This window comes from Callithrix jacchus, chromosome 8, assembly GCF_049354715.1.
Source record: "Callithrix jacchus isolate 240 chromosome 8, calJac240_pri, whole genome shotgun sequence".
Taxonomy (NCBI): domain Eukaryota; kingdom Metazoa; phylum Chordata; class Mammalia; order Primates; family Cebidae; genus Callithrix; species Callithrix jacchus.
Window position 1 is genome coordinate 61,311,970 of NC_133509.1, and position 144,179 is coordinate 61,456,148.

The 144,179-nt window shown below is 34.7% G+C and overlaps 1 long non-coding RNA gene across 1 annotated transcript; it reads left to right on the forward strand.

Moving 5' to 3' along the window:
• The first annotated feature begins 7,575 nt into the window (after positions 1–7,575).
• LOC144577507 (uncharacterized) lies at positions 7,576–91,891 on the forward strand. Its single transcript, XR_013521643.1, has 3 exons — positions 7,576–8,021; positions 11,332–11,455; positions 91,756–91,891. It is a non-coding gene; the product is annotated as an uncharacterized LOC144577507 (long non-coding RNA).
• Positions 91,892–144,179: the final 52,288 nt, after the last annotated feature.

Genomic DNA, 144,179 nt, shown 5'->3' on the forward strand with positions numbered 1-144,179 from the left:
CCTATGTGTGTCCTTGCACATGAGATGGGTTTCCTGGATACAGAACACCGATGGGGTTTTGACTTTTTAAAATCCAATTTGCCAGTCTGTTTCTTTTGATTGTTTCAGTAGCCAAATAAAACAAGCAGAAGAAAGGATTTCAGAGATTGAAGACCAGCTCAATGAAGTAAAATTGAGAAGGCAAGATTAGAGAAAAGAGTGAAAAGAAATGAACAAAGCTTCCAAGAAATATGAGATTATGTGAAAATACCTAATCTATGTTTGATAGGTGTACCTGAATGTGATGGAGAGAATGAATCCAAGCTGGAAAATGCTCTTCAGGATATAATCCAGGAGACCTTTCCCAACCTAGAAAGGCAGGCCAATATTCAAGTCCAGGAAATACAGAGAACACCACAAAGATATTCCTCAAGAAGAGTGACCCCAAGGCACATAATCATCAGATTCACTAGGTTTGAAATGTGAGAAAAAATGCTAAAGGCAGCCAGAAAGAAAGGTCGGGTTACCCACAAAGGGCAGCCCATCAGACTCAGAGAGGATCTCTTGGCAGAAACACTACAAGCCAGAAGAGAGTGGAGGCCAATATTCAACATCCTTAAAGAAAAGAACTTTCAGCCCAGAATCTCATATCCAGCCAAACTAAACTTCATAAACAAAGGAGAAATAAGATCCTTTACGAACGAGCAAATGCTGAGAGATTTTGTCACCACCAGGCCTGCCTTACAAGAGCTCCTGAAAGAAGCACTAAACATAAAAAGGAATAACCAGTACCAGCTACCCAAAAGTGTACCAAATGGTAAAGAGCATCGACACAATGAAGAAACTGCATCAACTAATGGACAAAACAACCAGCTAGCACCAAAATGGCAGGATCAAACTCACACATAACAATATTAACCCTAAATGTAAATGGGCTAAATTCCCTGATTAAAAGCACATCTTAATAGATGCTTATAAACCCTTGTTGATTGGTTATGCAATCAATCGATTACCTGAATCTCATGGTTAATTTTGCAGTTAAATACTGTGATACAGAGAACACTACAGTGACTTTGAGTATTAGAAACTCTGTCAGAATTCAAATTGTAAGACTTCTTAAGACCAAGTTGAGTTAGGATTTGGAGAATAGATTCTATTAACTTCAAAATGTTGCTCTAGATTTTTAGAAAGCAAACAAGCAAGAAAGCCAGCAAACACACAAAAAACCCTGCTATTTTTTCAAGGTTTTGTATTCAAATTCTGACTCAAAAATGTTAGCAGCCCAAGCTTTCTAAACAATTCTATAAAATAATTTTAAAATTTCCATTATTAAATTAGCATCTGTGATCTTTGGAAATGATATTCTTTTTAATAAAATAATAAGCTTAACCCCTAAATTCTTTTGTACTTTATGACTGGGAGATTGTAAAGACTCATTATTGCTAGTTAATAATCTTGGTGCCCAAAGAGTTCATGTGAAATAATTTGTTTCATTCACTTTTTGTGATTGCTGATACTTCATGGCTAAACAAAGCATAAGTATTGCTTAAAATCTGTCTATTCAACTTCCTAAATATTAGTTTAGAAATTTCTGACACTTCATGTTTCGATGACTGAATGTAAAGCTTAGAAGGGCAGGGCTCTTAGGTTTTACACTGTTCCATTTCCAGTGCTTAAACAGTCCCCAACACAATGTAAATATTTGCTTCATGAATGTGTTTAAACTTTTCTGAAATTCCAGTGATATTCTAACTTTGTGGTTTTGTTAGGCAAAGGTAGAGCCAATGACTCCAGAGAGGAAATAACTTAACATCCTCTCCTGTTTTAAGATGACCTTAAAATGATCTGAGTATTATCTTTGATCAACTAATACTTTTAAAAATAATTTTGGAGAATATTTCAAATCTCATAAAAATGTAATTTTATATTTTGTGTAAAAAATTGAAATTGTTTATTAAGTTTATCTGTGTTGGAGAATGTAATCTTCCACCAATTTACTTTCTTCTTTGTTAACACCTATACTGTTGCCTGATGCCATTAAAGACCAACATATAATAAAGGCCAACATACTCCAAATGTTGTATTGAACAGTAGTGAAACCAGTAGGAAATTAACAAATGTCTTCAATGTTTTTGGTAGAACTTGGTAGAACCTAGAAGTCAAGCTTTAACTTGTTCTTTTTCAGAATTAATCACTGTGTATTTAAAAGATTATGTATTTTTTCTTCTGCTTCAAAATTCTGAATAGGAAATTCATTGCACCCAGTGGATAATTGTACCATGTCAATGAAAGGAAAGCAGTACTCCTCATATTCTCCATTATTCATTCTGCACAAGATATATCACATAAAAAATGTGCTCTAAGTAGAAAATGTGCAGTTATTATGCAGCTACAGTTTCAAAGCATGTTTACTAAAATTCCTCTTGGAAACAGACTTCTTTGCCTAAGCTCTAGTTTAGAAATTATGAAGTTTCCCAGTTGGCAGTATGTACATGGATAGTGCTGGCTGTCATTGATTTGTAATAATAATTAAATTTTTGTGCCTTATGCAAAGCAGGTAGTATAAATGATCATGTTTTAATATCTACAGTGGCCTTTAAAGATGTGTTATTTCTTTTATTTTTAATTGTATAAACCAAGGCTTAAAAAGGGAAAGTAACTTGTGTTAACTTAGAATTATTGTGATATAACTAGCTGGGATTGGAGCCCAGTGTGTTTAACAGTTAATCTGTGTGTTCTGCTCTTAATAGCAATACCATATTTCCTCTCTCTGATCTTGGCAATTATTTTACACATCACCAGCTGGGGAATGCAAAAGCAATATTTTGCTGAGTTTACTTGTTTGGAGAAGGAAATTTGATAGACAAAATTTCTAAAGATGGGAGGTATTTAAAACTTTTATCTCTGAAAATGAAAATTTATGCAAGTTAAAATGGAAGGTGATTTGCCTAGTAGCATAGATTTAAGAGATTTTAGAAATTGGGAAACATTATAGTCATCTATTCTGTCATTCAGTTGGCAGATATTTTGAACACTTACTAGAAGCTACCATTGAAAGTAGGCACTGAACATGCGGTAGGATACACTTGAAGTAAAGATTTCATAAGTGAAAATTATACAGAAAGTATATAATGTGACATATCACAGATGAAAGTTATAGGGACTGATAGAAACACATATTAAAGATTTCATTGCCATTTTATACAATATGATGGAATTATGTATTGCTAATGAAGAACAACACATTAAATATATATGATGCCATTCAGCTTATGTCTTGCAATGTAATATTGATAAGTAATTTGTTATTTGTCTGTGTATTTAGATTTTATGACCAATGTTCATATTCAGCAGTCATGTTAAATTCATTTATTAATTCTAATAGTTTGCATATTTGTCTGAATTTTAAAATATACATTCATGTTGCCCAAAATGGAGAGTTTTCAGCCTTATATTTAAAATTCTTATAACTTTTATTCATTTTTTATATTTCCACAGTGAATAGAGCATTCAGTGTTATGTTCAATAAAAAGAATAAGACAGACATCCTAGACTAATATCTGATCTCAGAAGTAGAACTTTCAGCATTTCACCACTAGCTAAAATGTTTGTTGTGGGATAATTCTAGATACCATTCACCAAATCAAGAAGGTTTTCACCTATTTCTAGTTTGTGGAGATTTAGTCATGAGCCATTTTTAACTTTATCGATTTTTTCCACGTCTGTTGCATTGATTTTGTTTTATGTTTTATATATTTTTTTCTTTATTTTATTAACGTGAATGATGACAAGCAATTGATTTTACATACTTGGAACAAATTGAGCTTGTTTGTGGTTTAATTTCTTATTTATTTTTCTGAATTCAGTTTGCTAATATTTAAATTAGAATTACTATGTGTTTATGAAAAATCTTGTATTAAATTTCCTGGCATTGTTTAGCATCAGGAGTATTATGATTTCATAGAAAGAGTTAGGAGGTGTTTTCACTTATAAAACAGGTTGTATAAGGCTGGTGTTATTTCTTTTAAATATTTGCAGGAATTTTCTTGTAGCCATTCTCTTTCCCTGAAGGTGTGTGTGTGTGTGTGTGTGTGTGTGTGTGTGTGTGTGTGTGTTTGATATGGGTGATAAATTACAAATTAATAACTTTAATGGCTGTATAATTATGCATTGGCAAAATGTCATTCAGAACTTCTTATCCCTTTTTTTCATGTTTGTAAAACTTTTATTGATATTCCATATAAATTCTCAACATATGTAATATATCGTCTTCCATTTGTCTTGTTTCTCTTTAATAGAGGTTTTTAAATTATACTTGTCTTTTCAAATAAACAACTTTTAAACTTGTTGATCTTTTTCTTTAACATTCATTTTATATTTTATTGATTTCTGCTCTTATTTTTAGAATTTTGACCATTTAATTAAAAAGTTTCTAGAATCTTCAGATGAATACTTGATAGATGATTTTTTGTCCTTCTTTTCTAATCTACACATTTAAACTCTACATCTCTGTATATGCTTAGTATTAGTTGCATCTCTCCAAGTTTTGATACGTCATGCTTTCATTTCATTCAATTCATGTATTTCCAATTTTCATTATTACATCTTTTTTGACTCATGGGTTACTTAGAAGCATATTGCTTAATTTTTAACACTTAGGATTTTCTATTCAATTATTTGTTATTGACTCCTACCTTAATTCTTCTGAAGTCAGAGAACATAAACTTCATGATTGTAAAAGTTTGCATTTTGCTGAGAAAATATTGATGATCCAGCATATGGCTTATTTTGGTAAAACATCCATGTGCAGTTGTAAATAATGTGTACTATGGAGCTAATGGATTTAATAAAATATATATGGTTAATTGGTTACATTTATGAATGATGTAGCTCAAATCACTTGTACCTATAATGGTTTTTGTTGGATTTTTCTTTCAGCTATGAAGATAGCATGTTAGCATGTTAAAGCCTTTAAATACTTCTCTCTTTAGTTGTGTGATATTATGGAATATTTCTTTCTCCATAGTGCCACTTCTTGCTTAAAATTCTGTGTTGCTTAATAAAGTATAAACTTAATTTTGATTATTATGCATGGCACATATTTTTCATCCTTTAACATTCACATTTTCTATGTTTTCTTTTTTTTTTTTTTTTTTTTCTCCCAAGCACCACACCACAGCTCTCCTGCTAGGGGTGGGGTTCCTGTTTGTTACACTCAGCCAACTGGAGTTTGGAGACTGATCGCTTAGGGGATCTTTTTCTTTTTTCTTTTTTTCCTGTAATGCAACATCATGTCAAATGAAAATATTTTCTTTTAGACATTGAAGATCTTGCAGATTATGCTAGAGAAATTCAAGGGAATAGACATTCATTTCAAATATAATACATTCTATTATCTATAATACATTCTATTTTCTATGTTTTTGTATAGAAAATATAAGTATATCAATGGGCATTTGGGTTGATTCCAGGTCTTTGCTATTGTAAACAGTGCTGCAATGAACATTCGTGTACATGTGTCCTTATAGTAGAACGATTTATAGTCTTTTGGATATATACCCAGTAATGGGATTGCTGGGTCAAATGGAATTTCTATTTCTAAGGCCTTGAGGAATCGCCACACCGTCTTCCACAATGGTTGAACTAATTTACACTCCCACCAACAGTGTAAAAGTGTTCCTTTTTCTCCACATCCTCTCCAGCATCTGTTGTCTCCAGATTTTTTAATGATCGCCATTCTAACTGGCGTGAGATGGTATCTCAATGTGGTTTTGATTTGCATCTCTCTGATGATGATGAGTTTGTGTCGTTTGTAGGGACGTGGATGAATCTGGAGAACGTCATCCTCAGCAAACTGACACAAGAACAGAAAATGAAACACCGCATATTCTCACTCATAGGTGGGTGATGAAAAATGAGAACACATGGACACAGAAAGGGGAGTACTAAACACTGGGGTCTATTGGGGGGAAAAGGGGAGGGCCAGTGGGAGGGGGAGGTGGGGAGGGATAGCCAGGGGAGAAAAGCCAAATGTGGGTGAAGGGGAGAAGAAAAGAAAGCACACTGCCATGTGTGTACCTACGCATCTGTCTTGCATGCTCTGCTCATGTACCCCAAAACCTATAATCCAATAAAAAATTAAAAAAAAAAAAAAGAAAATATAAGTATAATACACAGCAAATAGTTAAATTTTTAAAAATCTGGTGTGAAATTTTTGTGTTTTAATTAGATGACTTTGTATTTTCAAAAGTAATATATTTAAGTTTAAATCTAACTTCTTGCTATTTACTTACTGTTCATTATCCATCATATCTCTTTTTCCTCCTAATATTGTTTCATATTTTTGGCATTTTATGAAATAGACCAAAATGTATTTTACTGTTCAAAGCATGTTTATTTTCATACATATATTTCCACTATATACACTATATACATTTCATGGAGAAGACATAATTTTATCAAGACAGTCTTAAAAATGGTGAACAATTTTCTAGGGTGAATAATGTGAATAAAATTTTCTGAGATGTAGCAATAAAAATGTTATATTTAACACTGATAAAATATTTATGCATAATCATTGTAGATATATTTAAAAATATAAATAATTCCAAATAGATTCACACACACACACACACACACACACACACACACAGCATAATCATAAAATATAATGTTGAGAGACTTGCTTCATTTTCCTACAATATATTATTAATGCTTTTACCTGGCAATGTATGTATTAATAGTGCATTATTTAAAATTCTGCATAAGTCTGAGTGCTTACTTTGAGGTGTTTCCTGATTATTTTAAATTAGAGGAGATTCTGAGGATTAGTAAATAGCTTCTTATCAATCGGTAAAGGTAATGGAGGTGAATTCTATGATTCTTTTTATTTTTGAAATAATGCTAATGTTTCTGTGACTGAATATTCTAGATTTATATATGTGGTTGGGCATGGTGGCTCATGCCTGTAATCCCAGCTATTGGAGAGGCTGACGTGGGAGGATTGCTTGAGATTGGAAGGTGGAGGTTGCAGTGTGCAGAGATCAGGCCATTGCACTCTAGCCTGGGCGAGAGAGTGAGATTATCTCAGAAAAAAAAATAATAAACATTAATTAAAAAAAAAGAAATAATATACAATAGTAGTGGGTCAATTTCTTGCTCAGAAAATTGTTTAAAAATGGACATATTCTTATTGCTTCTTATCAATCAGTAAAGTAATGGAGGTGAATTCTATGATTCTTTTTATTTCTGAAATAATGCTAATATTTCTGCAACTAAATATTATAGTTTTATACATTTTCTTATTCTTCCCAGAAATTATAACACACACTTTCTATGCTTTATGATTTCCATTATTTTATTCAAAGAAAATTCTTGAAACCCCAAAATATGATTCTATTAAAACTTTAGAGAAGTTTATAAAAGTATGCTGTTGTGTTCAAATTTAATTTCAAACACAAAGTTGCTGTCAAATATTAATTTTCTAAATTAAATAAAAGCACATGGCATTTAAAAATAAGGGATTATTATTACAAAGAAGAGTTGATTTATTTAACACCATTTAATCATTTACTAAATTATGGTATCTGAAGAGAAGGACCTAGATTCTGGCATCCTTGAAGTAATTTTTTTTTATATTTAAACAGAGAGATTTGTGGAAGCGATGAGAATGATTCTATCCTTTTAAAAAGGTGGTAAAACTATAAACAAGAAAGGTAAAACTAACTCTTATAGTATTCGACAACAGTGATTTTTAAATATTTATTTATCTATTTATATTTCAGAAACAGGTCTTATTGTCACCCAGAAGGAGTATAGTGGCACAATTGTAGCCCACCACAGCCTCAAACCTTTTGACTCAAGCAATCTTCTCACCTTAGCTTCTCTGGTAGCTAGGACCACAAGTGCACACCACCACACTCAGCTAATTTTATTTTATTTTTTTTTGCAGAGGCAGGGTCTTGCTATGTTGTCCAAGCTAGTCTTAAACTCCTGGGCTCAAGTGATTCTTTGGCCACAACCCCCAATTCCTGGGATTATAGGTGGGAATTAATTCAAAAATAAATATAAAAATAATATTTGAAATTTTCGTTCTTTGTGCAAAGAGATAAAGATCCATACATTGGCTCATCCATACATTCATCTATTCATTCATTCTTTCATTTATTAGTGTTTAGGCACCTATTAGGTACTGCAAATACAGTAGCTAAAAAGACATACAGATTGTATTCCAAATTAGAAGCAAGAGCCTAATTAAGTTCGGTTAAAGTGGCATTATTATTTAATTGAATTACTTTAAATAGAAAGTTTAGGGGCAAAAGATAAATGAAGAAATAATAAAGATGTTGAAGAAAAGGTAATTAAAAGCTATTATTACAACTTTATTAAATTAAGTTTGAAAATTTAAACAGGCTTATTCCTGGAATTCCAAGAAAAAACATGATTTTACAAAATAAATATGGAAGAAAAATAAAATTTATATAATCTTATAATTATTAAATACACTGCATCTGGCTTAAAAATAGCTGTAGCTGGCTGGGTGCAGTGGCTCACGCCTGTAATCACTGAACTTTGGGAAGGCAAGGCAGGCAGATCACCTAAGACCAGCCTGGCCAACATGGTGAAACCCTGTCTCTACTAAAAATAAAAAAATTAACTGGGTGTGGTGGTGGGCACCTGTAATCCCAGCTACTCTGGATGCTGAGGTAGGAGAATCGCTTTAACCCTGGAAGCAGATGTTGTGGTGAGCCAAGATCACATCACTGCACTCCTACCTGGGTGACACAGAGACTCTGGCTCAAAAACAAAACAAAACAAAAAAAATCCTTACCACAGGAAAAAAAAATAAGTTATAACTTACTACATTCCATGAAAGACAAAGAAATTTATATATATATTTACTTTCAGGAAATCAGATGCAAAAAACTTTTGAAACAAAATGGCAATAAACCAAATGAAATATTATATGAAAGGCTAGAATCCTGATCAAAATTATTACCTCTGAATGTGATGGGATATCATGCAGCAGACCAACATTCTTATTCAGAACAAGTAGCAAAAAACAGATAAAATACAAATCACATTTTCTCTAAGGCATTGGTGAGAGAGCAACTAGGCTTGGAGGAACAGGACTGCAAATTTACGAAGCAGGTAAAACTAAAGAGGGGTGAACTGACAGTCTACAGCCATCTTTTTCTTGGGGGCATTTGCTTACTGTAAAAGCAAGACAGGAGTCTGAGAATCTAAGCCTCATTTTCACAGGGCCATACTGAGAACAGAGAAATCAGAAAGCTAAGCAAACAACACTAACAGCAACAACAAGACAACCAGCTTAAGCATTTATGCATCATTATACTAGGGTACAGTAATGGAGATGAAACAATACTGATCCATATATAAGGCTGATATTTCTTCTAATATGTTTGCCAAAATCTGATGATGTAAAGAATGTAAGGCTAAGAAACTGTCAGTAAAACAATTGTTCCAATTATTTATTACTTTATTTTATATTTTTGTGGGTTACTCAGAAATTACAATGTCCAGAGTTTAGAAATAATCAGAAGTAGAGCTCCAGTGAATACACCAAGCTTTCAATCTGAAGCCCAGGAAAGCTTCACCCTAACTACTTTACCCAAGGGTTGAGGCTTTTCAAACTTTAATACAGTGCATGCATAGATCAAGGTCATATGCATGTTCTATTTGCCTAGTAGATCAGATGTTGAACCTTCCCCAGTTGAAAAATGGCATCAGCTGGGGCCTAAATAATTATTTTTTATACAATGGAAAAATTTGACAAGAAATTACAAGGCATTCTAAAATACAGGATCACATAATTGAAAACAAAGAATATAGTCAACAGGAACTATCAAAGATCTTCCGAATATTAGAGTAAGAAGACAAACACTTCTTGGTCTTTTTTAAAAATTATTATTTCTACTTTTTATTGCATTTTAGGTTTTAGTGTACATGTGAAGAACATGCAAGATTGTTGCATAGGTACACACATTGTAGTGTGATTTGCTGCCTTCCTCCCATCACCTATATTTTGTCTTTTTTTAATCATGTTCACCAAAAAAGATGAATGATCACTGATGAAAACTGGAGAATTTTATCAAACATTTAAATAATATGAAAAACAGCATTAAATGGGAAATCTGGAAAGGGAAACCAAAAGTACTGAAAATGAAGTTTCAATGGATAATTTTATCAACAAATAGAGCAGAAAACACAATTAGTAAACTGTAGGACAGAAAAGTAAAATATCTTAATTTAAAACAGAGAGAAGAAATAAGAAAAAGAGCAAGATATATGTGGAACTTCAACTGTTCAAAATTAATGTAATTAGAATTTAAGAAGAGGAGAATACAGAGACAGGTGAAAAACAGTATTTGAGATTATAAACATTTTTCAAAATTGACAATGAATATCAATTTGAAATATCACAAAGTTTCTATAAACTAAACAAAGGGAATACATGGAAAAGTATAGTTAGAGATACCAAGGTCAAATGTAAACTAGTAAGATAAATATAATAGTTTGTATTTCAAAAATTAGTATCAGTAACAGCAATTGACCTTTTAAAAATAAAACGGAAATACTTTTTAAATTACTTAAAAAAATAAAGCAGAAAATAAAAGGTCACATAAAATATGGAAACTTGAATTCTGCACCCTATGAAGGTATTCTTTAAAAATAAATTAATTTTCCAACAAAAAATCACTGAAAATTATGCATTAACCAATAATAAACGAATTCCATTAGTTAAGAGAAGATGATATGAGACAGAAACACAAAATATCAGGTAAAAAAGAAGAGTATTGGAAAGAAAAACATATAATTCAAATATAAATCAGTATTAATTACTTTGGATGTGAATATATACATATATATATATGAGAGAGAGAGAGAGAGACTTATGCAATATATAACTAGTGCAAAAGTCAAAAGAGAATTAAATAGCTTAAAGAGTCCTAAAGTTCCAGCATTATTTGAATAATGGTAAAACAAAATAATTTCCACTGGACTGTAATAAATCAAGGATGTATAAAACATCTAGGGTAGCCATTTAAAGAAAAATAAAGATAAGTAACAAAAAATAACGTGATCAAAAATATTTGACTAATCCAGGTAAAGGCCATAAAACATAAAATATGCATGTGAAATGCAAAAACACTCCCACATTTTATACATATACATATTGTGTATAAAATCTTACAAAGTGTATGTATATATGTATATTGCACACATATGCATCTTTCATTTGCATTAAATATAATTACATAATTGTGTTTAAGCCTATTATACTGCTGCCAGTTTTCATTTTTTAATTTTTGCTTTTTGATTTTTTTTTAGAGGTAGAGTTTCATTCTTGTTGCCCAGGCTGGAGTGCAATGGAGTGATCTCGGCTCACTGCAAACTCTGCCTCCAGGAACAAGCAATCATCCTGTTTTAGCCTCCAGAGTAGCTGGGATAACAGGTATGCATCACTATGCCTGATTTTGTATTTTTAGTAGAGATGGGGATTTTCCATGTTGGTCAGGCTGGTCTCGAACTCCAGACTTCAGGTGACCTGCCTGTCTTGGCCTGCCAAAGTGCTTGGATTACAGGTGTGAGCCACCATGCCCAGCGTACTTTTTGATTTTTAAACGTAAATAGTAAGTATATATATTAATGAGGTATATGAGATATTTTTATATAGGCATTCAATGTGCAGTAGTAGTAACATCAGGTTAAATGGCGTTTTCATCACCTCAAGCAATTATCATTTCTTTGTGTTATAAACATTCCTATTATATTCTTTTATTTTTAAATGTACAATATTATTGGCTGTAGTCATTCTGTTGTGCTATCAAACCCTAAACATTATTCATTCTCTTTAACTGTATTTTTGTACCCATTTACCAACCCGAGTCCCCTTCTCCCACCCCACCACTATCCTTTCCAGACTCGGGTAACCATCATACTACTATCTCCATAAATTCAATCGTTTTATTTACTTATTTATTTATGTACTTACTTATTTACTTATTTGAGACAAGGTCTCTGCTGCACTGCCTCGTGTTGCAGGAGGTGTCACATAAGTACTTCCTTGGCCACCCCAGCCGGTGTCCCACTAGGTTTTGTGCACCCCAAGTTCACTTGCTCCAAGCCTGGCACAGCACCAAGACTTGCCTAGGTATGGCAGTCTTTGTGGCTTAGACTGCCTTTAAAATTTGTTTAGAACTTTAGAGCACTTTAGCCATAGTGGCGGGGCTAGCTGAAACTTAGTTTCTAACCACAAGGTTCTCCTGTGGCTAGGGGTGGTCTAAATGGTCCCATTGTGAGCACAGGCTGAATTCTGCCCTGAGTTGCTTTCTACTGTGATAGGGCAGTACTGAGTTTCAAAGTTAATTTTCGCTATTACTGTGCTCCCCCTCCTGGAAGGTCACAGACTCTTGCTGTGTTAGGCAGCCACTGCTAAAACATAGAAGATGGGTGGTGTAGATGATTCAAGACTGTTTTGCTATCCTTTTCAGTGCCTCTCTCCTTGATATAATGTTAAAACTAGGTACTATGTTTTTGGTTCTTATGACGGTGCTTTCTTGTGTGGATAGTTGTTGAATTCGGTGTTTCTTTGGAAGGGATGATCACTGGAGGGTTCTATTTGGCCATCTCTGTCTCCTTCCTCTCTCAGCTTGTTTTTATTCTATGATTCTTTATGGCTTCTTTCTTTCATTCTTTTGCTTTAATCAAATATTTTAAAATCCTCTTTATCTTGTATTCTTATTTCACATTTAGTATCATTATTTATTATTAATTATTTTAGTAATTACAGTAGATCTTAAAATATTTTATGGATATATGTAAAGATTTATGCACACACATGCATACATACAATTTAAGGAAGTGTAAAAATAATAAATTAAGAATGAACTTATAATAGCAACTAAAATAATCACCTAGAGGAAAAATACAGGAAAATATATTTCAGTGTCCTACATTGGAAACTATAAAAGCTAATTAAGAACAATTAGAGAGACCTACATAATGAAGAGATAGACTGCGTTTATGCCTTGGAGAACTGAATTTTACAAATTTGTATATAGTTTTATTATAATCACAATCACAGATTTTTTCCTTTGCTCTACATTTAAAATGTATCTAGAGTCCAACTTATCACCACCTCTACTACTAGAATTTCCTAGTTGAGTCTACAATCTTATTTTTCTTAGACCCTTGCATTGCCCCTTAGCTGGTCTTACTGCTTCTGCTCTGGTTGTCTTACAGCGCATTGTCATCATAGGCACTACAGGGTTAAAAAAATATATATATATTTTTTACGCATACAAAACACTCCAATTCTTGCCAAATTGTAGAGTAAAAACCAGTGTTCATAGTATCCTACTTCAGTGCCTCTCTTAATCTCTCCTTTCACTAACACCTGTGATCTCATCTCCTACCCTCTACCTGTTCAGACTGTGGCAGCCCAATTTTCCTCCTTCAGTACCTTGAACATTCTTAGGACAGCCCACACCAGGGTCTTTCCATTGCCTTAACCTTTGCCTACATGTTTTTTTTCCCAGTTAGCAACATGTTTGCCCCTTTAGGAATTTACTGATTTCAAATCTTTGGGATGACCACATTTAAAAATGAAATCTTATTTCTCCACATCCTCTCCAGCATCTGTTGTCTCCAGATTTTTTAATGATCGCCGTTCTAACTGGCATGAGATGGGATCTCAATGTAGTTTTGATTTGCATTTCTCTAATGACCAGTGATGATGAGCATTTTGTCATATGTTTGTTGGCCTCATGTATGTCTTCTTCTATAAAGTGTCTGTTCATATCCTTTGTCCATTTTTGAATGGGCTTGTTTGTTTTTTCTTGTAAAACTGTTTTTGTTCTTTGTAAATTCTGGGTATCAGCCCTTTGTCAGATGGGTAAACTGAAAAAATGGTTTCCCATTCTGTTGGTTGCCGATTCACTCTAATGACTGTTTCTTTGCCATGCAGAAGCTGTGGAGTTTGATTAGGTCCCATTTGTCTATTTTGGCTTTTGTTGTCAACTCTTTCATGTTTTGGACATGAAGTACTTGCCTATGCCTATGTCCTGAATGGTTTTGCCTAGATTTTCTTCTAGGGATTTTATGGTGTTAGTGTTGTGATTCCTCAAGGACCTAGAAATAGAAATTCCATTTGACCCATCAATCCCATTACTGGGTATATATCCAAAGGATTATAAATCGTTCTACTATAAGGACACATGGACAGGAATGTTCACTGCAGAACAGTTTACAATAGCAAAGAACTGGAACCAACCCAAATGCCCATCAATGATAGACTGGACAGGGAAAATGTGGCACACATACACCATGGAATATTATGCAGCCATCAAAAGCGATGAGTTCCTGTCCTTTGTAGGGACATGGATGAACCTGGAAACCATCATTCTCAGCAAACTGACACAAGAACAGAAAATGAAATACCACATGTTCTCACTCATAGGCGGGTGTTGAACAATGAAAACACATGGACACAGAGAGGGGAGCACTACACACTGGGGTCTGTTGCGGAGAATAGGGGAGGGACAGTGGGGGGTGGGGAGTTGGGGAGAGATAGCATGGGGAGAAATGCCGGGTATAGGTGATGGAGAGGAAGGCAGCAAATCACAATGCCTTGTGTGTACCTATGCAACAATCTTGTAAGTTCTTCACATGTACCCCAAAACCTAAAATGCAATGAAAAAATACAATCCATGGGCCAGGCATAGTGGCTCACACCTGTAATCCCAGCACTTTGGGAGGCCAAGGTGGGCAGATCATGAGGTCAGGACATTGAGACCAAAAGTTAGTGGACATGGTGGCATGTGCCTGCAGTCCTAGCTACTAGGGAGGCTGAGGCAGGAGAATCTCTGGAACCCGGGAGGTGGAGGTTGTGGTGAGCTGAGATGGTGCCACTGCACTCCAGCCTGGGTGACAAAGCTAGACTCCATCTCTAAATTAATCAATCAATCAATCAATCAATGCAACCCATTGACACCAGGATCAGTGCCTGACAATGTCTTCAATAACGTATATCCATTTCTATTTTCAGTAAATGATTGGTGAATACATCTAATATACCTGTATTATGCCTTGAAGAATGCCAATGTAGCTAAGACTTAATATTTACTTTAAAGCAGAGGTGTGCAACCTTTTGGCTTCTCTGGGTCACACAGGAAGAAGAATTGTCGTGAACACATAAAATACACTAACACTAGTGACAGCTGATGAGCTAAGAAAAAAAAATTGCACAATAATCTCATAATATTTTAAGAAAGTTTACAAATTTGTGTTGGACCACATTCAAGTTTACAAATTTGTGTTGGGCCTCATGTGGTGGGGATATAAACATAATATAACAACTATCATCTATATGATTTGCAGTTTATGCAACACATTTACATGCATTTTTCACTTGAGCTTCAGTAATAAGCTCAAGTACACTGTAGAGAAAGCAGATGTTTTACAGATGTAAAATTGGAGGTTTAATAATTTGTCAAAATGGAAAAGCTGTGTTTTAAAGTTTGATTTTCTGACTTGGCAACTTTCTTTTTTTGAACATATAAGACAACATTTTGTTTAGAGTTTGGAGAATTTGACAGAAGAGCAAAATAAAGTCTATGCCCACTATAAACTTAAAATGATTTGTGGGTCATAGCTGTGGCATGAGAAACAAATTGGAAAACTATGATACCCAGTTCCCTCAGGCCAGTTTATATACTGTAAAATGGAAATGATGCATGTGTAATTACCTTAGAGGACACTGAGAAAATTAATGAGGCTATGTTTGGAAAAATCTTTTTACATTACATAGAGAAAAGAGTTACCTTCAGAAAGAAACTACCAAGAATCCATATTTCCTTTAACATAAGCTAAGCATATGGAATCTGACAGGAAATCTGTGACTGTTTAAGTGTAACTTTGAAACAGTATTGTTTATTTAAAAGGTTTGTGGTCTCATGACTAAAACATTAAAATATTTGTTAAACTCTTTAGTTCAAAAGGGAAGACAAACTTACCTTCAAATGAGGTTCCTCTGTAGATGATTCATTCTAACTTAGGAGATTAAATAATTAAGGACTTTGAAGTTATTACCTTGATAGCCATGGAATTTTGAAAAAACATAAAAGTTACCCCTAAAATTATAAAATAATGCTACACAAAATAATTAAAAGATAATTATTTTATATCTAAACTGAGTTGCAGAGATTGTAATATTAGAAAGACTAATAAATAAGAACTTGCATCCAATTAATAATATGGATGTATGTAGTTACTATGAAGTATCTACAAAATAATCTCCTTGTTAGCATTGTTATTATAACTTTTTATTATTAAGTAGATTTATAAAATATGACAAAGCAGTTATTTTTATAAAAAAAAGGATATCAGAGGTCGAAGACCAACTTAATGAAATGAAATGAGAAGACAAGATTAGAGAAGAAAGGGTAAAAAGGAATGAGCAAAGTCTCCGAGAAATAGAGGACTATGTGAAAAGACCTAATTTACATTTGATAGGTGTACCTGAATGCCATGAAGAGAATGAATCCAAGCTGGAAAATATTCTTCAGAATATTATTCAGGAAAACTTTCCTAACCTAGTAAGGCAGGACAATACTCAACTTCAGGTAATACAGAGAACACCACAAAGATATTCCTCAAGTAGAGCAATGCCAAGACACATAATGGTTAGATTCACCAGGGTTGAAATAAAGGAGAAAATCCTAAGGGCAGCTAGAGAGAAAGGTCAGGTTACCCAGAAATGGAAGCCTATGAGACTCACAGCAGATCTCTCAGCAGAAACCCTACAAACTAGAAGAGAGTGGGGGGTCAATATTCAATATCCTCAAATAAAAGAATTTTCAACCCAGAATCTCATATTTAGCCAAACTGAGCTTCATAAATGAAGGAAAAATAAAATTTTTCACGAACAAGCAAGCACTCAGAGATTTCATCACCACCAGGCCTGCTTTACAAGAGCTTCTGAAAGAAGCATTACACACAGAAAGGAACAACCAGTATCAGTCATCCCAAAAACTTACCAAAAGGTAAAGAGTATCTCTATAATGAAGAATCTATATCAACTAATGGAAAAAATAGCCAGCTAACATTAAATGACAATATTAAACTCGCAAATATCAGTATTAATCCTAAATTTAAATGGATTAAATGTCCCAATCAAAGACACAGGCAGGCAAATTGAATAAAAAGTCAAAACCCGTCAGTACACTGTATCCAGATCCATCTCATAATCAAGGACACACAAAAACTCAAAATAAAGGATTGGAGGAAGACTCACCAATCAAATGAAGAGAGAAAAAAAAAAAACCAAGAGTTGTAACGTTTGTCTCTGACAAAATAGACTTTAATAGTAAAAAAGACTAAAAGAAACAAAGAAGGATATTACATAATGGTAAAAGAATCAATGCAACAACAGGAGTCAATGATCATAAATATATATGCACCCAATATAGGAGCAACCCAGATACATAAGACAAGTTCTTAATGACTTATAAAGAGACTTGGACTCCCGCACAATAATAGCGGGATTCTTTGACACCACATTGTTAATATTCGATGGATCAACGAGATAGAAAATTAACAGGGACATCAATGATTAGAACTCAGACCTGGAACAAGTAAATTCAGTGAATATTTATAGAATTCTTCACCCCAGGTCCACAGAACATACATTATTCTCAGTACCACATTACACCTATTTTGAAAGTGACCGTATAATTGAAAGTAAATCACTCTTCAGCATTTGCATAGCATTTCACAGACTTATGAAATATTGGTTGGCTGTTTGTTTGTTATTTTCTTCCCTTATTCCTTCCTGTCTCCACTGTTAAGCACAATAATTGGCATAAAAAAGAGGTTTTTAATACTTATTTTTTAGATTGCATTCCAGCCTGGGCAATAGAGCAAGATTCCTGTTCTCCCTCCCCCTTTCTCTTTCTCTTTCTTTTTTATTTCATTTATAAAAAAAAAGAAAATAAAATATTTTCTTTCATCCTTTAGGGTAGCTCTTCAGTTTGTTGGTTGTTTCCTTGGCTGTGCAGAAGCTTTATAGATTGATGTAATGTTATTTGTCTAATTTTCCTTTTGTTGCCTGTGCTTTTGAGGTCTTACACAAAATACCTTGCTCAAATCAATGTTCCATAGAGTTTCTCAAAAATTTTCTTCTAGTAATTTCCAAGTTTAAGATCTTACATTTAATTCTTTAATCCATTTTGAGTTGATTTTTATATATGGTGGAAGATAGGGATCTTGTTTTCATTCTTCTGCATATGGGTACTCAATATTTCCAGAACCATTTATTAGGGAGGCTGCCCTCTCCCCATTGTGTGTTCTCGGTGTCCTTGTCAAAAATATATTGGCCATCAATGTGTGGATTGAATTCTGGGTTTTCTATTCCTTTCCATTGTTCTGTGTGTTTTTATACCAGTGCCATCTTGTTGGCTTTAAAGTATAGTTTTCTGTGAGATAGTGTGATGCCTCCAGCTTTGTACTTTTCACTCAGGATTGCTTTAACAATGAATAAATGGATAAAGAAAATGTGGTATATGTGTATACAAGGGAATATTATTCAATTACAATACCAATAAAATTCTGTCATTTGTGGCAACCTGAATGAAACTGAAATTCATTATGTTAAGTCAGATAAGCAAGGCACAGAAAGGCAGATATCACACGTTCTCACTTATATGTGGGAGATAAATGTGTATTTCATTAATGTAGAGAGTAGAATAGTGGTTACCAGAGGCTGAGAAGGGTGAAAGACAGGGGGCAAAGAAGAGAAGATGTTAATGGCTACAAAAGTTATGTAAGATAGAAGCAATAAGTTCTATTATTCCATTGTATGGGATAGAGACTATGCATAACAATAGAACAATAGAATGCAAACTAGATAGAATAATCTGAATGTTCCTGACACAAAGAAAAGATAAATGTGGGGGTTTCAAGATGGCGCAGTAAGAACAACTCGGGATCGCAGCTCTCAGCGAATGCTCAGAGGGTGAGTCAAAGCCGCATTTCCAGACGATCTTTGTTGCCCACAGAACGAGGAATGTCCCAGATGTAGAAAAGACATGGGACACAAGCACAGCCGGTTCGGCTGTTGCGGCCACTTTGACCAGTGCCCCAGCGCAGGCACTCCCCAACAATCTGCACAAAACACATGGGCCCGGGTGCCCTGCTAAACTGGCAATCTGAGATTTAGGAGGGCAGATTAGCATATCCATCTGATTAAACGGGACTTGGACAGTAAGCCAGACCAGGAGATTCCTGGGAAGTGGCGTTTGAGCCAGTGCAGTGGCTAGCTGCAAGGGAAATCACACAGATCCCGGTGCTCTAACAGCAGGTGACCAAAACACCTGGAAGACAGCCATCCGTTTAACTAAAAAAAAAAAGAGAGAGAAAGGTGCTCTGAGGCAGGGAGCCAGGCGAGTGGGCTTGACGGGTTTCACCCCCACAGGGACAAACAAAACGGCAACACGAAATGCTCCAGGTGGAGAGTTTCACTGTGAGCACAGCTGAACCCAAGGCAGTGCAGCTCGGCGGGGGAGCGGCATTTGCCATTACCAAGGATATCTGCCCCTACGGAGGTACACTACCATTGCTGACGCAGCCTGCCATTGCCAAGGCAACATGCCATAACAGAGAGACTCCGCTGCAAGGTGGAGCTGGTGGCAGAAGGGCGGAGTCTGCCACGAAGCCCATAGCAACAGGGCCCACACCACATCAGCAGGGCAGAGCCTTGGCAGGCAAATAGTGACTAGACTGCCTCCTAGCTGGGCAGCATAGTGCCACAGACACTCATAAAGAAAGCCCCAACCCCCCAAGACAGAGCATCTGAGAAAAAAAGGGGTTCTAAGAGTTGTGCTGCAGCAGAATTAAACACACCTGCCTAACAGCCCTGAATGAACAACGAAGCTCACAGCTCAGTACTTGAGCTCCTATAAAGTACAGACTGTCTCCTCAAGCAGATCCCTGACCCTGTATATCCAGAGTCACCTCAAAAAGGACTGATCAGACTGACATTAGGCAGGCACCATTCTGTGACAAAGATAGCAGAAGAAGAAACTGGTAGCATCCCTCACCATTCTGCAGCTGCTACAGGTGTACCCCAGACAAGCAGGGCCTGGAGTAGACCTCATCAGTCATACAGCAGAGGGGCTAGACTGGTAGAAGAAAAACCAAGTAACAGAAAGACCTCATCATCAACAATCTGGGTGTCCACTCAGAGACCCAATCGAAAAGTCAGCAACTTCTCAGACGAAAGGTGGATAAATCCACAAAGATGGGAAGAAACCAGCGCAAAAAGGAGGAAAACACCAGAAATCAGAACACCTTGCCTCCTACAAAGAACCAAAACTCCTCAACAGCAAGGGAACAAAGCTGGACAGAGAATGATTGTGACAAAATGACGGAATTAGACTTCAGAAGGTGGGTAATGAGAAACTACTGTGAGGTAAAAGAATATGTTCTAAATTAATGCAAAGAAACTAAGAACCTTGAAAAAAGATTTGAAAAAAGATTCAAGGAAATGATAACAAGAATGGATAACTTAGAGAGGAATATGAATGAATTGAAAGAGCTGAAAAACACAATACAAGAACTTCGAGAAGCATGCACAATATTCAACAGCCGAATTGACCAAGCAGAAGAAAGAATATCAGAAGTCGAAGATCAACTCAATGAAATAAAATGAGAAACCAAGATTAGAGAAAAAAGCGCAAAAAGGAATGAACAAAGTCTCCAGGAAATGTGGGACTATGTGAAGAGACCTAACGTACGTTTGATAGGTGTACCAGAAGGGGACGAAGAGAATGAATCTAAGCAGGAAAATACTCTTTAGGATATTATCCAGGAAAATATCCCCCACTTAGCAAGGCAGGCCGACTCTCAAATTCAGTAAATACAGAGAACACAACAAAGATATTCCGCAAGAAGAGCAACCCCAAGGCACATAATTGTCAGATTCAACAGGGTTGAAATAAAGGAGAAAATACTAAGGGCAGCCAGAGAAAAAGGTCGGGTCACCCACAAAGGGAAGCCCATCAGACTCACAGCAGATCTCTCGGCAGAAACACTACAAGCCAGAAGAGAGTGGGGGCCAATATTCAACATCATTAAAGAAAAGAACTTTCAACCCAGAATTTCATATCCAGCCAAACTGAGCATCATAAGTGAAGGAAAAATAAAATCCTTTGCGAACAAGCAAGTACTCAGAGATTTTGTCACCACCAGGCCTGCTTTACAAGAGCTCCTGAAAGAGGCACTACACACAGAAAGGAACAACCAGTACCAGCCATTCCAAAATCACACTAAATGCTAAAGAGCATCAACATAATGAAGAATCTACATCAACTAACGGGCAAAACAGCCAGCTAGCATCAAAATGGCAGTGTCAAATTCATCCATAACAATATTAACCCTAAATATAAATGAACTAAATGCACCGATCAAAAGACACAGACTGGGAAACTGGATAAAAAAACAAAACCCATCAGTGTGCTGTATCCAGGAAACCCATCTCACATGCAAGGATCCACCAAGGCTCAAAATAAAGGTATGGAGGAAGATTTACCAAGCAAATGGAGAGCAAAAAAAAGCAGGAGTTGCAATTCTCATCTCTGATAAAATAGACTTTAAAGTAACAAAGATCAAAAGAGACAAAGAAGGTCAAGACATAATAGTAAAAGTATCGATACAACAAGAAGAGCTAACGATCCTAAATATATAGGGACCCAATACAGGAGCACCCAGATATATAAGGCAAGTTCATAATAACTTAAAAAGAGACTTAGACTCCCACACAATAATAGTGAGAGACTGTAACACTCCACTGTCAATATTAGACAGATCAACTAGACAGAAAATCAACAAGGATATCCAGGGCTTGAATTCAGACCTGGAACAAGCAAACCTGATAGACATTTACAGAACTCTCCACCCCAAATCCACAGAATATACATTCTTCTCAGCACCACATCACACCTACTCTAAAGTTGACCACATAATTGGAAGTAAAGCACTCCTTAGCAAATGCAAAACAACTGAAATCATAACAAACTGTCTCTCAGACCATAGTGCAATCAAGTTAGAACTCAGAATTCAGAAACCAACTCAGAACCACACAACTTCATGGAAACTGAACAAGTGGCACTTGAACGTTGACTGGATAAACAATGAAATGAAGGCAGAAATAAAGAAGTTCTTCGAAACCAATGAGAATGAAGACACATTATGCCAGAATCTCCGGGACACATTTGAAGCAGTCTCTAGAGGAAAATATATAGCAATAAGTGCCCATATGAGGAGAATGGAGAGATCCAAAATTGACACCCTATCGTCAAAATTGAAAGAGCTAGAGAAGCAAGATCAAAAAAAAAACTAAAAACCTAGCAGAAGACAAGAAATAACTAAGATCAGAGCTGAACTGAAGGAGATAGAGACACGAAAAACCCTTCAAAAAATCAATAAATCCAAGAGCTGGATTTTTGAAAAGATCAACAAAATAGACAAACCACTAGCCAGATTGATTAAAAAGAAAAGAGAGAACAACCAAATAGATGCAATAAAAAATGATAAAGGGGAAATCACCACAGATTCCACAGAAATTCAATTCATCATCAGAGAATATTGCAAACAACGCTATGCACATAAACTAGTAAACCTGGAAGAAATGGATAAATTCCTGGGCTCCTGTGTCCTCCCAAGCCTAAACCAAGAGGAAGCTTGAACTATGAATAGACCAATAACAAGGTCAGAAGTCGAGGCAGCAATTAAGAGCCTACAACAACAAAAAAAAAGCCCAGGTCCAGATGGTTTCACAGCCCAATACTACCAGACACACAAAGAGGAGCTGGTACCATTCCTTCTGAAACTATTCCAAATAATCCAAAAAGAGGGAATCCTTCCCAAATCATTTTATGAGACCAATATCATCCTGATACCAAAACCCGGCAGAGACCCAACAAAAAAAGAAAACTTCAGGTCAATATCCATGATGAACATAGATGCAAAAATCTTCAATAAAATATTGGCAAGCCGATTGCAACAGAACATCAAAAAACTTATCCATCATGATCAAGTAGGATTCATCCCGGGGATGCAAGGCTGCTTCAACATTCTCAAGTCTATAAATGTAATTCACCACATATACAGAACCAAAAACAAAAACCACATGATTATCTCAATTGACGCAGAGAAGGCATTCGAAAAAACTCAACAGCCCTTTATGCTAAAAACCCTCAATAAACTCGGTATTGATGGAACGTATCTCAAAGTAATAAAAGCTATTTACGACAAACCAACAGCCAATATCATACTGAATGGGCAAAAACTGGAAGCATTCCCTTTGAAATTTGGCACTAGACAAGGATGCCCTCTTTCACCACTCCTATTCAATACAGTACTGGAAGTTCTAGCCAGAGCAATCAGGCAAGAAAAAGAAATAAAGTGTATTCAAATAGGAAAGGAGGAAGCCAAATTGTCTCTATTTGCAGACTACATGATAGTCTACCTAGAAGACCTTGTCGCCTCAGCCCAAAAACTCCTGAAACTGATAAGCAACTTCAGCAAAGTCTCAGGATATAAAATCAATGTGCAAAAATCACAAGCATTCCTCTACACCAATAACAGACTTAAAGAAATCCAATTCAAGAACGAAATGCCATTCACAATTGCTACAAAAAGAATAAAATACCTAGGAATACAACTCACAAGGAATGTAAGGGACCTTTTCAAGGAAAACTACAAACCACTGTTCAACGAAATAAGAGAGGACACAAACAGATGGAGAAACATTCCATGTTCATGGTTAGGAAGAATTAATTTTGTGAAAATGGCTATACTGCCCAAAGTAATTTACAGAATCAACGCTATCCCCATCAAGCTACCATTGCCTTTCTTCACAGAACTGGAAAAAGCCACCATGAACTTCATATGGAACCAAAAAAGAGTCCGCATAGCCAAGTCAATTCTAAGCAAAAAGAACACAGCAGAGGACATCACACTACCGGATTTCAAACTATACTACATGGCTACAGTAATTAAAACAGCATGGTACTGCTACCAAAACAGAGATATAGACCAATGGAACAAAACAGAGGCATCGGAGGCAACACAAAATATATACAACCATACAATCTTTGATAAACCTGACAAAAACAAGCGATTGGGAAAGGATTCCCTGTTTAACAAATGTTGGGAAAACTGGCTAGCTATGTGCAGAAAGCAGAAACCGGACCCCTTCCTGACACCTTACACTAAAACTAACTCCAGATGGATTAAAGACTTAAACATAAGACCTGGCACCATAAAATCCCTAGAAAAAAATATAGGCAAAACCATCCAGGACATAGGAGTAGTCAAGGACTTCATGAACCGAACACCAAAAGCATTGGCAACAAAAGCCAAAATAGACAAATGGGACTTAATGAAACTCCACAGCTTCTGCACGGCAAAAGAAACAGTCACTAGAGTGAATCGGCCACCAACAGAATGGGAAAAAATGTTTGCAGTTTATGCATCTGACAAAGGGCTGATATCCAGAATTTACAAAGAACTTAAACAGATTTACAGGAAAAAAACAAACAAGCCCATTCAAAAGTGGGCAAAGGATATGAACAGACACTTTACAAAAGAAGACATATATGAGGCCAACAATCATATGAAAATAAGATCATCATCACTGGCCATTAGAGAGATGCAAATTGAAACCACATTGAGATACCATCTCATGCCAGTTAGAATGGCAATCATTAAAAAATCTGGAGACAACAGATGCTGGAGAGGATGTGGAGAAAAAGGAACACTTTTACACTGTTGGTGGGAGTGTAAATTAGTTCAACAATTGTGGAAGACAGGGTGGCGATTTTTCAAGGCCTTAGAAATAGAAATTCTATTTGACCCAGCAATCCCATTACTGGGTTTATATCCAAAGGACTATAAATCATTCTACTATAAGGACACATGCACACGATGGTTCATTGAAGCACTGTTTACAATAGCAAAGACCTGGAATCAACCCAAATGCCCATCGATGACAGAATGGATTGGGAAAATGTGGCACATATACACCATGGAATATTATGCAGCAATCAGAAATGATGAGTTCGTGTCATTTGTAGGGACATGGATGAATCTGGAGAACATCATTCTCAGCAAACTGACACAAGAACAGAAAATGAAATACCACATATTCTTACTCATAGGCGGGTGATGGAAAATGAGAACACATGGACACAGGAATGGGAGTACTAAACACTGGGGTCTATTGGGGGGAAAAGGTGAGGGCCACCGGGAGGGGAGCTGGGGAGGGATAGCCTGGGGAAAAATGACAAATGTGGGTGAAGAGGAGAAAGGAGGCATAACACACTGCCGTGTGTGTTCCTATGCAACTGTCCTGCACGTTCTGCACATGTACCCGAAAACCTAAAATGCAATAAAAAATTAAAAAAAAAGAAAAGATAAATGTTTGAAGTGATGTATATTCCATTTACCTTGATTTTATTATTACACATTTTATTCATTATAAAAATATCACATGAACCTAAAAAATATGTACAATTCTATGTAAATAAAAATAATAATTCTCAATAATAATACATCTCAATTTCTATGAACATACATAATATACATCCTATTATATACTATATATGTGTATACACAATGCACAATATGTATATATAGTACATTGGATAGATACATATATATAACAGGAAGCAGATGCGCGCGCGTGTGTGTGTGTGTGTGTGTGTGTGTGTGTATCACTTCATTTCCTGGAAGGTAATACCAAATCTTACCCATATAAAAATGTGTTTAAAACTATACATATATATACACACAGACACAAACACACACACACATGATTGCAGTATCTATATATTACAGTATATATATATGTATAGTTTTAAACACATTTTTATATGGGTAAGATTTAGTATTACCTTCCAGGAAAGGAAGTGATAAATCTTTTCAATGTGATTTCAGAGACAGATAGTTAGGACCCTAGAAATATTCATGCAAAATGGAAGGTGGTATTTTAAGCAGAAAGAATATATATCAGATTATATGACTTGAAGTTATTGTATGAGAACAGCTTTGATTCATTAAATATTCCTTTCTCCTCAAGACTAAAGAGAAACATCAAAGTCTAGAGTGCTTAAGAAATACTTAAAGTAGATGGAACTATACATTTTCTAAGTTTCTGCCATGGTAACTCTAATGGCTTTTTTTCATTCTTGAAGATAACCATTCAGCAAGGAGTTTGAGTAATATTTAGCTTTTATATCTAATCAAATAAAATAATCATTAAGGTCACCAAATAACTTTACAAGTGAAGGAAATATTATCCTATGGAAACGGATAATAACTTTACAAGTGAAGGAAATATTATCCTATGGAAAAGGATAATAACCAGATAATTGAACATTAGAAAATGTGATCAGAGTACAGAAGTTCTGTATTTGTCAGCACCATTTCTGGCTATGAGCACTACAGGGTAAGTAATTGAGTGGATGATCTGATAATGTAGGAATTATTAAATTTTTCTTTTTAAAAAATCTTTTACGTTCAGGGATACATATACAGGTTTGTTACACAGGTAAACGCGTGTTATGGGAGTTTGTTCTATGAATTATTTCATCATACAGGTGTTAATCCTTGCACCCATTAGTTATTTTTTCATTTCTCATAATTTATTTGCTGGTTACTTACCTGCTTGGTTGCTGGTCTATTTCTCACATTCCTTTTGTTTAGCTCTGTATCATAAATTCTCATAACGATTGACGTCTAGTTACATTCAGCACTGGTAGGCATTGGTAGGTTTGAGTAGGAGGCAAGTCAAGGTATTGCCCCACTCCTGTTCTGCCTACAGTGGCATTTCTGGCAGTGCCGGTTCATCCATATTGGTTTTAGCTCATGGAAAACTCTTTGTCATGGCCTAAATATTTTGTACTTCTTTATCCCTACTGTCAAATTCATATTTTAAAACCTAATTACCAGTGTGATGATATTAGGGTAGGGCCTCTGGTAGGTGAATGATTATTGCCCTTATCAAAGATGCTCACAAAACTGCCTTGCCCTTTCCAACATGTGAGGACACAGTGAAAATGTGCCATTTGTAAACCAGGAAATGGTTTCTCACCAGAACCTGAATCTGCAGGCAACTTGGTCTTGGATTTTCAGCTTCCAGAACTGTGAGAAGTAAATTTCTGTTGTCTCAAACCTACCTAGTCTATGGTACTTTGTTATGGCAGCCCCAGACCCAGTGAACAAAGACAATCCTATTTTATGGTCCCTAGTTTGCCTGCCAAGAAGTGGGCCTTAATATCTCTTAGACAGTCTTACCTTCCTGCTATGGTAACACTGTAATCATCTCTCACTGATCTTTTGTCCTAAGAATGGTGGTGTCTTCCTACAGTTGCTAATTTTTAGGTTGCTTCACAGTACTCACTTATGCTACTCAATTTCTTAACTAAGTATCTGTCTCATTTTTTCTAGTTAAAAAATTAGATTTCTGTTTTTCCTAACTTCATATTGTTCTTAAAAGTAGTCATATAATTCTCTAGTAAGAGAACAGAATTTCTCTTATATGGTAATGAGTTTAGGTATGAACCCATGTGCATGTTAGGTTTTCTGGTTAGTCAACATCACTCCAAAAACGTTCATGACATGTTGCACTTTTGGTTGTTAAATGCAATTGAAAGTACTCATATTATTACTGTTTTTTATGGAATTTTGCATTATAACAGATGCCTCAGCATTACTCACCAAAAAAGAAAAAACCCTTTAATATTATTTTGGTTCTGAATTGGGGATTTTACAGTGTCACATTGTTGTTGATGAAGTGCAGCTGCAATAGGGACTCTTCAATTTTTGCTATAGATTTTAGCTATTTTAAAACTAATTGTGTTTTTTTTTTCTTGGTATAACTAATCACTTTAGAAATATCTCTAGGCTGAGTGTAAATATCAGTGTTAGGAAGGAATTTATAAGACATTGTAATTCCCAATTAAACAATTAAACAGTATTTCCTTAGACTCTAAGTGAACACAGCACGGGTTCCTTATTGCACTGCCTTTGGGATCCTTGCCATGGTCCCACCTAATAGGTAAGATTGAAAAATATTAATACCATTCTAATAATTAAGTAACTTGAATTATCTCAAATTATTTTAATGGTTAACTTAGAGGACAAATTGAGAGAGGCTTTTTAAAATAGTGAAATTCTAGGATTTATTTCACTAATCTATATGTAGTTCACCATTTTAGCCACATATCAAACATTAATGTAGTTCACAATATCCTCAAGGGTGTCAGAAATCTGGCTACTGTGCTGAGCTGGACTTTGAGTATAACCCAGTTAGACCCTAGGGAGAGAGTGAATATTAAAAGCAGCATGCACTAAAAAGGAAGTCCATTGGGAGAAGAGCAACATTCTGTTCTGCCTGGATCAGAGCTCAATGACCCAGATGCAGCAGAGTGACCTAAGAGCTCCCAAAACAATTCTCTGGCTTCCAGAGTGAATGGCATCTAAAACTTAAAATTCAGAAATTCAGAGTTTACATGTAAGAAAAATAACTGTCTTGCATGCTCTGCTCATGTACCCCAAAACCTAAAATCCAATAAAAAATTAAAAAAAAAAGAAAAATATTGAAATGATATTAACTTATATTTTAAAAAATCTGTGTATTGAATGTTCTTACATGTAAAAATTTAAGTAAAAACAAATTTATATATGGTAAGAAAAGCAAGCATACATATATGTATGTATTTTAATGTTTTCATATCAACTTACTTTGAGTTAATTAATAGCATATTCTCAACATTTCAGACTACTCATGATATATACTCAGATTCTACAATCAAATATACTATATGCCATGATGTTATAAGTTACTTCAACTTCAAATTCAAAGTAAATTAAATATCCCTTTTTATATATCTCTCCAAGTGGTTAGAGTTCTTCTTTTGGTACTTACTGACTTTATTCAAATTAGAGTTCTTCTCAGCAAAGTAGCTGAGAATATCCAGATTTTATTTATAAAAAGTATTTCAGATGTTATATTTCTTTTATAACATAAAAGTAATCAATAAGAGGATGAGAAGATTCACTGAATACTGGAGGGATTTGAAGGAAAGATTCTGTTCCATTCTCACTGCCAGAAGGTCAGATTCAATTGGATGCCACACTTTTGTTTTTGCTGTTGTAACTCTGAAGTGGAATTCTAAACAGCAAAGAAGACGAAAAAGATTCACAAGAGTTCAAAAGGTTTTTATGAAGAATGATTTCTTAAAGAAAAATAAAAAATAAAATATGAAACTAGTACAAGGCAATCTTAGAAGTTTTGGCTTTGAGTTATAAGCACCACAGGAAAAAATAGTTTGTCAATTTGGTCTAAATTTAAGAGGCAGGTGGTAAAGCATTTTGTCAACTATTATGGGTTATGACATTTCTCTTGACTTTATATAAGTTTGCAGATCTCTAATTATATATTATAAATTTTATACCTATATTGGAACTAGTAGCTGTTATGTTACTGATTATCAGTGATAGTTTGATAACTAAACACTAAGGAGAAGTTCGATAACTAAACCCAAAGGAGAAATTTCTTTGCACTTTAAAAATCTAAGACAATTGTTAAAATAATTTTTATTTTTTAAATATGAAGGCTAAGTAATGTATAATCAGAAAATTTTCGTATTACAGGGGTTTACTTAGTGTTCTATTTAACTCCTTAGGAATTATACTTAGTATAGTATGACAGACCTCAATAACACTGCTCAGACTAGGTGTTTAAAAGTATATCTTTGTAACAGCCATAGGTCATGATTGTCTCTAGGGAAGTAGTTCTCTCTCTAATATTTTTTATGAATTGCTATAGTTTACTGCTAACGAAATAATATTACAGTTTCTCAGCACATTCTGCAAAAGTCAAAACGTCCTGTTGACTCAAACAGTAACAACGGTATCTGGATTTATCTTATGTCAGGGTCAACTTTGTTCCACAAGGCAGCAATGTTCTGAGATCATTCTGTAATGATAGTAAAGAGTAACACAAAGTTATTAGGCTTAACTTGCCTCAAATGAAACAGAATGAAAGTCCAAAATTTCCAAACCGGAAAGTTGCTCTCTTTCTCTAAAGAACTACTCCATCCTCAGCAGCATAGTTGCTAGATTATGGGCCCCAGAGCCACATTGCCTGAATTTGATTCCTGACCCTGTTAATAGCTAACTGAGTGACATAGGCAAATTACTTAGCTTCAGTTTCCTCATCAGCCAATCTGAAATAATGATACAAGTCACCTCGTAGGGTTGTTATAAGGATTAAATAAGTTAATGCATTCAAGCTGGTGGCTTTACTCAGTGAATAGTGGCAGCATTATTTATCTTATCTTTCAAGACAGGAATTTTTTTATTTGCCTTGACAATTAAGACAGGAATCTAGGGTCATGCCATCTCCCTCCCTTTTCTCATCATGCTCAAGTCCTATCATTTCTATTAGTTTAAAATATATCATATTTTTCTCTTTCACTTCTTCCTCATTCATTTTTAACTTGTTTCATTGCAACTGTTGTCTTTTTGTTTTGTTTTGTTTTCTACATTCCTGGCAAAGTATTCATGAAATTTTCAAGCTTAAATATGGTCAGTGGTTTTATATTGATTGCTGCAGTGGTTGTCAAGTTTTGTGAAAAGGGTGTACATTTTTTTTACAAAGAAAAACTTTCATGAGAGTCCCATATGTACAGAAATATCAGCACTGAAATTCTGTAGTTGCAGTGGCAAGTGAGGGTTAGAAATCGAGAAAATAATTCAGAAGTGTTTTTTTCTCTTTTAATAAGTTGATAATATTCAAAAATGCTTTTTCTGTTGGGTAAATTTGTGCTTTTAAAGAGGAACATAGATTTAGAAAAACTGGGGATAGAATGCTTTCAATAATTCTACAAAAGCTGACATTAAAAAGCAAGAAATCTTTACATTAAAGATATTCTTTTCATATAATCTTTGTTTGTACATGTTAATTAATTATGGGCTAGAAAAAGCATAATTTGAAGTAGGAAACCTCTGATGGAAGTTCTAGATTAAAATCCCACCACCTTTGGTATTGGTGACTTCAATGTCACTTGCTGGAACCAGTCAGTGATCTCTGTTCTATTCTCTCTTTGGCTCAATTTTAATCACACAGAACAATCAGACTATAGAGAAGTGTGTGCTTTTTCTGTAGTCAAATAAGACTGGCTATTATTCTAGAAAGAATTCTCTCTGGAGCACCATTTAACCTGTGTTTTTCATCAGGATGCTATGAAGACCTATTAGGACGTAGGATGCAACAAATTGGGTATAATCACCTCAGGCTCTACCGCTTACAGAAAGGAGATACCTCCTTGTTAGCCTGTTGGAAAGGATAAATGATTCTGGTGTTTAAGAGAAAAAAAAAAAACTATTAATGTTGCATAATATGCCACTATGCCACCAAGACAAAATGAGTGGAATATCTTCAATCTTCTATACACATGTTCTTTGCCTGAATTTTATTAACTTTTTACTTTCAAGATTATAATTTAACTTCAATTTAACTTGCTACCTAATTGTTCCAGTACAAAAAAAACTAATTCTTATGGAAGTATGTGTTGAGGTTTCCTGAGTCCTCAAAACTCTCAGGAAATTTTATATCCATAACTAAATATACCCTGTAAAATGTTTAACAAATATCTATAGTTGAATACAATTCTTAAAGCCGAGTTACAGTTTTTTTCTTCCTTATTGGGAGTGATCCAACACTGACTAAGGATTAATCTTCAGAAAAGTTCCAGGAGACTAGTAGAGGACTTCATTCATGATAATATGCGGTAAAGGTATTAATAGAAAAAACAGTGAAATGTTATTGTCTCAATAGAGCTGAGAAAAAAACCAAAGCATTACAAGCTTCTTTCTTTTTATTTTTCACTTGTGCCTAGAGAGGGCATATAAATCTGCAGTTTTCTGCAGACTAGTTTCAAGATAAACTTAACATGGAGGGATGCATATCAAGCAGAATTTAAGATCAAGAATGCAATTTTTATAAAGTCAATAATGTCATTATTTTTTTGAAACCAAGTTGCTTATTTTCTGTTCCATAGATTTCATTCTGAACTTAATAAGAAAATAGCATATTCCTGTATGCATGTGTGTTTTCTTCTCTGAAGCTGTAATATTAAAAAAAAACCCTATAAATCAAAGCTATTTTGACAGATGAACAACACATTTTGTAAGAGGATGGAAATTTTAAAAAAGAAAGAAAGACTGAAGAGCTGATAAAAGATGAGTTGGACTGGGAGGATTGATGTTAGAGCTGAAGGCAGCATTAGCGATTAGATGCTCATTGGCTTTTCAGCAAGACTGGTGACTCATTCTACAAAAACGCAGTTTGTGATATGTAATGAAAAGCTTTCTATCTTCACTGCAAGCAAATTAGCAGGTATTTTGTGGCAGGAATGTTAATGTTATCTTGCATTTGTTTCTGAGCAGGAGCACATTAACAGAGCAGGTTTGAAAAGAATTTCACTTTTGTAACATCAGGTGCCGAAGGTATCAGAACAAGGTCACCTCTGTAAAGTAATGAGGGAAAATTAGGTTATAAACATGCAGTGCCTAAAAATATATTCAGTCTGCTATGTAGAGTGAATGCAATATAAAATCGCCCCAAATTGCTAATTTTGTTTTACTCTGAATGACACTCAGACCCCAAGCTGAATCCGAAAAGTTAAATAACAAAGCTCGACAGGGTAGAGGAGGGTTACTGAGGTTCATAATAGACAACTAATTCAAATCAATAGCATCCAAGTATCTGTACACAGATACAAACTGCTTCATAATTTATAAACCAGAAAGCTTGGAATACTTTATGCAACAAGCCTCAGAGGTCCATATTATCTGCTTGGGAGAAATACTATGGCAGAGAGAGGCAAATAAAAGAGAAAGATAAAACATTGCTAATGTCAGATGATATTGAAATGTAGAGGAAAGCTGAGTGGTTGTTGGGATTGAGAGATGAGGTAGAATATAAAATGACAATAAAGTTTTGAAAAGTAAGGTAATAGAATTGTGAATAATCATTTTCCTTCCTTGACTAATAAAAAGATACAAAATGGGTGATACGTGTGTAGAAGGTCTACCAGATCTGAGTAATCAGTTCCTGGTCCATCTTCTGTGATGGACCATTATGTATCAGTGACTGACTTTCAGGATCTGAGTATTCGTATCAGCAGCTTTCCCTGGACCAGAAACAGACATGCTGATATAAGTCTCTCATCTTGCCCTAAATATCATCAGCCCACAGGCAAGTCCTAGGTCATGGTTTCTGCCTCATTATTAATTCCTACAGGAAATTAAGCTTTTTGTTATCTACTTCATCCTGTCCAAATATGCTAAGAATATATGTGGTGGCTAAAATATGAGAAATCAAGCCTGATCTCCATCTACAAAAATTCTTCAAGCAATATAACAATTTAATTACTTGATTAAGCAATTAATTATAAGTAGAATGGTGAAATAAAAGAATGTTGGGAATAACAGTCAATAAGGTTTGTGTTGAACTGGATGTTTATTTTAGTAAGAATCAAATTGCAAATGAAAATGCATGCCCACTTACTTATAAAAGCCACTTAGAAAACTATCAGCCATAGGCATTGTCAGATTCATATCGGTTGTATTCCAAACTGAAGTTAGTTTGCCTAGAACTTAGTAGGTAATACAGACTTTTAAAAAATTTTCTTTTGCCTAAGAAAGGATTAAATTACCTCATCCAAACTTCATATTTTATAGGTGAATATCTGAAACCTGGAGAGGTAAAATAATTTGCCAAAATTCACAAGGTAATTACTGATAGAGTCATGAAGGACTAGAACCTAGGTCATTAGATTCTTGTTTTGTTAAAAAAAAAACTCAACAAAACAAAACAAGAATATGTATTTTACTGACTGCTGCAACACTTCTCAAATCTGTCTGATTATTGGTATTGATGTCTAGGCACTCCTTACTCCAGGTCAATTAAATTCAGAGTCTCTAGGGGTAAGCTGCATCATAAATATTTTTCAAATTTCTCACATGATGTCATGCAGAGCCAGGACTGAGAAACATTTGGGCATTAAGAGATTTCATTAGAAAATGTTGCAATTCCTTTAGCCCAGGACTAGAGTGCTATTTTACCCAAGGTCATCTTGAGGAGAAAATCATTTTAGGATCAATGTAATTATAAGCACAGAAAGTGGTCTGTGTATGTTTGCAATGATCCTGATATGTATTCAGTTAACAGTAGGACATGTCTCAAGCAAAAAGCCAGTGTTAAGGTAACATGAGCCTCATATTTGAAGCTGTCTTTTAAATGAAAGATCTGGCAAGACAAAACTGAGAAAATAAATAAATGCTTGTCTAAAGGTTATAGAGTAATGTGGTAACTGTTTGAGCTCTAGTGATTAGAAGATCAGAAGATTAAAAAAAACCTAAGAGTGTGCTTTAGGATCCATTTTCTCTGAAGATATATGCGAGATTTATGAATGAGTTCAAATTATTTTTGATTTTAAATAACTCTAATCCAGAAAGAACATTAAGATAAAGTAAAAATGGTGGGAGGAACAGTGTCAGAGAGAATATGTTATTTGCGCACATTCTAAAAGCTAATAATTTACTCCTGAAATAATAAGAAAGATCTAATAAACTAATGCAAAAAATAAGAGGAAGCGTAACAACCAAGCAAATTCTTGATATAGTCAAGATGGTGCAAGGGATGAGATGAGATTACAAAGAAGGCCAAAGTAGTACTGGAACTACATTTGACAAATATATAAAAAGTTAAATAACAAAACAAGAGATACTTTTCAATCTGATGCTATAATATATGGTCAATTAAAAGCCTTTTGTATAGTCAAATGAATGTGTAGAAAATAATTTTGAGAGTTCAGAGGCAAAAGGAAGAAAGGCTCCCAAATGCCTGTCTTCTAGACAAAATCTAAACAGCTGAACATGGAGCATGTGTGCTGGGGGTGGAGGAAGGAAAGGGAACGTTAAAGGTTAAAACTAGTTTTTCTTAAGAAGCTTCAGCAGATGTACGTGATAGAAAAGACGCATATGGCTGCCTCTCCATTCATCCCAGGAAAGTAAATTCACCAAGATTATTTTCTGGTCATTTCCTGTCTGATTAAAAACTTCCCTCTAAAAGGGTGATATGGCCGGGCGCGGTGGCTCAAGCCTGTAATCCCAGCACTTTGGGATGCCGAGGCAGGTGGATCATGAGGTCAAGAGCTCGAGACCATCTTGGTCAACATGGTGAGACCCCGTCTCTACTAAAAACACAAAAAATTAGCTGGGCATGGTGGCACGTGCCTGTAATCCTAGCTACTCGGGATGCTGAGGCAGGAGAATTGCCTGAACCCAGGAGGCGGAGGTTGCGGTGATCCATTGCACTCCAACCTGGGTAACAAGAGCGAAACTCTGTCTCAAAAAAAAAAAAAAAAAAAAAAAAAGGTGATATATAATTGCAATTAATCATAAATATGATCACATTTTGAAAGTATTTATTACAAAGTCTCAGAGCTTGGTCTTTGATAGAGGATTTCTAGAGAAGACAAAGGTGAACAAAATAGAGTAAAATGTGGTTGTGTATTTACAGGCCCTGCAACACTTGGTTCCTTGCTTATTCATTTTTATTTGTTCTAAAAGTAATCACTTTTAATGGCAAAAACTGTGATTACTTTTGCACCAACCTAATATTTGGTTAATTCGCCCACAAAAGTGGGCTGAGAACAATAAATACTACTAAGATCTAAACATGGTGACTCTAAAATAAAGATGAAACTCTTAAGCATTGATCTCTTATTGACTGGAGCAATAAAAATTATGATTGGTAATAATATAAACCCAGAATTAAGTACATTGCAAGATATACTATTAGTCATAGAAGTTAAAAGTGTTCAGTGTCGCTTAAGCTGGTCCTTCTTCAATGTTCTTTATTAGAGAAAATGGAAACAAGTCGTTTACTTTTTGAATGATAGTTATATAAGGGGTAATGTTAATATTCCATTGTACCTCATCCTTGATTCTTATTTATTGGCAAGTTATTCATAGTAATTATTCATGTTTCACATTCAAATTTTCTATCTTTGCCACTTTAATCATCTCACCTTTTTCTAGTCAAGTTAAACTTAGGTTCATTCCTTTCCTACACTATTTAAGTAACCACCTGACTAGTCTCCCTATATGTGCTCCTGGCACTACTACAATATCTTCTCTAAAAGTAATGAGAGTTATGTTTTTGAAAAGAAAATCTGGTCATATCACCACCTGACTTAAATTTCCTGAGAGCACAGCTTCTGTTTTTGCAGAACCTATACTATCCTGTGCTATAGGACCTAGAGAATATTTAGTAGGTAAGGTAGTTTCAGGCACAAAATAGATCACTAATACACATTTTGAATAAATAAATAACAGAATTGTAAAACTGGAAGAAATATTTTGATATTCCCTAATGTCATGAAACTTTAACCAAACTAAGATAGCCTTTTCTACCCGTTCTAGATGTCACCGACCACATGGAAAGGTCGAGTTTAGAAAGTTGACAAAATACCTCTAATGCCCCATAGTATGTACTAAATATATATATTTTATATATATGCCATTCAAACATTTATACAATAATTGTTCATATATGTGTATATGTATTATATGTATATATTTAGAATCTATTATATATTAATTAATGTAATATTTATATATAATTATTATAATCATAATATTCACATCCCCTTACACTATAATTTATATAGTTATATATAATTATTTTACATGAATATTTAGAGTTTGTTTTCTATATAATTGTATACTAATATAGAATTCTTTTATATATATTAATACAGAATTATTTTTATTACTATGAGAATTTGTAAATAAGACTGTTAGGACAATATTTTCTATATAAACATGTGTGCAAATTCTATCTAAAGTCTACCTAAAGGAAAATAGATGGATATTATGTAACAAAGAATGTCATTGATATTGCAGCAAACTTCTAGTAGAACAAGGAATTTACCCTGTTTGTGATGTAGCAGTCATACCATTTTGGCCATTATTATATACCTTCCCTTTGCCTCCTGAATAGAACTCCAACTTTCTCCAGTAAACCACCCTTCTGCTACTTTAAGCCCTGGCTAACTTGATGTTTTATTTTATTTTATTTTTTGCACAATTTTGAAGTAGGTATTGCATTCTCTTGGCCACAGTAATTGTTTCAGAGAGGAGCACCTGAAATAGAGCTAATGCATTGTAATTAGATATCTCCTGGGACTATAGAACTTGAAGGTCAAAGAAGATAAAGCTGAAGCTGTTGTATTCATCCTGGCACCACGAAAAGAATGCCCATCAAAGAATGGAGGCAACACAAAGAACACAGAGTTAAGTGCTTGAGATAAATCAGGTCCTGGTGGCATCATATAAGCACCAGGAGCAAGACAAGCCTTAACCAGAGCTATCCTGTGTGTGAGCTAATAAAGTCCCTTCTGAATATATCTGTTTGAGTTGGTTTCCTGCCCCTGGTAAATAAGATGCCTGACTGGGATTAAAGGGTTCATCCTAGGCAACTGGAGTCAGCCTTGAAATCTGATAGGTTGACTTACAGCCTAGGACAGCATATCTCAGTGAGTTAAGACAGGCTAATGAAGTGCAGACTGCAACCACAGAGGTAAAACTAGGCTCTGCCTTGCAGACTGCTGATGGAACCTATCGAGTTTCACTTATAATAGGTTGCACCTGTTACGAGGCACTTCCAAAGTGGGCACCTGCCCGAGATAAAAACACATGGCAGAAAAATTAATATTGATGACACATACTGCTGCTGAACAGAAACCATTCTTTTCTTGATCTTTATTTAGTAAACACTCAAACAAGGGCCTCTGTGCAAATTCAACAATTGTTTGAGAAGCAAAATACAGGTTTTAGAGAAAAGGAACATTAATTTTTTATGATGTCCACTAAGTAAAAATCCAACTGCTCTTTTAAACTTTTTAATCCTTTCTCCCCTGTTGAATATTTTCCTTTTTCCTGCAAAAAAAGAAGGGCCAGCTGGGGGCAGTCCATGCTGTGACTTGAGGACCAGAGGAAGGCAAGAAATGATATGAGAGCTGTTTAGCTAATCAGTCAGCTGCCTTTGATAAGCTGAAGACAGCAGTTATGGTATCATATCCTATAATAAGTGCTTATTTATCTGTGAAATGATTTCTAACGAAGGCTTCTTGATCAAAGGAATTTTGAATGTGGCTGAGAGGAAGAAACTTCAGGCTTGTGAAAGAGTAGAAGCAGAAGTGTGGCTGTTTGTTAAATGCTCCATCCTGATTTAGAAATTTCTTGGATAAGTAGGGAACACCTGTGACCTGCTTCTGCCAATGCCTCCTCCAGACTGGTATCTGCATGAGCTTTGGAAGCCATGGACCTCATCATGCCACTTCCTGCCCAAAGTATTGGGAATACAATGAAATGATAAGTATTATTACTATTCTCATGGATCTCATTCTCAAAATATAAATGACAATCAAACATAATCTGATCTAAAGCTAAGTGACAAACACAAGAAATGTGATATGAAATCAAGAAAGTGGGTGTTTCAGTTGGTGAGTTTATCATAGAAGAGGTTAGATCTAAACTTTGGTATAAAGGAAGGGTACAGATTTAATACCTTGAGAAGAAAAGAAAATGATTTCTTTCTAGATCCCCATGTAAACAAAGCTCAGGGAAATGAAAGTAAAACATTTGTCAAATGGGGAAGGTAAAGAAAGGAATTTGTGAATAATACACAGAAGTATTTTCCGTTAAAAATCAACCTCATAGTAATCATTTTTTGTAAGTTAATTACCTGGGGATAAATATATGTTTTAATTCACACTTGGAAATTTTTAGAAGTTTTAAAAACTAGAGAGTTAGCTTATCATTTTTTATGATTTGTAAATCTTACAAGCCCCAAAGTAATTCCAATTATTCTATTAAATTACTCTATAATTGAACTAACATCTCCACTCTCAATAAAATAGGTTCTTATGTCCAAAGCAGTGTGTGAGCTATTGCTGAGTGTCTTAATGGCTCCTATGTTTGCCTGCATACTCTTACACTAGTGTCTAACTAATTACTTTGTAAAGCACTTTGGGATAATTTGGTTGTGAATAGTATTGTATAAAGCAAACATATTTCTTTTCCAAAGCATTGGCTCACATTGGGAGCTGAAGAACTGCAAGTAGTTTCTTGTTCATTCGTTTTTTTGTTTGTTTGTTTTTAACTAAGCAGTAGCCATTTTATATTAGATATAAATATATTTTCAAGTCTTCTTTTAGACTGACATGTTTTTAGGGACAGGCAAAAAGACCTTTCTAAGGAAGCTAGAGAATTTGGGGGACAACGATCATTAAAAAAACAAAAATCCCACCTTATATAATATAATAAGTGAACCCATTTTGACTGACATTGTCATGACACAAAATATTTGTTTTAAAGTATTCTACTAATGAATATGCTTCTATTAGTTATTCTAACACTACTATAAATAACTTCCCTGAGACCAGGTAATTTATAAAGGAAAGAGGTTTAGTTGACTGTGTAACCAAGGAGGCCTCAGGAAACTTATAGTCATGGTGGAAGGGGAACCAAGTATCTTCTTCACAGGATGGCAGGAGAAAGAGGAGAGTGTGAAAGAGAAATTGGGAGAGAAAGAAACTATCATCAGAATGACCAGGCAACTTACAGAATGGGAGAAAAATTTTGCAATCTATTCATCTGACCAAGGGGTAATATCAGAATCTATGAAGAACTTCAACAAATTTCCAAGAAAAAAAACAAACAATCCCATGAAAGAGTGGGCAAAGGATATGAACAGACACTTCTCAAAAGAAGACATTTATGCATCAACAAATGTGAAAAAAAGCTCATCATCACTGGTCATCGGAGAAATGCAAATCAAAACCACATTGAGATACCATCTCATTCCAGTTAGAATGGTCATCACTAAAAAGTCAGGAAACTACAGATGCTGGAGAGGATGTAAAAAAATAGGTACGGTTTTACACTGTTGGTGGAAGTGTAAATTAGTTTAACCATTCTGGAAGACAGTGTGGTGATTCCTCAAGGATCTACAACCAGAAATATCGTTTGACCCAGCAATCCCATTTTTGGGTGTATACTTAAAAGATTATAAATCATTCTGCTATAAAGACACATGTACACATATATTTATTGCAGCACTGTTCACAACAGTAAAGACTTGGAACTAACCCAAATGCCCATCAATGAGAGACCGGATAGAGATAATGTGGGACATATACACCATGGAATACTATGCAGCCATAAGAAACAATGAGTCCATATTCTTTGCAGAAACATGGATGAAGCTGGAAATCATCATTTGCAGCAAACTAACACAGGAATGGAAAATCAAACACCGCATGTTCTCGCTTATAAGTGAGAGTTGAACAATGAGAGGACATGGATACAGAGAGGAGAACATCACAAATCTGGGCCTGGAAGCAGGTGGGAGGCTAGGGGAGGAATAGTATTAGGATAAATACCTAATGTAGATGATGGGTTGATGCATGCAGCTACCACATGGCACATGTATACCTATGTAACAAACCTGCACGTTCTGCACATGTATCCCAGAGCATAAAGTATAATTAAAAATAAAATAAAATGATTAAAAATTGTCCTTTTTGTATTTATCACTGCCTATGACAGATCTTTAAAGTAAAAAAATGCTTCCATCACAAAATAAATGTAAGTAAAGTAAATTTTCTGAAAATTATTTAAAAATTAATAGCTCTTAAATTGTGTCTCATCTGATATCCAAGTTGTGTTCAATGATCTGTGACATTTAAAAAAAATATGGCCACTTCTTTGATAATCCTCTTTTTCAAGTGCTGCAAATGAGATTTAGAATGTGTGTATGGAATTGATTGCTATGCACATACAAAAGAAAACACTTATGTCCTTACAACTGTATGGCATCTATGGAACGGGTGCTGGCGCCAGTTTGTGGTCTACTTCAATCCTCTTTGCATGGTTGGTATCTCCTGGATACTAGAAGAAAGCCCTTTTACCATTCTTTTATTATAAGTATTCAGTATTGTGACTTCTACCTCAATTTTCTGTTATAAAAACTGATTCACAATTTCCAAGAAACTGGAGTGTTTCTTCATCTATACCTGTAATCAGCACATTTGAAAAAATAACACTCTTAAAATTTACAGATATTCTTGAGTGCATCACAATTTATTGATAAAGTCTTAATAATATTAACCCCTTATTAACAAACTGAAACTTTGAATATAAAGAAAAAATAGCAGAATGGAAATTGTGCCCTTTAAAAGGAATGGCCATTACTAACACTGAACTATTAAAATGCATAAGCATGCACATGTCTCTCCCATCTAGACAATGGATTTGTGGATTTGCAAATCTGCATGCCCAGTGAGTCCATTTGGAGATGGAATTAATGGTTTTGTCCCTTTGATAAGCCACTAACTGCCTTAAATTAAGTTTAATGATCCTTAGTGAGTTATTAGTGGATTGTTCCATGGTGTAATGGTTAAATTAGTGAAATCTCACAACAGTACAGTAACTGTATCCAAAGGAATCTGGGCATTGATGAATCTGTAGGAAAAGGAGTAATTTCTTTATTCTTCCCAAAGTGTCTCACTATATTCTTGCTTGTAAAATGCAGTTAAGCATTATTGAAAGAATATGGGATATTATGTGATTATCAAATAGACTAATCCATATGAACTGTTTCAGTATATGTGATTACACTATGCTGGTGCATATTTATACAAAATTCTCAAGTGTCTGTGTACTTAATTTAAAAATCCTTAAGAATAAAATTTTTAATGTAGTTTCATTTTATAAGGTTTTACATTTGTGGAGGTAAGGGAATTCTCATTCTCAGTGAGGTTTCTCCTGTAGCAATTTGTATTTGGGCATAATACAAACATATAAAAATAGAATTGAGGGATTTTTATTGATGTCAAATTGCCTGTACACCAACTGCTAACACCAGTCAATAATCTGTGTACATGATTTGGGAGAAAACCATCTTCAGGAGCCTGTGAAGTTGTATGCCACCACTAATTGCAGGACAGGGGATTCACTTAGATGAACTATGGGTTTCTTTGAATATCTTGATTTGGAGAAATAAAATTTCAAGGGATATTTTTATTGTTATATATTGTTATAAATTTGACTATTGATTGATAACAAAACATAACGTAAGTTAGAGAGGAGAACCAAAGTCACTGAATTAAAAAAGCAAGCCCAAAAGTTCTCTCCTCCATTCATTTTCCAACAGCCTAGAGACTGAACTGCAGTGCCAAGAGGCAAGTTGGGATTTTTAACTCAGTAAGCCAATATGGCAAATGTCCAGAGCATGATCACAAAACAGCTGTTTTCTTCCATAACAGGGTGAATTATAGTGCATAGGGAGCCAACAAACCTCTTAGCATTTGTGCAAAAGGTTCTTTTGCCAGCCAAGGAACAAGCATCAACAAGCATTGGCTTTGGAAAATTTGGCATCATTTAACTATTTGTTCATGACAAAAGTCTTACCTATGAGAGATTTTGTTAAATATTTCCTTAATGGTTTAATATGGTGATGAGGAAGAAGGCATCATAAGTGAAAACCATTGTGGCATGTTCACAAAAATGGCTTTACAAAATACCATAGTTTTTGCATTCTCATTTATAATCATAGAAAAGTAGTTCTCAAACATAACATTATTAGTGCCTGGAACATTTATTATGCAGATATATATCCCAGATCTGTACAACCAAGAAACCATTGAGGCCCATCGCCATCGAAGTCAGAAAATCTGGAAGTTACACAAAGTTATACTTCATCCTGGAGTAGGAGACTTAATGGCCTTCTATAAAATACAGAAAAGAAACAGAGATTATACTTATTATGCTTCAGATTTCTTAAAAAATTATGGTCAAATTGAATTAAGAGTTTGGTTATTAATTGCAGTAAATTTCAAAAAATGAGAAGAACTGAAGACATTTGAGTATGGAAAGAATATTATTCTCTCTATAGAAAAATTTGTGGAGAAAAGCTAAAAATATAATCTCAAAATGTAGAGCATTATACTTTTTCTTTTGGCTAAATCTAGTCTGTGAGCCCCTGCATCAGAGCCTGGGGCTTATAATTTTATATCTACAGTCACAGTAACTAGTGCTACTTAAGGTTACATTCCTAAGTGTATATATTTCTCATAACTCTTTTCAATTCATGACACTGGCACATAATCCCAAGGAAAATACTCTAATAAAGACATGATTAATATAATGAGCATTTTTCTTAATTACTAACCTTTTTAATCTTAAATCTGTCATTATCTGTTCCTTCTGTGAAATTTTTCAAAAATATGTATAGCTGATTCTTACCTTGTGGAGATTCTAATTCAGAAATTTGAGGGTAGAGTGATTATTTTTCAAAAGGTAAATCTGATGTTCACAGAATTTGAAAACTACTGCATTAAATTATTTATGAATTGTAAAGATCACACATTTTCCTTTGAAAACTCAGTGTCCTTAAGTGCAAAGATTGGTTTTGTGCACAAAATTTATGGCCCCTGGAAGAGCATGCTGCAACTCCATTGAAGTGGAGCCACGCATAGCAAAAAAACAAAACAAACAAACAAAAACGGAGTCTGTGCTTATTATGTCCCTTATGTACACTTAACCCAAATATACTTAAAGTAGTCTCCATGGTTCCACTGAATTTTAGCATAATGCTTTGAATGCTTGTGTGCCCCAAAATTCATACATTGAAATCCTAACCCCCAGTGTGATTATATCGGGAGGTAATTAGGTCACGAGGCTGGAGCAATGGGATTAGTGTCCTTATATAAAGACACATAGATGCTTTCTCTCTCTCTCTCTCTCTCTCTCTCTCTCTCTCTCTCTCTGCTCTGGGTCATGTGAGGATAAGATGAGAAGAGGGTCGTCTATCAACCAGAAAAAGTGTATCTGTCAACTCTTTGATCTTGGATTTTCAGCTGCTAGAACTGTGAAGAATAAATGTTTTTTTTAAGCTCCCAGTCTCTGGCATTTTGCTGTTGCAGGCTGAACTAAGATGCTCTGCTCATTCATTAAGTGGTCAACTTGGACCCTTCTTCAGCTCAGTGAACTAATAATTTGCCTATCTTGTGTGCCTACTCTATTTTCCTCTTGCAGTCTTAACGACTTTTTCTTTCCTCATTAGATAACATTTAGAATGGTTTTTAGTTCCATTTTCTTGGTTGCTCATTAGAATAAGGACAAAGCTTTTCATCTCTTATTCATTATTATAGTCCTACTTCTAGAAAAGTTTAAGTGTAGTAGTGTGGCCTACATAGTATCCCCCCAAATTTCAGATCCATCTGGAACATCAGATTGTGATCTTATTTTGAAATAGAATCCTAGGGATATAATTGGTAAAGAACCTGAGTATGAAATCATACTGAATTAAAGGTGGGCTCTAAATTTGATGACTGGGGTTCTTATAAAAGATAACAGGACACAGACACAGACACAGAGGAGAAAATGTGACGATAGCGGCAGAGATTGGAGTGATGTATCTACAAGCTAAGGTATGCTAGGAGCCATCAGAAAGTGGTAGAAGCAAAGAATGACTCTTTCCTAAAGGCTTCTGAGGCAGCATGTAACTGTTGACCCCTTTATTTTAGATTTCTAGCCTTCAAAACTGTAACAGAATACATTTCTGTTGTGTTAAGCCACCAAGTTCATGGTATTTCGTTAAAGTTGCTCTAGGAAATGAACACAGTGAGTGCTAAATAGAAATCTGTTGAATGACTAAATGGATGAATACATTCTGTATCCTTGTTTACAGCAATAGTTTACCTTTTTTTTGAGGACAGCTCTGGGAGCAATTTATAATACTTACTCTTTCTAATAACTTACAGATAGTTGTAACCCAACAGCAGATATCTTAATTGATTTTAGCAGTAACTTAAAATATAATAGAATACAATATTACATAATTAAATGTAATGGAAAATATTTATTACAGTGTATCCCACATTTTAAAGGTAAATACTGTGCGAAAATTTTGTCTCCATTATTTGTGCTTATGTGTGTGTAGATGCACTGCATTGTAACATAAGATATGTCCTACTTTGGGCTATAATAAAATAAAAATATTTGAAATCTACTGATCCAGAGATGTTACTTATGTTTAGTGGAGCCACTATAGTGTATTTTATATTACAGATGCAAAATATATCATTTTATTCTGTCAGAGCATTGAAAATTTATTCTAATATCTTCATAAATACCAGGAATGCATATTGAGAAGAAAGGAGTAAAACTTTGTGGAATAATCTTGTAAACAGAAATAAGGAAGCTTAAATAAAACTAGAAATAATGAGTTTACAAGATTGCAGAATACAAGGTCAATGTACAGAGATAGACTGTATTTCCCTACTGACAAACAGTTGAGAATTGAAACATTACAAAATACCATTTATTATAACCTCCAAAAACGTTGTCAAGCAAAATATGTCAAGACCTTTTTAATGAATACTAAAAGCGCTGCTGACAAAAATTTTAAAATACCCAAATAAAGTGATATGTGTTCATGAATTGAAAGAATAGCTTAACATGTCAATTTTTGGCTAATTGATCAGTAAATTCAATATAATCTTAATAAAAGTTTCACAGTCCTTGAATGACATTTAGAAGTTAATATTCTAAAATGTATTTAGGAATGCAACAAATTTAAAATAGCCAAAACAATTTTGAAAAAGAAAAAATTTGGAAGACCTTCCCTGATTCCATATACTAACTGATTCCTCTCAGTAATTAAAAGAATGTGACTTTGCAGTGAGGGTTTTTATTTTGAATGTGCGTTGATTTATGTAAAATGCTTTTCCTATACCTGTTGAAATTTTCATATTTTATCATAAATCTTTTGATGTGAATGATACTGACTTTTAGAATGTTATACCAACTTGCATTCATGATGTATATGCCATATGGATTTGCTGTACTATTCTTTTGATAAAAGGGTAGGTAGTTAAAAATTTTTTTAAGAATTTTCACATCTAAGTTTCTGAGAAATGTTGTTTTTTTTGTTATTTAGCATTTTTTTTGTTTGCTTTTTTATCAGGGTAATGATTCCTCTCAGTAATTAAAGAATGTGACTTTGCAGTGAGGGTTTTTATTTTGAATGTGTGTTGATTTATGTAAAATGCTTTTCTTATACCTGTGGAAATTTTCATATTTTATCATAAATCTTTGGATGTGAATGATACCGACTTGTAGAATGTTATACCAACTTGCATCCATGATGTATATTCCATATGGATTTGCTGTACTATTCTTTTGATAAGGCGGTAGATAGTTTAAAAATTTTTAAGAATTTTCACATCTAAGTTTCTGCGGAATATTGCTTTCTACTTTTGTTATTTAGTATTTTTTTGTTTTTTAAATCAGGGTAATGCAGGACTCGTATAATAGCTTGAGAAATGTTTCCTTCTTTTCTATTTTATAAAGTATATAGTATTGGAATTAATTCTTCCTTAATAATTAGTAGTTATGAGAATTTGGGATTTTCTTTCTAGGAAAGTTGTAATCATAAATTTGGTTTTAAAAATAAATATAGGTTTGTAAATGTGTTTTATTTCCTTTTGAGTTGGTTCTGGCAACTTTTGTCTTTTAAACAATTTTACCATTTAAATTGTTTATGATATGTTATAATTTTTAAAAATATTTACCAGATCTGTAGTGATACTCTGTTTCAGCTGGGTAGATAGTCATTGGTAGTTTCATTAATTAAAGATATTGGATTCACTGATTTTCTGTGTTGTCATTTTGTGTTGGGTTTCATTGATTTCTCTTGCTTTCTTTTATACTTTTGTTTTTATTTTTATGTTTTATTAATTTGGAAGTGTTATCATTGGCTTGAGGTTTTTCTTATTTTTTTTACCATTAGCATTTAATGATTTGTATTTTAAACATTGCATTATTTAGAAGTGTGCTGTTTAATATTGACATACTTTTGAATTTTCTAGATGTCTTTCTGTTATTCTTAGTTTATTTCATTGTTGTCACAGAACATTGTCTAATTTTAACATTCCTAATATTATTGAGAATTGTTTTATTACTCAGAATTTTACAAATCTTGGTGATTATTCCACATATGCTTGAAAAATAATGTAAATGTTTGTGTGTGTTCTATAAATGTCAATAAAGTCTAGTTAATTGATAGTGTTGTACTGTGTATATTGCTCTATAAATTAATGTGAGAAGTGTGTTTACATATTCTATAATTGTAGTGTTTTCTATTCTTTCAGTTCTATCCATTTTAATTCATGGCTTTTGAACGATTTTTATTGTCTTCATACACATTTGAAATCTCTTTGATTTTTTGATGAATTGACCCCTTTCCTTATCATGAAATATTCTTCTTTGTAATAGTATTTTTTCTGAACCCTAGCTTATCTGATGTTAGTATTGTACCTGCTTAGTAAATTCAGTATACTCCTGTAACCTTAATCTCCTTGAATCCCTCTCTCTCCTCAACTCAGTGTTAATTCTAGACTCTGTTTGGGTCCTTCATCTTTGATCTGCAGCTTATAAAATGTCTCCAAACAGAAAACCTGAAAATTAGAAAACTCAGCTTATTTAATTTTATTCTTTCAGGAAGGATCATGGTCCTACACTGCCAGAAAATCATTGTTTACATATTCTTTCACATGTTCTAGGTGTTTACAGTGGGAAGAGAATTCTAGTTCCTGTTACACAGTGTGACGTAAAGCAGGACTCAAGATATACTTTCATTTATATCAGTTTTTCATTATTCTAGCACTTTATTTAAAAGATTATTATTTTCTCATTGTATTGTAATATTCCCTTGTCATAAATCAGAGGACTATATATGCGTTGGGTTTTTCCTGAAAGGACTATTCTGCTCAATAGTTCAATTTGCTCATCCTTACACCAATATCATATGGCCTTTCTATGGGTTACTAATGGATCTTGATATACAGCAACCTAAGTTCTCAATAGAAATCTTCTTGAGGAATGTCTTGTACATACGGACTATTTTCATTTCCTGTGAATTTTAAATTCAATTGATTTTTACAGGAATAACTAACATAATTTTTATTAAGCATACATTTAATCTATAGATTATTTTGTATTGAACTTTTAAGATAATTAAGTTTTCCAATTTATGAATATAGAAAATTATTCCATTTATTCAGGAGTTCTTTAGTTTCTCACAATAACCTTTTATATGTTCTAGTGTTGAGGTTTCTTACATCTCTTATTAAATTTATGGCTAGCTGTCAGACATTTGTCAGCATATTTTTAAAAACTTTAGTTTCTGTTTACTGCCAATATGTAGTTATTAAAGTAATCTTGCATATTGCATCTGCATCCTGTAATTACAAAATGTACTTATTTGTAAATTTTGTTCGTAGAGTTCTTTGGAAGTTTTATTTATTTATTTATAGTTATTGTATTACTTACTCTTTTCTTTTGTCTTAAGTTGAGCTGGCTAGTATCCTCAATACAGTTTCAAATAGAAATGATGAGAGCACGTTTATTTGTTCTCATTCCACATCTCAGAGGGGTTACTGTTCAAAATTTCTCCATTAAGAATAATATTTGATTGTTTCTCAAATAATCTTGTCCATTTACAAGTATATAATTTTTATTTTGTTCTACAGGCTATCAATAAAACAACATTGGTAACTGATGATGGTATCATCTTTCAAGAGAAAAAGTCATTTCCTTTTCCAGGCGGGGTGATGACCTGATCATCTCAATCCATTCAAGGATTGAGCTGAGTGGGAGCTGAGTAACAGAGCAGGAATAACTCTATATCTGAATTACCCTTGTGTTTTTGTGTGTCTATATTGATTGTGAGCTTTGTAAGTCTTGTCTGCTCAGCTCTAAAATATTGACACAGCCCTGACCTTTAGAGCTTTTCAATCTCCACTCTACAGGACTTCATAATTTGGGCAACATTTCGAGATGAGACTGGCTGTGGGTTTGAGGTTATTGAAATTGTTCATTTGATCACCTCAGCCTCCAATGAATGCCAAAATTCCTGCTGTTCTCTTTGTCCCGGCACTTGCCTCTGAAAGGGCCAGCCTTGGTTCTCAGTCTCCCCCTGCATCCAGAGTTGGACCACACTGACATATTTGAAGAGGCTGTCCTAACTCAGGGGTAATCCAGCATCCCATCCAGGGCTTTCACTCCTTGACTATCTTGTTTTAGGTCCACTTCCTTTAGCAACTGTTATCCCAATACCCCATGTTTAGAAGACATTATATTCTGACTTTTAAAAGCTTTCAGCCAAACTTTTTTCCTATTACTCAGTTTCTGAATTCAGTGTATATCTTCAGAGGATGTCTGTCTGTGTTGTATAGGCTCTCAAAGCCTCCATTTCTACCTCTCGAGGCCCTGGCAACTGTTGAAAGCTTTGCTGGATGTTTCTTTCCCAGAAGATGCTCTCTGCCTAGAGTAGGCATTGATTTACAGTCTGGATTCAGAATCATCAGATGCCTCCTTCTGCCCATTCTAGGGTAGGGAAAAATTTAAACAAAAACAGAAACAGCAGAAATAAAAGGTTACTGAGTTACTAGCTTACTTCTGACCAGTTTTTCACTTTCTGGAAATTATTTAGCTCTCATCAGTTCACAGTACTCTAATGCCTTTAAAATGCTTTTTGTTATGTTTTGCTTTGTCTGTAATTTATACATGTTTTACTAGCTTTTGCAAGCAAGAGGCATTGACCTGCCCAGACTTACTGAATCCTACCCTACTTTTTATTTCTAATGGTAAGCTTCCTTTTGCAGGTGATGATATGGCAAGAATTAAACCTAGTACATTAAGAGTGGGACAAATTTACATTATGTCTTTCTCATATGATGTGATATGTAGTATTTTTGCCAAAAATATTTAACCTGAATCTAATTAAGACTTTTGATATAACCACAAGGAAACAGTCAGAGAAATCTATAACAGGACTTTCTACATAACTGGCCTTGAATCTTCACAAAAAAACTGTCATGAGTAAAAATTAGGAAACTACAAAGACACGGAAGATACATTACAAACAAACGTAATGTGTGAAACCTTTAGTCTTGGTTAAAAAAGAAATAAAAAACAGAAATTCTTTTAAATTCAATGGAATTGCATTAAATTTATAGATCAATTCAGGTAACACAAAAATCATTACAATATTACCATCTTCATATGAACACAGTATTTACTATTTTTCTGTTTATTTAAATATATCAATACTTCCAAATTATTTTTATATCCGACATGAACATTTCTTCATTTTATTTCTAGATTTTTAAATATTTGTGTTGCTACTGTAAATGGGAGAACACCTTCCAGCACTTTTTTTTACACGAGAAATATACATAAAAATAATTAATTTGAAAAGGTAATGAATCATTAAATAAACCTCAATATACCTTAATTCAGATTAAAATGCATTATTATTAGAAGTACATTTATGCCCTTCTTTTCCAGTTATCCATTGTTGCATATCAATCCACTTCAAAACTTAGGGATTTAAAAGAACAACATTTTGCTCATGAATCGGCAGTTTGGAAGGACTTGGCAGTGTCAACTTGAAAGTTAGGGGCTAAACTCAAATTAGGGTTCATTCATTTGCACGCCTGGCTGCAGCTTGGGACTTTAGTTGGCTCTATCAGCCAGAATGCCTATATGTGCCTTGAAGTACACTATATGGCTCAGTTTCAAAGGTGAGAACACCAATGTAATTTTTCCTGCTCTAATGTGTTCATTGATCCCTGTTACACAATTTACCTATGGTGTTACTGATGAAACTCTAGGTAATTTCCAATTTTGTGCTCTTATGAATACTATCCCTTTGTGTTTTGTTCTACATGGGCACATATGCAGGCATTTTTTTCTATGGCAAATATCTATAAATCAAATTGTTGGCTCATTTATACATGCTCAAGTTTGCTAAAAAAACACAAATTGTTTTACTTAGTGATGGTGTCACTTTATGTTACTACCAATAGTGTAAGACTTCATCTTTAGACCCCCATTTGCCAAGAAATGATATTGTCAGACTTTTAATCTTTGCTACTCTAGTGGGTATGAGTGGTGGCTCATTGTTTATTCTCTGTTGGCTGATGATTTTGAATTCAGTCTATGTGTGCATTTTTTTGTATGTTTCTTATATATTGTTGATCTTTTTCTAATAGATAATATGGTAGTTTTAAAATAAAAATTTCACTTATTAATATTTTTCAGTGTAAATTTGCCAGATATTTTCTTGTTATTGGGTTTTCTCATCATTTTCTTTATGTGTTCTTGACATATATAATTAGAGGATTCAAATTTAGTAAAATAAATCACTCGTTGTACTACATTTTGTGATTTTTGTGCCCTTAAAAAATTTTTCCTGCCCCAAATTCTTAAAGATAATATCTTCTCAAAGTTTAAAATCTTTCCCCTTACATGTATTACTTTATCTGTTAGACTTATATTTTTTAAAATATATGACATCAAGAGAGAGGTAATATTCAGTTTTGTTTTGCTTATTCCTCACAAATGTTCTTGAAAAGGATCCTGCACTCTTGGGAGCAGTATTTTTCTGTACAACCACTGGATTAAATTTGTTACTTTGTATCATTCTAATCATTTATGAATTTACAGATTACTTGACTGATTAATTGTTAAAGTAGGTTAAACTGTCTTTCTCTGAAGATGAATTTCTCATTTGCTACTTTCAGTTTTGTCAATTTTTGCTTTAGATATTTAAAATTATTAGGTACAACATAAAATTTATTAAATCTTTCAAGCAAATGTAATTTTTCACCTAAATTGTACACACTATGTAAAGCACTTCTCTCTATATTTAATGTTCTTTCCTATACTAACTGATAACTAACTATCTACTCTTCCCAGGTTAGTCCCTCTTCTGTACCCTAAATCCTGATCTTTCTTCCACATACATTTCTGCATGTCTACTTGCTAAATGTTTTTCATTAGTATATTTAAATACAGTCTGTTCCCAAATTAAACAATTATGTTTCTTCCTACGTCTGCTTTTCTCTTTAATTTTTTCTTCTTTATTTTATAGAGTCATTTTGTGCAAGGCATCCATGCTTAAAACATGACTCATTTACTCTCCTTTGTCTTATATTTTCATGTGTAGTTTATTTTTTAACTAGTATTGACTCTGCTTCTACAGTGTAATCCTTATCACTCCACACAGACAGCAACAACAGTTGTTAAGTCCTCAGTACTCTTTTTAATTACTGTAAATCAACCTATTTTCCCCATTTCCATTCAGTATTTTTTATACATTAGCTTGTAGATAAACTTCTGAAACAAATATTTAGATTATATAATGCTTCTTTTTAAACTGATCTACTTATTTATTTATTTTTTAAGATGGAGTCTCACTGTGTTGCACAAGCTGGAGTGCAATGGCACCATCTCAGCTCAGTGCAACTCTCCCTTCCAGGTTCAAGTGATTCTCCTTTCTCAGCCTCCTGAGTAGCTGGGATTACAGGTGTGTGACACCTCGCCTAGCTAATTTTTGTATTTTTAGTAGAAACAGGTTTCACCATGTTGATCAGGCTGGTCTTGAACTCCTGATCTCGTGATCTGCCTGCCTTGGCCTCCCAGAATGCTGGAATTATAAGCACAGTGATTTAAAAAATGGCTTTGGGAATTAATGGTCCTTTTCTACTGAATGTCTTTTATTTTGAATTCTATTCAGGTTCACCATTTCCTCATTTCCACCCTCCTTTTGTCTGCAGCAGAAGGCTCAAGTATCATGGACTACATTCACATCCTTCAGTTTCTTGTACATTGTTCATTCTCCCTGCTCTGTCCTTGTAGCCTTGGTCTGGTTGTGTTCCACTGCTGAAAGTTTACAGCTCTTGACAATGTGGTTTTGTTTCTGAGATGCTTTCCTTACAATTTCCAGTAACATCTTCTCCTTATTCTTTCAGGTGTAAAAGTTGAACTAGACCCCATGTCCTTACTATCTCTTGGGCATTGCACTAATCCTATATGATATTTTTATGAATTATTACTTTATTAACCCGTCTTGTATTATACTAATTTTGTTGCATCATCTTTTCCCTTACTGAAAATCTATTTCCAAATCCTGGCCCTGCCACTTACTACTGGGTAAACTTTGGAAAGTTATTTAATGTTGTTATTTTTAATAATATTTATGTATTCATATATATATGTATATATATATATACACACACTATATATATATATATATATACACACATATGCATACATGTGGTGTATGTATAGTGTGCTTGTGTATATATGTGTAGTGGTGTATGTATGTGTGTGTGTATATATGTGTGTATGTGGTGTATATATACGTATGTACCATTATACATACACCACTATATATATGTGTGTGTGTATGCATATATGTATATATACACCACTATATATATATACATACACATACATTACTACGCTATATATACACACACACATACATGCACTCATATATCACAACACACAAACAAACATACACTTATATATGTGTGTTTATGTAGTGGTATTGATTTGGTAAAACTTGCAAAGGTGGCAAAAGTACAAAGCTCAGTAGGAAACTACACTAAAAATTTGGTATTGCCAGTTAATGCTCAATTTTGTTGATATAAACATAGGTGTTTCATTTGAAAATATCTCCCTGGTGATGGTATAAAACCAGTTTCATATGAGTCCATTCATTATGTGGTGCATATTTTTCTCACTGTATGAATTTTTATGCATGCTAAAAAGCAGAGTGCCCTAAATCACCTTAAAAATTCTTTAGTAAAATCAATTACTCTTCTCAGCATTTTTACCTGATTTGTTTGCTAGTTTTAACTGCATTGCACGAAAATATAAATTTAATTTTGCTTTAAATATATTACAAACTTATAGTACAATGTACCTGGGTACTCTTACTTTAAGATTCTTTATGCCTCCATCTAATTACTAGGTTGCAAATACTGAGCATTTAAAAATGTTATTGATTTAAAAATATTATTGAAAGTCAGAAAAGCATAAAGCTTGGATATCCTTGGATAGTCCACAGCCCAGTATTTTAAAAGTTTGATTATATAGTCACAGGTTAATATAATTGTGATACAGCAAATTAAATTAATGTATCAGGTAGACCTTAAGTTCCCCTTCTCAAGCCTAATGGTACAAACCACTCTGGCATCCTTCATTATAACAACTCTTTCATTCTGTACAGACTACATTCATCATCAAACAATTAACTCACTCTGTGAGCAACTGGACAGCCATTGACAAGCTGTATTTATTTACTCATTCATAGTTTTTGCAGGGTATCTTTTGCAGTTTGTTTGCTGGGTCAATAGCAAATCACAACTAAAGCAATAAACAGTCATTCCTAGTTACCTTTGTGGTCTGACTTCACAAATGTGATTAATTCTGCGTAAACAGAGAGGAAAATATGATCATTGTGAGAAAAATGATTTGAGGGTATCTAAAATATTTATTTTTATTTTATTTTTATTGCATTTTAGGTTTGGGGGTACATGTGAAGAACATGCAAGATTGTTGCATAGGTACACACACGGCAGTGTGATTTGCTGCCTTCCTCCCATCACCTATATCTGACATTTCTCCCCATGCTATCTCTCCCCACTCCCCACGCCCCACTGTCCCTCCCCTATGTCCCCCTGACAGACCCCAGTATGTGATGCTCCCCTTCCTGTGTCCATGTGTTCTCATTGTTCAACACCCGCCTTTGAGTGAGAACATGCGGCATTTCATTTTCTGTTCTTGTGTCAGTTTGCTGAGAATGATGGTTTCCAGATTCATCCATGTCCCTACAAAGGACAAGAACTCATCATTTTTGATTGCTGCATAATATTCCATGGTGTATATGTGCCACATTTTCCCTGTCCAGTCTATCATCAATGGGCATTTGGGTTGGTTCCAGGTCTTTGCTATTGTAAACAGTGCTGCAATGAACATTCGTGTGCATGTGTCCTTATAGTAGAATGATTTATAGTCCTTTGGATATATACCCAATAATGGGATTGCTGGGTCAAATGGAATTTCTATTTCTAGCTCCTTGAGGAAGCACCACACTGTCTTCCACAATGGTTGAACTAATTTACACTCCCACCAACAGTGTAAAAGTGTTCCTATTTCTCCACATCCTCTCCAGCATCTGTTGTCTTCAGATTTTTTAATGATCGCCATTCTAACTGGTGTGAGATGGTATCTCAATGTAGTTTTGATTTGCGTTTCTCTAATGACCAGTGATGAGAATTTTTCATATGATTGTTGGCCTCATGTATGTCTTCTTTTGTAAAGTGTCTGTTCATATCCTTTGCCCACTTTTGAATGGGCTTGTTTTTTTGTTGTAAATCTTTTTTAGTTCTTTGTAGATTCTGGATATCAGCCGTGTGTCAGATGGGTAGATTGCAAACATTTTTGCTAAATGAAAAGGTATGAAGCAAATGTGGTAAAGGTTAATGTTTACAAATTCAATGTTGATAATATAAGTGCAAAAATTACAATATAAGCTAATATGATATTTTAAAAAGACCCCAAATACAGAAGCTGAAAACACAATGGAAGCTTATTTCTATTTACATAGTATGCAGTGTAGAGGCAGGCAGTTCTGCTCCATGAGGTCAAGATGGGATCTGGCTTTCTTCTGTCTTAACGCTCTGCCTTTCAAACAGGTGTTTGCCTGACACGTGGTTGAGCTGCTGGTCAGCAGCACATCCTATTCTGGTCTAGGGTAAGGGAGCAGAGAGGCAGGGAAGGCAGGCAATTTTCTCTTAGGGAAATGACATGGAAGTTGTCCATATCACTTCTATTCATATTCCCTTTTGCAAAGATTTAGACATATGTCCACATGCAGGTACAAAGAGACTGTAAAATATGATCTTTAGCTGGGTAGGTGTGTGCACTGCTGATGCTCTGAGAACTGGAGTTGGTTTCTATTACAATAGAGGGCAGAATAAAATCTAGGGAAACTTAGTCACTGCACAATGCATGCTTATTATATTGTGCTATGTTATTTATGTAATGTTGTGTTACATTACGTTTAAAGGTTAAAAACCCAAGAAAAATTATTTGTTAATCACTTGGGGAGCTGAATCAATTTAGCAAGGATAAATCTTTGCAAACCACCTTTTTGGTTGTTGCTTTTCATTATTAAAGTGATAGAAGGGGTGAGCAATGTAGATACAATATATTTAATTCCTGTAAGTCATTAAATAGATTATACTGTAATATGTTTAAAACAATATGGAAGATGGTTGACTGAATGAATTATAGGTTGGCATATTAATAGTTAATTAATCATCATTTCCAAGTATATTTTTAATAGATCATGATGAATCTAGAGGAAAATTGGTGGTGGTATCTTATAGCTTCATCTTGAAGTCTTCAATAATGTAAGTGATAATGAAGAGTGGGGAGAGGAACAAACTAATAGCTATTGAGGGTCTGCTATGTAGGCACTGCTCAAATTTAAATTAAACTATTATTAAAGACTTACAGATATTACAACTTTACAGATAAAAATGAGTACATAACTAGTATAAAAAGATATTTTATTGAAGTTTCAAAGATGAAATTTGGAAGAATAGCCAAAATGTTGGATGAATAATCAGAATAATGGAATGAAATTAGCATATTAAATTAGATAGAGAATTACATAAGTCACTACATTTATATATAAATACTTAGACAAAAAATTGTTACTGCAAATACCATTTTCAAAATATTATGTGAACAAAAATATAAAGTTTAAAACCAATTGGTAACAATTTTCGTTAACCAAGAGGCACACTTTGGAAGCACAAACGATATTACGAATTTGATCAGTAGAAGCCCTGGTAGTATCCAGAACATGGCTGGTGCCATCTTCACAATATTCTGTGTTAATTACATAGTCTGGCCTATTGTGGTCACTTTGGGAATCTGCATATTAAGAGACAAATTAACTGCTTGCCATTTATCTGGAGAAATGGGATCAGAATGGAGAAATATCTGGAAATGATGTTATTAATGAGATAACAGAGGAACTAGGACTAATTAATAAATTAGAAAGTTTACTGTTCCAAATTTTGAAGGACTTTCTTGGAAAAGGTAAATGATCACATTCTATGTGACTCTAGATATCAAAATTAAAACCATTTGTTTATAAACAAGCAGATAATGAATTGTGTAAGAGAAAATATCAAACAACTTTAACAATTATAGTTGTTCAGAAGTAGAAAGTTGCTCATTTCTGTCAGGAACAATTTCACACAGAGAATAGAGCCCTCTATGAGGTGTATTTGAATTTACCATTGAGATGTGGGGAAAGTAGTAATCACGTTCACTTTTGACTTTTATATTCAATGACATATTTCTGTCCCACTCCATGTATATGATGCATTGGTCATTGTTATCATCTGCAATATATGTACATATGTAATATATATGATATGTGATAAATATTAATTAGCCATTCTAGACAGTCATCTTTTAGCTAATTTTGCAGAAGGAAAAATTGAACAAGAATGATTAATGGAAACTCTGCCACATTTTTTTTTTAATTTTTTATTGGAATTTAGTTTTTGGGGTACATGAGCAGAGCATGCAAGACAGTTGCGTAGGAACACACATGGCAGTGTGCTTTTCTTTCCTTCTCCCCTTCACCAACATTTGGCATTTCTCCCCAGGCTATCCCTCCCCACCTCCCCCTCCCACTGGCCCTCCCCTTTTCCCCCCAATAGACCCCAGTGTTTAGTACTCCCCTTTCTGTGTCCATGTGTTCTCATTTTTCATCACCCGCCTATGAGTGAGGATATGCGGTGTTTCATTTTCTGTTCTTGTGTCAGTTTGCTGAGGATGACGTTCTCCCGATTCATCCATGTCCCTACAAACGACACAAACTCATCATTTCTGATTGCTGCATAATATTCCATGGTGTATATGTGCCACATTTTTCCAATCCAGTCTATTATCAATGGGCATTTGGGTTGATTCCAGGTCTTTGCTATTGTAAACAGTGCTGCAATGAACATTCGTGTACATGTGTCCTTATAGTAGAACGATTTATAGTCTTTTGGATATATACCCAGTAATGGGATTGCTGGGTCAAATGGAATTTCTATTTCTAAGGCCTTGAGGAATCGCCACACTGTCTTCCACAATGGTTGAACTAATTTACACTCCCACCAACAGTGTAAAAGTGTTCCTTTTTCTCCACATCCTGTCCAGCATCTGTTGTCTCCAGATTTTTTAATGATCACCATTCTAAGTGGCGTGAGATGGTATCTCAATGTGGTTTTGATTTGCATCTCTCTGATGACCAGTGATGATGAGCATTTTTTCATATGATTGTTGGCCTCATATATGTCTTCTTTCATAAAGTGTCTGTTCATATCCTTTGCCCACTTTTGAATGGGCTTGTTTGTTTTTTTCCTGTAAATCCGTTTGAGTTCTTTGTAAATTCTGGATATCAGCCCTTTGTCAGATGGGTAAATTGCAAAAATTTTTTCCCATTCTGTTGGTTGCCGATCCACTCTAGTGACTGTTTCTTTTGCCGTGCAGAAGCTGTGGAGTTTCATTAGGTCCCATTTGTCTATTTTGGCTTTTGTTGCCAATGCTTTTGGTGTTTTGTTCATAAAGTCCTTGCCTACTTCTATGTCCTGGATAGTTTTGCCTAGATTTCCTTCTAGGGTTTTTATGGTGCCAGGTCTTATGTTTAAGTCTTTAATCCATCTGGAGTTAATTTTAGTGTAAGGTGTCAGGAAGGGGTCCAGTTTCTGCTTTCTGCACATAGCTACCATCGACTTTCTTCACAGAACTGGAAAAAACCACCATGAACTTCATATGGAACCAAAAGAGAGCCTGAATAGCCAAGTCAATTCTAAGCAAAAAGAACACAGCAGGGGGCATCACACTACCGGATTTCAAACTATACTACAAGGCTACAGTAATCAAAACAGCATGGTACTGGTACCAAAACAGAGATATAGACCAATGGAACAAAACAGAGGCACCGGAGGCAACACAACATATCTACAACTATACAATCTTTGATAAACCTGACAAAAACAAGCAAGGGGGAAAGGATTCCCTCTTTAACAAATGGTGTTGGAAAAACTCTGCCACATTTTACCAACAATATATCAAGATATAAAAGCAGGAATTGTTCTTTTTTAGGGACATTATCCTTAGGAAACTAATGCAGAATCAGAAATCCAAATATGGTATCTTCTTAGTTATAAGTGAGAGCTAAATAACAAAAGCTCATGAACACTAAGGAAAAACAGACACTGGAGTCTAATTTAGGAGAGAAGGTGGGAGGAGGGAGAGAAGCAGAAAAGATAACTATTGGGTACTGGGTTTATTACCTGGGTGATGAAATAATCTGTGCAACAACCACAGTGACAAGAGTTTACCTGTGTAACAACCCTTCACATGTGCCCCTGAACCTTAAATAAATGGTTTTCATTTGTTTATTTAAATAAACATTTGATAGAGGAAGATATCTCAGGCATTTCATATTGTTGGTCTAAACTATGGCATTTGCAGATGTGAATTAGATATTTTTTCCTTGCAAACTGACCAAAAGACAATACTAGAATGTATTGGGCAGCATCCAGGATTTAAATATACTGCTAATAGTGTCACCCAGCCTATTAAAAAAACACTGTAGGGGAGGCTTCACTTAGAAACTGGCTTTTGCTTCAGGAAAAATAATATTGACTAGTTTTGTTTCAGTCATGTGTTCTTATTAGCAAGTCCATAGCTAGTTCCCAGGACAGACATGCAATGAAGGTGGGGTGGACTTGTATAAATATTCTTTGGCAATGTAAAAACTGGGCTTCTTCATGTCTAGTGGAAAGTGTCCTTTATGTGATTGGAATGCTTCCATGGGGAACTCTGGGGGAACTGGGAAATTTGTATGAAAACCTGGTAATGTGCTACATAACCTCCTTATTTATTTAATGATCTGCATTTCTTTATACTTTTCCTTAAGCAATTGTGTCTGATGGTGTCTTTCCATTATCATATCCACTGTACATTTAGATTACTGTGTAATTTATAGAATAAAATCCACCAGAAATGATGTAGAGGCATTTTATTAGGCAAAGTCTTCTTTGAAAAGTCAGGTTAATATATGCAAAATTATTGCTAGAAATAACAATTTAATAAATTTCAAGTATTTTTTCTATCATACCTTGTAGTTCAATGGAATAGAAACCAGGGCAGGGATTTAGGAAAGGTGTGTTCTGCCACTGTCATTTTGATCTTTGGGAATTTATTGTGATGTCTCTTTGACTCAGTCATATTTGACAGTAAAAATAACTAATAATTGCTAATATTGTTTTCTTAAAACTAAAAACATTTTATAATGTAAGGCATTTACAAAAGCTATACAAAGAGCTTGACTTTATTTTTGAAGACAGACAATTTCAGATTATTTAGTTTAGGTAAACAGATGCTTGGTAGTTTTGCTTTCTCATTTAAAAATGTCAAACTTGTAAACAATGTCCCAGAATTATGCAATTTTCCCATAATCATTTCAGATATTGTTATATAAAGTGCATATCTCTGATAATACACATAAACTAGTCTAGTAAAACAAGAATAATGAATATTAAACGCACTAACCTTAGGTTTTCTTCCGTCACACACAACACACACACATCTTGGGGCACTTCAAAACTTTCATTGAAATTCAGGTTACAATAGTAAACAGCAGAGAACAAACCAATGGAATCCATTCAGAGCACACAAAAACAAATAAACAAAAACACCGGTCTCCAGCATTGTCAAAAGTGTACTGCTGAGTTAAGAAGCCAGGCAAGGAAATCAATTTTCTCTAACACATGAATTAAATGAATGAAAACTCAATATGAGGACAGAGGAAAAATAATCCAGTATTCCTAAGCCAACCTGAAACTGCTCCTGTACAGGGAAGGAGAAACAGTGCTTTTCTGCTTATATTTACTTATCTATTCAATAGACATTTATGAAGCAACTAGTAATTACCAAAAAACAGTAATAGGCATTCAAACTACAGAAATATGAATTCACATTCCCTGCCTTTCTTAAGCAGTTTCTATTTTACTGCAAGTGCAAACACAGGAACAAATAGGAGTCACCTAACTCAGACTGAGAGGCCTGGGGAAGGATTCTTGAAAAGAGGACATCTCTCTTAAATTGTGAAAAGTAAGTATTTGTCAGGTATAGCCCTATAAGAACATTTCAGGCAGACAAGATAGTAAGTGCACAGGAAGGAGGTGAGAACCTGAAGCAGTTTGTAAAGCAAAACTGAAATAATTCAGTGTGCTCAAACATAGGATGGAAGTCTGATAAGGAATGGGTGTGCCCATAGATCCTGATGTGTGCTTTCAGGGTATTGTGAAGAGGATGTTGTCAGGCCTTTAAGAAAATTTTTAGCAGGGAACTGATTTTATTTGATAAGGCATCAGCCATCAACTCTGTACAGTTGACATGAGGATTTTCCGGGTATTGGATGTAAATCTTACAGCAAGAAGAGTAGAAATGGAGAAGCTGCAAGCTGTATTTTGGTACTACACATATTTTCATTATAGGCATGATATAAAGTCGAAAATCAAGTTCTTCATAAGTACTGACATTGCTACTGAATCATGAGATGATAGCAAATATTGTATTATGAATTACTCATCTTTTTATTCTAGACCATCTCACAGCCAGGGAAATTTTCAATTCCACATGCAAATTTTTAAAATTTATTTTGTTTAATTTATTTATGCATAATATATATATATAATTACACTTTGCGTTCTGGGGTACAGGTGAAGAACATGCAGGATTGTTGCATAGGTACATACATGGCAATGTGGTTTGCTGCTTCCATCCCCATCACCTATATCTGTCATTTCTCCCCATGTTATCCCTCGTCAACTCCCTACTCCCCACTGTTCCTCCCTGTGTGATGCTCCCCTCCCTGGTCCATGTGTTCTCATTGTTCAACACCTGCCAATGAGTGAGAACATGTGATTTTTGATTTTCTGTTCTTGCATAAGTTTGCTGAGAATGATGGTTTCCAGGTTCATCCATGTCCATACAAAGGGCACAAACTCATCATTTTTTATGACTGAATAGTATTCCATGACTTATATATGTCACATTTTCCCTGTCCAGTCTATCATTGATGGGCATTTGGATTGGTTCCAGGACTTTGCTATTGTAAACAGTGCCACAATGAACATACATGTGCATGTGTCTTTATAATAGAATGACTTATAATCCTTTGGATATATACCCAGTAATGGGATTACTGGGTCAAATAGAATTTCTATTTTTTTATTATACTTTAACTTTTGGGGTACATGTATGGAACGTGCAGGTTTGTTACATATGTATACACATGCCTTGGTGGTTTGCTGCATCCATCCCCCTGTCATCTACATTAGGTATTTCTCCTAATGTTATCCCTCCCCAATCCCCCCATCCCCCTGCTGCAGGTCCCAGTGTCTGATGTTCCCCTTCCTGTGTCCATGTGTTTTCATTCTTCACACCCACCTGTGAGTGAGAACATGTAGTGTTTGGTTTTCTGTTCCTGTATCAGTCCACTGAGAATGATAATTTCCAGCTTCATTTATGTCCCTGCAATTATGACTTACAATTTTTTTAAGCCATAATTGTTCTCTGTCAATTGAGAAAAGCATTAAGAGTAAGATGAGTCAGCTAAGTATCATAAATAGACATCTCCGAAAGTAAGGAAAATCTGTTTACTGGCATAGATGTAGCATACTCATAACCTTAAAGCTGACTGGAATGTACTAGGTATACAAATATAGCCAATCCTCCCAACTATTAGGCACAATGCATGGTGAAGCCTACATATGCCTGTTTGGGGCCCACTGATCTACAATAAGAAACTTGCAAATGTTGCTTTGGCGTTCTCGATTAAAATTTCTAATCACTATGCTTGTGACAAGGTCTTTGTATGTAGAGTTAATTACTGAAACAGCATGCATATCTCAAATAATATAAATTATATTTAAAGAAATGTTTGGATGAGCTAAAAATAAATAAAAGAAATCAAAATAAAATAGTCTGTAAATTCACCTCAGCCTGCTGAATTCTTTGCAATTTTATGTTTTTTCTCACACCAAGACCTCTACTTTCTCCTTTCCACTACTCTAGGAAGGTTCATTTGATCCTTCCAGGCACAGTTAGATGCCGTTTTTTTGATCCTGTCTTCTTAGAGGACCTATTTCTCCTCCCTCTCTAGACCATGCACTTCTTAAGAGGCATTATCTACTGTGAAAGAAGGCATGACCAGAATATGTACATGCTTCAAATATTTATGGAATTGAATTTGATTAAAAAATATATATATCTTCATGAAAAATAGTATAACTAAGAATTACCAGCAATGTTTCTTCCTTTTCATGTCATTTTTCAAAGACAAACTACCACTTGTCAATGTCTAAGACACATAGTGGGAGACTCAAATCTCATGCATTCTAACTACTGTTTCATTAGTTTTAAGGAAAATTTTGTGCTTTGAGACATGCCATGTGCAATAAATCATGGCTAACCAGAATATGTAAAGAAAATAATTTTAACTATTGGAATCCCTGTTTTCTCATTTCTCCTCCAAATAATACACACAAGTACTTTTGTTTAAAGTATTATAGAGACATGCTTTGCAATGTGGCAATTTTTTCTGTTTCAGTCTGTACAGGGTAGAATGCTATAGTGAAGTATTTTCTTGACTATTCACTGTCTGATAGGAATCATGATCTGGATATGAGAGATTCGGCTGAATCATGTCGAACCCAAGACATAAATTCTCACTTGTATGGCAGAAACAACTGAATTTGTAGTCAATTGCCTGTCTTAATTTCACTTTCACTATTCTCTACAGAATTTGGTGCATTCATCTACAGTTTTTAGGTATATTTGTTTCTATAGCATATAGATTTGTTACTCAAAGTAGTAGACACATAACTTGCCTGTCTTTATGTAAAGGATTCAAGGATAGCTTTGTAGTCTTATTTCAGAATTGCTGAGATATTACTTAAAGTTAACAAAATTTGCTTTCATAGCTTGCTAGTCCTTAAGATGTAAATCTGGACTAAGTTGGTAAACTGTCTTTTCTTGAGCAGAAGAAAGAATGTGTGTATGTTGCTTTTGTAGCAAAAAGTATTATTTGTCTTCTTTAAAAATAATACTTTTAAAATCAGCTGCCAATCCCTCTCCAGTACCTCTTGCCTTGTTTTTGCTGCTATAGAACACAGAATATCTACATAGTTGCTGTCTGAGACTTTCTAAGGTGATATTGACTTCTGTATTTGAAAGCACTTAAGTCTTTTTTATGAAAATGCAATTTATTTACAACCACAGAACTAGTTATATGACATCTAAAATGATCTAATAATTCTTGTGTGCATATTTTACCTTATTTTTAATTCTGACCAGTAGAAGTCAGATCATCTCATTGTACTAATACCTTACCATCACTAATTATTTACCTTAAAATGTGCAAAAGTATATGAAGGAAAGGAAGAAAAAAATTTTTGTCAATGAAACAGCAATATCCTGCAAAAGTCATTTTAAAATGCCAGTAGAGACTCTGAGAACAAATAAATTATTTTTTCTTTGCACACAACAACTGATAGTTTAAAAATGTAGCTAGATAGCCACCTTCCCCATGCATCCTCATCCCTTTTAAAAGATTATCCTTGTTACTTTGATATGTGGGAACTGAGGAAACTTATCCACAGATAGATAGAAAGTTCTCTCCTATATTATTTCTTACATGCACAGGTACTAAATGATGCAGTGCCTTATGTCAAAAGATAATAATATAAATTTAGGGCTAAGCAGACATAATTTAAATAAGCAATCAAAGTTAGTATTTTTTTAAGGGAACGAGAACCATGCCTGTACCAGAAAACTAGTTCATCAAGAAAAATATGGGCTTTTTTACTGTACTCACATAAACAAATTTTATCATTCATAATAAAATATGCAGAAAATATATGATGAGTGCTGGTTCATTTTGAAAGATCAATAAATAATCTAACATTGTGCAATAAAAAATGAGGACAGTTCATCAAGAAGAGGTACTTTCAATGGCATATTCTGGAAAAAGAATAAACAAACTTGTTTTCTAAAGCTACTCCGCATGCTACAGACTAATTTATTATTACATTATTATTTTCCTCTAGAATTGAAATAGTGTGATTGAATAAGATTTTACACTTATCAGGAATTCTAAATCCCTTAATTTTCAGTGCTTTGCATTTTCCATTTTTTATATACTAAGAGGAATAACATGTTCCAAGCTCTCTCCTTATTTTTATTTCTGCTCAGAGGTGTTGCAGAAGCTGTCATAAAGAGGATTATCTAAACATGTGCTGAATCTAAAGCGTGTATATGGATAAAGAGATATAAGATTCAAGAGGAAAGAACAATATATCCTGTATGAATGTGTTTTTATCACTATAAATGCTTTTATGTAATCATTATTCTGCATATGTGTTGGAAACAGCTGAATATTGTGAGTATCTAGCACAGCATAATTAAACACGTTGTCCTTTTTGTTTCCAGGGAAGGAGGTGTAGAACTGCAGCTTTTGGCTCTTCTGCAGGACTGGTGGGAAACTGTGTTGAGGCATTTTTGTTCCTTGATGATTGAAAATTATATTTGACAAATGATCTCATACACTAAAGCATGACTGAAAAAAAGAGTCTGTGTATTTGTTTAAATGAGTTCTTCATTCAGCATTGTTATATTATTCCAATAATACTTGGTGAAATGTCTTATCTGTATAATGAGGTATGTTTGCAGTTGTCATACCATAGTTTGGGATATGGCAAAACCACAGTGTAAGGGAGTTTCCAGATTAAAATTTTTAGTGTCTGAATGTGCAACAATTAGGACAAGGCATGAAATCAGATGAAAAGAGTTGAATGTGAAACTATGTTGGAAGCAGAAAGCAGACTACAAAGTGGAGAAAATTTTGTACAGAGAGAGCAGATTTAAAATTCCAGGGAAAGTCCAACAATATGACCAAAAAGTGTTCAGTCCTTAGATAAGGGGAAAGAAAAAGCTTCTAAATAATGGCCAGCTAGCCACATGAATATAAAATTGTTCTCAATGATTTATGTGAAGACATGCAAAATGCAACATAAATCAAATAAGAATAACCTTGAGTACATGTAAATGGTAAATCTTTCACCTACTCTTTAATCTTCTTACAACTGTGGCTGCTTGGCCATTATTTTGAACAGAGTTTTTTAACCTTGGTGATATTGACATTTTAGGCCAGGTAATTATTTGTTGTGAGGGGCTGTCCTGTGCACTGGGAATGCCAGTAGCACTCCTGCCTGTTTATGAAAACAAAAATGTCTGCAGACATTGCTAGTTGTTTCTAGGGAGAAAGGTCACCTGCAGTTGAAACCACTGATTTAGTCTCTGTCTCAAATACTATAATGTTGCAGCAATGGACAGGATTGAGGTATTGTATGTCAGCATTATTTGTTTTAGCATCAAATTATCCTTCCTCATAGACTGATCTTCACCTTAAATTCAGGTTCATGAGAGCTAGACTCCAATTTGTGCTGCATTTTTCTTAAAAAAGTAAACTTCTGCAGCATGCCATTTGCTTGTGCCTCTATATTATTAATACAAAAGCTATTCCATCACTTTGATGAACAGATTATTCCATGTCTCTTGCCAGTATCATTCTTCTTTCCTTCTATTCATATAAAAGACTTACTTTTCCCCTTCCATTCCATTCTAACAGTTGTCATTTCTATATTCATGATAAATTCAACTAAGTTGGCTTGTCTACCTAGGATTCAAAGTGAAAACAATCGATGGCTGTGACTGGGAGTGGAGTTTTATGCTTTCTCCAATGAAAAAATTGCAGAGCTTCATTGTCAAGAACACAGTGAAGGAAATAAGACTATCAAATCTGGCCCAGTCTAGGGATAGTTATCAGGCATTTGAGACAGAGATGGCATTAGGTTGCACATACTCTGTTTTAAAACTAAAATTAAAATTATTGAGGCAATTTATGAATACAAATGTATGAGAAGTAGTTTTCCTACAATTTCTTTTTGGTAACTCTTATCCCCTTCATCAGAAAGACTATAGAAGAACAACACATGTGTTATCTGTGTTATCACCATGAGCCCTTAACAATTTTCATCTGCAGTTGTTCCTTCTGTCCATTGACTCTACATCTTCTAAAAGGACACCTAGAAGTAAAAGTCGACATCTAAAACATGTGCTACCTAATTCGAAAAAGAATGTGTTTAAGAAAAAGTTGTGTTTCACATATTTTATAGGATTTATAGCTTTTTGCTTTGTGTAAAACCTTCAGCAGGTCTCAAGTCAACCACTGATATTATTTTTTTCCCCCTCTTCTATTCCTGTCTTTTTCTTCAATATGGCCTTTACTGATGACCAAGCTTTGTACTTAATTGAGAAATCGGATTTAATCAGACATATTCTTTTACCTTCCATTACCAAAACTATCAACTCAACTGCATCTGTAACTACCTACACTAATTTTCCATCTGTTACTTTGAAAAAAGTATCCCTCTTCCAATTAAACCAATAAGTTGTGCCCTGAATTCAACCTCTCAAACAAGACCTATGAGATTACCCATCTCTTTCTTCTTTCCTAGGGAAATAAGGACACCCTGAACTAAGATATCCATAGGTTCACAAGGAGTATGCAGATGAATGATGGGATAGAAGAATATGAATAGGAGTCACTGATGGATCTTATCTGGACAATAAAGGAGGACACAGTGAAGATTACAGCACAATTTTGGAGCAAGTAGAGAGATGTTGTTAACTGGATTTGAGGAAACAGGAATCTTATGATCATTGATGGATTCACACACACACAACTCCTCCCTCCCTTTTCCAAGTGGGTTGTGGTTGTAGGTTCCAAGAACTTGTAATTGCTGGTATTACGAGTGTGAGCCCTGCGCCCGGCCAGTCTTAAATTTTTGGCTCTTAGTTTGACATAAAATTTTCCTGAATTAAGTTCTCCCTAAAACATGAATCCCTTGGGATATTCCTAAGTACAGTAAATTATAAACAATAGCTTCAAATCTTGCTATAATTCAAAGAAGAGATGCTTTGAATTTTCTAGTGATACCATATACATATTTGATTATAACCTTATAGGATTCTGCTTTAATATGTCCACAGAATAAAGGTATTTTAATTACCCTTATATTAATTATACTTTTATTATTCATAAAGGTATTCATTAATACAGGTCAAAATTTAATTTTTCTATTTCTTTTGTAATTACTAAGAGGCTGCAGTACTTAGTACTGATTGTTATCAAAGAATGTTTTGCATGCCTAACGCAACATTAAAAAGTTATCAAAAACATAAATCCTACTCACCTTCATCTGCTCAGTAATCATGTTAAGATAACATAAACAATACCTACAGTTTTCTACTCGAGAATCATCAGGCACACTTACTGATATCAGCAAAACAACATGAGGAGTTAACATGAAGCAGTGATCTAGCAATTAGAAGATAGAGATTTAATTTCTCCCAACATTACTTGTTTATTTTTTCACTTGGGTGTTACTCTGTCTCTACCAATCTGGAAATTTTATTTTCACAATTGTCTTGTTTACTAGAACATGCCTGGAATATCTTCAGAAAACATTAAAAGATGAGAGCCAATAATGGTAAACCTTGACTTTTACCTACTGACTACAGAAACTGCTGTATGATTCAGTAAATAAAAGATTTTGAAATTGTGAATGAGACAAGGTCACACCATTGCACTCCAGCCTGGGAAACAAGAGCTCTGTCTCAAAAAAAAAATTAAGAATAAACATTTTGTTTTTTGTTTTCTCCTATTGCCATTCAGTACATTATTCTTCGTTTGATGATGGGTTGAACCCAGAGGAAAATATACTGCTCTACACACCTATATATTTCCCTGTTGCATTTACTACTTAAAGCAGTTTACACATCTTTCCAACATTTCCTAATATTTTCTCATGTTTATTGGCAACAGCAAATATAAAGTTAAATAAATATATTGTTACTTCTCCTGTATTGTAAGGTTATTGTGAGGTTGCCTTTCACTAATAATAATACCCTGGAAACTTTTGTACATTTTTAATTTTATTTGAATGTACCTTAGATATTGCATGTTTTATGAGTAGATTTTATTTATTAATTTATTTACCACATTGCTCCATGGCAGACAAAATTACAAAAGGTAATATTTCTTCCCAAAACAAGAATTGAGCCCATACTTGATGAATTGCAGAAATAAAATAATTTTAAGGGTAAGTTGTTGGGAAAGCCCTTAAACTTAGCACCTCTGAGAAATTCTGCCCATGTTTTAAAATAAATATATTCACTTTAGAGTCCGGAAATACTTAAATCTATTCAATTAACCATCTAGAGAATTTTTAAAAAAGAAATAGTTCTGTTATTTTGCACTGTTTTATAACAAGCAATTCTTCAGCCTTACTTTACACTCTCAGTTTATCAAGACATTGGTTTCTTCTTATTTTTTAAAAAAATTTTAAATATATTTAAATATATATGAGTTTAATTTTAAATATATTTGAATATACATATATTTTAAAACAAATATATTTTTATAATATATTTTATTGCACTTTAGGTTCTGGGGTACATGTGCAAAACATGCATGATTGTTGCATAGGTACACACAGGGCAATGTGCTTTGCTGCCTCCATCTCCCTGTCACCTATATCTGGCATTTCTCCCTCCGTTATCTCTCCCCAACCTCCCTACCCCCCATTGTCCCTCCCGTATTCCTCCCCAACAGACTCCAGTGTGTGATGCTCCCCTCCCGGTGTCCATGTGTTCTCATTATTCAACACCTGCCAATGAGTAAGAACTTGTGGTGTTTGTTTTTCTATTCTTATGTCAGTTTGCTGAGAATGATGGTTTCCAGATTCATCCATGTCCCTACGAAGGACACAAACTCATCGTGTTTTATGACTGCATAGTATTCCATGGTGTATATGTGCCACATTTTCTTTATCCAGTCTATCATTGATGGGCATTTGTGTTGGTTCCAATTTTTTGCTATTGTAAACAGTGCTGCAATGAATATACATGTGCATGTGTCTTTCTAATAGAATAATTTATAATCCTTTGGATATGTACCCAGTGATGGGATTGCTGGGTCAAATGGAGTTTGTATTTCTAGATCCTTGAGGAATTGGTTTCTTCTTTTTAATTTATCTCAATTCTTAACTTTTTAAAAAAAAATCAGCTTTTTATTGATTAGTTTTAATTTTAGCTTCAGATTTTTAATGACAGCCATTCTAACTGGCATGAGATGGTATCTCAATGTGGTTTTGATTTGCATTTCTCTAATAATTAGTGACGATGAGCATTTTTTCATGTTTCTTGGCCTCATAGACGTCTTCTTTTGTAAAGCGTCTGTTCATATCCTTCTCCCACTTTTGAATGTGTTTGTTTTCTTCTTGTAAATCTGTTTAGTTCTTTGTAGATTCTGGATATTAGCCCTTTGACAGATGGGCAAAAATGTTTTCCCATTCTGTTGGTTGCTGGTTTGCTTTAATGATTGTTGCCTTTGCTGTGCAGAAGCTCTGGAGTTTAATTAGATCCCATTTGTCTATTTTGGCTTTTGTTGCCATTGCTTTTGGTGTTGTAGCCATGAAGTCCTTGCCTATGCCTATGTCCTGAATGGTTTGTCTAGGTTTTCTTGGAAAATTTTTTTGGTGTTAGGTCTTACGTTTAGCTCGTTAATGCATCTGGAGTTAATTTTAGTGTAAGATGTCAGGAAGGGGTCCAGTTTCTGCTTTCTGCACATTGCTAGCCAGGTCTCCCAACACTATTTTTTAAAATTTTATTTTATTTTTAAATTTATTTATTTTACTTTAGGTGCATACTATATCTGGCATTTCTCCCCATGTTATACTTCCCCAACCCCCGCTGTCTCTCCCCTACCCACCCAAACTGCCTCCAGTGTGTGATGCTCCTCTCCCTTAGTCCACGTCTTCTTGTTGTTCAACACCACGTATGAGTGAAAACATATGGTGTTTGGCTTTCTGTTCTTGCCACACCATTTATTAAACAGGGAATCCTTTCCCCATGCTTGTTTTTGTAAGGTTTGTCAAGATCAGATGATTGTAGCTGTGTGGTGTTGCTTTTCAGGCCTCTGTTCTGCTCCATTGGTCTATGTCTCTGTTTTGGTACCAGTACCATGCTGTTTTGATTACTGTGGCCTTGTAGTATAGTTGAAGTCAGGCAATGTGATGCTACCAGCTTTGTTCTTTTTGCTTAGGATTGTTTTGGCTATACAAGCTCTCTTTTGGTTCCATATGAAGTTTGAAGTAGTTTTTTTCCAGTACTGTAAAGATGGTCATTGGTAGCTTGATGGGGATAGTGCTGAATCTATAAATTACTTTGGGAAATATGACCATTTTCATGATATTGATTCTTCCCAACCATGAGCATGGAATGTTTTTCCATCTGTTTGTGCCCTCTCTAATTTCATTGAGCAGTGGTTTGTAGTTCTCCTTGAAGAAGTTCTTTACATCCTTTGTTAGTTGCATTCTTAGGCATTTTACTCACTTTGTGGCAATTATGAATGGGAGTTCACTTTTGATTTGGCTCTGTGTTTGTCTATTATTGGTGTATAGGAATGCTTGTGATTTCTGCACATTGATTTTGTATCCTGAGACTTTGCTGAAGTTGCTTATCAGTGTAAGGAGATTTTGGGCTGAGATGATGGGGTCTTCTAAATATATAATCATGTCATCTGCAAATAGAGACAATTTGGCTTCCTCTATTCCTAATTAAATACCCTTTATTTATTTTTCTTGCCTGATTTCTCTTGCTAGAACTTCCAATACTATATTGAATAGGACTGGTGAGAGATGGCATCCTTGTCTATGCCAGAGTTCAAAGGGAATGCTTCCAGTTTTTGCCCATTCAGTATGATATTGGCTGTTGGTTTGTCGTAAATAGCTTTTATTTTGAGATATGTTCCATGGATACCTAGTTTATTGAGGGTTTTTAGCATAAAGGGCTGTTGAATTTTGTCAAAGGCCTTCTCTGCATCTATTGAGATAATCATGTGGTTTTGGTCTTTAGTTCTGTTTATGTGGTGGATTACGTTTATAGACTTGCATATGTTGAATCAGCCTTGCATCCCTGGGATGAAGCTTACTGGACTGTGATGAATAAGCTTTTTGATTTGCTGGTTCATTTGGTTTGCCATTATTTTATTGAAGATTTTTGTATTGATATTCATCATGGATATTGGCCTGAAGTTTTCTTTTTTAGTTGAGTCTCTGCCTGGTTTTGGTATCAGGCAATAGCAGGGGGAGTCATTCTTGATGAAAATGCAACTGTCTGGTATTTATTGGGACAAACATGTATTTCTGATATGGAGTATTTTTTGGTATCTAATAATAGTGATTCTATCTAAAGACAGAATCACTCTCCTATCTTTTCTTTTTCCTTTTTGTGTTTTTTGCTGACTTTTGACGTTGAAATACAGTATGTCTTCTCATGTTATAATCAGTTTTGAAGTTTATTCACTGACCACTAATACTTATACACATAAATAATAACACGTTGTAAGAAAATTCAGAACCTAGTGGAAATATTAGAAAACCTTCCTGGAAAGTCAGACATGAAACTCAAAAATAGTTAGATGCTGTGTGTAAGAGGCACATTTTCCCTCTTCCACACTATCTGATAGAGGGTTTCATTTTGTATGCATAGAACAAAGTCTATTGTATACATTAAGACCGCTTTTTGACAACAGGGAATCTTTGTGGGCCTGAAAAATCAATAAAATATTTATAAGAAAAAATAGCTACTGAGAACATGAAGTCCCTGGTTATTATCTCATGTTATGGGTGAGCTATCCTCAAGTTGCAAAATGTAATTTATTACTATAAAATCATCCTTACTACAAAGCTGAGTTCTTTCAAATTGATACAGGTTATTGCCCTGGAAGGATATAATGCCCATCCCCACTCAGAGCTCAAACAGTTAACATTCAGCACTTGGGGCCAGTTTGGCTGACATGAAAGAATGCCTGGCGCAGTAATGGCTCTTTACTGGTGATCTGTATATCACTATACTTAAGTTCTAGGATACCAAAAGGGCTTCAGATGTGGTTTTATTTTGTTACTACGCTTAATGCACCCACTTGAATATTTAGATGAGTCACTCTTCTGTCAAATAAATTTATCTTTTGATCATCAAGCACTTTAAAATAATGCTGATAAATAGGCAATGGATAAACTGTGTCCTGTTTGATCAGAGGTTTTCTTTCTTCCATTTATGCTGGAATCACTAAGATTGAATAATGTTCAAATCCATCTTGCAATAAAACAGGTATAGATAAACATGAATTAGATAGGCTAGATAGAACAACTGACCTTGGTTTTACATGGCTGGGTTTCCATAGCTGTCTTGCCTGGCCGTGCAGAGCACTGGTTACATTTAGCCACTCTGTGCCTGGATAGTGCACAATGGACACAATATTATAGAAAGAAATGGCACCAATATGGGAGGGAAGAACTTTTGTTAAACTGTCAGTGTGTGCACAATTGGCACAACAGCACATGAGTTCACCGGTACAGGTAGATATGAAGCAAGTGAGAGTTTGATTAAACCAACATTCTTATATTGCATAAAGTTTTTGTAGTCAGTTTACTGAATAAATATTACTCTTGACTGCTTTGAATTTATGACTTTTCCCCTAATGATATTTAAGAGCTAGAATTAACATAAGTGTTCTTCTAGTCCAAGCTCCTTAGAGTATAGAGAACAATTCATCGAGGGGTGATAGTAAGCTACATAGTATAGTAGTGGTGTCAAAACTATATCTGAAATAAAAGTATACAAATTTCCTTTGAAGTGAAACCTTTTCAAAATTTTATTCTAATTCTCTTTAGCTTATTAATGTGTTGATAGCCACCTCTCACCTGATGATTATAAGAAACATCATAGGGAAGTGACCTTACAATTATGGAGTTCTGGCTTTAGTCTCTCTTCAAGTCCATTCTACTATAGGGATTCCACAGTTTTGATCTTGGCTTGTTAACCTCATTAGCATTGACCCTGCACACCTGTGCCTGTGGTTAGTTAGGGACCTAAGGTGCTTGACTACTTTGTACCAGGGACCACCACCAAAAACCATTTCTTTCATGACCCAGTGGAATACAACAAACCAGTGAATCTGGAATCAAGTACGAACGTTGAACAGGTTACTATAAATATTTTGTACAGTCTATATTTTATGATATTTCATGCAATAGAGGTTTGGATAACAGGCAAAGAAAAAGCGAATGAAGCTAATTTCTTTGTCTGTTTCTTTTTTTCATACTGAGGTTGATGGGGTTTTGTTTTCTTTCCTAATGAGATGGTGATTTACATGTTTTGGAGAAATACTATCTCTGTGCCCTCTGTGCATGGTTTTAGCCTTGCAAATCTGAATCAGAGGCATGTGTGAGTCCAGAGCAGATGTGTGCAGCTGAGCAAACCTCTTTGCCATTGCTGTTCCTTGGAATGATAATCCACATGCTGAGATTTCAAATGAGTTTAATACACATTTTCTTGATTAATGGAAAATGGCAGTGTAGGAGACTGAAACAGTTCGTGCTTTGCTTGATTAATTAATAAGGGACTCTCTTTTCCCAGCTTCCACTCATTATGCTAATGAAGTGTCATCAATTAAGGCTTTCCCTTGATTATTGAATCTGTCAGGTAGTGTTCAGTGAAAATGTTGCATTCCTTTGCTGTCTGGGTGGAATTGCCATTACAGCTTTTTATGAACTCCTGCCATTAGCTGCTGTTTGTTCTATTTTCTCATTATTGTATCTTTTTCTTGACCTTGAGAGAAGTGACTGTGGAAAGCCTGGAATGAACTGAAAAATGTTATATCTGGGAGTTCAAGTCAAGAAAATATGTCAACAGAAACATATACACCATTCTTCATTCAGAAACCACTGGTATTTATTAATGATAAAGTAAAAAAATGAATCATGAGAATATGTTGAACTTTCTGAAATAAGTCTTTGGCATTGTCATTAGATTAGATAAGTAGTTCAGAAGTAAATTATCATTTAACATTTCTCATTCTGCTCTTCACATTATATTTTAAGAGGAAGGATTTTTCTTATGGGAAATATTCTGTGAACAAAAGACTGCATATTAATTTTTTTCTCTTCAGATAAAGTTTTCCTTTTTATTTTTTATTTTTAAAAAGCAAATACTACCTGGATATGAAACCAAGTAAAAGTGACAGAAATGTAAAAATAATAGAACATAACTTAGGAAAGCTTGTGTGTTAGGCTTAGTAAACAATATTTTTATATGTCTTAGTAGCCTTTTCTCCCCAGCACTGAAGATGAGGCTTTGACAAGAACCAATCTTGTCAACTCCTGTTGCTTAATACGCCCATTAGGGGACATCTTACTTTAGGATTAAGTTGGGACTCATTAGTAAGAGACTCTTAAGCCATTTAAAAAAGTTGTAAGTAGTAGAACACCTGAGTAAGACACTTATAATCAATAATCCCATTCCCATCATTATAACTGACATCATAGGGGAACAATAATAATAACTTAATTTATTATTTTTTTCTTTACCTAAACAACAAAATAGTCCTATAGTTATATGGTATATACCAGGCCCTAAAAATAATTATTTTAAACTAGTGGGGTCGTTTGATTAATTAATTCATCAGTGACTCAGTTTTCCTAACCAGAATGAGAATATAATGTTTATTCATAACTACTCCTCTGAATATTTTGGATATAAATCAATGAAGAAGTAAATGAGACAGTCTAGTACTTTCCTTTAGGAAAAAATTATACAGTCTTGCTTGCTTTAAACTACAGAATAAAATGATGTTTATAGTGAGGAGATGCTACATCCAACATGGAATGCCATTGCCACATCACTTATTTTTCTTCAATAAATTCAGTATATAATAAAAATAATTTGCCGGGCGCGGTGGCTCATGCCTGTAATCCCAGCACTTTGGGAGGCTGAGGCAGGTGGATCACGAGGTCAAGAGATCGAGATCATCCTGGTCAACATGGTGAAACCCCGTCTCTACTAAAAATACAAAAAATTAGCTGGGTATGGTGGCGTGTTCCTGTAATCCCAGCTACTCAGGAGGCTGAGGCAGGAGAATTGCCTGAACCCAGGAGGCAGAGGTTGCAGTGAGCCAAGATCGCACCATTGCACTCCAGCCTGGTAGACAAGAGTGAAACTCCGTCTCAAAAATAAATAAATAAATAAATAAATAAAAATAATAATAATTTTCTTGCAGATGCATCAGCTAGAAACAGATAATGTCATATACTCTAAGATTTATTATCAAAACACACTATTGGGTATATACTTTGCAGTCTAGGGTTCACTTTTTTTGCAACAACAAAACTTTGAATTATATCAGAAAAGCAAACATGACAACCTTAATAGAAATGAATTATATAGAAACAGAAAATCCCTCCCACTGTTAAAATATATTAGTTTTCTTAAAAAAGGAAACTAGTATTTACTTTTGACTGACATAATTATAGCTGAGTCCCAGAGTACCGTAATTTCAAGTTTTATTGCAACTCAAAAGTTTACTCTATTTTCTACTAGCTTTTTTATTGCCAAAATAAACATTACTCTTTCAAGCAAAATATAAAAACTTTGAGCCTAATTTTAAAGGCTTTTTCAGTATAATAATCATCATCATTATCTTCATCATTAAACACATATACGTGAAGTGACTTAGGTAATGCAAGTGTTCATTAAAATAACTGAACAAATAAGTGTTTTATCTCAATGTATAAAATGCAAATTATGAAGTGACCGTAAAATCAGAGGCTACAGTTGCTCTGTCCTTAGAACTTATTTTACTTTGACTATTCTTTTTTTTTTACTGGCTTTTGTATTTTCACAACATACTTGGTTTCTTATGAATTATGCAACCACTTTTGAGAAATTCAAAAGTGAAGTAGACAATTGCCCACCTGCCCTTTTCATCTGGGCACACAGCTAAGCCTTTATTCTCAAATTCCCCTAAAGATAGCTATTCCCATGTGACCACGTATTCACCAGTGGAAGGAGAGAGAAGATAATGTGCACATTTCCAGGTATATTTCATAAAAACTACTCATGAGCACTTCTTCACACTGCTTTTCCTTCATTCTGCCTTAAATGGAACTCCCAAGTGTGCCTCAAGCTTGATCATTGACCTGAAAGTTATAGACAGTGACGTGAGAGTGCTATCACCTTTAATTATTATATGCTTAGTTCTAGCATCTATAGCCCAGCTCACCAAAATAGAAGAAATATAATACTGAAATTGAACGCTGACTTAAAAAAATAACATGTGCTATAACAAAAGCAACATTTGCTCTAACAACAACAACAATAAATTGGAGACTATGTAATATATATAGCAAGTTCCAAAGATATACATTTGGGCTATATTTAAAAGCAAAGCATTTCAGAAACTCATCTGTAATTACTTCGAAAGCAGACCAAGTGCCCCCTCAACATTTAGCTGGGGAAAAGATGAAAAATGTTAAGAAATACTTGACTGTTATTTGCTGCATTGAGCCATGAATTATAACAAAAAGCTGAACTTAGGCAAGAATTAACAGGTTTTAAATGAAGATTGAAGGGAAAAGAGAAAGCCAAAGATGAAAGCATCATAGGGCTGGAAAATCAAACTGCTCTGAACCCTGAATAAGGGGAGATAAGACTGGAAAACGCTCTGAGAACCGAAGGCATATTAAGACAGTGTAATCAAAGGGCTTCAATTTGTGCAAAAATCAGCTTAGGATGTTTTGCCTTCTCATCCAGTCCTATTGTTTTATATGTTCTTAAAGAGAATAGAAAGAGAGAGAGGCCAGACATGTGGAGGGAGAGAAAAAGCAGAAAAAACCAACTTGATAGAGTCAACTTAACAATTATATCTAGGAAAAATATTTGGCAGCATTTATTGAAACATAGAAATAACTTGAACATGTTATTTATCAGACGTATACACTTTTAATGTAGTTGTATGATTCAGCCCACAAAAATGATTAACAATTCAGAAATTTGAGTGATGTGGATATTAAAAATTTAGTATTATTTTACAAATTTCTGTAAGCCTGAAGTTAAAAAAACACTCCATCCCAATAAAAAGCAAGAATACGAACATAGAGTATGTAATAATAGATACTGGAAAGAGATTAAAGGCTAAAAAGTTATTTAGTTGGTACAATGTAAATTATTTCCATGATGGCTACACTAAAAGTCCAAATTTCACCACAAGGAAATATATCCACCTAACAAAACTCCACTTGTACTCTTAGATTTGTACAAATGAAACAAATAAAAATTTTAAAAAGAACAAGGATAATAGTGAGAACAACAGCAAATGTGTCTGTGCACATGTGTGTGTATGAGAGAGAATGTGGCTTAAAACAAAACTCGGGTCACAGGAATTTCACCCAGAGGAACAATGGTTGTCCAAATCATGACGTTTCTAAGTAGGGCATTCTCTATATTACCCACTTCAGATGTGTCCACTGAAAATAGTAATAAAGAAGAGGGACTTCCAAAGGGCAGAGAAAATGGCACGAGATATATTGAAGAGAGGAATATGTCCCCAGAGAGCAGACAAAATTAAAAAATAAAACAGACCCAGCGTAGTGGCTCATGCCTATAATCCCAACACTTTGGGAGGCTGAGGGGGGTGGATCATGAGGTGAGGAGTTTGAGACCAGTCTGACCAACATGGTGAAACCCCATCTCTACTAAAAGTACAAAAATTAGCCAGGCGTGGTGGTATGTGCCTTTAGTCCCAGGTACTCAGGAGGCTGAGACAGGAGAATCGCTTGAACACTGGAGGCAGAGGTTGCAGTGAGCCAAGATCACACCATTGCACTCCAGCCTGGGTGATAGAGCAAGACTCCGTCTCAAACAAACACACAAACAAACAACAACAACAACAACAACGAAAACCTTTCTCTATGTCCCTAGGAAGTGGCTTTCCATGACGCTTGTTTTGCAGGACTTGTCTAGGAACTGAACTGTTGGATCCTTTTCCTGTTTCATAAATAGGAGTTTTCATCCTGCTCTTGCTGTGATGCTGAGCATGGAGGGAGAGAATCCATAACTTTTCTTTCAAATCACAGGTCATTAGAACAAGCAGAACCGAATTTAAACCTAATGGACTTTGAGCTGACTTCTGTAACTGGAGGACAGCAAGGTTGTCTCACTTGGATAGGGCTAAGTGTTTTCTCAATGGAAAATACTGCACACATGGGTGAAGGGGCCAACATGTGTGATGGCTACTTGCATTTCTCTAAGGAACAGATTCTTCTTTTTCCTGGACTACATTTTCCAGCTTTCCTTTCAGATAGATACGTGCATACAACTGGACTCACTTTTAGCAGATATGGACCTCCTCTGGCCTTCATTTCCTAAATGTAGTCCTTCTGGCTCATTCACCCTTCTAACTGACTTGGAATATGATCCCCAGGGCAATCATGCAAACTACACACTGACATTAGAGAAGTTGCCCTCAGCCTTGATACTCACATGATTGTGTGAAGTAGACACTCCTGTATCTTTAGAAATTCCCTGTACTACAGAAGCAATAAATATATTTTCATTGTGTTGGTCTATCATGTATTTCTCCAGTTGTTTTCCAAGACTATCCTATGCTAATTACTACAAAGGATAAAATCCAACTGGAATTGTAAGGATCTAAGAAATTTATTAATCTAAATTTGTATAGATCAAATTGGTAAAGGGGTTATTTAAAAACCTCAACTGTCCTCCAAAATATTTCCAAATTTATGTAGTAAGTGAAAAATAAAATTAGGCTAAAACACCAGTAGAAATGATAGATGGTCTGTGTTTCCTAACACTGTACTGATGGCACTTAAAATCATGTTGAATTTATCTTTGTCCTAATGTAAAAAAGGAAAAGAAATGGTAAAAAATATCCCCAAATCATTTGGTGACTATATCTAGAATGGGCAGACAATACTATTACTACTAAGATACTAAGTATTAGAAAAATGTCTGTCATCATGTCATTTAAAAATAAAATTTTTACACCATTGATTATTTATATCTCTGAAAGCTGAATTTTTGAATTTTGTTACAGTGATTCTGAATGTATATTAGCATATCATATTTTTATATATTTTTATGTTTATTTTTGAAAACCAAAAAATGAGTCAAAAGTTTACTATTCACATTTGCTTCAATAGAAACATTTTTTCTTTACAAATTCCATTACAGAAAATCAGTAACATGGAAATTAAGTGACTGTATCTACATATTGGATATTATACTAATATAGAAATTAAAACTTTTAAAATTAATAGTTTTGTGTCAACAGCATAAATTCTAATTGGAATTTCTGATATGTTCACATTGTCTATTTTTATGGAAATTCTTTACAATTATTTTACTTTTCGGTGATCTAAATTGGAGTCTCAGATGCTGATTTTTTTTTGTTGTGTTTTTACTCATTTTGTTTTTCTCAATACATCAAGAAAATTTAAAAGTGAAGTAGGAAACATAATGTTCTGATAAAAAAACAACAGGGCTTCTTGTGCTGAGGTAAGCGCAAGCAGTAATTCTGCATTGCAGTTATTACTACGGAATCAATAAGTATAGAATAGAAAACAAATGTGTCTTGCTGGAGGTTTAATCAACCAGCAATCTCCGGTAGTGCCCTTCTGTGAAGACAGTGTTGTTTTTATGAAGAATTTATTAACCTATGCTTTATTTTTGAATCAGGGCATGCAATTGCAATGTCATTATTGAATGGTCATGCAATGCTCTGTTGATTTATGTATAGATCTGGTTTAAAGGCACATTCAGAAAACGGAGGACAAAATGGAGAATGGGCCAAAATCTCTTCAAATAAAATATGTATTAAAATTTAAATTTGTGCTGTTACTCTTTTAAACAATGCTAACATGACAGATTATGTAGTAAAATGCATGTCCAACAGGTTTACAACATGTTCTTTTTTAAATAATAAAACTAATTCATGTTTATTATACAGGATATAAAGAAGAAAATAAACTTTACCCATAGTTCTACCAAAAAATAGTTTCTTTTCTGTGTGACTACTTCCAATCTATCTACTAATCATCATTATCCTCTTTCTAGCTCTGTCATCTGTCCATTCAGACTCTTTTAGCTGGTTTGCTTGTGTACATGTGATATACATATTTCTTCACTCTTTTTACTTTTCCCAAATTGCATTATACCATTTATGAAATTTTATTTTCTCCTTTTTGCACTTTACATGTGTTTTTATCATTTATTCTTCTAAAATAAAATTTTTGAGAGCTACATGAAATTCTTTATATAGATGTACTATTTATTCATTTACTTATAGTCAGACATTTGCTACTTCCAATTTTGCATCTAATTAATAACTTTTCTACAAACGTCTTAACTCTCTTTTTCACAATTCTTGTGCTTAGGTTTTATTATTTTATTATTGTAGGTTCTTAGAGATATAATTTCCTGCTCACAAAGAGGAGCTTCTTTGAAAGGCTCTTGCATTAGCTGCCAAATGGTTTTAGAGTAGGTGTACTAATATATATTGCAGCCTACAGCACGCCGGAAGACCTGCTTACTAGCCAACATTAAGAATTATTTTTATTATTAAAAAATTCGACATTTGACTCAACAATTGGATCTTATTGCTCTTGTATTAAATTTCAACTCAGATTATATTTATTATATCTTTATTTGGTTAGTTATCAATTGCATTTCATTTTTACAATGTATATCTTTAATATAAGTGGTGCAAACCATGATACAAATGGAAGAAACACTAGATATGTTTTGTTTCTGAATTTAACAGACTGCCCTTACATTTTAACGATAAAGTATTGTACTATATAGAATCATAAGATTTTAAACATAGCATTTAAGTGAAGAGCAAAGGGAAAATAATGTGCTTATTTTTCATGCTATTTTTTCCTTGTAGTTCTGCTCTGCTGTGTCACTGATTCATTTGTTTCAAAGAAAAATGGTTCAAAAGAATAATTTATATAGGAGTGAAAATTATCTTTTTCTGTAATATACAACCATATGAAGCAAATTGCCATTAGGAATATTTTTCCTCACTAAAAAATATGTCTTTGGTTTAGTATATTAAAAATCATCTATGTTAGACTGCAATAAAATAGGATGTGGATTTAACTACTCATGTACAAGATGGACCACATTTAACATTTAATCATCAGTTTTTAAAGGTCTGGATATGCAAATTGTTGTGAATTTTAAAGAGAGTAATCTTAACCTACCTAAGATAAACTATTTTTAAGAATTTTAAAGTACAATTTACATGCAAATATATTATGTGCTAAGTTCAGCTGTTTCTTGTCTGTGTAACAAGCAGGCTTGACGAAAGAGGCCTACTCAGCAATACTGTTGGCTGCTAGTTTGGTGTTATGCTATTGATTTTCCCTCTAGATCAATTTTCGTTTTTAAAAAAATGATGGAACATGTCCAAGTAAGTATTACCGCCTTCAATATTGTAATTTTGAAAGTTTCTATTCTGACTTTAATGATACTGTCCCTATTTAAAACCTGTTTAAATATTCTCCTTTGGAAATACTTTAACACCTACTACAATACTCGAAATATCTTAACTACTTGCAACTTATTATTCATTTTGCAAAAACAAAGCAGCGGAACCAAGTAGTTTATAGGGATACATGCACTATACAGTGTTGATCCAACACTGCTCACAAAAAGTTCCATGTGAGCAAATGATTTATTGGTAAAGCACACTGTCATTGAGCATTCACATACACTTCATTAATTTGAATCAAATATAATCTTTCAAGTTCCTCAGATTTTAAACATAATAAACTTGATTGATCATTTGACATTTTAAAATCAATATTAAATGACCACTATCAATTATATAAAGTCTTTGTTTCAGCTTTTGACATATGACCCCTTTTACATCCTGGAAATGATAGAGTATTCCATGACATGCCAAATTTTTTTCAATCATTATTAATTTTTTATCTAGCATGTCTTGAGCTTTGGACTTCCTGCTCTGCACTCAAAACATATATGTCACCATCTTAGAACAAACTTTGTTTTTATTCAATTATTTTTCATATCAGAATTATTTCTGTACTTAATCAGAATTCAGATTTTAATTCCATATATTCAATGCCAGACATTTTCAACAATGTCTTTGTCCCTGTAAACTTATTCCTTTGTTTGGTGTTGTTGTTATTATTCCTGTAGCCACCAACTCTATTCCAATTCAAATCATTTTACAAGGTCTATCACAATAGCCATATACACGATAGCAGATAAGCACTCACCGAATAAAATTCCAATATTATAGAGTGAAATCCAGACTTCTCCTTCTTTAAAATGCTTTCATCCTAATCCTGCCTCATTAAAGAAAGCCTCTACTCAAATTTACCCTCTTCAGTTCCTCATTGCCTATAATAACATGCATTCCCTTGTTTGTGTTCATGCAATCTCAAAGAAGACCCTCCATCTCACCTTTCACTTCCCCATGTTTACATCCTATCTTTTTTGTTAAATTTAGGTAAAAAATAAAACTGATCAAAGTTTGAAAAGTGAAATAAGATGGGATTTAACTCTTGCTCTAGTGCATGTGAAACCATTTTGTTATAACTAAAGAGTTATGTAATTTAGTGACTTTGGCAGCAATATTAAAAATATACTAATTTTTAAAATGATGACATTAATTACCAGTTAATTACAATTGCCTACTCAGACTTATAAGCAGGACTAAAGACTAAACAAGTGGCCTGAGGAACACGCAGATTGGAAATTCTAGTAATTCAGCAACCCCTTGCCTCTTTTACTGGGTATCCCTTAATATGATTGAGAAGATAAATTTGTACTATGAATACAGGGCAGAACAAATATTTAAATTGTTGAACTGTTATCTTCCCGACCTTGTCCCTAATCAAATGTTTGGTACTAACATATATAAAAGATGAAATCCTTGAAAGCCATTGATAATCTTGATAACACCACAGGCATGAAATATTTAGTTAGAGAATAGGTTAAAGTTATCTCCCTCAACCAACAGTTAAAATATCTGTGTTTCCTAAAACGATTTCTTAGTCATAGTGTTTTTTTCTTTTTTCATTATTCACTTCTTTCTTGAGTGATTTTATCCATGCCTAAGAACACATAATTTCTACTTAATTATTGTTGACTTTAAAGCGCATCTCTAGAGCCAGATTTTCTTGTGAACTGTATACTCTTCTTTTTTTAAAGTCAAACTTTCTACAGGATATCTTCACATGATTGTTCCACAAACACCTTAATTTCTGTGTGTTTCAAAATGTCTTCTTTTGTTATTGCCCCTGTTCCAGTCTAGATCCTTAGTTTATCTGTTATCCATTTCTCACCAGGATTATTACAATTTTTTCTTAACTGGTTGTCCTGTTTCTTGCCTACTAACCAATTTAATATCTTTACTGAGTTAGGTGTCTGATACCCACATGAAATGATGTCACTTCTATGCTTTGATTGCTTAAGCAGCCTCTATCAAATATAATTTATCAATATGATAAATTATAAATCCATGGCACTCTCTGGAAGACTACCTCAACTAGGGACTTGATACTCTCACCTTACTAAAACACCAAAATATTTACTCTGCTCTGAATGTTTCAGCTCTCTCATGCTATTTGGCTTCTGCACATGCCTTTCTCCATGATTCAAGAACTCTCCAACTCTTGTCTGACTAATAATTTGATAAATATTTGTTAAGTCTCAGTCATGACTCATCAGTATAGTCATCTCTCATTCCTCAAGGTACACTTCTACTTCCCTTCTGCCATACACCAAATGAATCTGCTACCATTAGTTGCATTTTATAGCTATGACTATCTTGTACATTAATTTATTATCTTCCTACTAGAGTATAAGCTCCCTTGAAGTAAAGGAACATGTTTTGTTATCTTTTATTTGTATCATTAGGTATAATTTTAGGCTATAAAAGATTCTAGTGCAATAATATCCAGTCTCTTTGGGGACCACAGTGGTGTTGGATATTCAGATATATTCAGATCTGTGATGGACTCCAGTGCACCCATCATAGCTTCAACTTTAGAAATGATCTATTTATCTGATTTATATGTTGCTCTATAGCAAAATATATAAAGGCAAAAGTTTTTAGATGAAACAGATTTTTCCATTAATCCTTCTTTAGTTTTTTGTAAATTATTAACTTTATGCAAGTTGCTGAATATTGAATTTTTGAAATAAGAGTCAATACCTCTACACTGATGAATTTTTATGAAAAGTAAATTTAAATAAGATAATGGTTTTGAACATCATAGTTGTATAGTTGATGCATTGTTTTATGAAATAATCTTTAAAGCAGAACCAACATTACAAATTGGATCAATCAATTATACCTAAAAAATCTACACTTATAGGCACTAATAATTATACCACAGTGTTTCTCAATGTTATCTTGAACCATGATGTCACTGGAGAAGTCTAAGAAAATAGCTAAATGCTCATTCTTTGCACTTTCAGGGAAGCAGAGTTGAATACTTTTGGCATCTTATTTTTACATGGTTTAGAAACACTAAATATGATTGGCGAAGAGGGAGGACTTAAGATGGCTCTGTGAGAACAACCCAGGATCGGAGCTCGCATTGAATCCACAAACGGTGAGTCAGAGCTGAATTCCAGACTGATCTTTGTTGCCCACAGAACGGGGAAACTTCCAAGTATAAAAAAGACACGGGACGCCAGGCAGTAGGTCTGCCTGGCGAAGCCAGCAGCCGGGGCGGCAGCGGAAGGCCCTACCCAGCAATCCCCACAGGGCGCGCTTGTCCGGGTGCCCTGTTGAACTGGCAACCTGAGACTTGAGAGGGCTGGACTTGAGACTGAACGAGACTTGGACAGTAGGCCAGTCCAGGGGATTGCAGGAACAGATTGCTTCGGATACCCAGTGGGACAAACAAAACCGCAATTTCAAACTATCCCAAGCAGACAGTCTGAGACGCTCTGTGGGGGAGGGGCGTCCACCACTACCGAGGCAACCCACCCCAACTGAGATACATGCCCACAGCTGACGCAGCCAGCCGTGGCCGAGGCAACCTGCCCCAACTGAGATACACGCCCACTGCTGACGCAGCCAGCCGATACCGAGGCAACCCGTCCCTACTGAGATACACACCCACTGCTGACGCAGCCTGCCTTTGCTGAGGCAACACGCTACAACGAAGAGATTCCGCTGCAAGGCGTGGCGGAGACCACAGCAGAGCCTGCAGGAACAGGGCGAATCACACAACAGCAGGACGGAGCCTCGGCAGTCGAACAGTGGCTAGTCTGCCTTCTAGCTGGGCAGGACACCTCATCAGACATCCAAAAATAAAGCCCAAACCCCTCAACACAGAGCATTTGAGAAAAAAAAAAGGGGTTTTTTAATGAGCTCTGTTGCAGCAGAATCAAACATAGCAGCCTAACAGCCCTGAATGAACAACAGAGCGCACAGCTCAGCAATTAAGCCCCTATAAAGTACAAACTGTCTCCTCAAGCAGCTCCCTGACCCCTCTATATCCAAAAGACTGACATTAGGCAGGCATCATCCTGGGACAAAGATAGCAGAAAAAGAAACTGGTAGCATCCCACGCTGTGCCACAGATGCTAGAGGTGCACCCCAGACAAGCAGGGTCTGGAGCGGACCTCAGCAGTCGTACAGCGAAGGGGCTAGACTGGTAGAAGGAAAACCAAGCAAAAGAAATACTTCATCATCAACACTCTGGGTGTCCACTCAGAGACCCAGTCGAAAAGTCAGCAACTACGCAGACGACCAGCGGACAAATCCACAAAGATGGGAAGAAACCAGCGCAAAAAGGAGGAAAACACCCGAAACCAGAACACCTCGCCTCCTAGAAAGGACCAAAACTCCTCACCAGCAAGGGAACAAAGCTGGACGGAGAATGACTGTGAGGAAATGACGGAATTAGACTTCAGAAGATGGATAATGAGAAACTTTTGTGAGCTAAAAGATCATGTATTAAATCAATGCAAAGAAACTAAGAACCTTGAAAAAAGATTTGAAAAAAGATTCGAGGAAATGATAACAAGAATGGATAACTTAGAGAGGAATATGAATGAATTAAAGGAGCTGAAAAACACAATACGAGAACTTCGTGAAGCAAACACAAGTTTCAATAGCCGAATTGACCAAGCAGAGGAAAGAATATCTGAAGTCGAAGACCAACTCAATGAAATAAAACGAGAAACCAAGATCAGAGAAAAAAGAGCAAAAAGGAATGAACAAAGTCTTCAAGAAATGTGGGACTATGTGAAAAGACCTAACCTACGTTTCATAGGTGTACCAGAAGGGGACGAAGAGAATGAATCCAAGCTGGAAAATACTCTTCAGGACATCATCCAGGAAAATTTCCCCCACCTAGCAAGACAGGCCAACACTCAATTGCAGGAAATACAGAGAACACCACAAAGATATTCCGCAAGAAGAGCAACCCCAAGGCACATAATCGTCAGATTCAACAGGGTTGAAATAAAGGAGAGAATACTAAGGGCAGCCAGAGAGAAAGGTCGGGTCACCCACAAAGGGAAGCCCATCAGACTCACAGCAGATCTCTTGGCAGAAACACTACAAGCCAGAAGAGAGTGGGGGCCAGTATTCAACATCCTTAAAGAAAAGAACTTTCAACCCAGAATTTCATATCCAGCCAAACTGAGCTTGAGAAGTGAAGGAAAAATAAAATCCTTTGTGAACAAGCAAGTACTCAGAGATTTTGTCACCACCAGGCCTGCTTTACAAGAGCTCCTAAAAGAGGCACTACACATAGAAAGGATCAACCAGTACCAGCCATTCCAAAATCAGACTGAATGCTAAAGAGCTTCAACATAATGAAGAATCTACAACAACTAACAGGCAAAACAGCCACTTAGCATCAAAATGGCAGTATCAAATTCACACATAACAATATTAACCCTAAATGTAAATGGACTAAATGCACCAATCAAAAGATACAGACTGGCAAATTGGATAAAAATCCAAAACCCATCAGTGTGCTGTATCCAGAAAATCCATCTCACATGCAAGGATACATAAAGGCTCAAAATAAAGGGATGGAGGAAGATTTACCAAGCTAATGGAAAGCATAAAAAAGCAGGAGTTGCAATTCTCATCTCTGATAAAATAGACGTTAAAGCAAAAAAAGATCAAAAGAGACAAAGAAGGCCATTACATAATGGTAAAAGGATCATTACAACAAGAAGAGCTAACGATCCTAAACATATATGGACCCAATGCAGGAGCACCCAGATACATAAGGCAAGTTCTTAATGACTTACAAAAGGACTTAGACTCCCAAACAATAATAGTGGGAGACTTTAACACTCCACTGTCAATACTAGACAGATCAACCAGACAGAAAATCAACAAGGATATCCAGGGCTTGAACTCAGACCTGGAGCAAGCAAACCTGATAGACATTTACAGAACTCTCCACCCCAAATCCACAGAATACACATTCTTCTCAGCACCACATCACACCTACTCTAAAATTGACCACATAATTGGAAGTAAAACACTGCTCAACAAATGCAAAACAACTGAAATCATAACAAACAGCCTCTCAGACCATAGTGCAATCAAGTTAGAACTCAGAAATCAGAAACCCACCCATAACCGCACAGCTTCATGGAAACTGAACAACTGGCTCTTGAATGTTGACTGGGTAAACAACGAAATGAAGGCAGAAATAAAGGAGTTCTTCAAAACCAATGAGAATGAAGACACAACGTGCCAGAACCTCTGGGACACATTTAAAGCAGTCTCTAGAGGAAAGTATATAGCAATAAGTGCCCATATGAGGAGAATGGAGAGATCCAAAATTGACACCTTATCGTCAAAATTGAAAGAGCTAGAGGAGCAAGATCAAAAAAACTCAAAACCCAGCAGAAGACAAGAAATAACTAAGATCAGAGCTGAGCTGAAGGAGATTGAGACACGAAAAACCCTTCAAAAAATCAATAAATCCAAGAGCTGGTTTTTTGAAAAGATCAACAAAATAGACAGACCACTAGCCAGATTGATTAAAAATAAAAGAGAGAACAACCAAATAGATGCAATAAAAAATGATAAAGGGGAAATCACCACAGATTCCACAGAAATTCAAACCATCATCAGAGAATATTACAAACAACTCTATGCACATAAACTAGTAAACCTGGAAGAAATGGATAAATTCCTGGACTCCTGTGTCCTCCCACGCCTAAACCAGGAGGAAGCTGAAACTATGAATAGACTAATAACAAGGTCTGAAGTTGAGGCAGCAATTAAGAGCCTACCACACAAAAAAAGCCCAGGTACAGACGGGTTCACAGCCGAATTCTACCAGACACACAGGAGGAGCTGGTACCATTCCTTCTAAAACTATTTCAAACAATCCAAAAAGAGGGAATCCTACCCAAATCATTTTATGAGACCAACATCATCCTGATACCAAAACCCGGCAGAGACCCAACGAGAAAAGAAAACTTCAGGCCAATATCCATGATGAACATAGATGCAAAAATCTTCAATAAAATATTGGCAAGCCGATTTCAACAGCAAATCAAAAAACTTATTCATCATGATCAAGTAGGATTCATCCCAGGGATGCAAGGCTGGCTCAACATACGCAAGTCTATCAACGTAATTCACCACATAAACAGAACCAAAAACAAAAACCACATGATTATCTCAATTGATGCAGAGAAGGCATTTGACAAAATTCAACAGCCCTTTATGCTAAAATCCCTCAATAAACTCGGTATCGATGGAACGTATCTCAAAGTAATAAAAGCTATTTATGACAAACCAACAGCCAATATCATACTGAATGGGCAAAAACTGGAAGCATTCCCTTTAAAATCTGGCACTAGACAAGGATGCCCTCTCTCACCACTCCTATTCAATATAGTACTGGAAGTTCTAGCCAGAGCAATCAGGCAAGAAAAAGAAATAAAGGGTATTCAAATAGGAAAGGTGGAAGCCAAATAGTTTCTATTTGTAGACGACATGATAGTATACCTAGAAGACCCCATTGCCTCAGCCCAAAAACTCCTGAAACTGATGAGCAACTTCAGCAAAGTCTCAGGATATAAAATCAATGTGCAAAAATCACAAGCATTCATCTACACCAATAACAGACTTAAAGAAAGCCAAATCAAGAGCGAACTGCCATTTGAAATTGCTACAAAAAATATAAAATACCTTGGAATACAACTCACAAGGAACGTAAGAGACCTCTTCAAGGAGAACTACAAACCACTGCTCAACGAAATCAGAAAGGACACAAACAGATGGAGAAACATTCTATGTTCATGGTTAGGAAAAATTAATATCGTGAAAATGGCTATACTGCCCAAAGTAATTTACAGAATCAACGCTATCCCCATCAAGCTACCATCGACTTTCTTCACAGAACTGGAAAAAACCACCATGAGCTTCATACAGAACCAAAAGAGAGCCCGCATAGCAAAGTCAATTCTAAGCAAAAAGAACACAGCGGGGGGCATCACACTACCAGATTTCAAACTATACTACAAGGCTACAGTAATCAAAACAGCATGGTACTGGTACCAAAACAGAGATATAGACCAAATGGAACAAAACAGAGGCACCGGAGGCAACACAACATACATACAACTATACAATCTTTGATAAACCTGACAAAAACAAGCTATGGGGCAAGGATTCCATGTGCAGAAAGCAGAAACTGGACCCCTTCCTGACACCGTACACTAAAATTAACTCCAGATGGATTAAAGACTTAAACATAAGACCTGGCACCATAAAAACCCTAGAAGGAAATCTAGGCAAAACTATCCAGGACATAGGAGTAGGCAAGGACTTCATGAACAAAACACCAAAAGCATTGGCAACAAAAGCCAAAATAGACAAATGGGACCTAATGAAACTCCACAGATTCTGCATGGCAAAAGAAACAGTCACTAGAGTGGATCGGCAACCAACAGAATGGGAAAAAATTTTCGCAGTCTACCCATCTGACAAAGGGCTGATATCCAGAATTTACAAAGAACTCAAACAGATTTACAGGAAAAAAACAAACAAGCCCATTCAAAAGTTGGCAAAGGATATGAACAGATACTATACGAAAGAAGACATATATGAGGCCAACAATCATATGAAAAAATGCTCATCGTCACTGGTCATCAGAGAGATGCAAATCAAAATCACATTGAGGTACCATCTCACGCCAGTTAGAATGGCAATCATTAAAAAATCTGGAGACAACAGATGCTGGAGAGGATGTGGAGAAAAAGGAACACTTTTACATTGTTGGTGGGAGTGTAAATTAGTTCAACCATTGTGGAAGACAGTGTGGCGATTCCTCAAGGCCTTAGAAATAGAAATTCCATTTGACCCAGCAATCCCATTACTGGGTATATACCCAAAAGACTATAAATCTTTCTACTATAAGGACACATGTACACGAATGTTCATTGCAGCACTGTTTAAAATAGCAAAGACCTGGAATCAACCCAAATGCCCATTGATAATAGACTGGATTGGAAAAATGTGGCACATATACACCATGGAATATTATGCAGCAATCAGAAATGATGAGTTTGTGTCGTTTGTAGGGACATGGATGAATCTGGAGAACGTCATCCTCAGCAAACTGACACAAGAACAGAAAATGAAACACCGCATATTCTCACTCATAGGTGGGTGATGAAAAATGAGAACACATGGAAACAGAAAGGGGAGTACTAAACACTGGGGTCTATTGGGGGGAAAAGGGGAGGGCCAGTGGGAGGGGGAGGTGGGGAGGGATAGCCTGGGGAGAAATGCCAAATGTGGGTGAAGGGGAGAAGAAAAGCAAAGCACACTGCCATGTGTATACCTACGCAACTGTCTTGCATGCTCTGCTCATGTACCCCAAAACCTATAATCCAATAAAAAATTTAAAAAAAAAAAAAAAAGGAAACACTAAATACTATGTTTTAGGGTCTGTTAATTAACATAATAAATGGAACTTCTAGGAAGCAAACATTTCTGGAATTTATAAAATGATGTTAATCTACAGAATGCAAGTTCATGATTATTAAGGAATAAAATTCTAATTAACGTATGGTAATTAAAACTAGAAATAATAAGGGTGCTTCCTCTTGGGACACAGAGGACAAGAGATAGAGATATGCACAAAAAAACATGTGGGAATGAAAGTGTAAGTTTAAAGCAAAAAGAACCAGTAAGTAAGAGACAGATGTGATGTAAGTAGAAACAACCCAAGAAAGACATTGGAAGAAAGAAGTGGGAGTACAGGAGCCAGGTCTGGATTGTCAGTGTTGGGGAATCTTAGATGGGCCAGCTTTTCACTCTGGTAGGGGCTATGGGAGGCTGAGCGACCAGAGGTACTATGGCTAGTGCTTAAAACCCCTCTGAAGCCAATGAGCTCATATTGGCAGCTGTTGTTGCATTCTTTTCTCTTATGTTCAAATATCAGTGTAATAATGTGTTCCCAGCCTCACGCTCACCAAGGACCAGTCTGCAGGATCAGTGGTAACACCCATCTGTTACCCCAGGAGGTTTCCCAGGGTACTCAAGAGGGGCTTCAACACTATGCTTCACTGATCAAGCCCAATCAGTTAGTACTGGGAAGTGAAAAAAGCAAAATAAAACCAGAAAGACACAGCTCTGCAATCTGCCATGGAATGGTAGCTCATGACTTAACTCTGCTGTCTCCCTTCCCCCACCTCCAGCATTGCATGATCACATGACATCGATGATATCATGTTAACTTCTGAAGATTTTTTTTTTTCTCCTACAAGTCGTTCTAAACTTACCTTCTGGCTGGGTGGACAAAATGTTGCCATGAGCTGTTAGACTAATGGATGAAAACCCAGTAGGCCATATTGCTCCATATGATAAGACAGATGAGCTACCTCTATATGTAAAACTATGGCAAACAAAGACAGACATGTTCTTGCCTCATTTGGCCTCTACTAAGTGCATTAGGGCAATGCATACCTTTTGGGACATCCAGCCAGAAGACAGCTGTTGCAGTGGAGACTGGCACAGGAATACCCTGTCAGGCTGGATGAGATACTTTGTCTCACAGTGGAAGAAGGACTTCACCTTCCTGACCTTGCTTCCTGTCACCTACTAGATTCTGATCCTGAGGGAAGGAGACACTAATGCAAGGGCACTCACACTTTGCATCAGCGAGAAGTGATCAGGCTCCTGATCTGGGATTTAAGACTCCAGAAAGAATAATCATGTGGGAGACACTCTTACCTCTCCCAGCAGGCAAGTATGATATGCTTCTCCTGGGAAGCCTTCCCAGGCAGCTACTATTTTGACCACTTTGGACAAATCCACTATCATAATCACTGTTTGAAAAGAGGATATACCTTTACAAGTACCTACTAGATTTTTATCTTTCCATCTCTAGCTGCCTCTTGTTGTATCACATGGCAGCACAAATAAATGATTCCACCCATTATAGGAACAGTTATTTTCACATTAGCTTAGAGATTGGGGAAATTGGTGGGAACATTTGTTAGTACTTCTTTTGCTTTGCATTTTCTCCTGTGTGTGTTTCTAATGTTGCTGTAGAGTCATCGTGCAATGTGGCACCAAGTTTGCAAATAATGCATCCACCCTCCCTAAAACACCCCTCAAGGAAGCCTGAGATTCTCAAGGAATAAGGGGCTTGTAAGAATATAAGGTCAGTCAGGAGGGGCGGAGTGTTGTGAAAATGTATTCTGGGTACATGACTTCAAAGTGAGTCATAGGATGCATGCAGTCAGCAGAAGACCAAATAACTGCTACTTGCCAGAACATACCTTCCCTTATCCTCCACTCCCCACTTAGGAATGTTGACCAGATTGTGGGAAACCCAACAATCCCTTTAAGTAGAAAGTACATAGATTAAGAAAGCAACCCTATGACTTATGATCATCAGTGACTGTTTAGCACTCTTACTTGAGTTGGTTATTATAGTTTTACATTAAATTTACCACATGACATCAGAGAACCAAAACATTCCTTGGAGAATCTCAGGGGCTCCAGACACATTCTTTCCTGCCTGTGCTATGTAGTTACAACCCAGTTTTCTCTTGATATTCAGAATCAATCACTACATCCGATACACAAAGGGACTAACCTCTGTCTTTTGTAGCTACTTCAAGAGGTACTGTAGGACTTTAGCAGTCCGTTTTTGACTAGCATAAACATACAAGTTCATCCATCTCTAATTCAAACTTGGCCTTGATTTTCTAGTCCTAAATTACTGTTCTTTCAATTCCCCATGAGACTACAAGTATTATCTGAAAGAGGCCAGTGCAATAGTGCTGGCTGTCAATGGAACTCTGGACCACCTTCTTTTGCAGTCTGCCCCATGTCATCTGTTGCTGCTTTTGCACAATTCATCTTAAAATGCTGCTAGATCTGCTCATCCTTATGGTTAGGTAGGCCTGAGAGAACTCAACTAAGTATAGGAAGCTTTGCTCCATGATCTCTTAATGCTCATGGTCAGGCTTTCCATCAATACTAGGAAAACGTGTCTTTCAAATGTACAATTTTTGACTGAAAATAGCATAAGCTTCATCCAGAAACCTAGGAGCCTTCATTCAGATTATTTTATTGGTGCTGGGTACAAATACTACATGGCACCTTTCCTTAGCACCAATACCTTTAACACCATAGAGTATGTGAGTCTGTGACCCAAACAGTAAAGCCATCAGGAGCACAGACTGAGTATCTTGTAGAGCATTTTGTTGCTCTGTGTCTCATACAAAACTAGGAGCATTTTATGACAATAAATAAACTTGCTGAAGTAATATTTCCAAATATGGAATTTGTTACATATAGAACCTGAAAAGGCTTCTTTTCAAGCAATAGAATGCACAAATGGCAACAATTTATTTTTTCACTTTGAAGATATAATCTGGTCTGATTGACATGATAGGATTAATATAGTGGATAAACGTGATTCATTATAGTGTGATCCTTTGTTCAATTATTGAGTATTCACGTTTGTCCAGCGTATCTGAGTAAGTGGCTGTAGGTCTCTTTTGGGAAAGAGTGATAAATTCATTATTGTATTCACTTTCCATGGTATTTCAGGGTGTTTCTTAATAGAGACTGTGTCTTTCCTTTGGCAAATGGGTTTTTAACTGTGGAACTGGCTCAAGTCAAAACCTTAGAGAAACACCGTGATATTTCTAGGGGCAGCTGCCTTCAACAAACTGGCTTTCTATTGTTCCTGACCCCCAATTTTAGATTGTGCAGTTTTTATAATGGAAGCACATTAATTTGCACATAGGAACATAATAACTTACTATTTTCATAGCTGTCAGAGTCAGGTTTCTTTGGCTGCCACTTTGACATCCACACGCTAAAGCTCTGCCATCTGGCCTCTGTTACTCAGGAATTCTATCATCTTGTTGCTATCAGGGATCCCTGTTCTGAAACAGCATCTCCTATTATGTCTTCCACAACTGAATCACCAGTGAGTTCCTCAGAAGTGGTGGTACCCCTTTCCATAGAATGTTACTTATTGTTTTGGTTAAAAAAGCAACTGTCTCCTGACTCTCCCCATCACCTCTACCATACCTGTAGAACTTAGCCCAATTGGTGGGCTACCTGATCTTAGGTGGCCTATCTACTCAAGCATGTCCATTTTTCTGAGGCTTTTAATCTCTTATTTCACTGTCTTTTGTGGAAATTCTGGCATTTCTATTTATTAACTATGAGCCACCACTTTCTCCAACTTCCAGGAACCATCCTAAAAGGGTGTTATTATCACATTCTAGAAGTCTTGCTAAGGTGATATATTTGTACCATATGAGTGTCCTATAATTATAAGCTCGCCACTATCCAACTTTAAGTTTTGTTACTGTTGATGCAGCATCCTCATGTTTCAGGCTCTATGCATTCCCTAGGATCCTGCCAGTATGTGATGGATGCATCTTGAAGCTTTCTTCAGTTATATACCCTTCCTGTCTTAGTAGGTTGAGCCCTTCCCTGGTCATGTTATGTTGTAGCTTAACTGTACTTATTAGCCTAGTAGCCCAGAGAAGTGGCGAGGGTAACTTCTGGAGAAGGGGCATGCTTTCTTACAAGTCAGAGGTCTCTATTTCATCTTCAAGCAAGAAACTGCACTCACCGTTAATAACAGAAAGTAGTGGGCCATTGTGAGCACAGGTTTAGAAGAATCCCAAAATTCAGTATTTTTGCATTAACCTAGATACCTCATTTCTCAATATCCCTCTCCCTCCCTATAAACAACCTGAACTTGGTAGCACATATTTAATGAGGTTGAGAATTCACACTTCTCCAGTAGCAACTCTTCAAGATAATGTTATAGATAATTCCTAGGTCAAATCTTTGTCTTTACCTGCCCTCTGGCTGCTAAAGATAAGAGGCTGTTTGCATGTTGCCAAGAAAAGCCTTTGAGCTTTCAAACTAAGCCTTTAATGTGTTAAGTAATCACTTTCAGTATTTATCAACTTTCTACAATGTATTAAAAGCACCCAGAAAGCCATTCAATTTCATAGATTCCATAATTTGTACTTATCTAAGCTTTTCAAATGCTTGGATATTGCCCTTACCAATACCTTTCCTTCCCTGGTATAGCATTTCAATTTATTACCAATGAAAATTTCTTAAAATTTGCATGACCACTGTATTCTGATAACTTTTTAAATTTCATTCATTTCCAGGGATGGAGTCTTCCTTGCTAGCTGGTCACATAGCACCAAAATCCAATTTTCATATCTGTTTCTTCACATCACTCCTGGCACCAACTGTCTTATGTTGTCCTTCAGAGATTGAGACTGTTTTTCTTTCTGTAAATTATTTGATAGTGCCCTCAGGGGCATATGTTGGGGATGAAGTTAGTAGCATTGAATAAAAGAGAAATTGAACTGTGACAATTTCTCAACGAAAGTCTATCTCAACAAAGGTCTTTGGGAATATCTGAGTTTTCCTAATTTATACCAAAGTTTATACCTCAGTAATTAACCAGCCCCATTGAATGCTTGGTAATTAACCAGCCATTAAATGTGGCCATCAAGGATAGACAATGACCTTGGGAAAGGTTGTTTACTTTCACTGAGGGCAACTCCTGGAGAGTGACTCAGCTGAGAGCCTCCATCCATGGAAGTACTCAAGAGATAAGAAAAAAGCCTTAGTCCTCAAAAGGGTACCTGAGCAATACATCACAATATCCACTATAAAGTGTTTAAGACAACCAATAAATGCAAACAAAAGGTAGTAGATTTTTTATAATACATATATTTTGTAATCTTCATCATGAAGCATCCCTTCCAGGGAAGGTACACAAACATCATTTATACAAAATGACTTGTCAGATGGACAGAAGGTAGTCTGTCTTCTTGGCCACTATAGTATTTGGACAATAAACCCATGAGCAGAGTGGCAATGGTGGATAGAGGCTATGCATAGACCTAGTGGCCTAGGCCTTTTATTAAAGCTGATTGAGATACTGTCTTTGATGAATATATACCTGGCCATCAGAGGAGAACCAAATCCACCTCTCAATATTGTACCATTTATTAGGGATGACCTGTTGGCTACTTGTAGACAACTTAATTATGTAGGCCTCTGTATACCCTGGAGAGGATAGTAATTCAGTCTTACTAGAATATACTCTAACTCTGAATATAAGTTATCTTCCTAGTATATAAAACTGCTGTCAGCCCTATTATCTTAGTACTTGAAGAATGCTAGATTTACTTACATTATATTCCCATATAAGTTGCCCCTATAAAGGGACCATTGTACTACAAAGACATGGAATAATGGTCACGTAACCACTTTATAAACAGGTTTTATTATGCAAAGCACCATCTAGAAGTTGTCAGTGTAATAAAATAATAGAATGGCCTACTAAAGGATCAAATAAGAGTGCCAACTTGGGAAGAGCATCCGATGAAGTGGAACACTCTATTCCAGAATATATGATGTTCACTGAAACAATGACAAATATATGGTGCTGCATCTCCAATTTCTAGAGTCAAAAAAAAACTATAAATCAAGAGATAAAAGTATTAATACTTCTCATCATCACTTCCAATAACCCACTTGTGTTGCCTTTTTCATTCTTATAACTTTAAAGTTTAACTAAAGTATCCTAGAATAGTTTTAAAAAGGGCTAAATACATAGTAAGATACAATTTCATCAATGAAGTGGAAAACATATATTTTAAAAATTACTATTAAAAGTAAAATCATAGAGGTATCAGGCCTCAGTCCTCTTGAAAGGGACTACCCAAGGACATTTGGTGGAAATATTGTGTGAGATAACCACCATCAAGGTTAAAGTGTTATTATTGGCTATTATTAATTACTATTACCAATGTATATCTAGATTAATTATCTTCAATTAGAACAAATTACTTCCCTGTTCATAATGAAAAGGACCCAGTGATTTCAATCTGCCACCAGCTAATTGGAAGATTCCTTACTGTTGGTGCCATGGGGAGCTCAGCATTGGTGTCTGCTTATAATAGAATGTAATGAGGGGGATTCTATGTTGAATTCCTCAATGAGGGGAATTATTGTCACTGGTAAGGGGAATTAGATGTTGTTAAGTTTTTCCATAACCAACATTCCTGCCACCATGATATGTTAGCTATACTTCAGACCATTAATCTCCTGTTAAGTGGACACTATGTGACTGGTAAAAAAGTAGTAATGCATAAACTGTATCATCTTTTTCACCTGATTATGGAAAAACTCCTCTGCTTTGGATATTCTCTGGTTATGAGAGAATATTTACATGAGAAATATATTCACAAGCGATGCCCACTTTGAGAGATGTACCTACATAGCCCTACTCTAGTCTTGCTAGTCTTAATGTTTCAAACATATCATTTCCATTTCTCTAACTAAATAATAAAAAAACATTAAACACTACCATAAAGCAACCCATTATACTTTTATTTAAAGATCCCTACAGCAACAGTGGACAATCAAAAATATAACTTCACATTTGTCCATTTTTATAATCTTCCTTCACTACTGTCCTTCCTGATTATATGAAACCTGTACTGCCACAGCATATTATGTATAACCATCAATAAATCAGGCCTGATATTTTTAATGACTCCATCAATCTGTTATAGGGAACTCTTCACAAATCTATCAGCGTGAGTTGAAAGCAAGGTGGAAACACAGTAGAGTCTGAGCCATGTACAACCTGGTTCTGTCCTCTGGAACTACTCAAATTTAATCTCACTTCTACTGTGTTTCCACCATAATTGATTGCTTCGATATACTCCCAATGTTATATCCTGGTAGGACAGAAAGCAAACAGTTTATGATTGATAGGTCATTTTTTTAAAAAAACATAATCTATAATAAAATGATATTTTAATATGTGAATGCTGAAGCATGACTGTGCTGGAAGACATAACAAAGCAGAGACACTCTGTATGTGTCTACTACAAATCTAAACTAATGCAGGTGCATTGTGTTCGTGACAAAATTATGAGCAACATTTCCATTGGTAAATTTTTTTTTCTGAAATAGTGAACAACTCTTACTACTTATAAAGAGTCCTCATTATTTATTTTTGTTTTGTTTTATAAGGTAAAATATAGTTAAGTCTGTTTCTAGTTTTTTAACCTACAATTGACTCTTGAAGCCTAAAAAGAAATTCAAAATATAGACAACACTGGAGTGCAGAGAAGTTAAAGAAAAGGAAAAACTGTGTCAAGAAACATGAGTGCCTGATAAACTTTCTGAACAGCACATGCTAATTTACTTGATGTGGAACTCTCCATTAAAAGGTCATGTGTTAATAAAACATCATAATATCTTCAGATAAAAAGGGAGGCTGTAATATTAGTTTAAATTATTCATGGTAAACCAGTTGTCACTGACAGTAATTAGTTTATGAAAGGACATGTGATTAACATTGGCCAATGATAAAGTAGTTGAAATCTACTAAAGTTGGAAGTTTCCATTGGTATAAAAGTACTCAAGAAGAAACATACCCTCTTCATTCATTGGATGTTGCTGGCTCTATATGTTGTAATCATGATGAACATGCTGAGGCTGACAAAACAAAAAAGATAAAAGAATCATGAGTACTGACAATGGCCATAAATTAACTAACATTTTAGTCAGCCTGCATTTGGATTTCTTGTTTCCTGAGATAATATATCCCATGGTTTTTGCCATTTGATTTATAATTTCTATGAGTTGCAACTGAGATTATTTTAAATAGTATAGCAAGTGTGAAAGAGCTGTTTTAGTGTTTCATTTATCTTCAGTGTCTAGCCTAGAATAAAATATCAAAAAGTGCTCAACAGATACATATGGAAAGTAACCAATAGGTAAAATATTCTTACCATTAAACCTAAACACTCACTCTGTTTCATTAATAGATACATGGGAAGAAGCAGATTTTTTTTGTTGTTGTTGTTCCCAGAAAAACTCAATCCACAGGGAATAAAAAAGGGTGGCTTATTCCATTTAGTGTCTGTGAGATTAAATAGTTTTCTAGTAGAGAGATAATTGACAAAAAACAACTCTACATTATTCACGATTCATGTGTAATGCTATTTTTAGAGTGACTATTAATGAAGATGACATAGGATTTTATCTAAGTATTTGCATAACATTAGATTTAATTCCTGGTGATAGTGAAGATTGGTTTTTCAGATTTTTAAGAGATTTTCTAAAAATATAAAATACAATCAAGGTTCACATTTCTAACTGAATTTTCTTTTGCGGTGAAAAATAGATCTTACACACTTCTTGAAAAATTCTCTTGGATGACTTTTCATTAATTTTTTTGTAGGTTACCACTCATAAGAAATATTGTAGAAAACATGATTAATAACAAAGAAATAAGAACTTTTTAATACTAGATAGGAAATTATTTTTGTTCTTACCTACTGCAGGATGACAATCAAGTGTTTTTATCAGAGAAATTAGATGAAGATTTATTCTAAATACAAAAGCCATTATTCAATCTGCTTTTTAAATGAAAATCAATGGAAAGCAAAAAAAAAAAAAATTCTTAGAAAGAACTCAACATACGTCCCCAAAAAAGTCTTTTCACAAAAATCCTTAGAAAAGGGGACATATCCTGAGTTCAATGACAAAATGCCTGATGCGTAAGAAAAAATGTTTTAGCATTGAATGATTCCTTTCTATGTTTATTCAGAAGTATTAAAGCATTAGAGACAAAACCTGTTTCATATTAAAATCACTAATGGCATGTATTAAGTGCCAACCCCCTGTCAAATTTGGCACTGCCCTTTATACTGGATGAATGTAGCTTATTTCCTGGATTCATTTCATGTGCTTTGTATTGGATGTCATATTAATCTTCACAGAAGTACTTGGAAAAATGTAATTTGTATGATGATTATGAGATAACATGAACATAAGAAGAAGGATTTTTTCAGATTTTTGTTGTTGTTGTTCCAAGTGTGAATTAGGTATTAAGTTTTAAATGCATACTTGCTTAAAAATTGGGAATTATCCATGAGAAACAACAACTACAATATTTATTATATTTTTTATAAGAAAATTGGTTTCTAAACTTGAACAGTGCAAGTTATTAACAGGCCTTCAAACAAAAATTATTCCTAAAGCTTTGTGGACCATCTTGTGTCAGAAATGAAGGATACTAATATCTTATGTATCTTTTTGTTGTTTTAAAAAATAATTTAATAATGTTTTCCTGAATTCTACTAAAGTCTTCTGTCTCTGTATTTTCTGTTAAGGCAATATATACTTAACAAGGATATTAATTGAGTTCTCATAAAGCAAATGGGACATATCACAGATGACATTTTCACTTGTTTTCTGTTTTGCTTTGTTGTTAAATGACTTGTGATTTCTGATTGCTAATTCAGTTTAAAATAAGTAGATGTTAACTTATCATGCTGGCATTGCCTACATATTTACACATTATCATCACCAGTTATCAGTTCCCAGAGGATGCTGAAAATTTTTATTTTTAGTTGAAATCACTATATTTAATATAATTTGAAGCAATGAAAGGTGAAAAACTGTTGCATATAGGACACAAGGAAACATATTATCAGTGAAAAATAATATAGTTTAGGTTAAATAAACTGCAATGTTAAATATAATAATTTACAAATAATTTATGTGTAAAAATATTTTCTCACTCAAAAAATAAATAAAATGTAAAATTTTATGCATATAGCATATTTACACCATATTTTTCATTGTTCATTTGGAATGAAAATGATTAGAAGCTGAAATAATTGAATTAATCAAATTTCTCCCCATTCAATCCTATGTAATAATCTGAAATTTAATTTTAAAATTATAAAACTATATTTACTGCATATTACATAGATAGTAAATAGTAACAAGGGAAGCCTTACTTTGAAAACTGGATGCCATGGACGTATATCTTGAAAATACAGTTTACCAAAACTGACACAAGATTATACAGAAAACCAGAATAGTGCCATATGTATAGAAATTTGAATAAATTATCAAAATTCTTTCCACACAGAAAACTCCAGGCCCAGATGCTTTCACTGATTAAGTCTACCAAACATTTAAGGAAAAAATTATATCAATTTTACTTAAGGTTTTAAGAAAACAGATCAGCAGAGCCCAATATTAAAATTTGACAAAGGCCAGATAGGGTGGCTCACACCCATAATCCCAGCACTTTAGCAGTCAGGCATGCAGATCACCTGAGATCAGGACTTTGAGACCAACCTGGCCAACATGGTGAAACCCCTTCTCTACTAAAAATACAAAAAATTAAGTGAGTGTGGCAGCAAACACATATAATCCCAGTTACTCAGGAAACTGAGGCAGGAGAATTGCTTGAACCCAAGAGGCAGATGTTGCAGTGAGCCAAGATTGTACCACTGCACTCCAGCCTGTGCAAGGATAGCAAAACTCTGTCTCAAAAACAAACAAACAAAAAAGCCAACAAACAAAAAACTTGACGAAGACATTTAAGATTATACAAAAAAGTAGAGTGCAGCAATTAAAAATACTTTAATTTGTTATTAAAATACTAAAATCAAGTTTTACTAAAGATAAAATTTCTTGTTGTGTAGTATGAATTCATATTATTTTTAAGATCTCCTAGCATTATATATTCAATTTGTGTGATTCTAATGAAAAAGGAAAATGAATATTTTGATGGCCCAGTACAAAAATATAAATTATTTTCCTTTTTAGTTCTGCTGCTGCTGTTTTAAATGAACATTGCACATTTGCAATTCTTATCTTACAAAAATGCACAAAAGACACAGAAACCAATTATCAAACAATGTCATCTTTTCTTTTCCCTGTTTTAAAGTGTATAATCACATTCTACTTATCTGGAAGTTAAATTACTGGTCACTTTCACCATTCTGAAAATAATTTTCACCTTGAAATATGTGAAAAACTTTTATAGTAGAAAGTAGGTAGGATCATTTAATGTGGGTAAGAGCTAAGGAAAGCTTCCTGGAATACCATCTTCATAGAATATAAATTGTTTTTGTGACAGAAGAAATGTTTATTTCATACCTGTTATTTAATAAATACATTGAATACCTACTATATTTTACACACACAAGTTTGGAGAATAGTTGTTATATAGAAGATATCACTATGTTTGCTTAAGACCTCCATATCTTTCTCTATGTACTTGTACATTGTGAATCACCAAGAAGGCTATTAGGCAGCTATGCACAATATATGATTGTGCAATTTCAATGCGCAAAATTTTCCAGCTGAGATTGTTTGTGGAAGCTAAAATTCAACTTTGCTGCACTCACAAATGTATATGCTATGCCCCATTGAAAAAGGTACAATTATTTCTAACTAGTTTAAAGTCACCTGCTTTGCCTGTCTAGACTGGGGGCATTTTTCTAATTGGCTTATCCTGAGCTATTATTTCTACCCATTTGGAACTTAGTAAGGCAAACATTAAAAATCAGAGAAACATATTTATGTGACAGTCTTTGGCATGACAAGTAAGTAAAGTATTTGGTTTTTAAATTGGTCACCTTTAATGTGTGTATGTATGTAATATGCTTCCATGTGTACATGAATTTATTTTATCAACATTAACTATCATAATGGTATTTGGGATAGTAATTTATTAAACTCAGCTAAAGTATCACTTGTATTAATCCCTAGTTTAAAAGGATCCTCAACTCTTATTAGGTACTGATGGGGTTTGGCTGTGTCCCCACCCAAATCTCACCTTGAATTGTATCTCCAATAATTCATATGTGTCATAAGAGGAAACTGGAGTGAAGTGGTTCTATCATGGGAACCAATTTTTCCCATGCTGTTCTTGAGAGAGTGAAAGAGTCTCAGGAGATGTGCTGGTTTTATAAAAGGGCAGTTCCCATGCACATGCTGTCTTGCCTGCCTCCATGTAAGACATGCCTTTGCATCTCCTTTGCCTTCTGCCATGATTTTGAGGCCTCCTCGGCCATGTGGAGCTGTGAGGCTGTTAAACCTCTTTCCTCACTTTGGGAGGCTGAAGAGGGTGGATCACGAGGTCAAGAGATCAAGATCATCCTGGTCAACATGGTGAAACCCCGTCTCTACTAAAAATACAAAAAATTAGCTGGGCATGGTGGCACGTCCCTGTAATCCCAGCTACTCAGGAGGCTGAGGCAGGAGAATTGCCTGATCCCAGGAGGTGGAGGTTGTGGTGAGCTGAGATCGCGCCATTGCACACCAGCCTGGGTAACAAGAGCAAAACTCTGTCTCAAACAAACAAAAAAAAACCTCTTTCCTTCATAAATTACCCAGTCTTGGATATGTCTTTATTAGTAGCATGAGAAAAGACTAATAAATGTACCATATTGTATTTGTATTAATTTTTAATTCTGTAAGATTGTAGGTAATTTTACAAACAGATTAAGTGTTCATTTAAGCTGCATTAAAAGCATTCCATATTAATCTTATATTCTAATGGTTGGTAGCTAAAAGATAATAGCTTTGGAAAGATTTCCATTATACTCCTTTGTTTGAAATTTCCCCACGCTTACTGAAAGATTCAAATTTTTAGCAAAAATGTTGAGTTTCTCTACCACATTCTGGAACCAGGTTTCTCAATTATTTTTAAGTCTCCTGTCTTTAACACACTTAGAAAAATTTTATGTATTTGTGTGTACACCTGCACACATTTTATATATACTTAGCTGATACTAATTCATATTGTGTGGAATATGTATATATATATCATATTATTTTTTACATTTTATAAAAGTTTTTCTGATCACTACAAACTCTATTAATCTCATTTACTGAAACTATGATTTTTAGTGCTTAATAATATGCTATCTTATTGAGATAGTATCATATAATTATATATAATACTTCTATGATATTATATAATTACAATAAGTATAATATATTTGCAATTAAAATGTCCTGACATTGAAATATTTTACTAGGACAGAGAGTATACATAAGGATATGAAAAATACGTATAATATGTTTAAACAATGGAAACACATCTGGTATAGCAGCTGTGGTTGGAGCCACCACTTAGTTAAGCTTACAGTAATCCACTGATATTCCCCAAGATCCATTTGTCTTCTGCACAGGCCAAATGGGAGAGCTGAACAGAAATATGGTGGGAATCACCACCCTACATTTTTCAAGTCCTTGATGGTGGCACTAATCTTTGTGATCCCTTCAGGGATGTGATAATGTTTTGTTTTGTTTTGTTTTTACTATTTTTCTAGGTAGAGGCAGCTCTAATGGTTTCCATTGGCCTTTCCTACGATAATAGTACTCAATCAACCAGTCAGGGAGCCCATGTGGGGGTTCTGCCAGCTGTTAAGTATGTCTATGCCAATTATGCATTCTGGCACTGGAAAAATGACTGCAGGATGAGTTCAGGGACTCACTGGACCCACTGTAAGTCAGACCTGTGCTAAAACTCCATTAATTACTTGACCCTCCTAAGTCCCTACTTTAACTGGAGGACCACAGTGACATTTTGGGTCCCCTAGAATTAACATCAGCTTGGAGCCAGTGTCCAGTAGTCACTGAAGTGTCTGATAATTTTCCTTTCCCCAGTGCACAGTTACCCTGGTAAAAGGCCAGAGGTTTCCTTGCGGAAGGATGAGAGAAAGATTAACTGCAGAAACGATTGGTAATGTAATGGAGTCCTTCCTCAAGAGGACCCACCCTCCCCTTCATTCAGGAAGTTCTGGGTCTGTAAAATGACTCGAGTCTGGAAATTGAATGATGGGTTATGATTCTCTGCTTTTATAATTCAAATTGTCTTTTGTCCATTTGGCCTAGAAGTTTTCTGCTTATATAATTTAAGTAGGAAGCAGTAGGCTTCCTATCAATTTCACTTCTAGGAACACCATGATTAATTAGCCAATGCCAGAGTGCTACACATGTTAGACTATTTGGATTGCTACTTTGTCTCTGCTGTCCATTATGGTAGCTATGTCTACCTTGCCTTTGACAGTTCAGTGCTGCTACTTGGCCCCTGACACCTTGGGATCCAACTATTCCCATTCTATTTAAATTTTCTAGTTGAGTGACTGTGGTTACCAGTGTTAGATCTGACATACAAAGAAGATCAATAACAGGGCTCTTCACAGATGCAGGTAATGCCCTCACAAATCCATTTCACAAGGCATTGGTCTTCTGCACCCTCCCAGCTGAGATGAGTAAGTTCAAAGTGACTAATCCACTCCACCATCTTTGGATCCCTCCCTCTACATTAGACCAAGGGAGATCAGCCATTTCAAGCTCACTCACAGTGGGTCATTTTTTAACCTGTATTTAAGCTAACCAAGCAAATAAACTATTAGAATGTTTTTTAGACCCAAATCAATAAATTCAACCTGATCAACTCTACATTCCTTCCACCATTATCTCATACCCTTAAAATTCATTCCCATACCTGTTCTCTAGATTTCTATTTATATATATATTCCAAAACTCAAGCAGTTATTTTCCAATGCAGCACACCTCCTCATGGGTCACACACTCAACTTTACCTCTAGGGACTCACTGGAACTTTAGTCTAGTTATAGGTCTAGAAGCAACCAGGGGTGTTGGGGCTTGCCCCTTAGGAGAATCAACATTATCTTGCCTGGCAACTGCCTCAGGGGAGGCTATCACTGTTGCTTCAGGCAGCACAGGGTTTAATTCCCCAAACAAAGGTAGAAAGACTGATGGCAGCATGGGTTGGGGGAGGGGATGTTGCCACTACTGAAGATGGGGAAGCTGTTTCTTCTGCCAAAAAAAATTTCATCATATTTTACAAACTTAGTGTCCCCAGCTTCATCAGGGTCCTCCCACATGTCCTCATTTCAAGTTGCAGGGTCCCATTCTTTTCCAAACAATGCTCTCACTTTAACCAAAGACACTTGGCAAGTCTGAGCATGTACCTTTTGTTGCAGTTCAGCCACTTGCATGATAAGAGCTTGTGTCTATTTTTCCACAATTTCAGCTCTTTCTCTACAGGAGTTAAAACTGTCACTCAGGGCAATCTTAGCAGTTTTGAGGCTCAGTATATGCTTCTCAAACTGGGAATTAGAATCCCTGAGTTCATTATTTCATTTCATCACTTTGTCCACTGAGCTTAGGAGCAACCAACCAGCTTTATTATGCTCCTTGGTTCTCCACATAGAATCTAAAGTATTATGTATAGAGTCACTAAGCTTCTTGCCTCTCACAAGCTGTGAATCAGCAGTGTCAAATGCACTTATTTTGCTTAACTATCTAAACAGTTCACACAAAGGACTATCAGTGTTCTCCATATTATTGGAAATTGAGTCTTTAACACTTTGTGGTTTAATCATATTAAGCAGCCAATTCCAGAAACCCCAAAATCAACAAAAAAACTCCATTTTGAATATTCTGTTCCTTTAGAACCAACCCACTTCTGGTACCAAAATTAGTCAGGGTTCTCTAGAGGGATGAAACTAATAAGGTAGATGAAAATATATAAAAGGGAAGTTTATTAAGTATTAACTTACATGATCACAAAATTCCACAATAGGTCATCTGCAAGCTGAGGAGCAAGGAGACCCAGACTGAGTCCCAAACCTGAAGAACATGGAGTCCAATAATCAAGGGCAGGAGGCATCCAGCATGGGAGAAAAATGTAGGCTGGGAGGCTAAGCCACTCTAGCCTTTTCAAGACTCTTTTTTTTCTCTGCCTGCTTTATATCCTGATCACACTGGTAGCTGATTAGATGGTGCCTACCCAGATTAAGGGTGTGTCTGCCTTTCCTAGCCCACTGACTCAAATGTTAATTTCCTTTGGCAACACCCTCACAGTCACACCCACGATCAATACTTTGCACCCTTCAATCCAATCCAGTTGCCGCTCAGTTTTAACCTTCATGAGAGGAACGTACACTTATATTTACATAAACAATTGTAATTTTCCTCTTTTTTACAAAACATGTTTTTAATCAGGGCAGACATCTTCATTAGCTCTCTTTTCATTTCTTGTATTTTCCCACTGTCATTCTTTTCATTTTCCATGTTAAATTGTGTAAATAATTAAAGTTGGACTTTTAATTTTCTTTTCTGGGCATGGTTCCATTGTTTTATTTTATGAAAATTCACAGTGGTTAATATAGCAAAAATATCCCTAGAGTCTAAAAATTAAAATCAAACAAATCCTATCCATCTTGTGCTCTAATCGAATACTGAACGCTAGCAATTGCTTCCTTCTAGCAGAGCCTAATGTTTGTCAGGTGTGTTACAATTTTATTATCCTCCTTTTCAAACTCTGATGACTTCATGTTTTGACAGATAACCAAACTTAGTATTATGTGTTCAGTAAATGAGGTATTGTTCGTGGGAGACACTCACAAGTTGACAGTCAGTGTTGGGTCATATGATGATAATTTCTATCTAAATAGAAACACAATCCAACTATTTCAATAAAGTCAAACAATTTTATTCTATCCATGCCTTCTCAAAACACTGCTAAATATCACAACTGTAATAGTATCCAGTTTGAGCTCACCAAAATGCTTTAAGCAGTACTGCTTGAATGTTAAAATTGATATCTCATTGTAAATGTGATAAATTTAAGATATTAGTTAAAAAGTCATAAAATTATATGCTGTAATATCTGTACATGAAAATCATTGTAAGTCTCCAATGGGGCAGCAAAATATTGGAAATTCCACTGCGTCACACAGGTGAAACTATTAATCTGATCTGAATTGAAATAGTAAAAATATGGAACATTTTTCAGAGTTAGTAAGCAGATAATTGGAGTGACAAATTATATATAAAAAACAACTTTTAAACACTTTTAATAAAGATCATTTACTAAAGTCCTAGCGGCAAGATTATTCAATTATATCTAACAATCAGAAATATGATCATGATCATCATTATAATCAGTAAAATAATCACTTTTTTTTTCTTTGAGACAGAATCTCACTCTGTCAACCAGGCTGAGCAGTGGAGCAAACTAGGCTCAATGCAACCTCTGCCTCCCTAGTTCAAAGGAGTCTCCTGCCACAGCCTCCCTAGTAGCTGGGACTACAGGCATGCACCACCAGGCCCTGATAACATTATTTATAATTTTAGTAGAGACAGGGTTTCACCAGGTTGGCCAGGCTGGTCTCGAACTTCTGACCTCATGTAATCCACACCCTCGACCTCCAAAAATGCCACTTTGGGTTTAAATGAGAATATGAGGGCAGTTCAAATCCAGCACATTCAAAGCCCATACATTTGTAATTTCTGTGTTATTTGTGAATATTATTGCTAGGAGTAAAGCCTTAATTTTTGAAACACTATTATGGACTCTATCTTAAAATTTATTCTTTTTGAATTTTGGGGGAAAAAGTACAAACATTAAATTAGCTGATATATTAAGTACAAATATATAAATTAGCATATATTTGTCTTTTAAAAATCAAGCTTATTGGCTGGGCATGGTGGTTCACGCCTTTAATCCCAGCACTTTGGGAGGCCGAGATGGGCAGATCACAAGGTCAGGAGATCGAGACCATTCTGGCCAACGTAGTGAAACCCTGTCTCTACTAAAAATACAAAAAAATTAGCTGGGCCTGGTGGTGCGCACCTGTAATTCCATTTAGTTGGAGGCAGGAGAATCCCTTGTACCTGGGAGGCAGTGGTGGCAGTAAGCCTAGATCGCACCACGGCACTACAGCCTGATGACAGAGCAAGACTCCATCTCAAAAATAAATAAATAAATAAAATAAACTTTATTGTGATAGTTTGCATATATATAATATACCAATTTTTACTGTACAGTTCATCATTTTAAACCAGTTTTGGGTAATTTCCACCATTCCATAAAGCTTCCTATTGCCCCTTAGCTGTCTTTTTCACCCCTACCCTCATGCCTTTCTACCTTAAGTAACTACTCATTTGATTTTACTACTAGAGATTCATTTTCTCTACCCTAGTTATTCACATATGTGGAATCATAATTTTGTGATTTGTGTCTAACTACTTTTGCTTAGCATAACATTTTAAAGATTCATTCATTTTTCTGCATGCACCAAATGTTTGTTGCTTTTAATTGCTGAGTAGTATAAATATACCACAATTTGGTTATCTATGTTTGTCTTCTGTTTCATAGTTTTGTTTCTTAACTCACTCACTTCTCTTTGGCATCCTAAACTGAAAAAGTTTTCAATTTGGTTTCTAATCCTTCTGAAAGCTCAAAAATGTGCATCCAATTTTGTACTTGAATTTCCTCTTTAGTCTTCCTGCTCCTCCACCCTTCTGATGAATTACCAATAGTGTAGACTAAACACCTTAAATCTATATCAAACATGTGCTCTATTTCTCAAATATCGATCATGACATTTCCAGTTTAAGCTACCAGCATTTCTTACTAGGTATTTGGTAACTCGCTTTTTATAACCAGTCTCCTCAAACAGAGTCTTGGGACTACATTGGAGACCTAATCTATGATTTCCCCATCTACCAAGGTAAGTTTTTAGAAAGAAAATATTTCCCTGCTTACAGTCTTTCAATCACCCATTTTAATCATAGAAGAAACTGAATATCATAAATAAGGTGTACATTAGCTCCTGATTAACTCGTTATCCTAGTGAACTGTCATCCTTCCTTAATAATTTTCAGCTTCGCTTCCTTCATTCAGTGCTTTCCTCCCACAGGACCATTGGAGAAGTTTCCTACCTTATTCGTATGCATAATTCCTACTTACTTTTCAAATTTCAGCCCAAAAGTACTTTGTCAGGGAGACCTTTCTTGAGATTACTGTTTACATGAGACTCTTTTGTTGAAGGCCGCATATCAAACTACATCTTGTTTTTTCCTCATCCTGCCTTTTGTTCATAATGCAATTATTAATGCATTTGCTTAATGTCAGTCTCTTTATATAAACGCGTTTATCTATGTCACATTCATTTTATTTATTTCTATATATATTGCACTTAACAAACAATTGAAGTATTTTTGTTTCTTAACAATTGTTTGTTGAATGAATTGTGATGGAGATGGGTATTTGCAATTGGTTATATCAGAGACCTGTGCTGAGAGATCATGGCGAAAAGAAGGAAGTTAAGACCTGAAGAAATATGGAAAGAAATACAGAGAGAACAGAACTTGTGGAGATGAAGAAAAAAATGCTCTTCTGCCTTTAAAGACAAAAAAACTCACATTCATTTGTTACTATCATCAAATGAGGGGATGCTCCAAAATATCTACATCAAAGCACCCCCATCCTTAATAATGGTAAACTAATAATCTATATTATTTAGAAAACAATGACATCAGACTTTACAGCTAAAATTATGAGATAATAGTTCATGTCTTAAATAGAGCATTAACATATTCTATTTTGAACAATAAAATTAGAGGAGAACAGCGAATGGGCTAAACTATAAATTTCATATCTGATAAAAACTATTACCTGTGAAACATCAATGTTTTTAGAGTGGCATTTGCTAGCTATGTGTTCTAGGATTGTTATCAAGCCTCTCCCAGACTGAGTTTCATGATTTGTATAAGATAGTTTTCATTTTGCAACATTGTTTATGAGGATTAGGTGAGGTAATATCTTTATTAAGACCGTGACATAGAGATTTTTGCATATGTAATTAGAATTACAAAGCTACTATTGTCATTGGTATTAATATTGCCTAGATGTTCCTGTCCTGTAACCATCACTGCCATTATCACTAGAATAACACTTGCTAAGGGTTAGGAAATTTTGTTCTTTCTCAAAAATGCACAGATGAATTCTTGGGTAAATTCATCTACCTCAAATTCAGTGCTAAAATGCTACTATCTTTTTTTGAGATGGAGTCTCACTCTGTCACCCATGTTGGAGTGCAGTGGTACAATCTTGGCTCACTGCAACCTCTGCCTCCCTGGTTCAAGCAATTCTCTGCCTCAGCCTCCCAAGTAGCTTGGATTACAGGTGCCCACCACCATGACCAGCTAATATTTTTACTTTTGGTAGAGATGGGTTTTACCATCTTGGCCAGGCTGGTCTTGAACTCCTGACCTCATGATCTACCAGCTTCAGCCTCCTAAAGTGCTGAGATTACAGGCATGAGCTACTGTGCCCAGCCCAATGCTATTATCTTTCTTAAAAAAGTGATTAGTATTATTGGCTTTGTCAAAAAGAAAGGTTTTTTTTTTGTGTGTGAATCAAATGAGTAAATCAATATGAAGGCAATTTGAACACCATACATGGCCATTGTTAGGATTAGACCACAGATTGGAATCACTAATTTAAAGAAAAGCTCTAGTAAGAACAAGTTTGTAGAGTTAATTCATTTTGTCCAATGGCCTGGATGGGTGTTCTTACCTGGGGACTAGCCATTTTGCATGTTTTATTTAGATTACAGAGCAAAAGTGATATTTTTTTTAAAAACTGCATGTGTTTATTAGCAGAATCTACAAACCATTTTGGGTGACAACAATATCCTAATAGAGAGGTTCTAAAATGACTTAGTTACCTTAGTTTCAATGTGCTAATGTTACCATCTACATCACTTCATGTAAATTTTCCTGTGTTGTCATCTACGTTTACTTTCTTGTAAAGGGATCCTTAAGTGTTTGCAGGCCTCACTCTGGTCTGTAAGCCACTGCCCGGTTACCTCTTGGATTGATAGCTTTAAAATGTGTCAACAGTCTTCGTGTTTTACATTTTATCATACTGCCAAGCATAATATAACATTTATACTCCCTGTACATACAGTTTTTTTCTTGCAGAAAAGAAAACAAAATCTGGTTTAGGTAATTTTGCTCTTGTAGAATTTAATCAGTTTGAAATAGAACTTCTTTACTTATTTATGAGAGATAATGTTTTGTGGTGGAAAAATCTGGACCTGAAGTTAATGGAACTTGTGTTAGAGTATTAGCTCTGCCACTTAATGGTTTTGGACCTTAGGGAAGTTACGTATGCTTTTTAAACTTTTGAATTTTTTTTCTGTATTATTGGCATAATAATAATAGCCACTTTAGGCATGGATAATAGCCACATTAAGCAGGGATATTAAAAAAAAATAAGATACTATGAGACATTCAAACATAAATGCCACACAGGAATTGAGACTACTTAGGGAATGAGAGACCTAGATTCTGTGGTATCTTTGCTTGGTAGGATATGCATACCAAAGGGAATGGTGGGCACAATGCCCACACCCATTTACTTATAGAGCAGTCAAATGCCAGCACAGTAGGAATTAACGGTTTAGTTCTAGAGATAAGAGAGTTACATGTCACTTTACAGAGCACAACTGCATCTACAGAACAGGGAGAGAGATGTTAACTGATATACATAAAAGTTATCTGAATTCATGCCAGACAATTGGAGTGCTTGACCTATGGAGAGCAATATGTTTGTATAATGATTACTAGCAGACATGTGGGGTCTTGTGGTTTAAATCTGCAATTTAAGATTTTATTATCACCTTAAAATCTGCTTTTAAGGTGAAGAGAGTCTCATTATTTTTATAGTAGTTCTTCAGTGTTGGGACAAGACTTATCTACCTGCTCATTGTACTTAGGCAGGTGTTAGAGAAAAATATATGTCGACTCTAAGTGGAGGAATGGAAAAGGATCCATTCTGTGGATCCATTCATTCATGGCCAGAGCCATACATACTATTGGAGGATGTACTTAGAACTTCATATGTGATGATGAACTTACCTCATGATTCAGAAGGCTCCTGAAAGCAAGGACATTAATATTCACACCTTACTTATAGAACACTTACAGCTTGCCAGGAAGTGTGGTAAACATTTTTCATGACTTTTGTAATTTATAAAATTTGAGATATAATTATAGCATTTTTCAGAAATATAAACTGATTCTTACATACATTTATAATAATTTAAATAAATTTCACATGGTGAAAACTGGTGGTGCCAAAATTTGAACTCAAGCAACCTGGCACTAGATCTTGTTCTCTTTTACTTGGCTGTCAAAGTATTAAAATGACCTGGAAAGGAACTTCACCATAAGAAAGACACAGAAGCAGACTGGGCTTTAGTTGTTTCTGGACATATCATAAGCAACAATTTAAATCAGTCAGAAAACATTTACATAACTCCATAATGCATATGGAGTTGGATCCCAACTCCATATGCATTTATATGGATCAGTACGTAAACTATATTTCAAGAAAAAAATACCAGCTGTAGTCTCATGTTAAAATTCTTGTGAAATAACATTTGTGTATGCATACACTATTTCTGGAAGTTCATACATGAAACTGATGTAGTTACTTGTGTGGAATAGTACTGTGTGGACGGTAGTGGGGGTGAGCAGAGAGGGTCCTGGATTTTTTTTTCTTTTTATTATTTATACTTAAAATACTTTAGTATAAAATTGTTTAGTGAAGAAAACTGTATTTTAAGATTAAGAGAGCACTTTAAACCTTATCTCAAAGTGGTCTACATTTTTCAAAAACCTTTGTGTTTTATGTCTGAAAGAAGATTAGTAATACGGGTAGAGGCAGTATTGATTTATGCATACTGCTATCCCCTTAGTATTCGAGGTAATCTCTTGGTTTATTCTATCTTTGTCAGCAGAAAAGTATGATTAGCATTTAGTCAAGGTATTATTTTTCATCTGGAAATTGAAAATGTGAAATCTTTAAAAAAGAAAAGGAGAGACCATTTACCTGTTTTACCCAAGCAATTTACGCTTTCAAAGTGGTAAAGAGGCCAGATTGATAACACTGAACTTTCACATCAAATAATTAAGTTTTAATCTCCTATTCAAAGACTTCAGCTTAGGGGTCACAGGAATTAAGAAAACTTTTTCTTTTTAATCAATCTTGGATGATTAGTGACTTTGTTTGTGGAATGATCATTTTCCAAGTACAGCATTGCAGTGTTAAAGTAAAATAGGGGAGAAAGATTAAGGAGTTTAATTTTACTTGGCATGTTATAACTATGTTTATTAAAATACTAAGAATTACAGCAAAACTTTATCATTTGTTAATATTACTTTTGCCTCAATGGGGGTTATATTGAGAAAGCAATATTCTAGACATAAAGGCCATTGCCAAGCAGTATTTTCCTTAAAATTTATTTTAATTATTCTTGTAAAATAACCCCCTGGGTACTTAAAATGAAATCTATTTCTTTATTGAAATGTAATTCTTCTTTCGCCCTCAATAAGCTTTCCATCTCTGGTTTATTATGGCAATGTTGCTCTGAATAAAAAGACAAGTTTGGAACACTGATATATTAATCAGCATGCCTTACACAGTAAGAAATAGGATAAAGGGTACTGTGTATTATTTTTCAATAAATGTTATGTTTGCATAATAACACACTTGGGATCCTCCTTCTGGATTTATCCTAAAATTAACTGAATCTAGCAAATATATGCAGAAACTGTACTAAATGTAGAAATCCATGTTAAATTATAAGAAAAAATTTCTTCCCTAAAATAGAATTGAAGTTTTTATAACAAAATCAATGATTTTATATCATCAGGTCTTGTAATGCTTGCCTTTTAGTGGTTTGTGCTCTCTTTTAAAAAATCACTATGAAATCTTTGGTTTCAAAGCATGAAAGTCAACAGAAAGTTGGTTTTAACAGGGTTGTAAAATAAATAACAAATAAATGTAGAAAGTTTTCTAAGCTTTTGTCATAATGATGGTGTATTACTTAATAATACCTTATGATATAAGCTATCTTTGCTACAAGAAAAATAGTACTATATTTAAATAGGACAAGAACATATTTATGAGGCCCAGAATAATACTTGCTAGGGCTTCTTTAGAGTTTAAAAATGTACTAAACAGCTTGGACAAAGATGTCTTCTATGCTTCCATGCAGCAGCTTGTATTACCAGCCTCCTCCTGAGACCCCTGCCCTGTCTAGTAGAATCCATAATATTTTTGCTGTATTGAGAGCTTTGTGTCATATAGTAAGTACATGAGACACATGTTTTTTAGTTGATTAATTAGTGCTTGTTAGACTTCCCCAAGGTGACCAGATAGACTACTTTGTACTTTGGAAAAAAGCAGGGAGCACACACTGACAAACACAGGACTAAAATATAGGTCTATAAGGAGTATGGCTTCAACTGTCTATTTGCTTTACTCACAATATTCATGAAGCCATTGTGATCTGGGGTCTAACAGATACAGAAATAAACTTTAAACAAAAACAAGATAGATAGTTTCTTTTTCACACATTGTGAAGACCTTACAAGCATTAGATAAAAATTACAAGTCACATCATTAAATAAGATCAATTTACTCTATGTTATCTACCTTATATTAAATCAATATAATCTTTGTAAACATATTTATAAAATATAAACAGTACATAGTTCATTTTTACTAAAATATACATGCACATACTTTAAAAATTCAATCACGACTGATGGGGTAAGTGCAAAACACTTCCCATAATACATCAGGAAAAGCCATTTTTGTTTTTCAATTCTCTTGATTATTTCAATATTTCTAAATAATATAGGGATACATTTTTTAAGTTTTATTTTGGGCTCAAGGGTCTATGTGAGTGTTAGTTATATAGGCAAATTGCATGTCACAGGGGTTTGGTGTACAGATTACTTCTCCATCCAGGTAATAAGCATGGTCCCCGATGGGTGAATGCGCCATCCTCACCTTCCTCCCTTCCTCAAGCAGGCCGTGGTGTGTTTTGTTCCCTTCTTTTGTTCATATGTACTCAATGTTTAGCTACCACTTATAGGTGAGAACACATGGAATTTGCTTTTCTGTTCCTGTGATGACCTCTATTGACTTCTATTTCCACAACAGTTTTTTTTCCTTTCATCATTGATAACATTTAATCATTTACATGCTATGCTTGATAACTTCCCTGTTACTCTTTAATTTTAATTTACATATTTTAAATTTACATGCATTAAAATTCACTCTTTTGGATATATATACAGTTCTTCTATGAGTTTTGACAAAGGCATAGAGTTGTGTATACCACAATGAGAAAAGTATGGGGCAATCCATCAGCTAGAACATTCCCTAGTGCTAACCCTTTGTAATCAACCCTTTCCCCTGTTTCTAAAGCCTGACATCTATCATTTGTTCTCGTTTCCTACAGTTTTGCCTTTTTCAGCATGTTATACAAATGGAATTTTGCATCTTGTAGCCTTTTGGACCTGGCTTTTTTCCTTTATTATAATTCATTTGACATTCCAGTATATTATTTGTATCAGTCATTTATTCCTTCTTATTGCTGAGTAGCATTCACTGTATGGATTCACCAGGGCCTGTTTTTCCTTTCACTGGCTGAAGGACATTCAGATTATTTTTGTTTTTGTTTTATTTTTGGAGCTTATAAATTAAGCTACTTAAAGAAATCCTCATAAAAATTTTAATGAATTAAAGTGTTATTTCTTTTGGGTAAACTCCTAGGGAGAAAACTGATAGCATCATAAGGTAAGTATATGTTTCGTTTAATAATAAAATGCTAAGCTCTTGGCTGTACCATTTTTGCATTCTTAACAGCAATGTATGAAATTTCTGGCTACTCTGTAAACTTGCTAGCAAATGTAGCTTTATCAGGTTATTCTTTCAGTTATTGTTGCTTACCAATCTAATAGGTGTCTGGTATTATTGCTTTATGGTTTTAATTTGTATTGCTTCGATGACTAATCATACCGAACACCTTTTTATATACTGATTTGTCACTGATATATCTTCTTTGGTGAGTGTCTATTCAAAATTGTGCTCGTTTTTTTTATTGAGATGTTTTCTTGAGTTTTAAGAGGTCTTTTTGTACTATGGATAAAAAGTTTCTAAGGAAGACACCAACTTTGTAAATATCTTTCTCCAGCATGTAGCTTGTCTTTTAATTCTCTTAACAGTGTTTTTCAGAGAAAAAAAAATAATTTTGGTAAAATTCAATCTATCAGTATTTTCTTTGGGGAATCATGCCTTTGGTATCATGTCTAAGAATACTTTTCTTGATTAAAAGTTCACTAAAGCTGTCTCTTATGTTTTCCTTTACAGTTTTAGAGTTTTACATTTTACATTTAAATATGTCATCTGTTTTGAGTAAATTATTATATAAGATAAAAGGCCTACTCCAAGATGTTTTAATTTTAATTTTTACATTTGCATATGGATATTCAAATGCTCCAGCAACATTTCTTTAAAAGACTTGTTTTTTATTTTATTTTTGATTGTACATATTTATATAGTGTGATATTGTGATACATAACTAACTTGTGTAATGATCAAATTGGGGTAATTAGCATTTTGTCACCTCAAACACGTACAGTTCCTTATGGTAAGAACATTGAAATTTCTGTCTTCTATCTTTTTTGAAATACACACTACATCACTGTAAATTATAGTCATCCTACTGTGCATTAGGACACCAGAAGGTTTTTCTCCTAACTGTAGCATGGTACCTGCTATCCTACTGCTCCCATCCCCCTTCTCCTTACCCTCCCCTGACTCAGATAACCTATATTTTACTCTCTTCTTCTATGAGCTCAACTTTTAAAACTTTCACAAAGGAGTGAGATCATGTGGTATTTCTATTTTTCTGCCTGACTTAGTCCAGTTAATTTAATATTCTCTAGATTCATCTATGTTGTCACGAATGGCAGGCTTTCATTATTTTTTATGAGTGAACATTATTTCATTGTGTATATATAGCACATTTTCTTTAACCATTCATTTGCTAATTGGACAACATATATATCATTGATGACACTGATACCACTGGCTAATGCATACTATATCACTACCAGTAGAATGACTTGTGGAGTTGTGGATGAATTGCTATATTACTCCAAGAATCACATATTAACAGATTTCTCAGATGAAGTATTATAGGAGGTTCAGATGCTGAGTGAAAAAATAAAAAGACAGACAAACACAGGCAAAAATTTTAAATATGTTAAATTTTTCTAGATACCATCTGTCTTGCGTCCAATGTAGACTGATTCCTTTGTGGGCTGCCTACATCCATCCAGGGATATTTTTTATTATGTGTAGAGATAGAGATGATGCCTGCTGTTTCTTTGATACTATGTTGTACACATTCATAGGTTACTTATGTTTGACTGAGACACATCTCCAAGTATTTCTCATATTATGCGTGACTGATACTGGTTTTCTTTGTTTTTCTGTAGGTTAGCTTCTCCCAGTGTTTTTCTTCTTTGGATAGGAGGACTAGCTCTCAGCATTTCCTCTAATGGCATATGAGTATGAAACAGATAGAAAAGCTATTTTTCATTCTAGTTTCCAAAAGTAAAAAATTACATTAAAATTAATAAATGGAAAAATTCTGACATCCCTAGTTCTTCCATGTACAATTTTTAGTTTCTTTGGGGAGCAGTTCTTCAGTTTTGGTCTGGAAGTAACCAGTATCTCTGTCAATGCTGGGCTTGCATATGAAGAATGAAGACTGCCTAGTTGTATAATTGCATAGAAAGTTTTTAATAGTATTAAATAGTATTTATTAGCAATTGCATAGAAAGGCTTTAATAGTATTAACATTAAATTAATCATTATCTAGTTAAATATTATTGATAATATGATTAATAAAATGATTTATGTTTCATCCAAACTCTCAGACCATGTAATCATTGTTGCTAGGCTTATAACATTTTGGACTTCTTTTTTTCCCACTGAAGGGAATTACTGTTATAGCTTTCTTACTTTGTGCCCTTTTGTGAACTTTGCTATGTTCATTCTGTTTCATCTGTTATTGGAAAATTAGATAGCACATGCATAAGAATGAGGATAGATCCATGTATCTCATCATATACAAAAGTGAACTCAAAATGGAGTAAAGAATTAAATGTAAGACCTGAAATCATAAAAGTTATAGAGGAAAACTTAGGAAAAATTCTTCTGGACATTGGCCTAGCCAAAGAATTGATGACTAAGACCCCAAAGTCAAATGCAACAAAAGTAAAAATAATGGGAAGTAATTAAATGTAAAAGATTCTGCACATCAAAAGAAATAATCAATAGAATAAATAGAAAACCTATGGAATGAGAGAAAAAAATTCACAAACCATACGTCTAACAAAGGGCTAATATCGACAAGGGGCTCAAACAAATCTGCAAGGAAATACAAATATTTCCGTTAAAAAGTGAGCAAATGACATTAATAGACATTGCTTAAAAGATTTTTAAATGGTCAAAAATATGTTTTAAAATGTTCAGCATCAATAATCATCAGGGAAATGCAACATAAAACCATAATGAGATACCACCTTTCCCTAGTCAGAAGTGCTATCACTGAAAAGTGAAAAAACAATATGTGTTGGCCTGTGTCAAGGGAATGCTTATATGATGTTGGTGGAAGTGTTATATACTGTTTGGAATGTAAATTAGTACAACCTCTGTGAAAAACAGTATGAAGTTTTATCAAATAACTAATAGTACATCTACCATTCATTCTAGTGATCCCACTACTGAATATCTACCCAAAGGAAAAGAAAGTCATTTTGTAAAGAGATATATGCACTCATATGCACAGTTCACAATTGCAAAGATATGGAGTCAGTTCTAGTGCCCATCAACCAATGAATGGATAAACAAAATGTGATTACGTGTGTGTGTGTATGTGTGTGTGTGTGTAGACCATGGAATATGACTTAGTGATAAAAAAAAAGAATGAAGTAATGTCTTTTGCAGCAACTCACCTGAAACTGGAAGCCATTTTCCTCACTACCGTAACTCAGGAATGGTAAACCAAATACTGTATGTTCTCACTTATAAGTGGGAGCTATGCCGTGGTTATGCAAAGTCATACAGAATGGTATAATAGACTTTGGAGACTCGCAAGGGGAGAGAGTGAGAGGAGGTGAGAGATGAAAAATCACCTATTGGGTATTGGGTACAATGTATACTATTCAGGTGACAGGTATGCTATAGGCCCAAACTTCACCACTATGCAATTTATTCATGTAATGAAGAAACATTTGCACCCCAAAAGCTGTTGAAACTTTCAAAAATTATATTCACAGTCCTAATATCTATCGCTATCCTATTATTTCTGTTTCTCTGGAGAATCCTGACTAATACAGTTATTTTGTCTTCCAAGCTGCCAGTTTACAACAGGACAATAGCTTATGTCCAGGGAGAACAAGTATCAATCAATAAACCCCTCTTATTCCAAAACTAGAAAGTACCATGTTGAAGCTGTAGCTCAGTCTCATCTTTTCACACCTGCTGAAGAGAAACCTAGAGGCTAAGTGATGTATTTGTATGCCTAGCAAGTGGGAGAACTACGACTAGGTCTCAGTTTTCTCTTTATCACCCCCATTGTTTTTCTAAGACTTCTATTTTCATTATTTGTCTTCAGAAAAAAAAACAGCAAACAACAATAAACCATACGTTTTGCCTCATAAGTCTGTTGCTGCACTCTATATGGATATACCAGTATCTTTGCTACTAGCTGTCTGTGGGTAAGTAACTAAATTCAGGCCCAGGTCTTGTGTATTTTGGCCAGGAGTGTGTAAAATGTTAATTTATGTTTACATAAAGTATTTGTGATCTAGTGGTTTTTCTGAACAGCATTAGAATCTGTGTCATGCTTACATGTTTTAGACTTTATGAATGTGTTATTTGCAAATGTTTGAGCAATTAAATAACAAAATTATAAAATACCTTCTGTCAGGATGCTCAAAGCACTATGTATATATAATAATTACTACATTATAAAAATGTAATAAAAATGTAATTACCCACTAAGATAAATTTAGGGGGAAAATTTCAGGATAGTGTTACATAAATGTAAAAAGGATTCATTGTAAATTCAAAAAATGACTGCAAACATGATTAAATGCAAAGACAAACACAAATCAAGCTAAGCACATTTGTCTTTGGAAAAGGAATTGTAAAAATGTTTGGCAATAAAATGAAACTGCTTATAAGTCATTTCAAAATAATGATACACCCTGGGTGATTTTATTGATTCTGCAACTTTAAAGTTGTGACCCAGTGCCTTGTATGTGCTTTCTTGTAAAGCTATAACCTAATTATGAAGTGACCAGATATGAAAGAGTTGCTATGAGTCTGCTGCAGCCTCCAAGTGTTACGTTTGATGTTTAAAACTCTTCTAATGAAAATTGCATGGAATAACTATCAATAGAAAAAGATTAGATACTATGGTGCAGTAAAGCGAAGCAGAAATTGGTTTTACTCTCTGTCAAGGCTATGACTGGATTATCATGGACTCAATATTGGAACCAAAGAAAATTATTTCTTTCTTTAAATAAACAATTCAATAATGGAATAGGCAAGATTATTCCTGTTTGTTAAGGAGTTTTTAGAAACTGTTAGAAATAATTATATATTGTATCTTTCCTTCTATTTGAAATGCCCACTTCTATTGTTATTTTATGAAAAGACTTTACAGTGCTGCAAGAGATGGAAACAAGTTTCTCAACTCCAGAAACTCTCCAGGATATTGTCTTATATATCTATTTAGACATTTCTGTGTGGGGAGTGGTGGATGGGGAAAAGGTAGGGTAGATGTTTGAGTAGTCAATAAAGGAGGGAGTCAATCAAAGATACAGTTAACGTAGCTAGCTCAGTACTATAATTCCCAGCCTATAAGAAAGATGTTTTACTTCAGGAGGCCTAGGCAAATCACGATTTCAGGAGTTCGAGACCAGCTTGGCCAATAGGGTGAAACCCTGTCTCTACTAAAAATACAAAAATTAGCCGGGTGTGGTGATGAACACCTGTAGTCCTAGCTACTCTGGAGGCGGAGACAGAGAAATCCCTTGACCCCAGGAGGCAGAGATTGCAGTGAGCCAAGATCTTGCCACTGTACTCCAGCCTGGATGACAGAGATATTCCATCAAAAAAAAAAAAAAGAAAGAAAGAAAAGAAAGCTGTTCTATGATTTGTTATATACTCTGCCCAATTCATTCTACTTTCTAACATCCTTTCCAGAATGCCACAATTAAGTATTCCACCCAGGGTTCCCTATAATTTTCTACCAGGAAATTCCTGTCCATAGTATAAAATTACATCATCACTTCATATTTTCATCTCTACATTTCTCATTACTGAAGTGCAAATATGAGTTGTTAAAAAATAAAATTCTGACCATACAAGTTCACACTGAAATGTGTTAATAATGACCATATTGACATGTTTAGGAATATTTGTCTAATAAAAGATTATACTTACATATTCTCATAAATATACCTTTGATGATGACATTTCAGACATTATTGTTATGATAGGAAAATTACGTCTACCAACAAGATTCTACATGTTAATTCCCAGACTATGAGTGTGTTATTTTACATGTGTAAAATAACTTTCTAGATGTAATTATACTTACTAATCAGTTGAATTTAAAACAGAAAGATTACACTGGATTATCCATCAGGGAGAAACCAATATGATCCCCACCTGAAACATAGAAGAGTAAGACACAAAGGGAAGTCTGAGAAATTTGAAGTACAAGAAGGATTCAATGCTTTTTGTTTACTTAAATATGAACAGGTCAATATGTAAAAACAAACAAACAAACAAACAAAAAATCAAACAAATGGGGACCTCAGTCCTGTTGTCACAAGAAACCAAATTCTCCCAGTAACCACCAAGCTTGGAAGAAGCTGATACAGAGCCCTAGTAGAGAACTGTAGCACTGACCAGCACCTCGATACTTGAAAACACTGCTCTATTCCTTCATTTAAATATATTACTGATTAAATTATTGCAATTTAAAAAATAAAGTCTATAAGCTCCTGCCCGTAAGAAATTTCTATAGAAACTGAAGAGTTAAGGTGCATAATGAATTCTATGGAATGCTTAAAAGGCACTTTTTTCTTAAAAGAGGTAGTGAATAAATTGTTCTGAGACATCAGAAAAGTGAAATGTCACTCACAGCTGATGATAATATGTTGGGAGGTTTCTTGATAATTGGCATCTAGACTGCTGAGTTGACTCAAATGTCACTATTTTATTTTGACAAGTTACTGAAAGTGTTAATTTCTATATCATTGGCATGACCAAAAGAGGCTTTTTACTTGACTATTAAATAGTTACATTTAATATTTGTATTTTTGCATATATTATAGTCTTTTATTTTGGTCCTAAAACAAGATTCCAAACCTACTGTCCTTAATAAGATGTATGTGTCTTTTTTGTAATACAAGGAACAGTGAAGTTTTGGGAAAAAGTAATAAGACTCTTGTGGATAGATATGGTTAGTCTTGAGTTAACAAAATAAGACATTTCAATACATTAGTATTCTATATTAATTTGTATTAAAAATATTAATCTTCAAGAAAAAGCAGCATTAGGAGCTAAGTAATATTAAGTTGAAAAAGGAAACTGGTTCATGGTATATCCGTAAGATTTTTTATTGATTAATCGTCTCTTCAAGGTAGATAGTGTAATTCAAATTATTATTCAGTAACTGGCTACAGTAGTAAGGAATTGAGAATGTGCACAGAAGACTTATTAGCCAATTCATAACTTCTATCCCTTTTTCTTTTTTAATAGAACAAATTTTCCATAACATCTCAGGTTTGAAGGGAAGCAGAGCCAGGTGAATTTCCATGATAGTCCATACCTGTGTCTTGAATTCCCATTTTATTTGCAGAACAGTCAGCGTAGATAATTTTGTTCATGTTTTCTGGATTTATCTCTAGCATGTTTTCATGTGTATAATTTCATACTTGTGTCTCTTGTTGTCCAATATTATCTTGGCCAATAGGTTTATTCAATTATGAAATATGTAAATGTAGTACCCTTGTTTTTGCCAGTTCATGATTATTAATCTATTTATTTTCCAGCATCCTTTTATGCTTTTTTGCAACTTGGTTACTTTTCTATTTTAGCTGGAAAGACTTAACAAACTCAGAAGGCTGATGTTTACAGAACACAGAATTTTCATAAGGGTAGTCTTCCTGGCAGCATGTTTTCAAATTTTATGCCTCATCTGCCAAAATCTCTCTCAGCATAAACCCCTACTGGGCAGCTGTATAAATCATGTGTTCCTGTGACCAGGTGTGCCAAGGATGACTGTGGAGATACCTCTGTTAAGTAATCCTCCCACTAGAAGAGATACTGATAACATTGATTTTCAGATGTTGACAGGCTGTCTGATTAGGAGTCAGTCAGTTCAAGACTGTTTCAGAATATTTTCATTTGAAGCATGATGACTAACAGTGAGCTATGTGCTTGGGAACAGTGGGAGCACCTTTTCTGTGCTAAAAATTACTGGTAAGCATTGCCATGTGCAGACTTCAGGAATCTTTAAAATGCTGATAATATTTTCATTTTCTTTCTGCTGTTGCCAAAGGAAGCCAAACCATAGTTTCTGTCTAACAAATATCAATTACTGCATGCAATCAAAAGAAGATATTGATTGATTGTGGAGCTGCCTTGAAGCCATCCATCATGCAAATTATTATCATTATTAATATCGCTTTGGTTTAGTTTTACAAAATGATGCTTGAGAAGTGGTTAAGTGTGCCCGTAATGGCCACACTGAAGAGAAGTAAGACCTCCTTGAGTTGAAAAGAAATAGCTGGCTTTTATTATGAAAGAACAATTTATGCTAGCTCTTCTTTCACTTAAAATCTAATATGAAAAGTGGCATTATAGGTATATTTTAAATCACTGTCATAGAAAAGTACATATTATTCCACCAGTTTGATTTTTAGACATGTATTATATGCTTGCCCTTCAAAAGAATGAAGAGGTAATAAATGTCTTTTGTTTGGTTTTCTGGGTATTTTTAGCCAATGAATTAGCACCTTTGTTCATGCCTTTTATGGAATGTTGTTTACTCTGAAGTCCTCAGAAGTTAAAGAGAAATAATGTTTCCACTGGCAGCTAATCATCTGTCCAAAAATAGCAGAAAAACACCAGCAAAATGTGAAATATTCAATGAATCGGAGAAGAAATTTCAAACATTAGGCTTTCATAAGTAATGCAAGCTAGGAAATAGATTAATAGTTAAAATTTGTGATTGTTTGGATTCTAGTTTTACTTTAGAAGTCATTGAATTTGTTTGAATTTTAGCAATTCTTATCAACTATTAAACAAAAATAATACCATCTATTTCCAACTCATATCAGAGAAACGTTGTGAGGATTAATGCAATAATTTCTATGAAGATATTTTGTACAAATAAAATGAGCTGGGTGAATATGAGATAGTGCTATGGTTTGTTATTACATAGTGAGGGGCCATTCTGTTTATTTTGTTTTTGTATTTGCTTAATGTATTCAATTTTTAAAATGCCCTAAATCTCATTTTCTTTAGTGTTAGCTTCTTAACGTTCTCCTTAACTCAATGGTAGATGATTTTTCCTTATCTTTATTTCTGCTTTTCTACCTACCATTTCTTGCTGAAACAAGCCTTACTCTATACTCAACAAAATGTTGCTTCTGTAGGCTTAGAAAAACCTTTGCAGGCTATCTTAATACAATAAAAAACATATAAAATCTTAATCATATCCAACAATATAGTATATGAATACTTGCAATTACACTTGTATTACTGGAAGCTGTTGGTAATTTCAGAAAGCATAATATTTCATGAATTTTATTACATAATATAATTCCAGTATAATAACTAAAGCCTATATTTTTTGTTTTCTATTTATCAGTCTTATCTATTTATAGTCTTCTTCATAATTCATGTTGAGAAAAAATAAACTTCTTGTTTTAACAACTGTTCTTATTGTTCATATGCTTAAAACTAAAATTACAAGCTACTTCCAGAAATGTAACTAGGCTATTTGTATCGAAATCAGTGAAAGTAAAACAACTTATTGTTTTGAGAGTTGGTTAGGGAAAATTACAACTTATTGTGTATATCCTTTCAAGGAACAAAAGAGATAACATTTATTAATTTTGTTGAAAATATTGAGTGAGTGATTTTATGTAGCTTTTATATTTGATAAAAATAACTTTATAATCTATACATTAATATTTATATTCATATAAGATTTTATGCTATAGTAACCATTAATTTGTGGTTCTTTTCATTAAAACATTGGTTTCTAGGCAAAATCTTAAGAAATTGACTGGTTATGTGGGTTCTCACTTAATTAGTCTCAGAATAAAATTGTTTATAATTTTTATAAGCCAAATTTCCTTGATTGTTTCCCAATGCAGTGTCTTTCTGCCACAGCACTATAACCACTCATTTGTAAGGGATATAATTATTATGGAGGCGCTGATGCTGGTGGTGTTTCTTTGAGTAGAGTAGGGAGAGATTAACAGGAGATACTTAGCTACAATATGTGCCCTTTTTTATGTGAGAGGTTCCTGTGTATCATACTAACTAAATAGAGGGCAAACATGTAGCTTGCTAAACGATGTAACATATTAAAAATTCTGTTATCTACACTTTATGTAAAAGCTAAGAATAATGTCCTTTGCCACCATTTATGTTCATCTGAGCTCTAGCTGACTTTAAAGCCTAGTCTTGTAGATATATAATTACACAGAACCGAAAGAAACAAAAGATTGGACATTTAAATTTATTTAGCCTATAGAGCCTATTCTGAAACTCATCTAAAGCAGTCTGAGTTTTCTTTCTACATTTGTATACATTAATTTTTATATGAACATGGCATATAATAAATATCATGCTCCTTATGATAATAAGAATGGCAATTAGGATAATTTCTTAGTACTTCATAGTGTTAAAATTTGGAAGATACCTTAGAGTTCATCTATTTCAACCTCTTAAACACTGAAAAGTGTAGTTTTCTAACATGTTAGATAGCTTTTTCATAAAAGGTACACTTTCATAAACATTTTCATAAATAGAAAGCTCATTATCTGAAGAGAAAAAATATACTTTTAAAATATGTTGTTAACTCACCAGGTTTTTATACTTTCCCATTACTTTAAAAAGTTCTTCTCACTCAGGAAAATGTTGTAGAAGTGTTTGAACTGAAACAAACTTAAACTACTAGTATTAATATTTACCTGTCTCTTTCTACATTTTCTATTTTACCTTAGGCCCAAAATATAGTCCTCAGTGATTCTCAGTAATTCTCCAATGATACTGTTTTCTTATTATCTCTCAGTTATTTAAGTAGTCTTGGTATAAGTCTATAAACTAACATAAAATACCAAGGTAGTCTTTTATTATGCCCCTCTCTATGTTGGAATTGTCCATTTTTTAATGTTGATTTTGCTCTTTTCAGTGTAAAGCTCATTTAAAGAAGATACAGATAATTTTATTCTCTCTGTTCTTATACTGGCAATAAGCTACATTATGCCTTTTGGTTGTCTTAGCTTTTAAAATACTTGCTGACCTGTTCTGTTAACATAAAAGCCATTCCAGCATCTGCCTCTGTGCCTCAGATTACATGACATGGACTTCAGAAGTTTTACATTCTCCCTAAAATGGGCCCGTACCTGGTACCAGTTGCATAGAGCAAGGTACTTCTATTTCTCTTTTCTGTGACATTAGTTTTTATTTGTCAATAACTTAACCCAGATTTCTATTTGCAAACTTCAAGCTAAAATAAACTAGTCCACAGTCTGACAAAGTTGGTTAAAATATAGTTCATTGACTTTATGCACAGACGTTTTTATTGCCAAAGCAGAAATTACGTAAGTAGAAGGCAACATAATGAGACCCCCAATCCCGGTTATTATTCTAGATGTACCCGGTAATAGCACTCTCTTTGACCTAGGAGAAATTACTGATTTTCACTGGCTACCAAACTTAAATGCCCTTCATTTTCCCTTCTTTAACAGGTACAGCAATTGCAGTAGATACCAGATGGTTAAGCCTCAGCCCCACTCATTCCTTTTTATGGGTGGTGACAGCTCCTTATCTTTACTCTTCATCTATACATGACTTTAAGTCTGACTAATATTCACTAATTTTATTTATTAAAATAACCATGGGTTAGGTGCAGTGGCTTACACCTGTAATCCCAGCACTTTGGGAGGCCAAGGCGGGTTGATCACTTGAGGTCAGGAGTTTGAGATCAACCTGATCAATATGGTGAAAACATGTCTCTACTAAAAATACAAAAATTAGCTGGCGTGATGGTGTGCACCTGTAATTCCAGCTATTTGGGAGGTTGAGGCAGAAGAATCACTTGAACCTGGGAGGTGGAGTTTGCAGTGAGTGGAAATAGTGTCACTATACTGTAGCTGGGGTGACAGAGCAAGACTCCATCTCAAAAATAAATAAATAAATAAATAAAATAGCCATTGTTTGGTAATTATCTGTAACCCCTTTCCTGTTCATTTTACACATTTAAAAATTTTCTTAACCATGTCTCCTAAAAAAGGATTTTATTTTTTTCAAAACTGTAAAAACTTGAACTTTCTTTGCTTTTTTTTTTTTTAATCCTGGGAATATTTTTTTTTATGCAGAAGTTCTTCTATCTTATTAGGATCTCCACATCCTTTATAATAAATCAGAAAGTAGAACATTGTCTCTTAAACCTTTTTCCCCCATATCAGAGCGACCAGGTTTTATTTATGCCAGACATCATTGATACCTGCCTGAGGCAGGAAAGACTGATGCAGTAGATATGTTGAAGGTCAATGGAATAACAATCTCACTGTTCCCTATGGATGACATCACTACAGTCCTCTGTGGCTTCCCCCTGGAGTTCCCAGGAAACATTTCCTCTAAATCTTGTTATGGCAACAACTTAATCACTTCAACTGCTTACTGGAAGCCTTTTAGGATGCTGCTTTTACTCTACCCGGATAATTTTTCTATCCCTTCCTACTACCTCTGCTAACCCTTTATGTTTTAGAGGTTGGTGGCCATTTGCCAATGCAGACATTATTAATCAGGTTTCTTCAATAGATACCAAAAACAAAGAGCATACAATCATGTGCTGCATAATGTTGTTTCGGTTAATGACGGACTTTATATATGATAGTACTCTTATAATATTATAACCACTTCATTTTCTGTACTTTTTCAACATTTAGATATGTCTGGATATGCAAATATTGGCCACTGTATTACATTTGCCTACAGTATTCAGTAGAGTAACATACTGCACAAGTTTGCCCCCTAAGAGCAATAGGATATACCAAATAATCTAAATGTGTAGTAGGCTATGCCATTTAGGTTTATGTCAGTATGCTCTATGATGTTCACACAATGATGCAATCATTTAATGACACATTTCTCAGGACATACCTCTGTCATTAATAGCATGTGACTGTATAGACTAAATTATAATTATCTTTCTTTGTATCAAAAAGTTCTGGATTAAAGTCCTGTGTATGCTACCCTAGTCATGCCATTTACTATTTATTTAGTCATGCCATTTCAACTTTTATTTTAGAGTCAGGGTAAATGTGCAGTATACCTGGGTATGCTGCATAATGTTGAGGTTTGGAGTATAATTGACCCTGTCACCCAGGTACTCAGCATAATAACTAATCCTTAGTTTTTCAACCCTTCCCAACTCCCCTCCCACTTTCTTCCTCTAGTAGTCTACTGTTTCTATTGTCACCATCTTTATATCCATGAATACCCGATGTTTATCTTCAAACTATGTGTGAGAACATACAGTACCTGGTTTTCTGTTTGTATGCTAATTCACTTAGGATAATGCCTCCAGCTGCATCCATGTTGCTGCAAAGGACATGACCTCATTCCCTTTTATGGTTACATAGAATTTCCTGGTATATATGCACTACATTTTCTTCCTTCAATTCACTATTGATAGGGACCTAGGTTGATTCCATGTCTTTGCTATTGTGAGTAGTGCTGTGATGAACATACAAGTGCAGGTGTCTTTTTGAAAGAATTATATATTTTCCTCTGCATATACCCAATAATGGGATTGCTAGGTCAAACGATATAATTTTTCTCTTTCAAGTTCTTTGACGACTCTCCAAATGGCTTTCCACAGTGGCTGAACTAGTTGACATTAATATCAACAGTGTATAAGCATTCCCTTCTTTCTACAACCCAGCCTGCATCCATTGTTTTTTGACTTTTTATTAATAACCATTATGAGTTGTTTGAGACAACCTCTCATTGTGGTTTTTATTTGCATTTCTCTAATAATTGGTGATGTTGAGTATTTTTTCATATGTGTTTTGGCTGCTTTTGCATCTTCTTTTAAGAAGTATCTGTTAGTTTTGCCTACATTTTATTGGGCTTATTTATTTTTTCTTATTCAATTGTTTAAGTGCCTTATAGATTCTGGATATTGGACCTTTGTCAGAAACATAGTTTGTGAATTTTTTCTCCCATTCTGTAGGTTGGCTGTTTAAGCTGTTTATAGTTTCTTTTATTATACAGAATCTCTTTAGTTTAATTAGGTCTCATTGGTCAATTTTTGTTTCTGTTGCCATTGCTTTTGGGAACTGAGTCATAAATTCTTTTTCAAGGTTAAAGTCCAGAATGGGGTTTCCTAGGTCTTCTTCTAACATTTTTATATTTTGAGCTCTTACATTTAAAATTTTAACCCATCTTGAGTTAATTTTTGTATTTGGGGTTCCATTTTTATTCTTCTGAATATAGCTAGCCAGATATTCCAACACCGTTTATTGAATAGAGTCCTTTCCAGTTGCTTGTTTTTGTCGACTTTGTTGAAGATCAGATGACTCTAAGTGTGTGGCTTTATTTTTTGCATTCTCTATTCTGTTCTATTGGTCATTGTGTCTGTTTTTGTACCAGTGCCATGCTATTTTGTTTACTGTAGCCTTATAGTATAGTTTGGTCTCAAGTAATGTGATGCCTCTACGCTTTGTTCTTTTTGCTTAGGATTGCTTTGTCTATTCAGGCTCTTTTTGGTTCCATATAAATTTGAATAGATTTTTGTAGTTTTGTGAAAGACAACATTGGTGGTTTGATAGAAATAGCATTGAATCTTTATATACCTCTGGATGGTATGACCAATTATACAATATTTATTTTTCAGATCCATGGGTATGGAATGTTTTTCCATTTGTCTGTGTCATCAATGTTTACTTTTAGCAGTATTTTGTAGTTCTCCCCATCAAAATCTTTCACCTCCTTGGTTAGATGTATTTCTAGATATTTTATTTTTTTGTGTGTGTGGCTATTGTTAATGGAATTGTGCTTTTGGTATAGATTTCTGTTTGAATGTTATTGCTGTATAGAAGTGCTACTAATTTTTTAATTGTATTAATCTATTTATTTAAAGTTCAAAAACAGGCAAATATTATTTATTGTATAAACAGCCAGGATATAAGTTTCTCTTGGGGGAACAATGATTGAAAAGAGGAATAAAGAAGGGAGAGTTTTCAGGTTTACACTCTTCCATCACTGGGTGCTGGGTTCATAGTACATGCATTCTGTAAAAATTTATCAAGCTGTTCTTTTATAATATATATGCTTTTCAGGTGTGTAAAATTAAATACACTTTTTATTTCCTTTTTCTTTTTATACCTTTTTTTTTGTACTTTAGATTCTGGGTTACATGTGCAGATCATGCAGGATTGTTGCATAGTTATACACATGGCAAGGTGGTTTGCTGCCTCCATCCTCCTGTCACCTATATCTGGCATTTCTTCCCATGTTATCCCTCCCCAACACCCAGTGTGTGATGCTCCCTTACCTGCGTCCATGTGTTCTCACTGTTCAGCACCCACCTATGAGTGAGAACATGCAGTGTTTGATTTTCTGTTCTTGTGTCAGTTTGCTGAGAATGAGGGTTTTCAGATTCATCCATTTTTGTATATTGATTTTGTCTCCTGAAACCTTATTGAAATCATTCATCAGTTCCAGTAGCCTTTTGGCAGATTCTTTAGTATTTTCAAGTATAGAATCAAATCATCCACAGAGAGTGATAGTTTGACTTCTTGTTTTCCTTTTTGGATGCTTTTTGTTTCTCTCTCTTGCCTGCTTTCTCTGGCTTGCACTAATAGTACTTTGTTGAATAAGGGTGGGTATGATGGCATCCTTTTTTTAATTCTCAGAGGAATTCCTTCTAGTTTCTGTCCAGCCAGTATGATATTGGCTGTGGTTTCATCATAGGTGGTATGTTGAGAGTTTTTATCATGGTGGGATGTTGAGTTTTACTGAAAGATTTTTCCACATCTATTGAGATGATCATATGGTTTTTGTTTTTAATTACATTTATGTGGTTAATCATATTTCTTGATTTTACTATGTGAATCAACCCTGCATCTGAGGAATAAAACCTACTTAATAACAGTGAGTTATCTTTGGATGCATGACTGGATTTGACTTGTTAATATCTGTTGGGGATAATTGCATCTATGTTAAAAAAAATATTGGTCTGTAGTTTTCTTTTTTCAATGTGTATCTGCCAGGTTTTAATACCAAGGTGAATAATAGAATGATTAATGGAAGAAAGGAAGAGTCCCTTCTCCTCAATTTTTTCAAATAGTTTCAATAGAACTATTATAAAAGCTTTTCTTCTTGTGTCTGGTAGAATTTGGCTATGAATCCATCTGGTCCAGGGGTTTTTGTGTTGGTAGGACTTTTATTACAGGTTCAATTTTGGGACTCTATATTGGTCTGTTTGGGGTTTCAGTTTCCTTCTGTTTCAGTCATGAGAGGTTTTGGGTTTCCAGGAATTTATTCATTTCCTCTAAATTTTCTAGTTTGTGTGCATAGAGGTGTTCATAATATTTTTGTATGTCTGTGGGATTGGTTGTACTGTCACCTTTAAGATTTCTAATTGCATTTATTTGGATTTTCTCTTTTTTTCTTTGTTAATCTAAATAGTTGTTTTTGAATCTTTTTTATCTTTTCAAACGATCAGTATTTTGTTACTTTGACTCTCTGTATAGAATTCTGGGTCTCAATGTTGTTAAGATTTTCTTTGGTTTTAGTTATTTCTTTTCTTCTGCTAGTTTTGAAGTTAGTTTGTTCTTTGATTTCTAGTTCCTGTAGGTGTGATGATGGATTATTAAAGTGAGATCTTTCTAACTTTTTGAAGTAAGCATTTAGTGCACTAGTGTATACTCTTAACACTTCTTTTACTGCACCCCAGAGATTTTGGTATAGCGTGTCTATGTTTTCATTTATTACAAATAATTTTTTGATTTTTGCCTTAATTTTGTTGTTTGCTCAACAGTCATTCAGAAGCAAGTTGTTTAATTTTCATAGTATTTTGTGGTTTTAGAAGATTTTCTTTATGTTCATTTCTATTTTTATTCCACCGTGGTCTGAGAGTATGGCCAGTAAGATTTCATTTCTTTCTTTCTTTCTCTTTTTTTTAATTAAGGCCTGCTTTCAATCTTGGAGGATGTTGTGTGTGTGAATGAGAAGAATGCGCATTGTGTGATTGATGGGGTGTGTTCTGTAGATGCCTATTAGGTCGAATTGGTCAAGAGTCATGTTTAAGTCCAGAAATTCTTCATGAGTTTTCTGTCTGGATGATCTAATGCTGTCAGTGGGGTGTTGAAGTCTCCCCCATTATTGTGTACCTGTCTAAGCCTTTTCATAAGTCTGGAAGTACTTGTTTTATAAATCTGGGTGCACTAGTGTTGGGTGAATATATATTTAGGATAGTTGAGTCTTCTTGTTGAATTGAAAGCTTTATCATGATATAATGCCTTTTTCGTCCCTTTTACTATTGTTGATTTAAAGTCTGTTTCACTGGTATAAGGATACCATTTCCTCCTCTTTTTTGTTTTTCATTTTCGTGGTAGAGTTTTCTCCAATCCTTTACTTTGAGCCTATAGACGTTATTACATGTGAGATGAATGTCTTGAAGATAGCAGATGGATGAGTCTTATTTTTTTAATACAACTTGTCATTCTGTGCCTTTTAAATGGGGCATTTAGATCATTTACATTCAATATTAATGTTGATATGTGAGGTTATGATAATATCATGAAGCTGGTAGCTGGTTGCTTTTCAGTTTCTGTTTTGTGATTGCTTTATGGTATCTTTGGACTCTGTACTTAAGTATGCTTTGTGGTATAAGGTATTATTGTTTTATTTCCATGTTTAGAACTCCCTTAAGGATCTCTTGTAAAACTGATCTAGTGGTAAATGAATTACCTTAGTATTTGCATGTTTGTTAAAAATTTTATTTTTGTTTATGAAGTTTAGTTTGGTGTGGTATCTAATTGTTGGTTGGAATTTCTTTTCTTTTTTTCATTTTTATGGGTACCTAGTAGATATGTATTCATGGGCACATAAGATGTTTTGATACAGGCATGCAATGCATAATAATCACATCATGAAGAATAGGTTAACCATCCCCTCTAGCATTTAGCCTTTATGTTACAAATAAGCCAGTTATACTTTTTAAGTTATTTTAAAATGTACAATTAAATTATTATTGACTATATTTATCCTGTTGTGCTATCAAATAGTAGGTCTTATTTATTATTTCTAACAATTTTTTGTACCCATTAGCCAGCCCTACTTTCCCCAATCCCCCACAACCCTTCCCAGCCTCTGATTGTCGTCCTTTTACTCTCTATGTTTTGATTTTTAGATCCTATAAATAAGTGAGAACATGCAATGTATGTCTTTCTATGCCTGGCTTATTTCAGTTAACATAACAACCTCCAGTTTCATTCATGTTTTTGCAAATAACTGAAATATCACTCTTCTTTATGGTTGAATAGTAGTCCTTTGTATTCATGTACATTATTTTCTTTATTTGATCATCTGATAATGAGCATTTAGGTTGTTTCCAAATCTTGGCTATTGTGAACAGTGCTTCAACAATCATGACAGTGCAAATATTTCTTCAATATACTAAATCTCCTTATTTGGGGTATATATCCAGCAGTGGAATCGCTGGATCATATGGTAGCTCTATTTTCAGTTTTTTGAGGAAACTTCAAACTGTTCCCCATAATGGTTGTACTATTTGACATTCCCACCAACAGTGTTTGAGGATTCTCCTTTCTCCACATCCTCACCAGCATTCATTTTTGCCTGTCTTTGAGCTACACATCATTTTCACTGGGATAAGATGATATCTCATTGTAGTTTGCATTTCTCTGATGATTAATGATGTTGCGAACCTTTTCATATGCTTGTTTGCCATTTGTGCTGCTTCTTTTGAGAAATATCTATTCAAATATTTTGCCTATTTTTGATTGGATTATTAAACTTTTTTCCTATAGAGTTGGTTGATTCTTATGTGTCCTAATTACTAATCCTTTGACAGATGGATAGCTTTGAAATATTTTCTGCTATTCTGTGGGTTGTCATCCACTTTGTTCATTGTTTCCGTTGATGTGCAGAAAGTTTTTAACTTAATGTGATTTCTTAATTTGTTTATTTTTACTTTGGCTTTCTTGTTTGTGGGGTAATATTCAAAACTATTTTGCTCACAGCAATGTCCTGGAGTTTCCTCAATGTCTTCTTATAGTAAGTACCTTCATAGTCTGAGGTCTTAAGTCTTTAATCCATTTTGATCTGATTTTTGTATATGGTAAGAAATGGGGGTCTCGTTTCATTCTTCTGCATACAGACATCCAGTTTTCCCAGCACCATTTGTTGAAGAGATTGTCTTTTCCTCATATATGTTCTTGGCAACTTGGTTGAAAATCAGTTCACTGTAGCTGTGTGAATTTGTTTCTTGGTTATCCATTCTGTTCCATTGGGCTTTGTGCCTGATTTATGCCAGTACCATACTGTTTTGGTTAATATAGCTCTGTAGTATAATTTGACATCAGGTAGTGTGATTCTTCCAATTTTGAAATTTTTTCATAGAATAGCTTTGACCATTTTGGGTCTTTTGTAGTTCTATATACATTTTAGGATTTTTTTTCTATTTTTGTGAAAAATGACTTTGATATATTTATAGGGATTGCATTGAAACTTTAGATTGCTTTGGGTAGCATGGACATTTTGACAATATTGACTCTTCCAATCCATGAACATGAAATAGCTTTCCAATTTTTGGTGTTCTTTTCAATCTCTCTCATCAGTATTTTATGGTTGGAATTTCCTGTCTTTAAGAATTCTGCAAATAGGCCCACAGTCTCTCTTGGTTTGTATGGATTCTGCTAAAAAGTCTGCATCATCTGACCTTTCTCTCTAGCTACCTTGAATATTTTTTCTTTAACATTGATCTTGGACAATTTGGTGACTAAATGCTTGGCAATGTTGTGTAATATATGGCAGAAGTTCAGGCTGCTGAACCAGACAAGTAGGTACTCTGAATGCCTGGAGATCTACCTGGATGTGGAGTGGAGAGGGCCTTGCTGCATCACAATGTGTGCACAGATGTGGGTTGGCTCAGACTGTTGATCAAGTTAAAGGAGTGCTAAGGAGTGCCTATATATGTATATTTACACACACACACACACACACACACACACACGCACACACACATACAGTATGAAACAACCTAAATGCCCATCGTCAGATGATCAAAAAAAGAAAATATGTTACATGAACACAAAGGAGTACTATTCAACCAAATTCACATATATATGTATGTATAAATTTCTGCCTGGGGGTGGGTGATACGGGACCCCACTACACCACAATCTCAGGGGTGCAGACTGGGACATCACAAATAGCAACCCAGAGACAAGTTTCAGGCTAAGCTGGCCCTGTTGCTAGTCTTGTTGCCTAGGAGAAACTGCAGCTATAGCACCTCTCCTCTCACCCCCAGCCCGTGACCAGGGAGAACAAAGTTCCAGCACTTATTCTTGAGGTGTTTTCCACAATTATGTCTGTGGAGGCCCCTGCCCTACTGCAAAACAGGCACTCCAGTCTCTATCCTAAACAGCCACAATGCAGGGTGGCCAAAGAATGGCTGAGTTGTATGCACCTAGATTAAAATGTTGTCTTGCTCTTGGTCCTGGGTCTGGAAAATATCTGCAGCTTTTCTGAGTGTCTTTCCTATACAGCATTTCAAGTACCTCCCCAAATTAGCTCCACAGCTTGAGTGAAACAAAGTATTCTCCCTTGGCTAGAGTTGCTTGGCTCCTTAGTGGAAAGATGAATCACAGAAGGCGGTTCTTTGCCTCTCTCACAAACTGGGACTTCACTCATTCTTATTAGCTAAATGCCATCATGAGGGATGTCTGCCCACCTTCTCCTCCCTGGTATCTGGGGTTTCCTTCATGATTCTGGTATATTACCTTTCCATTCTTGAAGTGAAGCTCACAAATTTCATCTTTATGTAATGTCTTGCTATTTCCAAGTGACTGAGACATGTTAAAAGCCACTAATCTGCCATCTTGGGGAAAAGAAACCACACATTTACTGTTTCTAATGTTCAAATTTCTTTTCTGATAAGAAGTATTAGTGAAACTATACAATTTATAGGTTTGTAGTGTAAAGGAAGTGCAAATTTTTGATATATAAAACAAAAATCACAACAGTTAGTGATTATTTCTCTTTAGATATTGTTTAGAGCTGATCTGAAATGAATAGCTGTACCTGAATTACAATCCATGAATTTTTTGTGTTTGTTTTCTCTCTATTTTGTAGTGTAATTCATATTTTTAGTAGTAATCTGGAATTGTAAAAATCTGTCCTACCTATGATTTTAGAACATGCCTCTATTTTAACATTTACTTTAAACTTTTTATCACCTCCAACTGAATGTGCCCAATGTTAACCCTTTTTATAATTATCTTACAGAAATTTTAGTTTTTCTGGGTCATCACTGTTAAAACAATATATTGTTAGAGCATTCTGCTTTACTTTATAAAAATGTATGTACTTTATTTTTGTAGCAGACTGTACTCATAAGAATTTTGCAGAGATTTCCCATGTATCTTTTCCTCCCATTGATCTATACTTTACCTCTATAAGCATCCCACATCAAAAGCATAAGTTAAAAAAATTCTGAACTACATAGACTCATCATATTTACAAATGTCCATAGTTTGCATTAGGCTTCACTCTTGGTGTATATTCTGTGAGTTTTCACAAATGTATAATGACATGTATCTTCCATTACAGTATCAGAGAAAGTAGTTTCTCTGTCCTAAGCACCATGTTTGTTCTGTCCATTCATCCCTCCCACCTTACCTCTGGCAACCACTAATAATCTTTTTACTAGCTCCAGAGTATCATGTTGAAATCATACAATTATGCGGACTATTCAGGCTGGTTTCTTGGCTTCTTTTACTAGTAATATTCATTAACGTTTTCTTCTTATCTGTTCTTGGCTTGATAGTTTTTTTTTATTTTAAGGGTTGAATACTATTTCACTGCATGAATGTAACAGAATCTATCTATTCATTTACCTATTGAAGATCATCTTAGTTTTTTCCAAGTTTTGGCAATTATAATTAAAGCATCTATAAACACTGGTGTGCAGATTTTTGTAGAACATATATTTTCAGCTTATTTGGTTAAATATCAAGGTGTGTGATTGCTGGGTTATATTGCAAGAGTATATTAAGTTTTATAGGAAACTGCATGCTGTCTTCCAAAGTGGCTGTACCATCATGCATTCCCAACCACAGTGAATGAGTTTCTATTGGTCCACACCCTGGCCAGTGTTTTGCATTGTCTTGCATTGTCAGTGGTTTGGAATATTTCTATTCTAATAGATGTGTGGTGGTATCTCATTGCTGCATTAATTTGCAATTCCCTAATTACACGTGATGTTGAACAACATTTTATGTGTTCTTTTGCCAACTGTGTATCATCTTTGGTGAAGTGTGTTTAAATATTTTGCCATTTTGTAATTGGGTTCTTCATTTTCTTATAATTGAGTTTGAAGGATTCTTTATGCAGTTTAGATGACTGTCCATTCTTGAATATATCTTTTGAAAAATTTTCCCACAGTAAGTGGTTTGTCTTCTGATTCTCTTTTCAGTGTCTTTCTCAGAGCAGAAGATTTAAATTTTACCAAAGTTCAACTTATTAGTTATTCCTTTTATGCATCGTTTCTGTGATGTTGTATCTAAAAAGTCATTGCCAAACCCAAGGCCATCAACATTTTCTCCTATGATATCTTCTAAAAGTTTTATATAGTTTGTATTAGGTGCCTAATCTATATTTAGTTAATTTTTGTGAAGGATGTGAAGTCTGTTTGTATTAGGTGCCTAATCTATATTTAGTTAATTTTTGTGAAGGATGTGAAGTCTGTGTATACATGCTTTCTTAAAAAATTATTTTTGCCTTTGATGTCCGATTTTCCAGCACCATTTATTGAAAAGATTCTTTTCCTCACTGGTTTGCCTTTACTCCTTTGTCAAAGATCAGTGTTTCACTTTGAAGTGTTTCTTTTTATTTATTCTCTATATCCCAAATACTACTATTTTCTGTATATATTATTTTTTATAATTTTAACCTTAAAAACTTGCTTCTGTAGTAGCAGTAACTTTCCAAATAGCCAACAGTCTTGCTCTTTTGATTTATTTTATTCCAAATTCATTTAGATTAATTAAGATCAAAATAGCTGCTAACTAGTAAAAGAGGTGAATGGAAAAACCAGCCATGCCTAAAAGGAGAGGAGTCTAATTTTTGAATAAAGAGTTAAATATTGGTTACTATCTTGTAATAAGTCTTAATATTTTTTAATTAAAACTGTGTGCTATAATCTAAAATGACTGTAGTGCGTTCGAGAGTGAGGAGTGAACTGAAAACTATGGGGGTTGCTGAGTTTTCATACAATGGCATGGAAAGCCTCTTTTACTGGATGCATTTTAAAGTGGCAGTGGAAAACCAAACAAATTTGCATTTGATATCATCCAAAAGAAATTATTTTTTCAGTGTTACAAAAGAAAACTAAATGTGGTAATTTTGTCATAATTAACTTAAAGTCAGATAAGGTATCAGGAACAGATAATGTGACCGAGATGGAATGCATTTCCAAGATCATTAAAATTAAGACATGTAAGTAGTAAAATGTGATGTAGAAAAAGAGTGGTCTGGGAGTCAGTAAACCTAGGATCAGAACCAACTGTCTGTCACTTAGAGTCATCTCTCATTTATGTTGTGTTTCTCCAACCATTAAATAGGGAATGAATAAGTAGTTACTTTTTTAGTCTCCTTCAGTTCTAAAGTTCAAAGCTACTATTACAAGAAAAGTCAGAGTTCTGAGTTAATTTGGTTCAATCAGGTGTCTTAAGTGAATAAATGAAACACATGTTTACTTATAATTATAAGAACTATAATAAAATTATGTATAAAAATGTAAATCTTAAGTGGATGACAGAAGCAGACTTTTCCCACTGTTTAATCTTTTTTAAAGTCAGTAGTAAACACACACATAAGAGATTGTATGATTTGAATGTTTAACATTATACAAATTTATTATTTTATATTCTGCATTTATTTTTGGACTGTAACTTAATAACTTAGAATTACATGATTTTAAAATTGATAGAGACTTTTTAACTTCTGTGCCATCCCAAACTCAATTTAGGAAAGAGTAAACTAAGGTCCGGAAAAACTTAAATGATTTATACAGGACATAGCTAATTTATGACAAGGCTAGAACAAGCTGGATTTCCTGAACTTCAACCCAGTGACTTCCACAATAAGTTTAGATTTCTCAGCAATTAGTATATTTCAATAAAGCATTGATAAAATAGCTTGTTTTATTTTGTAGAAATAAGTTTTGACACCCAATTCATTTTATTTTAATATTTTTGAAAGGTTATTATTATTAATATCATTATCTTTATTATAGATAAACTAGAAGAGATTAAGTAATGTCCCCAAAGTCATATAACTAATAAAGACTGAAGTGTGAATTTAAGCTTCACTTTTGCCTGATTCCAGGTTCCAACTTATTTCAAGACATTATGTTAATTTCTTGAAGTTTCCATTGAGCGTTAGAATAATAACATTCTGAAGGATACCTTACTTACATCTTTGATATTAGTCTTTATCAAGAGTAGTATAAAGACCATCAAAATTTATGATTATTTTTGGTACTGCTTCATCATGAGGCTTATGCTAGGATATATACCATACTAAATGTTTGAAATCCACATAGACAATTGACTAAGCTTTGTATGATTGATAACTTCAGAAGTTATTCACTCAATTTTTCATATTCAAACAGATTTTTATTGTATTTGTGTGTGTGCACACATATCAGAATTGTACTGATTACCTTTTCACCCTATCAAGAATGTCTTAAATGCCAATCCAAGGCCCAACGTATAACTTTTACTGGAATCTTACCATCAACTTTCAGAATCAAAAGTTGTCACTAGAGGTTTCTCAATGCCTATCTACTACATTTCTAAATTAACAAAAAATGCAGATTTGTCTTTGATGGCTCTTTTATTGCTGCATGCAGCTGGAGAAAAACCAGCTGCCAAGGGAACTCAATTTTCTTTGTCATCAACTTGACATTCCTTAACAGATGGCTTCTGGATACCATGGTAGTCTTCTTAATTTGTCTCTTTATATAGTGCTGCAAACACCCTTGGTTAATTGCCTGATTATTACATTTAATTCTTTGTCAACAATATACATCCTTGTTTTGGAACATATCCTAGGAGATAAGGCAGGAATTTGAGGATAGAACTGCTACCAGGCTTTTGAAACATAAAGTGGCACACTTGAGGGTAAGCTAATATGTTAAAATATTCTCGACCTAAAATCCAGTAGGCTTTCTCTGAAGTGTGCCATTTATCCAGAATACGGTAAATTAGCATGAGCTAATGCTATACAGGGGAATAGTAGAAAAGAATGGCAGCAAATAGGTTAATAAGTAAATAAATGGTTAAAACATTCTAAGGCAAAACGTCTTTCCAATTGAACATAAATCTAAAGTTAACAGCAACTGAAGTCTCTTTCTTTTCTTTTTAATATCTAAGCAAGTAAGTAGGATTTAAATGCAACTCTAGGGAGAGTTAAAATTTCTCCAGTGTTTCCAAGGGGATACAAAAATACAGTTTATAATTGATTGACTTCATCACCATTCTTTTAAGTGCAAACATACACCTTTTCTTGCTTTGGAAATCCAAAGAAATGAGCAAACTTAAAAATCTACATAGATTGAGAGCTCTGATTCAATTGTAATACTATGCACATGTACACACTTTTATACACACAAGATGTAGAATTCAATGTACAATAAGTGAGTCCATCGATCAACCTAAAATCACCTGTCATCAACCCTAACAGTAGCATATTGCCCACACAAACATAGACTCTACGGTGGCGCCCACCCATGGTCCCATGCACATCTTTGTGTAACCCTCTCCCTTTGAGTGCAAAGTAGGACCAATGACTTTCTTCTAATCAACAGAATATGATAAAGGTGATGAAACATAATGTTTGCCATTGTGTTATATATGTAATACACCCTTTCTGCTTTTGGAAAGTACGTAGCTATGTTGGGAGAACCAGATGACAAGGAACCAAGGGATACCTATAGGAGCTGAAGGCAACTTCCAACCTCCAGCAAGAAGTCAGGCTCTCAGTCTTACAATTACAAGGAAATGAATTATTCCATCTGGCTTTGGAGACGTATGTAGCCATGTTGCAAAAACCAGATGGCATGGAACCAAGGGACACTTATAGGAGCTGAAGGCAACTTCCAACCAACCTCCAGCAAGAAGTCAGGCTCTCAATCTTAATCACAAGGAAAGGAATTGTTCCCACAATGTGAGTGAGTCTAGAAGGTGACTCTTCCCTAGCTGACCCACCAGATGAGAATCCATCTTTGGCCAATACAGTACTTGAATTCTTACAGCAGACCTAGCTAAGATGCACCTGGATTCCTGACACATAAAAACTATAAGTTGCTAAATT